A 144,179-nucleotide genomic window follows, 5' to 3' on the forward strand; every position below is an offset into this window, starting at 1 on the left:
GTCTGTAAGAGGTTTGGATCAGCCCGAATGTCAGTGGGCATATGGCATTTCTGAGCTCCAAATGAAGCTAATCCTATAATGTGGGACGCTAGGACTAACATTAGGGCTGTAGCTCTGATTTGTGGTTTGCCTGGGGGAGGCTTTTTCAGTAACATCTTCTCTTTAACTTGCATGTTCCAGTACGATTGAAGCTATAAGCTCTGCACATTTTTTTTTTTACACCAGTCTTTGAGAAAACAATTAGGTAACGATTAAAAGTTTGTCTTCCCCAAGCCCTTGAGGCAATCAACCCTTTTATTTTGTGCAGTCACACTTTTTACGATGTATTCCATGTACTATAATGAGCCGTCAATATACCCTGCTGTAAATCCATATGGCAGGCCAGTATGAGGTTGTGACCAGAGGATGAAGAGAATTGAATATGTCACCCCAGCCTATCACCTGTAAATGGCATTTGGAGGAAGGGCAGGACCCATGTGCTGGACGATGAATTAAACTGGAGAGATGCATGCTTGTATTTGTGTGCATTTGTTTGTGGAGACATATGTGTATTCTTCCTTGTGCCCTGTGCTACATTTAATACAAGGGTCTAAAAAATGATTTCCCTCACACGCAATCATTGGTTGATACAAGATCCATTACTTAACTGATCCTTAAACAACAGTTCAGATGTATCAGTGCAAACACATTGCAGTCAAAAAAATATCTTAAAGACTAAGTATCTTAGTCTTGTCTTTAGACTTAAAGTCTTACTTCTATTACTTTATTGATAAATGAGATATGAAATGAAATGAGAAATGAAAGTTTGACTCATTTCAAGATTTGCCAATTGGGTGAGAAACTTGTCAAGCCAACAGTAACTTAAAACAAGTAATTATTATGTACTTGAGAAAAAAAAGATTTATTACATAACTAAAAACACTCATGAAGAAATTTTGCCAGGTAACCACACAGCAAATCAAAAAAGTACATTTCAAAAAAGATAAGAAATTATCAAAAATCTAAAGATACAAATCTAAAGATACAACTAAGATACTTGTTTTTTGGCTACATTGTGTTTACACTGATATGCCCTTCCTGACTGCTCAGTTCAAACATATGCTCAGTCATGCCTGTCAGGGGCTTCCCAGGAACACTAGTGAATTAAAAACTCCATCAGGTACTAAACTTAACAGAAAATTGAGGAGGGAGGAATTTCATGGACCCAGTCATGTTACATTTTCCCATCATTCAGGTAGCTGCCTAGCTGCATGGCCAGCTCCTCCTGGTTCCTTTCATAACCAAAATTCTGGCCAGCATCCCAGGATGGGGATGTGCTGCAATGAGCCAAAACATGACCACCTGCCTAATATGCTGTTGGTCCTCTACGTGCCGCCAAACAGGTCTGTCTCCCCATGGACTCTGCAAGACCTCTGAAGGTGCCCTGTTGTATCTGGCACCGAGACGTTAGCAGCAGATCCTTTAGGTCCTGTAACTTGTAAGGTGGAGTCGCTGTGGATTGGATTTGTTGTTCCAGCAACAATTGGCCACACCTTGAACTCTTTGTCATGTTCCTCAAACTCATAATGTGCAGTGTGGTAGGACAGATTATCCTACTGAAAGAGGCCACGGCCTTCAGGGAATTTCGCAACAATGTTTAGGTACGTGTCAAATTGACGACCACATGAATGCCTCAACCCAGGGTTTCCCAAGAGAACATTGTCCAGGGCATCACACTCCCTCCACCAGGTTGCCTTCTTCCCACAGTGCATCCTGGTGCCATCTATTGCCCAGGTAAATGACAAATGCATACTCGGCCGTCCACATGATATAAAAGAAAATGGGACTCATCGGACCAGGCGACCTTCTTCCATTGCTCCAAGGTCAAGTACCGACACTCACGTGCCCATTGTCGGTGCTTTCGATGGGGGACAGGGGTTTCGTGGGCACTCTGACCAGTCTGCACCTGCACAGCCCCATATGTGCACCGTGTGCTGTGACACATTCCTCCCGGCACCATCATTACATTTCTCATTAATCGTTTATGCGACTTGTGTCACTGTAGCCCTTCTGTTGGTTTGGACCAAACATGATAGCCTTTGTCACCCTTGCGCATCGATGAGCCTTGGGCGCCAAACACCCTGTCGCCGGCTCGTAGTTTGTCACTCCTGGGACCAATGTCGGTTGGTACTCACCACTGCTGACCGGGAACACTCCACAAGCCTTGCCGCTTAGGAGATGCTCTGACCCAGTCATCTGGCCATAACGATTTGGCCCTTGTAGCTCAGGCCTTTACGCCTGCCCATTTCTTCTGCATCCAGCATGTTGACTACGAGAACCAGCTGTTTGCTTACCGTCTAATATATCCCAGACATTGACATGTACCATTTTTATGAGATAATCAAAACTATTTGCTTCATCTGTGAGTGGTCATAATGTTTTAGCTGTGTTTGTCTTCATAAATGAATCACATGACCTTTGACAAGCCAAAATGGAGGTTAAATGCTTAAATGCTAAGGCACCGGCAAGAATGGTGCTGATACAAGTGTACCCAGGCTTCCTCTGTTCCTCAAATGTTCAACAGAGCCATTAAACAGGGCCAAGCTCATTAGAGTTCACAGGGCCAACACACTGATCACTGTGCCTGAAGAACAGGCCAGGTCCCCTGTGAAGCAGTAGCTCAACACAGTCAGATTCACTTTGTCCCACGTTCAGAATGGAGAATGTTGGGGCGCAACAGGCTAAGATGCAGCAGACTTGCGGTTGCAGTTCGCTGCAGTTGCACATTGGGGACTGGGGTTCGATTCCTGGTCCTGCCAAAAGCCAAGTTTGGCCAGCTCATGTGGAGGGGCATTAATTGGCTTGTCGTTCCAGAGGGAGGGTCTTGGCAGGGTTAGCTGATCGCCGTACAATAAGCGCCTCGGAAGCCTTGGAACCACGGACACGATTAGAGAGATGAGACGTCTTGAAGAAGGCATGTCGCTCTTCCTCGGCCCTCCAGGGGGCGGGGTGTGGATGGTGTATCTAACTTGAATTTAATAAACAAATCTAACAGAATTAAATGTATTAAATAAAATAAAAAAGAATGGAGAATGTTCAGAACAGGCTACAAATCCTGCCATTGATTGCTGATGGTGTGGAACCCCTTCCCCCACCCTCATCTCAAACTTGATCGTGATCTTTCAGCTCTTGCCTTAGGGCTTTTCATCCCAGAAAAGAATATTTTGGACATGCAGAACAAATATGGCCACAAGGCTGTTATACTGTCTCATGCTCTTGGACAGGAGAGCCTCCCATCCTCAGGGATCCATAAGGCCAACGTGCCATCCTTTCTGCTGGCCTCAAGGCCTTCTCTGGATCACATGATACCTGCCATGCAGGCAAGGGTGGTTCTAAAGGAGCCAGTCAGTCTGCTATAACGTTACTAAAATATCATTTTTACCAAGACATTGTCTTTCCCGTTTTACTGCCTTCCAAATGTGCATCAAAAGTGCTATGTTTTGCCAGTCAATCTGTTTTTATGAAGACGCTGTCGTTTCCGCTTGCAAGACTGCCAAATGTGAGTAAAAAACCAAGACGTGACAGCACAGATTGCAAGCTTATATGTAAGTAAGCCTCTAAACTTTATTTTGCTCTTGTCAGTGTGACAGGTTGAAATACTGAATATGCTGAATGGTAACATTACGATTTAAATATAATTTAAATGTTATCATTAAATAACATCAAAGTAGTTAGCTAGCTGACGTCACCTAACATTAGCGGACTAAATTGACTAGTCACTAGTTAACTAAGTAGCTAAAGAACGTTAGTCTCAACAAGAAATACATTTTTTGAATGCTTTCTTTAATATAATATGCCCCCTTGTGTAACTTATCTAGTTAGTTAGCTATGTAATGTTCTAACAGATGGTTCGGAAGAATGTGTATTTACATAATAATATTGTATCCATTGTGTAGGTGCTGGTACACAATTCTTATAGTATTTTGAATACTCAAGTACTAAAGACAATAATTACTTCATATAGTTTCTAAAAGCTCTTTAAAATGTTAACATTAAGTAAACATTCTTTTCATGTAACATTGTGACATCCCTGTGTCTGACCCCTCTATTGTTTTAAAAAATTACATTTAAATAAAGATAATTTATTTCTACGGCTGTTATTTCAAGTGTGTCTCCTTACGTTGAGTTTGTGTTTTCTGTATTATTTCAGAAGAAGACTAACATGCATCAGAGCTGGCGAGAATGTGATCTTGGACAAAGCAACAATGTGTATTATCATCATTTTAATTAATTTAATTAATCATTTTAATCATATTAAGTTAATTTGTTAGACATCCATGACCACAAATTCTTGAACAGACTTAGTTACAGGTCAGAGCCTTATTTATTGTAATAAATCTCAGGTACATCATGATGATAATACACATTCTTCCTTTGTCCAAAATCACATTCTCACCAGCTCTGATGCATACTTATCCAGTCACTTCATGTTATTCTTCTTCTCAGATTGAAACAAGCCTGTAAATATTGGTATTATGTTGGTGTACGATGAACACATATACACTATACACCTTGTAGTTTGTTCTGCAGATCACTCCATGACTTTAATGACCTTAAATATGGTCAAACAATTAGTTTTTATTCTTGGTCCATAAACATTGAATCGTCTTATGATAACAATATATGATGTATGATATACCATGTAATTCATGAGTCATAATTGGTACAATTTTGAGGCTCTTCAGTGTGCAGTGTGCCATGGAAAATGGAATGGAATGCTCTGAGTCTACTGTATGTGTAGGCTCAGAGCATTCTTTTTCATTTTCCATATGCATAACCCTTATTCCATGCCAGATCTTTGCCACACTGCCTGCTTTAGCACACAGATCAAAATTGTGAGCCTCAAAATTGTGCCCTTTCTGTTAATTTATAGGAAGATAAAACCCAGGGTATACACAATGCATTTTTGTTTGGTGGTTTGCTTAGAGCTTTTGTCCAGTGAAAAACTTCTGTTAGTGAGTTCAGAGAAGGGTCTTGATGAAAAAAGAGGCGATAGCCTATTTATTTGTCATTGGTAATGTCATCCTGTACATTAGCTTATCTGCAGCCTATATCCTATTAATGTATGTTTAGTCTTAGTAGACCAGTAATGCTTCATAGATTTTCACATCTGAAACAATAAAAAAACATAAATAACCTCAAAAGTGATTCGTACGCACAAAGTTCAGGAGATATGGTGGCCACCCCCAGACAACCCTTGGACTCCCCTTGGCCATCCCAGTAAAAAAATCCTAGAACCGCCCCAGCACGCAGGCAGCCCTCCCCCTCACTCTCAGGCACAGCCCCCTAATGAAAAAGGTCAGGCAGTCGGGCACTGAGGAGAAGACTGGCAAGACAGCCAGAAACCAGACACGTCCCATCTCCTGGCCGCCTGCTGCAAGGTCAAACCCTACAACTTTACAAGCTTTAGTGTCCGGACAGTATGCACGACACCCACTAAGACTTAACTGCCAGATTATACAGCAGCTGCATTTTAAGAGGTTTGCGTGCTCTCTGGGAGCTCATCGGTGCAGTTTGTTTTCAAAAAGGTTGTCCATGGAGACCCATGGCCTATCAAGGACAACCAAAACCAAAAAGGTGCTGCATACTGTAATGTATGCAGGACAAAAAAAAATCAATGACACATAGGCTTTATTCAAAATCTGGACATCCCCCCCCCCCCCCTTATTCCTCCCCTCTCAGCAAATATAGCCTTCATTTCTGTCCTGAAGGCAAAGGGCTACAAGGTGACTGCTTAACTCAAATGCATAACACTGCCATCTGGATAAGCACATTGGGGACTGTGAACACAAGGGCACAGAACATCAAAAAACAAGTGATCAAACCACACGTGCTATGGGCCTATGAGTAACTCCTGTCCTGACTAATGAAAACATACTCCGACAGTAACACCAGTGCTGGTGGAGCCTTCTTAACTCTCCATCTTTCCTTAATTAGTATGCAATAAATAATTACTTGTGGTGGTTGTGTTCCAATGTCAGAAAGTCTATATGAGCACAACGTGGTTATGAAACATCCACACTGGAGGATTACTATGCTGTGTAAACTATGTGGAAATTTACTGGTTGTGCATTCCCCAGGGCACATGCACAGATCTGAGCGGTTTCTCTGTGAACAGTTCATTGTGATAGCATTGCAAGATTTAACAACTGGAATCCTTATACAATTTAATGTTTTCCTATTTCTATCATAGATTTCTCTACTTTTTTCCAACAAAGGGCTCATATGAGTGTGCCACGTCAGATTCAACAAACACACCTAACTTCTAAATGAAGGTCCATTAAAATACAATATATATACAAGATTTGCAGAAATGTCTCATTTTTAGCAACATTTACAGTTCAGGTTTGCTTCTGTTCACCAAGATATTAATTGTAAAAGGCTTTTTGACCAGGGATGCCTACATTTGCAAACGACTGTATATATAATTTTGGGCAGTAGAGAAAGACTTCTGTCTTTGTTACATACACAGCCGTTGGGATCGATTCCGATCCTCAGGCTGAGCATGGTACTGAGCATGGCAGGTTTGAACAGTAATGTAAGCATTGATTTAATCTATTTATTTTATTACGCATGTCTCTGATGCACAGTGTGATGCTCACTTTTGTATCTGTGCATTATGTGATTATTTTTGCTGGCCCTGTTAGGACAGTAGTAAAGGGTGGGTTCCTATGAATCTCCAAGCCCCCCAAAGGTTCTACCGCAAACAGAACAGTCAGCAAGCTCTTGGCTGTGTGCTGTCTATTTGGCTCTGTGTGAGTGACTTCAGCCATATCTGTCAGCAGGCATTGACTCATCAGTCATTTCTGACTGCAGACTAGCAAATTGGTGTGCGGCGAAATTCCCGCCTTGCAGAGACAGATTGCGTCGCCACCCCAGTGCTTGTCAGTTGAAACGTAGGAGCTGTTACACCTTCCACTTCAATTTCAGATGTGACCACAACACACCTCCCCACCCCCACCCATCCCCTGCCCCCTTCTCTGTCCACTTCGACACCTTCCGAGCTCCTGCTAGTTCCATCCGGGCCTCTTCCTTCAGCCAACAGCATGGAAATGACAGTATCCTGGGCTGCAGCCAGTCAGGCTGTCCCACTTTTTCCGTATGCAGGTCGCTGCGGCAGGAATCCCTTGTGAGGACCTCGACTGAGACGCTTAATTGCTGCCTCCTTAACAAGCACAACATTTGCATTACTCCAACAGCCAAGCTAAGGAGAGTACAAATTTAGACATGCAAACCCTTCAGAATGTGAGCTTTTTCTGTATGCATGTACTGTATGTAATGTATGTATTTGGGTATGACTTGAGTTCATGTGTAAATGAGAAGATCATTACAGCTGCAGTCTCATCACATAGATGTGATTGGAGAGATGAATGAGAATGAGAGATGTCTCCTGGCATGTCCACGCATCCCTTTTGCTCTGTTAGTGGCTGTGTGCTTTATCCTTGCTTTGCCCGCGCTTTATCTCTCCTGGGTCTAGGCACATAATGGAAAGCAAAATGCCACTGTGGAGTTTCAATTATACCTGCAAAGGTTCTCTCTCCTTTTAACAGAAGCATAATTATTTTCCTCTTTGGGTGCTTCAGTTTCGATTGGCCAGTTGGAGTCATCTTATGTAAGGATGCAAGGACATTTGCAACAGTTAATTAGCAGATGTGAACAACTGTGAAGATGTTTCCCTTTTCTCACTGAGCAGATCAGCTGAAGCTGGGTATACACTGTACGATTTTTGCCACGAATCTGCAGTCTCAGACAAAACTTTTTAAATCGTTGAGAGCCAAAATCGGCCGTCTTTTCACATCTTTTCACGACAAATTCTCTGCGAATTCTAAAGACCGTTGTGCGAGCAGTTTCTGAGATACTCACATCACCCTGTCGGGCATGATCACTCCTCAGTCAAAGTCACTTAGATTATATTTCTTCCCCATTCTGACTGCTGAACATATTGACTACATCTGCATGCTTTTATACATTTAGTTGCTGCCACATGATTGGCTGATTAAACATTTGCATTAACAAGCTGGTGTACAGGTCTACTTGATAAAGTGTTCACTGACTGTATATGTAGCATATGCAGCCCCCTCCAAAAGTATTGGAACAGCAAGGCAAAAATTGTGCAAGCTGCTACACCACAGACAATGGACGTGTAATGAACAACCAATAGGAGCAACGTAATACAATACATGACTTACTGTAAACGATACTCACAGCACAATAAACACGTTATTTCAAGTGTCCCCTTCGACACTAAAATATGCCTTGCATGTGGATAAAGTAGCCTAGGTTAATTAAGCTGCTACCGCTCTCAAACCGTGTCACATCCTGAATAAATAGCCAAAGTTGAGAGACTCGTCAGAAACAAAGGCGCTAATATCCAAAAGCAAAATGAGAAAAACTATGTTTAGAATGACTTTTTCCGGGCAAATAATGCCAGTATTAGTGTGCAGCTTTTATGCTCCACCATCCTCAAATTCTGTGTGTGGATGTCAGATGACGTAGCCACTGTAATCGTATGCTGGAATCTCTGCTCTTATTATAGGATTCTTGGATCTTATCGCACAGTGTGACAGCAATGAAAGAGATGATATTGTCGGGGCTACATCGCACAGTGTGACATGGAACCATTGTAAAAGACGGCTGATATCGCACAGTGTACAGCCAGCATACAATAAATGGTTTGCTTTGATGCTCTGTGAGTTTTTGCAACAAAAAAAAGGGGGAAACACAATTTGTGAGTGTCTACCCAATGGAAGACTGTTTCACATACAAAGGTGCCCAAAAGAGATCAAGGGCTCTGCTGTTTATCTGGAACAAAGAATCACCTCCCAAGGGATTACTTGGGATTAGTGCAAATGTTCTGCAATATGCAAATTATAGCACCATGGAGTACAGATACAGTGTTCCAACAGAGGGTTTATTATTGTTTTAGTTTTTATTATTATTATTATTATTATTATTATTATTATTATTATTATTATTATATAATAATAATAATAATAATAATAATAATAATAATAATAATAATAATAATAAAAAATAAAAAAAATAAAAAAATAATAATAATAATAATATCAGAGTCATAACTGGTCAGAACTGTTGCTGACACATTTTTGGGAAAATAGTGTAAAGAAAAATCTGACAATTTATGTACTGGATAAAATAAATCCATGAATCTCACTTTTGAATTGTGAAAAAGGAGGTTATTTGTTATTCAATTAGTCAATTAAATTATTTGTTTTTTATATGATAACCTATGGTATAGTAGTTTGCACATTTTTGAATGTGTAGGCTGGAGAAAAATACATTAATTCAATATCTTTACTTTATGAAACCCATTCCATATGCATCACTCGTTTGTCAAGGCATTTCAGGCACATAGGCAAATACATGTCCAAAGGCTCCGTCTCTTTGTTCCACAAAAAGCTCTCACTGTCACTAGTATGTCATCATGGAGAAAAGGCTCTGTCAGAAATGGTTAAATAAAAACTTACATCCTTAGCACTTTTTGTTGACACCCCACTGAGAACAATCAGGATAGCAAATCTCAGTGCTGTATAATCTGGATACAATTAAACTCAATGTGCTGGATACAATGTGCTCATTTTAAATACACGTTTAGTCCATGACAGTAATGATTAGAGATGAAATATGTCAGACTTTAATGGAGCATCTGTGGTATTTCATCTCAATAATTGTGGCATGGTAACTGCCACAAAGCTAACATGCTGTTGAGTAGGTTAGAAGGAGAATTTACATTCTGTACCTCGGGCATGAAATTTTAATTCCAGATCTATCTTGCACACAAAAGTCAGGCCATCAGCATGATCATTTTTGAAAATGAAATGCTGTCTTTTTAAAAAAGCTAAAGTATGAAAATGAATGACAGTTATGACTATTGTATATTGCATGTAGTAGCATATACGCTTAGTGACCACTTTATTAGGTATTTATTAGCCTATCCACTTAGAGGTTTGATGCATTGGGTATTCAGAGATTATCTTTTGCATACCAATATTGTAATGCATGGTAATTTGCATTACTGTCACGTTCCCATCAGCTTCAATCAACCTTCTCCTCTGACCTCTCAAATTAACAAAGCGGTTCTGCTTTCTGAACATCTTGACTAAATCTGCATGCTTTTATGCATTTAGTTGCTGCTACATGATTGGCTGATTAAATATTTGCATTAACAAGCTGGTGTACTGGTCTACCTGATAAAGTGTTCACTGAGTATGTATGTAGCATATGCAGTCCCCTCCAAAAGTACTGGAACAGCAAGGCCAATACATTTGGATTAAATTCAAGGCTTAAACCAAGAGTAGACATTCAGAACTATTTATTGTTTAACCAATCAATCTAACAGGATACATTTGGGCAACAAGAAACACCTGTCAGTCACATGTTCCAATACTTTTTCTCACCTAAAAATTGGGTGGTCTGATACAAAAGTATGTTCAATTATATATCAATGCAAAAATAAAAATATATGCACAAGCATAATCAGAATTTGCATGATTATGTAAACAGGACATGTGAAATAATTTGTCTGTGGAGATTAATGCCCAAAAACATCTTAGGAGGGACACAACAGCAGCTGTGTGCATCAGACATAATGCTATTAGAGAGGGACAAAAAAGAGGTTACGTTTAAATGAAATCCCCTAACATATTTAGTTATTAACCCAGCTTGCCATCCATATCCCAAACCCTAAAACATTGCCAGCTGTAAACACACAAGTAACTGGCCTCATAGCCAAGTACCTCAAACCAAACTCAAACCTCTCCCCTAGCTTCGTATGATTCAAGGTGAATTTTAAAGACTCCTTATATAAAACATTTTTTACTTTATACTGTAGATTAAGATGACATGCTAGCAATATATTGCTTCTGAAGGGCCACTGACCATAGTCTGGCAGGATTGAATTATTGGTGAACAGTAGGAATGTCTTGCTGTCTTGAGACACAGTGTGTTTGGGAAATTAAATAATTCCATATAGTATGTACAGTAGAGAAGTCCAAATGTCTTGGGACATATACATTATTCGTTGATTTGGCTTTGTACTCCAGTTTTAAATTTATGATCAAACAATTCACAAGTGGGTAAAGTGCACATTGTCAGCTTTTATTAAAGGTTATTATTATATATTTTGGTTTCACCATGTAGAAAGTACAACACTTTTTATACATAGTTCACCCAGTTCGGGACACCATAATGTTTGGGACAAATGGCTTCACAGGTGTGTGGCAGCTGGGTGCGGTTTGCGGGAAGGAAGCGGGGCAATCCGAGCTCCACACCTACAGGTTAAGCAGGCATATACATGGACGGCATTGTGAATCAGTCCAGAATTTTAAGTGTGATTCTTTCCACAGTCGACGTCTGGGACTGGGGAACTATACAGCTGAGAGGTGAGAGCAGAAGCCTGTGAGCAGCCGAAAAGCTATGTGTGACTGTTTTATTTTCTTTGCATTTATTATTTTAATTCATTATTTTGGCCAGAATCCCGTGAGGGTGAAGGACTTTTGTTTATTTGACCATTTGTTTGGCTAGCTCTCTCTATCTACGCCCTGTATATTCATAAATAAACACTGGCTACCTCCAGATTTCCCAAATCTCCCTGTGTCAAGCTCTTCTGTCCTCTGAGGGGATTCAAATGGCTTGTGGCAAGGTGTTTCTAATTAGTCCGGTGTGTTCTACTGCTTCCTTAGTGCAGGTTCAAGAGAGTTCTCATCTTTGATTGCCTTTGGAGTTGTTATTGGTGTTTGGCACAAAAGTATCAGAACAGGAAGGTCATTTCCTTTTGTTTTTGCTATAGACTGAAGACAATTGAGTTTGAGGTCAAAAGATGTACTTGAGATATCTGGATTTCAGCTTTTATTTCCTGGTATTTTTATCTAGATTTCTTAAACAACTTAAATAAACCCTTTAGTGGGAAAATACACACTCACCAAGCACTTTATTAGGTATGTATTAGACTTCTTTTTTAGACATCTACTGCTATAGCCTATCCACTGAGAGTTACGATGCGTTGTATGTTCAGAGATGCTCTTCTGCATACCACTGTTGTAATAGGTGGTTATTTGCATTACTGTCATCTTCCTGTCAGCTTTGACCAGTCTGGCCATTCTCCTCTGATGTCTCTCATTACCAAGGCATTTCTTTCTGCAGAACTGGATTTTATTTATTGAAATTTTTTGCACCATTCTTTGCAAACTCTATAGACGAGTGTGTGAGAAAATCCCAGGAGATCAGCAGTTTTTGAGATACTCAACCCACCCTGTCTGCCACCAACAATCATTCCACGGTCAAAGTCACTTAGATCACATTTTGTCCTCATTCTGATGGTTGATGTAAATATTAACTGAAGCACCTGACCCGTATCTACATGATTGTATGCATTGCACTGCTGCCTCACAATTAGCTGATTAGATAATCGCATGAATAAGTAGGCATAATAAAGAAACAATGTTCCTAATAAAGTGCTTGTTGAGTGTATACTTGCTAACTTGTGTAGCAATGGATGATTTAAAGATTAGCTCAAATATAGAAAATATTTTGATTCAGATTGTAAAATAAATTTATGGTTTTAATATTTATAAGCAGCCGCTTACTAGTTTTCACTTTTTCTTGGCCTTCTGTGTAGTAGGTAGTGTAACGTGCTTGGACAGTTTGAAGTCAAGATTGCTTTCCTGGCTGATTGCCAGGATTAAGGCCAAGAGGTCTGAGAGCACAGCCAGGCCAACAGGATGCTGAAAGGAATTCACATTCAGAGCAGCTGCTGCACTGCCTTTGAAGGTAACGGAGGATTTCTAGATTCAATGAGAATGACGTAATGTCGTACAGGGTGCACTACAGAGCCTAGACAAAATTGCTTTCTGTATGACTCACAATCTGAAAGGAGAACAGTTACAGCCCGTCATGATGCCTGTCTTTCCTGAATACTCAATGCTACCTTCACCTTTATTTGGAGTCCTGACTACATGAGGTTGTGATTAGCCAAAATAATTTCATTATTGAGACTGCTGTGTTAGCCTAGTGTATGTCAACTGCCATACATACAGTGGGCTCCATAATTATTGGCACCCTTAATAGAAATGGAGAAAAAAAGGCTGCATATAATAAAGAACATGGTTAATAATCTATATGTCATGTTCAAACATATGGGAAAACGATATACTTTTATTTCAATACATTTATGCATTGTTTGAATATGTTCAAATGTTTTTTTATTTAGTTTTAATTGTTTCTGAAAATCACAGGTGTCAAAATTATTGGGACCCCAAACAATTATTGTAAATACAATCAAACAAATTGAAATTTGCAATACAATTTTACTGTATTTTAAAGTTAATCTCAGTCTAAAGGGACTACCATTACTTCCTGTTTCACTGGAATATAAAAATGAGGTAACAAGCATGCAAAATCCCTTTGTGGAAAAGGCAAAGAAATGTCAATTCAGAAGACGCAGATGGTAATTGACCATCACAAGTCTGGTAATGGGTACAAAAAAATACATAAACGGTTAAACATACCACTTAGCACTGTAAGGGCAATTATTGAAAGGCAAATTTGCCAGGAAGAGAATACGAGTGCATATTATCCCCACACACATGGAAGATGGTGAGGGAGGCCATAACCCAAGGACCACAGTTTAGGAATTGCAGAGATTGGTTGCATCTTGGAGTCACCAAGTCTCAAAAAGATCCATAAATTGGCACATCCATAGCAGCTCTTTGGAAGGGTAGCAAAAAGACAGCCCTTGCTGAACAAAAACAATCCAAACAACTGGAGTTTGCCAAACCTCATTGAAATTATGACTGAAAGAGAGTGCTATGGTCATATGAAACCAAAATGGAAAGTTTTGTCCATAAACACCATCATTACATTACATTACATTACATGGCATTTAGCAGATGCTTTTATCCAGAGCGACGTACAACAAAGTGCAGATCAAACACAAGTATAAGTGCGAAGAGGACCTGAGAGGACAGTACAGTTCCGAGTCCTAGTGTAAACAGAGATAATCAGAACCCTTGAAGAATACAATCAACTTCCAAACTAGCATACCACAGTTGGCAGCTATAATACCCTGAGTACAACAATACAATAGCTAATACAAAAAAACAACAATATCTATACAATATCTTAGGAATAGACAAAAATCCCTCAATGTCACAAATGATAGGGCTGTCATCTTTGCCAGAGTTGTTTGCACAAAGTATTCAACCATGGGTTCCAATAATTGTGGAACCTGTTTTTTGGTGAAATACATTTCTTGTTTGAAAAATGTAAGGCTTTGGTTGATTCCATTGAATCATTAATAAAGCACACTATTTTATGCATGTTGGATAATAAAGCTTATATTCAATAACACTTTTGCCAATAATTATGGAGCCCACTGTAGAATACTGTGTGTTACACAATTGGCACAAAGTTTCTTATTACATATAGAATAGTTGCCTGTGCTAATCAACAAATTTAAATAATTGCTTAAAGAGCTATTCAACCTTACACTAATTGTATTTCTGCACCATTAAATTTCTCTGGAATGTAAAAACCAGGAATTACCATCCAAAGGTCATCACACAACATTCTCTTAATGCTGTCTTGCGAAGAATCAGTAAGTTCTATTCAATTAAGATAATTAAAAATTCAAAAACATTCCCAGGAGGCACCAGGAGAACATTCCAGCACATTCCAGTGCATACAACATGTTGCCCTGTGCACTCTTAAATTAATGGAAACTAAAGATGAATGTAAAAGTATAGAGATGGATCAAAGACATTCATTTCAAATAAACCCTTACTTCAGTCCACTGGCCTGAATTCAAGCATCAATTCTCATGAACTATGGCTGTGTCCAAAACTGCAAAGACGCTGCCTTCCTAGGCAGTATTCTAAGGCAGGGAGGCATCGAGTGTCATCCAAATCCAAAGTGTGTAAGAAATGTTGCCATCTAAGGTGCCTTAATTTGAATAATTTTGAAGGCAGCATCAATGCATCCTTTGCCGGGCAGGACATCCCATAATCCTTTGCGATTAACTTTATGCTTACTTCCATTAATGGCAGCTGAAAACAACAGTGGAGTTCACAAAGAACTATAAAAGAGCTCATCCACAAGTGCAAGTACACAGCGAGCTCAATATTTTGTTTTAGTCATATATTTTAAACAAAATTTGAATGACTTAACACGCTGAAATAACGTATTTAGGGCCAGATGTACTAAGCCTTTTGCAACGATTTTCAGGCATACATATGACGCAGTCTGCCCAGGAAACATGCGTCGTATTTATCAAACTACCACAAGGGGCTAGAACCGCAGTATGTGTGAGATCTACTCCCGTCATCACAAGATGCACTTCTGTCCTCAATGTATAAGCATTTAAGGGTCAATCACGCAAATAAAGGGCGGAGATTTTATCAGTGTGGCTGATCATTGAATTTACTAAAGTTTATGCAATTGTGTGAAATTTCTCCACCTCTAAAGAGCAGGCGTAAACCAAGTCACAGATCTAGGCTTCGAAGATGCACTGAAATAATCTTTGCAACAAGAATCACACTATTACAACCCCCTGAGCAAACAATAAACAGATTATTAATAATAAATATGAATTAATGATCGCAGCCAAGCAATAATTAAGGCTGGGTGTTTGTCACAGAAAATATTTACTAAATAATAAATTAAATGAAGCAATATCTCATGCAAAGCAATGGGAAGTGACTGAAATAACGTTCTCAACCATAGTGACAGTATCTGAAGCTTTAAAAAATATGAGAAGGCTAAATGCAATGATATGCTGCTTTTAATTTTGTCCATTGTGGAAAGAGCTTGTGTTTGTTTTGATTAGACACATAGCTAAAACAGCAGCTGGAAATGTTTTAACTGCAAGTTCTAGACAGCTTGGTTGTGCGAAACAAGAGACTGATGGAGTTATGATAAAACCAAGGTACAATAAATATATTAGTCCTATGTTAAAACCCAGTAATATAACGCAGCCACTGTGAGGCAAAGGTGGTTGAGAGGGCAGTTTTTTTTTCTGCAGCCCCGCCCTTTCCATTATCTTTGTCTCAGTGGATCTCAGTGTAAGTTAAAAATATAGCTATGTTAACTGTTCCAGAAATAGAGAACTACTCTCTCTCTCTCTCTCTCTCTCTCTCTCTCTCTCTCTCTCTCTCTCTCTCTCTCTCAATCCTTCTCATTCTCTCACTGGTATTTTATCTCTTTCATTTCTGACACTTTAAAGACACAAGCCACATTTCTCTTTTTCATTAGCAGTTGCTATATGGCCTTTTGACTTGTACTATGGTTTCCAATGAAGGGTCCATGCCTCTTTGAACACAGTCTGTGCTCTGCGCTGTGCAGGGCTTGGAGCCAGGCAAATCCTTCCTGGATTATTGAGCTCATAGCCCACAGCCGCCTCTAAACTGCATGCTTCACCACTTTCACATCACCGTGTTTCTTTACCTGTGGGCTCACAAATGAAATAATAATTTATAGAAATGACTGTAGGAATTGCTTCCAGGGAAATAAGTATTGCCACTTTATGTTTGTTCTGTGTGTGTGTGTGCGTGTGTGTGTGTGTGTTTGTGTGTGAGAGAGAGAGAGAGAGAGAGAGAGGGAGATAGAGAGAGATCAAGTTGGACGCCTGTAGTTTGACTGATTATGTGTGCATGTATGTACATTTTTTTTCTACTCATAATGTGGTTACTAATCAGTAGAATTTCATTGCTATTGCTCTTCTGAGAAGTTAAACTTTCAAGCTAATTCTGAATATTAATTAAACTAAACATGATTGATGTCCACTGTGCCATCTTCAGGCCTCTCTGTTTTATTACATATGAGGCCAAGTGCAGGGAGTGGGAGCCAGAACGGATGTGCAGAAAGGGTGTAGAGACGTACTGACTGACAGAAGCCTTTTTGTTTAGGCAGAACCCTCTAAACCATGATCATCATCAAAGTCATCATCATAGTGGTTCTCTCAATTGTTATTAAGATTTAAGATGATATAGAAAAATGAAATGGGAGCACTGTAGGTCTAGGCTGTTGTTACGTTAATTAATTTCTACGGTTATTTCCCAGAGCCGATTTGTGCCTAACTATACAATGTAAGTAATTTGATTCAAATATAAACTATTTCTCACCATAGACCTAGATATAGAACATAGATCACATTGTAGCTCCCTGCGGGAATTGAAAGCCAGAGTGGTCATCATGCACTGCTATACTCATTACCCTCAACATCTCTCAAGAGCAAAATTGTTGCAGATGATTTCCCACTGCGCAAGAAGAACTGCACATTCATAAGCAAATCTAAAAAACAAGTTTGCACAGTATGCTCTGGATTCATAGTAGAGTGTGAGAGAGAGTTATACAAGGCAGCCAGCTACCCAATTCTAATACTTTTCTCTAGTTACAACAGCTGTATGGGAAGCTGACATGTTAGACCCTATGAAGCTAGTAAATTGAATAGAAATTAAATTGCCGGTCTCCCAGCGTGTGCCATCAAGCCCCTCCAGCTGGTCCAGAATGCTGCAGCCCGCCTGATCACCAATCAGCCCAGGTCGGCTCATGTCACCCCGCTTCTCATTGGCCTCCACTGGCTTCCCATTGCCGCACGCATCCGTTTCAAGGCCCTAGTGTTGGCATTTCAGGCTGCTAAGGGGACTGCCCCACCTTACATACAATCCCTGATCACTCCCTACTCCCCAGGTAGACCACTCCCGTCTGCCAGCTCTGGTCGCCTTACGGTTCCCTCTCTACGTGCACCTGGCGGTCGAGCTGCACGTTCACGCCTGTTTTCCGTTCTGGTTCCTCAGTGGTGGAATGACCTGCCTACCACTGTCAGAACAGCAGAATCCCTCCCCCTATTTCGACGCAGACTCAAAACCCACCTTTTCAAACTCTACCTTAGTCCTCCCTCCTGATTTCCCCTGCCCCTTCTTTCTGATATCCCTATCCTTGTCTAACCCCCCCCCCCCCCCCCAAAAAAAAAAAAAAAAAAAAAAAATGATGACAACTCTGTTTAGAACAGCATTTCCTGTGTATTTTGCTACTTTCTGGATGTGATGCTCTGACTTATGGTAGAACCTATGCACTTGTAAGTCGCTTTGGATTAAAAGCGTCTGCCAAATGACTAAAATGTAAATGTAAATGTGAATTGAAATTAAATTAAATTGATTAAATTAAATTGCATTTTATTGCTTGCATGTTTTTACAACTGCATTTGTAGATTTGTGGGAAGGTTAAATGGACGTAAATTATTAATTGATTCTTATATAGTGTAATTTTTATGCTAATGTGCCATCTACTGCAGCAGCGGTGTTATATAATGCAATACTGTGGACTCTCTGACCACCCCCACAACCTGTCACATTCATATTTTAAGGGTACAATAGGTTTTTGCGTTAAAACATTGTTACGAGACTATTGTAAATCCCTTCCTATCATTGAGAAAGCCTCACTGACATGTTGACTCACCCTCTGCCTGTGTTTATAGTCCTTAAATTCGGGTTTCAAATTATAAAGTTGACAGCCCGACACTCTGTATCAAAACATTCATTCAAGCTCATTGGTTGAAAATTGGTTCTAACTGCCACAGCCTAATGGCGTTTCAACATCAACATTTTTACAGAGAAGGGGGAGGGATAAACAGTATTGTGGTTTGAAGGTGTTTGTTGCTGCTATTCCTCTCTTGAATGTTAGAAGTCCGAAATTACCTATTATAGCTTTAAGGTAGGTAATGGTATTATGGTATAAATGCAACACGTGATTGTGCCACTAACTGCTGACAAATAAGAACTTCCACAGACAGTGATTTATTTCTTTGGTTGAAAACAATCTTGGTTACTTTAGCTAACTGACCACTCACCACCCCAAAACTCATCATATATAGTTTGGAGTGTGGATAGTATTGGGCAGCCTATAGCCTAGTGGTTATGGTGCTTGAGTGGGACCTGGAAGGTTGGAAGATCAAGCCCCACAATAAGTAGCCACAATAAGATCTGTGCAGTTGTTGGGCCCTTGAGCAAAGCCATTAATTAAAACAGACGATTGATCGATGATAATTTTTCATGACCAAAAAGACTTGTTGTTACTTTGAGTGAGAATCTATCCAGAAAGGGTTTGCATGTGTATTAGGTACACCTGTAGAACAGCTTGCTTATGCAAATACTGTATCTAATCAGTCTGTATCTGTACCTTTTTGCTCACCAATCACTCACTGGTTGTTTTTTGCACCACTGTAAACTCCAGAGATTGTTGTGAGTGAGAATCCAAATGTGTCTGTATGCTTTTATGCACTGAGTTGCTGCCTCATGATTGACTGATCAGATATTCGCATTAGCAAGCTGGTGTACCGGTGTATCTAATAAAGTGGTCACAGTGTTTGTGAGTGTGTGTGCGTATATATATATTTTCACTTCCCCATGACAATTCCTCTCTCCCATTCCTTGATGTTACTGATTCATGGTTTTGTATTGGAGCACCACAGATTGGCACCGCCAGATTTTCACTTCAATCAACTTATTTGTTGATGAATAGCGCTTGATAACAGGAGGTGAACAGTGCGGTTGGAATGGACTGTCCTGGAGCCAAGTATTACTCATTTTTCAACTTGACCTCACATGTCATCTCTATGTAGATATGGATATTTCTATAGGTCTTGTCGAGAATTGATTTATGGAGAATGAAATGAAGCATTTATTTCAGGCCTGCCATATCTCCTTCCAATTTACCGGCATCAATGAGATAGGGTGCATGTAAATGGGATATAGGGAACCTTAGAGGATAGCTAGATATATATTTTCGAAATGTAAATGAAGGTGTGCTGCGATGGTAGGCACTTATTCTACATGGTCAATGATTCCTGTTTTATTTTCATGTACAGGGTGCGTGGCTCATTTTGTCTCAGAAATGCCTTGAAGCTCATCTGAATAAAAAAAAATCAATACTGCTATGAAAAAGGTTAACAACACTCTTGAGTTTGGAACCTTGTTGATTTTGCCTGATCTTACTTCAAATGAAATCTTTTCATTGTTCATTTTCCATACACTTGAATGCCAGGGTAATAATTCTCAAACTTTTTTATTTACTCTCTTTCCATTTTTTTCCCATTGTCTTCCCCACTCCAGATGGGAAATGCTTCAGATTTGTTTGTTTCCAACATATCGAAAGAAAATGACTTCCTCATGGGATCTATTTATGCCATTTTTGGTAAGTTCGTCAGATAGGCTAATGTTCATGGCTTGCAAGTAAGATGATGCTGGCTTATTCTTTGAAAATATGAGTGTAACTGTCAATGAAAGTGATGAGTCTTACTATCCTATGCCCTTAGTTGATGTATATATTATGCATTATATACAGTGACAGGTTTGGTGTGCATCTGTATATCTTATTTTTCAGCTGAAGACATTGTTATTTATTTTTCATTACTTTTTCGAGCATCAGCATGAAATGTACAATATATCATCGAAGGAAAACCCTCAATAAAGTTGCCCTTAATAATGTGATACAACTGTCCTCATAAGACAAATTGATAAATTGACTTTCTCTCTCTCTCTCTCTCTCTCTCTCTCTCTCTCTCATTCTTTTTTTCTCTTCTATCTATCTCCTATAGGGGTCCTATCTCTTCTGGGCAATAGCATATTGTTGTTTGTTGCCTATCGGAAAAGGCCCTCCTTGAAGCCAGCCGAGTTCTTCATTGTTAATCTATCCATCAGTGATCTTGGGATGACCATAACCCTCTTCCCCTTGGCAATACCCTCTTCTTTTGCGCACAAGTAAGGACAGTTGCTGGCTTAATATATTAAGGGTATTACATACTGCTTACAAAGAAGTTGTATCTTATGACAAACTGTGTACAGAAAGTGTCATACTTTTGCAGTGACTATAAAACTCTGTCTTGAGGAATAACTGAAAGATTCATGCAAGGCATGATGAAATAAATTGTTTGTCAGAAGGACAAACAAATCTGTTGAGTATCTCCCCAGTTTCTGGTCATTTTGAGCTGAAATGATCAGGGTTACCAGCTGAACGCCAGGAAGGTCAGCTTTAATTATCTAGTATGTTCTTCATGTGTGTCCCTGTGTTCTCAGTTTCAAGGGGTAGAAAGGGGTAGAAAATGTAAAAGCTGCTGGGAGAATCTGTCTGTCCTTCTGTTTGCCCATATGTGTCTGTCTGTCTATCTAGGTGGCTGTTTGATGAGCTCACCTGTCAGTACTATGCTTTCTGTGGAGTTTTCTTTGGCCTGAGCAGTCTGACTAACCTCACAGTCCTCTCCTCTGTCTGCTGTCTTAAAGTCTCCTACCCTCACTATGGTAAGCACTCACTCCTTAAGACAAATCTAAATTATATTAGGTACTGAATATTTGTTTGATGCAGAAACTTTCACATTTATGATGACTTTATAAAGAGCTCACAGCATGACAAATAATGTGATTGTTGGGGATTTGTGCTCTTTGACTGTGAGGATTAAACCTTAACCTGAAGCTCACCTACACACCATATTTGCACTCCTTACATGCTGCCGCACTGATGTAACCATCACGGTCACCAACGCTGTAACCTTGTATAAGGGTTTCTAAGACATCCAATCCCTCCCCCACCATGAGCAAGCTCTGTATGTGCAGATGGCAGACCTGTTCAGAACTCCTATACTCCTCTCTGTAGCTGCTGAATCACAGGCAACCAGTTAAAGCATTTTTTCAGTTCTTAAATTTGAGAAGGACAAGAGACAAAAAGGAAACAAGGAAACAAGGAAACACCGCCTTGAATTTGTGTTCTGCTGAATTAGAAAGTGTGAATTTAAATAATTGCTAGGATCAGCCTGAAAAATGAAATTGCTAATGAGAGGCATTCATCTTTGTGCCACTCAAGTCCCCAAATAATATCTTACATAACTCTAATCTTTTTTCTGGGGGGTGGGGGAGTGGGGAATTAATCCCCCACTGGCAACACCACAGCCTCCTTCACAATGGAGTAAAAAAACAAAATACTGATGATCGAAAGTATGTGTTCTTCTGCTGAATCTTTTCATCGGTTCATAATTATCAACAAATGACTAATTACTAATGACATTAACCAGCAACTATTTCTTCTAAAATATTCAAAAAGTTATTCTAAAATACATTTTAAATTACATTATTAAATTATTAAATTACAATATTTCCTGAGTGACTTGCTAGCTATATTAGATACAGCATGCATCTTTTGGTATTTTGGTCATCCTACCTTTAAGCTTAATATTCTTTCCCTTTAGAGTAAGTAACCTAAATGTTTTTTAAAAAATTTAAACCACGTCATCCAATGTGGTGAACTGATGCAATATACTTTGAGCTTAACCCTAGAATGCACAACATGAGTAAAAATGACCCGGCTAGACCCCACCCATCCATCCATCCATTATCTGAACCCGCTTATCCTGAACAGGGTCGCTGGAGCCTATCCCAGCATACATTGGGCGAAAGGCAGGAATACACCCTGGACAGGTCGCCAGTCCATCACAGGGCACACACCATTCACTCACACACTCATACCGACGGGCAATTTAGACTCTCCAATCAGCCTAACCTGCATGTCTTTGGACTGTGGGAGGAAACCGGAGTACCCGGAGGAAACCCACGCAAACACGGGGAGAACATGCAAACTCTGCACAGAGAGGCCCCGGCTGACGGGGATTTGAACCCAGGACCTCCTTGATGTGAGGCGGCAGTGCTACCCACTGCACCATCCGTGTTGCCCTGGCTAGACCCCGTGTCTATTTATTACATCACTGTAATTCATTAATTTTATCCTTCAGTATTTCATGAATTCCTCAAAGAACCTATTTTGGTGATTACAACACTTTTTTTCTCTTCTTATTTTTTAAATAAAAATTATTTCATTCTTAACCTTAGTTTACATGGCATGTGTGAGAAATATGAAATATAAAAAGTACAATATAAGAGCTTACTAGTTTGACGAATTACAGTACTAATGTTGTCTGCCAGCTGTTAAAGACTGAAAAGCTAGCCATTGGCATTCACAATGCATTGTCATAGAGCTGTATGCAAAGATCACAGCAACAAACAAGTTTGGATGTTGGGTTTACTATAATTTTTTTTTACATTCACTAGTTTCTTATAGTATTCATAATGATCATGGTTATCTGTGATGTACGTGTGCTGAAATAATATAAATTTCAAATTACAAATTACAAGCATCAAATATAACATCAAGACATCCTTGTGTAGTTCAAATCACTGCCAAATTACTTTAATGCACTTTTTTATATAATATGTATATATTTTTTAATTTGCATATACAGGTTATTTTTGATCCATTGCATGCATTTTAAATGGTTTGAATACGTTGTGCACATTACCCAGTTGAACTCAATAACCCAATGTTGAACTGGTATAAATGTACTGAAGTAATACCTGAATAACTGAATTAATCGAATTTGCTGAAAAAGGAGGGCAGTTTAAAAAGGTATTGTCTATGCCCTCTATAAATGGAAGATTGTTTTGGAGAGAAATGTTTCTTTCAAAATCAAATTATTTATGCAAATGATTGCAACTAATTATTTGTTTGCATGAGTTGGCAAAGGATGCACACATGAACTCTCACACACAAGGACAGATCTGACCAGTAGATGACCAGTAGATGGGACCTTCTTCAGGCAGGGGTGAGACCCATGGGAGAGATGGGGATTTTAAGTAAAAGAACAAGTGCAAAACCAAACCAGTGTGAAAAATCAAGTCAAAGCTGACCCAACTAACTAAAACCTCCACACAAATCAGGAGCGTTTGGCTGTGGGATGGCGTAGATCACAGACATTATTTGATTACACAAGGTTTCTGCATACACTAGGAGGAGTATCAGATTCAGAAGGGCAGGGTCAAAACAGCATCAGTAAAGTGACTGAAAGGAGACATGGTGCGACGATCCAGCAAAAGCAGACATATGATATGTGGGGTTATCAGGTTCTAAATCTAGTCTTTATTTATACCAGGAAGAAAGAGAGCATTCTCCAGTATGAACCCTGTGAAGCCCATGTATGGTGGCATATGATTGACCTCAGCGTAAGGGATGTGGGTAGAATACCTGGTCAATCATATAAAAACGCACAACAGCATTCCTCCCCTGGGTCTCATTCTAGCTGTTGGATGACCTTGTGTGCTGCTCTTGATCCTTTCTATATAGATGCCCCCTGCCTCGGTATTGAACCCAGTTAAACACTGCTAGTTAACAACGGCTGCAGGTGAAAACACCTTTTTGCGGTGCTGTGCTCTGGTTTGCCCTTCTGTGGCTTGATTTATGAGAGAGGCACCTAAGCCACGCTGTGGTCAGTCATGTAGATGGACCCTTCACATCCAACATCCACAGGGCTTGAAATCACATAGCATTTCAAATTTAGATGCATAGTGCTTATGATGGATCAAAGAAGTTTAAGTAGAGAACGTTATAGCCTGCCCTTCAGCAAAAAACTCAGCGTTACTTAATGTGTGTGTGTGTGTGTGTGTGTGCATGTGAGTATGAAAGACAGGAGCTCCTTTAACTTGTGTGAAAAACCAGTAATTAATGATGGCTAGGAATACAGCCTTCCGAGTACAGGTAGCAGGGGTTTCAGCACCGGCACACTTCCTGGTTTCACAGATCAGCCCTTCTTTCTGAGGGCTGACATGTATCTCCCACTCTTCTTTGGTTTGTAGAGGCTCCCTATCTGGCTCTGCTCAATCACTGGACTATACTACTTATCCAAAACAAAGAGCTCATGAACACAGGAATAAAACAGTCTGTTCACCCCACTATCCCCCTCCGTCTCACTATCAAACCAGGAAGCAGAGATAGCAGCAGATCCCCCCTCAGGCAGCATGTCAATAACATCCTCAGCGTCTTTAGACTGCCTGACGTTTACCATGTGGACCTTCAATAAATCAATTAGCTGCAGAATACAGCCGCTCATTTACTCATGACGCATGGAACACGTGTAGCGGTCATGTGAAGGGCTTTTATTCGTTGTCAAACTGAAACTAACTGTGGGAGTTTAGGTGCACTTTTTAGATTTTGAGACTGTAGAGTAAGTCTAGGAATTGCATGTGTTGTCTCTATGTCAGGAGGGTAATGACTAAATCGGAATGTGAATGCTTGAATGGAGCATACTATGAAAGCTAAGAAATTGGATTGTGTTTCTCCAGTGTTTCTCCCCGGTGTGTATAAGCATAGTACAAACTTCACTTCTGAATTTTTTTTACTGAGAGAAGAAATAATTAGTCTCTGCATTTACATGAGGTCATGCCTAAACATGCACATGAGAAAACGTGAACATTATAATTGCATATATTTATTTATATTTTTTACTCATCCGCTGCTGGTGTTTAATTCCATGGATCAGACCCTGGTTCTGCGACCTGTTTGCTTCTCAGTTAAATCTCCAGCCTGATTAAAACCAACACTGATTCACCAATCACAACCCTCAGGCTCATGATGTTTGTTTAATGTTCTACTGCATAGTATCAGATTTCATCAAACACAAGTATTCTGCTGGCCACAAATTCATCCGCTCATACTCACACTGTGTTCTGTATCTTCACCAATGACTGACCCCTGAGCCTATATACATGTTACCTTGACTAGTTTGATCCTTCAGCTGTTTGCCATGTGATGTGAATGTACTGAACACATCAAAATTTCGGTTTTAAGTCAAAGTTGTTGATGATTGGATGTTTTTGGACCATAATCGAATGGTACTGAGCACTTAGTAATTGTATTTAGAAAGGGAGATATAACAGTGAGCTACTAACAGGCCAAAAATACAAAACAATTAAAATATTAAATAACAGCATCTGTACTCATGTAAATATATATTAGAACTGAATAACTCATGAATTTTCTTCATTTTAGCTAGCTAGTTTCACAGCTATAATCACACAAGAAGAGGATTGTTCTGTTGCTTTGGGTAAATATGTGATGGTAAACACTGTAGTAGTGCAGTTTTTCTGGGCCACCGTCCCCCACCCGTGAAAAGGCTGTGGCAACATCAGAAAAACTGGACAGTAGTTATTTAATTGAGTTATTTAATATAACTGGTTGCCACCAGTTATAGCTAGCCTAAACCAGCAACAGCAGTTCACAATCAATGCCCCGTTTTCCATAAACTGAGGGCCATACACCCATGGATGTTTTCGTAGACTGACAGTAGCTGTTTGCGTAAAATCCAGACTCCAAAGTGTCCAAGTTAATACAAGCACGTTACACTAGCTACTGCACAGAAGGACAAGAAACAGTGAAAACTGGTAAGCGGCTGCTTATAAATATTAAAACCATAAATAGATTTTACAATCAAAATCGAAAGCCCCAATATTTCCCATGTCTTGAGCTAATGGTCAAAGCTGACAGGAAGGTGACATTAATGTAAATAACCACACATTACAACAGTGATATGCAGAAGAGCATCTCTGAAGTGGATAGGCGACAGCAGTAGAAGTAAAAAGAAGTCTAATAAATACCTAATAAAGTGCTTGGTGAGTGTACATACATAGTACATACATACATGCATAAGCGAGTCATAGATTTTCCAAGAAAAAAAGCTGCCTCTAGGACTGAGTACATTTTGCCTTTTTGTCAAAAAGGCAAAATGATATGATATGATTTCATGATATGGGACTTAATTGGTGTAGTCATTGTGCTATTGTTATTTGTCCTGCTTGTCAGCCAACTAGAATGGATCAAAATATCTTTGTGCATGAGCATATATTTAATACATAATAATATTCATCAATAAGGGGTTGACAATGCATATGATTAGACAAAGCATTTAAGTCATCCAGGCAGGAAAAAGAACATTCTCATGCGCATACAGTAAATGATTAAAATTGTTTAGTTAAGGCTCTTTTCCTATCCATTCTGTGCTTTTAATCCTGAAATGATTATGTAACACAGGTTTGTTTTTTATTTTCCCTCTGTGACTAAAACCAATATTGAGTCTACCACAGAGTATAGCTGGAAAACATTTAGAGTGCATTATTAATGAAGTAAATAAAGTACACTACATGCAGCTCAGCCATAGTAATCACGTATAAGGATTGTTAAAGTGCTGTGCATTCCTTACGTGCATTAGGGTTTGGACAAAAACACAGCAATATGTAAAAAAGCCATGGAAGTATGAAGTAGCAACATTTCTTTAAAATAATTTAACTTTTTAACTGGTCTCTTTGCCTCTCATCAACCAATGACAGGAAACAAGTTCTCCTCTTTTCATGCCCGCTTCCTGGTGGTGGGGGTGTGGTGCTACGCCTCCATTTTTGCGGTGGGGCCCCTGGCCCAGTGGGGTCGTTACGGCCCCGAGCCCTATGGAACAGCCTGCTGTATCGACTGGAAGGCCTCGAACACAGAGCTGTTAGCCATGAGCTACATCGTCTGCCTGTTCCTCTTCTGCTACATGGTGCCCTCCACCGTCATCTTCGTCTCCTACCTCTTCATCTTCATGACCGTGCGCGGCTCCCGCCAGGCCGTTCAGCAGCACGTCTCCCCGCAGAACAAAACCACCAACGCCCACAACCTCATCGTCAAGGTAACGTTCAAACCCGTTGCGCCTACACCCCCCATTTTTAGGTTGGGAGCAGGCGATGAGGAGATCAGGGGGCGGGGGAGGTAAGTAAGGGGTTAATTGCACAGAATTGGTTTACACAACCACTCCTTTAGTGGGTTGTGCTTCTAGTATGCCTCATTCTTCAAGTGCTTTGATATATTGATATATTTGATATAACTAAATTACATATATAGCTCTAATTTAAAAGCAGCAAAATCCCCGAAGATATTATTTTGTAATAAAAAATTTTGTACAATAAAACAAAAAGGTTGTACAATAAAAGAATATGAAGGATAGAGCAAGCCAAATGCTTTTTCACACCCCTTTCACGCTTGTCTCTATCCACATACATGTGTCCACCCAGTTGTCCGTGGCTGTGTGCATCGGTTTTCTGATGGCGTGGAGCCCTTATGCTGTGGTTGCCATGTGGGCGGCCTTCGGAGACTTTGGCAGCGTGCCGCCCATGTCTTTTGCCCTGGCCGCCATCTTTGCCAAGTCCTCCACCCTCTACAACCCCATGGTCTACTTGGTCTTCAAGCCAAACTTCCGGAAATCTCTGTGCCGGGACGCAGCACAGTGCCGACGCCGGCTCTGTCCCTCTGTGTGTGGCTGCGAGGCCACGCCCATGCAGAGGAGCTGTTCTAACCGTTCACAGCGCAACAACAAGGATGTCGACAACTCCACCCGCCTCTCAAACGGCCTACCAGAGTGTCACGAGGCCTGTCACCACTGTCCGGAGGCGGGGTCAGGGTGCCTGGCCACACCCCAGAGGACCGCTCGCATCATGACAGGCTCCACCCATAGTGAAGTTGCTGTCAGCCAGCTCTCCAATGAATTTCAGAGTGACTTCCTCTAGAGATCATCTCTGTTTGATAGAGGAGATGGATTGAGGAGTGTGTGTGTACATATGTGTGTGTAGTTTCAGTATGTGTGTGCATGAATTTGGCTGTATGTATAAGTGTTAGCGTGTGTGTGTGTGTGTGTGTGTGTGTGTGTGTGTGTGTGTGTGTGTGTGATTGATAACAGCAGCAGCACTTTGCCATATTCAGTTACAGGGAGTCCGCACACTTTAAGCCATGTAGCAAACATGTAAAACTTACTGCCAAAATACACAATAACATTGTGGATGGACAAGTTTGGGTTGGACCAAATGAAAAAGGTTTATGTGTGTGTGTGTGTGTGTGTGTGGAGAGAGGCAGAAGGGCAGAGAGAGAGAGAGAGAGAGAGAGAGAGAGAGAGAGAGAGAGAGAGAGAGAGACTGTACATTCATATTGCATGTGCTATTTAACTGTGATCCAATACAGCTGTTTACACTTGTCATTATATGTTACTGGGATTTATTTCCCAGAATATTGATTTTTACAACAATTTCTGATGGAAGTTAATCTGTATTATCTCAGAAAACAAACAAACTCCACATTTGTGAGATGCTGTGTTCTGTGAGCCTATGAAAACTACACAACCAACAACCACTAATATTGTGTTTGGCTGTCAATGTAAATGTATCTGTGTGCTATCCTAACACTCTTATGATTGAGTAAGATAGACCACAACTGGTTTGAAGAGACCACAAGTAATATTTTCTGATTATGCTTATTATATAAAGATCCGGTGTATCATCTGGAGTAAATATTTATTTTCTGGTGTTAACTATTGGTGACATGTAAATATGACTTTACAATCTATCTAGAATTGAACATCATATAAGACACTTTCCAGCAATGGTATTTTTATACAGGATAAACACACCTGCTTACACTCAGATCCTCTGGGCTTGGAGGAAAACTACTATTGTGTGCAAGGATGGCCTGGATCCAAAAGATTGTGCTGTTGACCCAGGTCATTCTGTAGTAGGAAACCTTCAGCTCTCCTCAGGTACAGCTCACCTAAAGCTAAGGCAATTTCAGTGGAAAGTGACATAAACCTCCAGCTACCTGTTGCAGTCCATTCAAAAAAATAATTCTGAAAATGAATAAGCTAAAACTACTATGTCAATCTACCTCCAACAAGCAATTATGAACTAACTCAGAGAAGATGAAACAGGGATGGAAGGCTGTGGTGTTGGTCAGAGGTTACCACAAGGCTTTTAATGGGAATGACGATAAAACCATGCTGGATGAATTCAGGAAATGGGCATGCTAAAATTTACCAATTTTGTGTATTGGTTATATTGAATGTTGTGTCAGTCTCATACGGTGGCCCTGAGATGACATCTCATTAAAATGTCTGTCAGGCCATGGAAAACATCCATCTGTCCATGGAAAACATCCATCAGCCAAGGGGAACATCCTTCATCTATGCAAAACATCCATCGGTCTACAGAAAAAGTCTATGAAAAACATTGCTCAGTCCACGGAAAACATCCTTCAGCCCATTGTAAACGTTCTTCAGTTGGTGGAAAAGTCCCCCAGTCTATGGAAAACGACCCTCAGTATCAGATATACTTTGTTAGCAGTAGCATGGTAACTGTTGAAAATAATGAAATATCATTGAATTTAACCTGCAATGGCAAGCTAGCTAGCCAATGTTGAAATCCATGAATAAAGGACATTTCTGGATGTTAGCTGATGGCTGTTTTCCATGGACTGATGGACATTTTACTGAGATGTCTTCCCAATGCCACTGTACTGCTGCAACTGCTGCTACTCCCAAAGAAAGTCTTGACTTTGTCACTACTCAATTAGAGCAGTATCCTGGACCATGCACAGGGTGTCAAATACAGTGACTCCCCTTGCTAATTTCACTGTTCATTTTCTTGAAGAAAGGAAGAATAAATAAAGAGATGCAATTTCACTGCTAGAAACACATTTGAGCCACAGCATGCCCTATTATTTTTTGTCATTCTTTGATTATAATATTGAGATGTATATGAACATATTGTATACTGTATATTGCTTGAATGAACATGTACCCATGTTTGAACCTGCCTTGTAGAAGTCAAGGATAGAAGTCAAAATACTTTTTCAGTCGATTCCCTGTGCAGGGGAGTGCATAGCAATCTCACACACATTGATCCATGTGTGTAAAACCCTATATACAATTTGAAATTTCAAGTGAAGCCCACAGATGTTTTAAACACACACACACATGCATGCACGGTCGCACACACACACACACACACACACACACACACACACACACACACACACACACACACACACACAAACATAAGCATGCATGCATCCAAACATCAAATTGTGGGTAAAATAAGTTTTAAAAATCCTGCTGTAAGCAGTCTGGTTCGTGTTTTTATTTGTCCTGATGACATATTAGTGTGTTCTGAATGCCAACAAATCTAAGCAAGTAGCCTTTGTCTAGCAAGCCTCTATGATTTTCTATGAGGGTTTCAGTTATTAGATGTTGGTCTTTGGAGTTTGAATACAATGTAATACTCATAATGTAAGACTTAATGACTAATCATCAGTAGTCATCCAACTTGAATGTAAATTCATGTGAAAGTTGTATGAATGTTTGAACTTGTTTTTCTTTTTTATAATATTATTAGCAGCAGTTAAAGATGGAAACTAAATCATACAAAAGTATGCTTATGGTCTAGCATGTCAGAATCTCAACATTCATACAATGTTACTCCAATTGGGAAAGCAGTGCTTGGTAGCCTGAAGGTTCATCATCCGTTACAGATACAAGAATCCACTCATCAGTGACAATCAGGAATCATTTTTAACTTTTCATATACATTTGTGAAGTGGAGATTTGTTCTTTTTAACATGACAAAATGCCTTCTCAATGAACATATGTAAAAATGTATATACTGTACATATATATTTTTTAAAGTAGATCCACCATTGTTACTGTGCTATATAAAACGGCTTCACCCAGGCCAAATATAAATAGTTGAATAGATGTATAGTACTACAAACATTGAAGTTTTTCAATTTCTTTCAACCAGACAATGAGGCGATACAGGCCTCCTGCTACTATCACTTCTTGACAGGACACTTATACACTTTTACTGTGAATTTGTCTGTGTTTACAGTCAGTGCACTTTGTTACATGAGCATCTCATTATCATTCATTCAATTGACATATTTCAGATTACAGTGTCTTTACATATTTCATACATACATACTATATCTATGTTTTGGTGTGCCTGTGTTTAATGTGTTGATAATTATTTTCCTAAAACAATGAAAAGAGTATTTGAAAACATAATATATAAGATTCATTTCAATTTGTTTTTGTCTATTTTCATTTGATGAAATGTAAATTGTCATTTATATTTATTTTCCATGTCATTATGCATTCTTTTTATTAAGCTGTTTTGAGGAGCCATATAAGAATGTATGTACAGTGCATACAGTGATATCCGAATACTTAATAAGTCTAAAAAAGAAGTGCAATAAATACCTAATAAAGTGCTCACTGAGTATATATTGACATTCTGACAAGTGACAGCATTATACATAATTCACTTATGTGTAGTGTTATTGATAAATTGTTTCATAAATTTCACATGAAAAATTTTCCAATTTGAAGAAAAATCTGGTCCATTAGAAGTAATTTGTGAAACACCAGCAAGAAACCCTTGAGCTCCCAAGAAATGCACTGTAGAAGAGGGAGCTTTATTCTCAAGATCAGAGAATCTAGGTTCAATAGCCAGCAAACAGGAGTCACACAGGATACACAGTTTGTAGTGAATGGACCGGCAAGGGTCAGAATCCAGGCAGACAGGACATTTGAGAGTAGGCGAGACAAAGTCAAACATAGGCGAGGGTCTTCGAAGTGAGATCAGTTGGAAGGGAAAGGCAGAAACGGAAATGGAGCTTAGAGGTGGAGAAGGGCAGAGGACCATGGGCTGGGGGACTGGAACAGGGCAAAGGAGCTTGGAGTGGGCTTGGAAGTGGGACAGGTAAACACGTGAACAGGAACTAGGAACTCAAACGCGAGAGCACAAGACACGACCATGAAGGCATGGAGCAAGACAATCTGGCAAAGGTCATAAAACACAGACAGGCTACATACACAGGTAATGAGACACAATGAGGATCAGGGGAGTGTAATTCCACATGAGGAAACACATAACAGGTTTGGGGGGCGTGGTAAAGAACAGGGAAAGCTCAAAATATGTAATGGAATACAAAGGAACGGGAAACCCAGAAATGACTAGGAAACAGAGACACAGGACGTGACAATGCAGGAAGCTCCTGCCCCCTGTTCAGGGTCTATGTGCGTATACTAACACTGTGGATAATCCAAAAGTGAAACATCATTCAATAGGGACTAAATGTATTCTTTTAGAATTCAAATAATTCTATAAAAGTTTACTTTACACTGAACACGCTGCTATATAGTTTGTATGCATATGGAATACTGTAGGCTGTAAGTCATTGGTAGTGTACAGGTTGCTATATAGAACGGAAGAAAAACAATGACTATGAACGTATAAAAAGCATGATGAAAATTAAGCATGTAAAACAGCAACCACATATATTTTTCTCAAAACTTAAAATTTTAAATTAAAAAAGTTAAAATTTTAGTCTTTGTGTAACTCGTGTTACATCAGCATGTCCAATATTTTACTCAGTATTTGCTTTGCCATACTACTGCGACAGTATGTTTCTATGCTATAGAAAAGGCACTTCTATAAACTTCAGATTCACATCCTGGATGTCAATGTATGAAGGTCTTTGATGTGCTATACAGTATATCACATGTAATACATAATCTGCTATACTGACAGATAGCGTCTGTGAAATAACAGTGCAATATTCCACCATGAGGTATTTAGGTTTTGATGCCATGAGGTTTTTCACAATGTAATTGAATGAATCTGATGTTTGACATAACCACACAGGCTATGAATGAGGTCAAAGGTAAAGCATGGCGTATCTCAGCAGTACCTCAGTGCATAAGAGGATTCATTGCAGAAGGGAGAAATTGTGAGCATGCACACTCAAATCACAGTGTTTTCTATAAAAGCTGGGGTCCGTGCTGGACGGAGTAGATCCGATAAAATGGCAACCCTTAAGGACAAATACAATTTAGGAACAACGGACCTCATGCAGGACCTCATTCCCTTATTTATTTTTTGAAGAAGGGCTTGTAATTTGTAACTCCAGAAAACTGTCCTAAATTAAGATGTCCATTATAATAATATCAGGTGCCGGTACCGAAGAACCAATCGCAACCGAAAAGTAGGTAGAGTAACTGTCTTTTTTAAATGACAGGCAGATCAGGCGGGCAGGGTTTTGTTACAGGTACAGGCAAACAGGTACGACAGAGATCATCAAGTTCATATTTGAGGTCACAATCAAAAGTCCAAACACAAGAAGAAATAGGCAATGCAATTGCTGAATCTTGAGTTCTCTTCAATCACTAGTACAAACAATTTAAGAATAAATCTACACTAGTGGTTCTGGCATGAGGCCCATTGTTTGTATTTTATAAACGGATATGGCAACCTACAAGTTTCTTGCATCAAAGTCAGAAATGCGCAAATATGGACGAAATGGGAAATAGATGGATTTCTTGATATCAACACTTGCCATGTAACTACCTTTGACCCTTTATGAATCAATTGTACTGCTTGATTTCTTCTTTCCTAATGACATTGTTATATCCAAGACAATCTTCTTTCATGTTAAAATGCATTTTGGTAAAATAAATATATGTATAAGAGATTAACCATTGCAATTACTGTGAATTGCTTTTGCTTGCTATTTAATTTGTCTCCCTTGTCTATTCTGTGCAAGCAAATGTGCACAGAAATGTTATCACTGATAGCTAAACTGCTACTGACATGACAGAAATATCTTGGTAAACAGCAATGCCTTCCACACCTTTCGCATCGTCACAGATTATATTCTTACTTATCTTTATGAGATGCAGGCAACAGTATATCTCTGGGGCATATTTGCAGATAGCATTATTTTTTTAATCCCAGGTGCAATTCAAACATCTGTCAAGGAACGCCTGTGCCAGTGTTTGATTTGTGAGAACTGTCTCTCACTGTTATTATTTCTCATGTAGCCCGTGCCACATTAATCCAAAAGATTAACCCGCACCACTGTCCGAGTATCTATGCACAGATGGATACTGTCCCTGCTCTCACCTTCACACGGCATAACCGTACGGACCATCTGCTAAACATGCAGCTTTGAAAATTATGCGTGTCACTGTGGATAATGGCACCACATTTTGTGATATAATTCTTATAATTCTTATATTCTTATATTTTCTTATAATTCTTTAAAAAAACTCTAGAGGACTCTTGATGAAAAAATCGATTAACATGATAGTGATAGAATTAGAAAAAATATTCACAAATAATCATATCATCAGTAGATCATGAATAAATAAATATATAAAATGTATAATAAATGAATACATAATAATAGCCATTTTATTTTCTACTTTCAAATCATATTGAATCTGTGAAAATTATGGTCTTGCTTAATTACATGTATTCTTGAATGATGTTTTCACTATTTTTTTCTTCCCTTTCTATTCATTAATAAGATAAATTATTATAAATAGTGATCCTCACTTTGGAAAGACTTCTGATCCATGGCTCCGTGCAGTAAAATAATAATTTGTAATTCAATGACATAATATGCAGTTGAAATGTACACATGATCTGCTGTGCATGCTCAAGACTTTTCGCTTTTGCTGAAGAGGTTTTTTGCTTTTCAAAGGCTTGTCTTCAACAAAATGATTCACATTTCCCAATTAAGGAAATCTATTAAAAAGCAGCAAATGGCAGAATGATGCATGTCTGTATGTCTTTCTGTGCACTCAAGCCAGGTGCATCTCACCTCATAAACTCAACACTCCACTCAATGGTTTCTCAAAATGGATAGCAACCAGCATCTGGCCTTTTCTGCATTAATTTCTTAACACAAGCACTGTCTTTATACTGCCATGTAAACAAATCATTCTGAAGTTATTTGAAATGTTATAAATTGCGGCACCTCTGCTGCATGTTGAAAACATTTTTGAACACAGTATGTTGCAACATCTTTTTCTACTTAGTCCTTTGGTCCTTTTGTTTTTCCCCTGAATAGAAAAATATGATTGTGAGCTGAATGAATGACTGCTTCCACTTGCCTTTCTGCTCAGTCTGCCGCTGAATTGCATATTGGATAGAATGGGACTTTGGGTTCCCGGAATGCTCTGAAACACGTTATGCACATTGAGACCCTGTTTATTTTCATGCAAATTGGACATGTGCATTCCCTGGAGATCCCATGACCTGGGTTGTAATTAGATAAAAACAATGTATGCTGGTGCCACATTTTTCCTTGTTCTGTTTAGGAGGCACCGAGGAGGGTATTGTGTCTTGTCCTCTGCTGCGTGTGCATCTGTTCTGCTCTGGGCCTGTTGTTCTCTTGCCTGAGAGTGTCTCCTCGTTATGGGCAGTCTGCCCACGTGTTTGAGCAGATTTGATTTCCTCCTGTGTTCTCTGTTTTATTGTTTGCATTCCTCAAAGTCGACAGTGAACTTTGAGCCTTTATTTGCTTCCACACCCCTCCCCTAAATACACCCTAAACCCTGAAGCGAGCATCTCCTCAAGCAAGAAAATACACTCTTAGGAAAGTGAGCACTTTCCAAGGCATTTATTAGACTTATTTTGCAGCTGTAGCCTATCCACTTAGAGTTTTGACGCGTTGTGTTCAGAGATGCTCTTCTGCATACCACTGTTGTAATGTGTGGTTATTTGTGTTACTGTCACCTTCCTGACAGCTTTGACCAGTCTGGTCCTTCACCTCTGACCTCTCTCATTAACAACGTGTTTCTTCCCGCAGAACTGCTGCTCACTGGAAGTTTTTTTGTTTTTCACACCATTCTCTGCAAACTCTAGAGACTGTTGCGTGTGAAAATCCCAGGAAAGCAGCAGTTTTTCAGATACTCAAACCACCCAGTCTAGCACAAACAATCATTCCATGGTCAAAGTCACTTAGATCATATTTATTCGCCATTCTGACATTTGGTCTGAAAAACAACTGAACCTCTTGACCACGTATGCATGCTTTTATGCATTTAGTTGCTTCCACATGTTTGGCTGATTAAGTATTTCCATTAACAAGCTGGTGTACAGGTCAACCTAATAAAGTGGTCACTGAGAGTATGAACATGTCAATGCAAAATATTGGTTGCTATAAAAACACACGTAATGTGAAAAAAAAAATGCATTAAGAGCAATGGTCCAAGTAGTAACAGTGAAAGAAGAGCTTTGTTTATTTTTCCTTCTAATACACTTTTGTATTGAAAACATGCTCTCTCTTATGCGCATGCACACACACACACACACACACACACGCACTAGGAAACAATTACAGAGATCATTTGTCAAAGTGAGGAGACGAGATCAGACACTTTCCCCAGTAGCCATGCCCCTGAAGTAGCTGTGCTTCTAATGGACAGAGAGAAGCATTACATCACCCCAATTTCCCTCATTATCTCAAACAGAATCATCCTTTGTTCAAAAAGATTTGTAAATAGCGTTTCCCTTCACACATTGAGTATTTCCTGCATGTTATGGGATCACTACAAGCAAAAATAATATTATTCAAGCTTACTGGCAACAGGACCAAGGCCTAACAAACATGGCGTTTGGTCAAACATGGTTCTGAACTTTGTCTATTTTTCAGTGGGTGAATGACCACAAGGAATAAACGTCATCATTCTTTCAGGGAAGTAATATACTGCAATGGATCAATATTCAACCTAACCAGCATATACAGAATTTAAGTATTTATTAAAGACTGATTTTAATTAGGTGAGATTCTGAGGTTAAAATTGGCAAGGTTTTAAGAATGGGCAACCCTTACTGACAACCCAGCCACACTTATATTGTTTCTATCTCTGTGCCGACTACTGCTCCCCAGACAGAAGACACGCTGATCTGGGATCAGTGGAAAGGCTTAACAGGTATCCAGCTGTGCCTTGTTCACACCACGACTCCTCTCCTCATCCTCCAAGCACTTCATCCTTCCTGCCTTGAAAGGGAACACACACTTAAGCTTCTGTGAATGGAGATGATTTTATCAGCAAAAGTACTTGCTGATGTCTTTCTTTCATCTGCATTCTTTACTAAATACACTGTTATAAGCAGGTTTTCTGCATACAATATGCCAGCATATTATGTGTGAAGGCCATACATGATATGCTTTGCTTTACTACTGTACAGATATATTTAACTGAGTCATAGGCATGCCGTCTCTTCCCTATTATTGAAGCATAACTGAGAGATGCGAATGTGAATTTTATGTGCAGTTCAGCCCTTCATCAGTGCATTGTTGTATTTTCAAAATCTTGTCTAAAGTAATGTTAATGCCTGTATTAACAATGTTGTTAATAAAAATGGATCAGAGTTTTAAATGATATAAAATTGTGTTAATTCAATTTCATGCACAGAATCAGACATGCTTCTCTTGCAGTTCATAAAAATAGTCTTCTGTTCACAATGATCACATTAAAAACTGATATAAAATGACACAGTGCTCCACTGTGTATAGATTAGGCCAGGGATTATATGATAGTGCTATAAAATCCCATTCACCACACGGACTGATCCTAAAAAAGTACGCTAATTGATGGAATCCCTTTTCACATCATTAGGAAGATAGCTATTAAGGGGAATGGAGGAATATACGTACAGCCAGTGATGTTAATTAGAAGGGACAGTGCACAAGTTATGTAAGACTTCAACACAGAGTCATGCGGATTGTGTCATTGTGACTACATTCAGAAACAGAGAAAAGCCATAGGTTCTATTCTGCCACTGGCCCATACAAAGGTATAACTGACCGCGGAGGGGAAGCTTGAAACCTCCAACATCCAAGCGATTTCAAATTAATTGTACAAAACTTTATTTCTTGTCCTATAATCAGAATTCATGCAAGCTGCACCCTCCGCCTGGAAACGTTGGTGCTGCATGTTGGCTGGCATGCCGTGCAGCTTGTTTGTGGTTATTAAATAGGATGTTTGATTTGAGGGTCCCCCTGGGGTATGGAGATGGACTCATTACAATAATGTATGTTTTCATGAACTGCTTTATATTCCCTGCCTTTTGCATGGAAAAATTCAACCATTCTTTCAGTACTGCTGTGTCCTTTCTAAAGAAGATGTTAGAAAGTTGCTATCTTAGGCATTCAGTAATTCAGAATCATCTTCTGTCGGTACGTTACTATATTAATAGTAAGGCTCCAATTCTGGTCAAGGGCCTGATAATAATATTTCCGATGCTTATGCATGGCTGCATAAACCCAGTAAGATGATTTCAAGAAACCACTGGGACCAGAATGGATTCCGAAAAAATCACAACCTCTCTAAACAACCTGGGCACTGCGAATATCAAGGTTTCCTGGGAACAGCAGGACCCATTAGAGCAAACTTACTGTCACTCTACAAAAGAAAACAAGACAAACTAATGTAGTCAAGCTACTTGTCTGAACAGGTTTAACAATTTGTCCTCCTCTCACATTAGATCTTACAACTGTATGTTACACAGTGCGGGCTGTTATATAGCGATACTGAGATAACACTTTATAGTCAGGTTTCTGCAAGCCATGTGAAACAATAAAAAATCAGTCAGTGCATGTCATGGGTTGCTTAGACATTCAGTGGTAGAAGAGGTAATGCAGTTTAAGGTTACCCAGCTGCATGGTAAATGGTAAATGGTTGGCATTTTTATAGTGCCTTTATCCAAAGCGCTGTACAATTGATGCTTCTCATTCACCCATGCATACACACACTCACACACTGACGGCGATTGGCTGCCATGCAAGGCGCCGACCAGCTCGTCAGGAGCATTTGGGGGTTAGGTGTCTTGCTCAGGGACACTTCAACACAGCCCAGGCGGGGGATCGAACCAGCAACCCTCCGACTGCCAGACTGCTCTTACTGCCTGAGCCATGTCGCCCCATGTTGTCTTGCAGAGACCATGATGTCAGGCCTGGGTGACAAAGCCTTGCATTTTCTCCCCTAGCTGGTGAGGCACCATCCACAGTCGGTGTCCTCTAACACATCTCATTACCCCATGATCCTGCATCTGGCCGTACGTGTACCCCTCTCCTCTCATCCTTCTCCTCACATTGAGGCAAATTGAGGAAGAAGTTTCATGTGATTTACAGTTTATTGTTAGACCACCATTATAAAATGATGTATAGGAAACAAACACGTAAGTAACTTGGAAGAGAAAAGCCACATTTGCACATAGATATACCTGGAGTATCCCTCTATAGATGCAGATTCAAATGAAAGACCCATGAAAATGGAACCAGTTGCAAACCACTAAGCAGCATAGCCCACACCACAGCTGCATTAAAGTACTGTATTCGAATTTCAAATAACTACGTCACTACTGAACATATCATGTAAAGAAAATTACAAATGGCAGTCTTTGTGGGTGGTTTGCACACAATCAAATACAATTGTCATTTTGACATACACTATAACATTCTAATGAAAAACAGCAAATAGTTTATGTAGTTTTCCTTAGTTTCCAGCATTTCTTTAAAAAGCTAACAATTCAGAAAAGCTGCTTCCTTGCGTGATATATCACACCATAATATCTTGCCCTGTGGAGAAGCCATCTTTCACTGGGAAATGATCACAATTTCAAAAAACTATGCCACTAAACATGTCTGCATTATCGTTTTGTGTTGACGAAATGTGAGGTCCCTGCTATCACTGCAAACTTGGTAATATATCATCCCCACTCCCACTCTGTCTAATCATTAATCGTGCAACTTTGTTTCCCTTGCTATAACAATGCCCTTGTGCAGCACACAGAGGACTATTTCCAATTAGCAGGCTCTGCTGAATCCAGCAATGGCTTTCGAAGGTAGAAAATTACTTCCAAATGAGTGCTGACTTCACAAGATATTTATTTATTAATTTACTAAACACCTCATCCACAGGACCATTTTGCTCTGACTAGTCACTTCAGACTGGAGTTTAGGAAACACATTTCATATTTACCCATGGTTATCCTTGCAGATGCCCCCAGGTGGTGGAAGGGATTTTTAGATTCCAATGCACAGGCGCTGTTGACCCTTGTTGGCTCTTGTAATTACATTGGGACATTAGGCTGAACGATTCATGCCTGTGTGTAGAGACCTGTCATATTTTATCTCGACAGCTGTTTCAGAGGCTCCTGTTGCTTCCGGCTGTTGTGCTTAAGCAGTGCCCAAATACTTATCTGGCCTGCAGGCTGTCACTGCCCCCAACCTCCAATACTTCAAGCCATTTTGCATTGGAGTTCTCACACAGACTAATGTATAGTCGTGAGAATGTGCCGCCCTTGGACTTACATAACTTACATTTAGTTATATAAGCAACTACAGTTACAAGTCAAGGCCATATACTGAATACCATGATCAATCTATATATGTTTTTCTGATGGCTGTCCTGTCCTTCTCAGCCAAACATCCATACCAGTGAGTGCTGCTTGCAAAATGCTGGGTTAACTTAATTTTTTATTGTTTTTAAAATGCCAATTTTCTATGCTGGCAAATATGAGATAATCATGCCAAGATAACAGTACTGATCCTTCTCCTACAATGTTTGAGGAGGTGAGAGAGCACTCAGCAAGGGATCTGAGGCACTTTAGATTGCAGAACCTCTCCAGGTCCCTCAGCCCTGGGTCTTCCCTTCAGTTGCCCTCTTCAGTTCACCCCACAGGTTCTGAATGGGATTTAGTCAGGGGACTGAATTGCCATTGCAAACGCTTGAGTTCACTGAAACATTTTTGTGGATTTGGAGAAATATTTTGGTTCATTGTCCTGCTGGAAGATCCAACCCCAACCTAGGTTTAGGCTCCTGGCAGAGGTTGACAGATTTTGGTCTCATGGTGTTTGATAGAGTTTTTGATGCCAGGTATCTTAACAGCTTTCACATAGTTTTTGGAAGCAAACCTACCACACAACAACACATATCTATCACCAACCTCTTGCGTTTATGGCCAATCAGCTCTAGTTTTGTTTCATCTGACCAGAGAACCCAGTTCCAGTGAAATTTTCAGACATACTTAGCAAACTTAAGGCACTTACATTTCTAGTTTGACAACAGTAGCAGCTTTCTTCCAAATAGCTTGTTGGTATGAGTGTGGCATCTAATTGTAGTTTTAGAGACTAGGCGACCCCAAGATGCAACCAACTTCTGCAACGGTGACCCAGCTTCTCACTGTACAGGGGAAGAATACACTTACACCTCACCAGGATTAGAACCACCGACCTTGCATGTCCCAGTCATTTACCTTAACCACTACGCTACAGGCCGCCCCTGATGAGTTATTCAGTATATTGAAGTATGTACTGTATAGAACCCAGAGGACATAGGAACCAGCTTGCATCCATGTCAGAAATGGATCAGACCAGTAACCTATTGAAGTGGCAGTGTTTTTGTGGCTGAGGGGACAAGTGCAGACACATGACAGCATTCTTATACCTGATTCAATTAATGTCTTTCCTGGCCTAATGACTGAATACATTAGCCTGAAGAAATTAGCTCAGAACATTCACTATCCTGAGCACATCCTGAAAGGGAATTGAATAATTGATGTAAGTAGGTATTTGATTAATTACAGAAATCCAGTACAAATTACTGTCCCTGTGTGTGCTTTTCTAACCACAGCGATCTGAAATATTGATGCTTTGCTTCAAGGGAGATAAATGTGGATTTGGGGTGTACTCTAGACTCAGAGAAAGCAGAGATGTGCTATGCCTACAGCTTCCAGTTCATTCCTCACCTCATTATTTGCCATTATTTACCTATTATTGGGAGGAGACATGGCTCCGGCGGTAAGAGCGGTCATCTGGCAGTCGTAGGGTTGCCAGTTCAATCTCGCCCTGGGTGTGTCGAAGTGTCTCTGAGCGAGACACGTAACCTTACATGGCAGCCAATCGCCATTGGTGTATGAGTATATGTGTGAATGGGTGAATGAGAAGCATCAATTGTACAGCACTTTGGATAAAGGCGCTATATAAATGCAGACCATTTGCCATTTACCACCACGCCACCTGCCTGCCACACACTCTGCCTTCCTATGGCAGCTTTAAGTGGCACTGACACATTTCCTCAGCGTTGATTCCCATTGTAAATGTCAAATATGTTCCCCCCCAGTGAAGGAGTACCTATTCACACTGGTAGAGTCATCCTCACATTGCACACATGCAGGCAGCACAGTCTTGAGCATACCATGTTGAGGTGTGTGCTGTACCTGGGATTCAAGCCCTGCCTACCCATATAGAAAATATATAATAACAAATACCAAAGTGTGGTGTGAGTATTTCTGTAACTGGGATTTTCATGCATAACAGTCCCTAGAGTTTACTCAGAATGGTGTGAACTCAAAAAACATCCAGTGAGCAGCAGTTCTGCGAGCAGAAATGCGTTTTTAATGAGAGAGGTCAGAGGAGAAGGGCCAGACTGGTCGAAGCTGACAGGAAGGTGACTGTAATGCAAATAATCAGTGGTAGGCAGAAGAGCATCTCTGAACACGTCAAACCTTTAAGTGGATAGGCTACAGCAGGAGAAGACTTAATAAGTAAAAAGAATAAGTCTAATAAATTCCCTAATAAAGTGCTCACTGAGTGTATATAGCCCTATGTACACATGTCTATATTTAAATATACAGTATCTAAATACATGTAAGAAATGTGCAAAAGTAGCCTATTTTGTATATTTAAATAAATGTTACATTTTAAAACACTATTTAATATGTACATAAGTAACTATTTGATTAAAAAACATATTTACATTTACTGTGAAAAAAGAAAATGAAAAGCACCGTGTCAAATCAAATTGTAAGCTGTAGCCAAAGCAGAAATAATGCCTTAATGTCTTAATGATAACAGCATGCATGGCACGGATAGGAGGCTTTTCTCAAGCCCATTCGTACTCTGTCAGCAAGATTGCTGATGGGGGTACATACATATGCACGCAAACATATAGGCTACATTCAAACAAGCATTTATGCATGTACTGATGTATGCTGGCACACACAAGTACTGTTTCCATTTTAATCCAATGGGAGGCCACGAGGACACAACAAGGTGATTATACTGGGCTTTTATTGGTTATTCAACCATAAAATTAATGTTCTGTGCCTTTAAGCAGGATTTTTGGGGCAAAGAAAGGAACCCGGTACAAAATCATAAAATAAAGACTAGCTCCCATTAGAGCCTTTGCTATAACACTGCTTACTGGAGCCAACAAATGCACAGGCAAAGGAGCGGTCTGGTCACAGCCACGGGTCAAACACAAGTCATCCAAACAAGGGTCACACACAAATCAGAAACATTTTTCTTTGCATAGATTTCTTCACAATAATTACAGAAAAACCTCAAACACCTGTCCGCAAGATCAGAAACGGAGGAGGCAGGTGTGCACGTATTGGTAAATACTTCCTAAACAGAAATACAGAAGGGTACACTGAAAAATGAAAACCACGAGTGTATAAAAATACCCTGTAATAAAAGCAGAGAATATGCCATACAGAACAAACCATACACTCCGTGAGCACTTTACTCTAGAGTTTGCAGAGAATGGTGCGAAAAACAAAAAACATCCAGAGAGCAGCAGTTCTGCAGGCAAAAATGTGTTGTTAATGAGAGGTCAGAGAAGGGCCAGACTGGTCAAAGCTGCCAGGAAGGTGACAGTAATGCAAATAACCATGCATTACAACAGTGGTATGCAGAAGAGCATCTCTGAACACAGTGCATCAAACCTCTAACTGGATAGGCTACAGAAGCAGAAGACCAATAAGTCAAATAAATCCCTAATAATGTGCTCTGTGAGTGTATATACAGTGTATTCTGTGTATATACATACCTGTTTGATTGTCTCTTTGGCGATACCCTGTCTGAAGAAAGAAAACTACCAGTCAGGCTTAAAGAAATTAGATGTCAAGGTGCTTCTTTTGAGATGCAATGGATCGAGTCAACATTCTCTAAGGTCAACAGCTGCTCTGTGTAATATTCTCCTTCTGTTTTATCAAAAGATGCTCCTGGGCTTTGTTATTTCCCAATCGTATGCTGTGCAGTATATTACAGACAATCTCCATCTCTTTGTTCCCCCTGCCAGTGATAGTCTTGCCAGCCTTTCATTTGTTTGGCTTGTGTGTCAATAGTGTCTTTTTCCAGGCAACAAACTTAATCTACAGCCATATAAGCTACCCACTTCCAATAACCCATTTCCAAGAAAAAAAGGCTTATCCAAGACAGGCAATTAGGAGCACAGTCTCTGCAAATTAAAGGACTTGGTAGCTCATTCCAATGAACCCCCAGTGCCTTTCTCACAGTGGAACGTCTTAATTCGACCAGGGAAAAAGTGTGGGTGGGGAGCAGGGGCAGAAGACCTGCCCATAGTTCCAGTTCTTGTTGAATCGAGTGACTTATGCTGGAGCCTGTTAAGGGTAGAGAATGACCCTCATTTTATGTAGATTTCAGCTTCCTACAGCACGCTCATCAGTACTTTGAGTTACCCTGGCCAGCAGAATGTGAATTGTGAATCACCTTGTCTGTGGCAAATTCTACATTCAGTGATTAATTTTCATTTATGTATCAGCCATATACAGCTGTTTGAAGATACAAAACCTTGGTTGCTGCTTTCAGGTCTGCCAGCTCCTCGAAGGCATGGACTATTAATTTAGCCAATCACATTCATTTTAATTTGGAAATCTGCTATGCTATACTGCCAATGGAATATTTGCTTTTTAAGCCTCCAGTGCAGTCCTCCCTGGGATTGTAAATTGACTGAAATGCCAGAGGGTCTGTTTCACTGCTGCAGGCCTATGTTGTTCTTTCCCACTTTAGATTTCCCCTGTTTGTTTTGTTATCAGTACCTCTACGGCTGCGCGGCCCAATTAACTGAAGGATTTATCTTATCCTCGACCCTCCCACACCAGCTGCGCTTCTGCTGCTACGCAGCTGAGCAGAGGGGACGAGCAAAAGCCACGGTCCTCGGCTGTTCACTCGCGCTTCACAGAAACAAATGTATTAATTGAAACGCAATGGTAACGGGAGAAAAAATAGTCCCTCTTGCTGAGAAAATAAATCTTCATGCAGCTTAAAATTGTCTGCTGCAACTAAAAGCTAACTGCGTCATCGTCTAAGAAAACTTCACAAGCTCACCATCACCGAAAGGAATAAAACGTTAAGTTATTAACTAATATTAGCTCCCAAAATAATAGTAAGCAATTTATATAAATGTGACGCTCTATTCCTGACTTCAGTGCCTTGCAACTGAACGGAGCCCTTACCATTTTGAACTGAAGCATAGAAAGACTTCAATATTTTGTTCGTTGTACAGCACAGCGGTCAAAATCATCTGGCATGTCTCGTTCTTGCTGGCAGTCCGCAAAATTACATATAACTACAGACTTCACGCTAAATGTTTACATGGAATATCAGTGTACTGAATATATTTGCATAGTATATGCCTCTACACTTGCGGAACTCTGTTGTTTTACGGAGTGAATTACAGACAGTAAACATTTGATCATTCTCCCCTCACTCACTCGTGTGTTGTAACTGTTAATATGTTATGTATGTTATTATTACAATACAATATCTTGTTTTCGTTATACCTTTTAAACAAAATTGTAATTACTTAACACACTGAAATAACATATTTAATGTTTTAAGCCAGCTAAACATTTCAAATGTTCGGAGAGGAATGTAAACAACCGCGCTTTACATATGGGTGTTTTTAATAATGCAAACAATTATTCAAACAGATACAGTCAATGGAAAAAATATAAACATTCAGAAATGGGAACGAGGGTTAGTCAATAAACAAAAACATAGCTATTTTCTATTTATACAAGGGGTACATTAAGGGGTGTGAAAACATGGAATCCGACCATCGGATGTGACAGAAGGAAGCTTAGAGCTTGGCTGGGACACGTGCGGGAGCCACACAAACACCACGCTCACTATGTAGGCTACTTGTTGCCTTGAAGCCTGTCTGAATTCCAGTTCGCACCTCAGAAGGTTGCATTCGAAGGACAGATGACGAATCAGGCAACGAGGCATCAAGTCACCTTACTTCGGTTTCGGACACAGTCTATCTTGCTGCACGTTTGAGGATTCTGATAAAGTGGGCGAGACTAGCTTTAGAACTAATTTTACACGTGTAAAGACCCGTTTATAGTTCGGGGACGTATGAACGGACAATGGATACACTATAGTGTTACCAACATTCCATTACCGCTCGACTTTGCTTTGAACGCTGTCCCTCATAAAAAGTATGAACGCCAAAGTGAAGTCATTGCGAGCCCAAGACATGGAAGCTAGTTGATGACACCTCACTAAATATAATTACAGACGAGAACGTTGTACAATAGGGTTGTTATGACAATTGAACCAGGGATGGGGTTAAAGTTCAATACAATTTATGTCTCAGCGTTGGGCACAACAATGATAGCGATGACATCAAATCGTCCATTGTTCCAGTAGTATAAACTAAAAGTCGTTGCGACGTACCTGTAAAATGTGATAATCGCTGGTGGCAACGATCGTACATCGCTGAAATATAAACTGGCGTTAACCCTGCTTTCAAGTGAAGTTCATTAGTTTTCTCCGAGTTATATCATAACTAGCGGCACGGATGGTGCAGTGGGTAGCACTGCCGCCTCACAGCAAGGAGGTCCTGGGTTCGAATCCCCGTCGGCCGGGGCCTCTCTGTGCGGAGTTTGCATGTTCTCCCCGTGTTTGCGTGGGTTTCCTCCGGGTACTCCGGTTTCCTCCCACAGTCCAAAGACATGCATGTTAGGCTGATTGGAGAGTCTAAAATTGCCCGTAGGTATGAGTGTATGAGTGTGTGAGTGAATGGTGTGTGTGCCCTGCGATGGACTGGCGACCTGTCCAGGGTGTATTCCTGCCTTTCGCCCAATGTATGCTGGGATAGGCTCCAGCCCCCCTGCGACCCTGTTCAGGATAAGCGGGTTCAGATAATGGATGGATGGATGGATATATCATAACTAGGCCATCCGACTTTATGGTAGGATAATTGAAAGAAAGATTTTGAGTGGCTGCGCATTGGTTCCTTTCCAACTGCTTACAATCTAGGCTAGCAATCGGCTAGCTAGTTATAGCACGTAATTTTGAGCTATTTCTGGGGGTTACGAATGCAAATACCACAGGAAATTGAATGCTGCAGTACTATAGTCGTCACATAATGTCTTTGTGTTTTAAATGTGTAGCTGCGGTTCATGGCTGTGTTGTATGACATTACTTAAAGGTACAATTGGATATTTGGGACTTCTAACGGTCAAGAGAGGAATTGCAGCAACAAACAGCACAACACTGTTTATCCCATCCCTTCTCTGTGAAGGCGCTGTCGATGAAAGGCCATTGGTTGTGGCAATTAGAACCAATTTTCAACCAATGAGCTTGAATTATTGTACAGCTATACAATGTTTTGATACAGAGTGCTGGCCCGTCAACTGCATATTTTGAAATCCGAATTTCAGGACTATAAACACAGGCAGAGGGTGAGTCAACATGTCAGTGAGCCTTTTTCAATGATAGGAAGGGATTTACCATGGTCTTGTAACAATGTTTTAACTCCAAAAACTTACCTATTACATTATTACATTATTGGCATTAGGCAGACACTTATCCAGAGTGACATACAGTTGATTAGACTAAGCAGGAGCAATGCAGGGTTAAGGGCCTTGCTCAAGGGCCCAACAGCTGCGTGGATCTTATTGTGGCTACACTGGGATTTGAACCCCCAACCTTGCCTGTCCCAGTTATTTACCTTAACCACTACGCTACAGGCTGCCCCATTGTACCTATTGTACCTTTAAGGTTCATGGATGACTTTGCTTGACCATATAGGGAGGTAAAGTGGATGTATCAGGAACATAGGGTGTGACCAAAAGTTTAGCTACAGGGCTACTTGTTCATTTGGGCATTTATTCAGCCTGTTACAGTCTAAAGGTCTATGTGTGACACTCCCCTTCAATTTCTTATCCATTGAAGGCCTGTGAGTAGTGGCAAATTAATGAAATGGCGGGAACAAATATGAACAAGGTGGACTACGTACTCCGCTAATCATCTGTTTTCTAAGATGTCTTTGGAGGAGAAATTCAAAATAAAGAGATTGAGGACCAAACAATGTGCATCTTAGGCAACAGGACAAAACTAAATTGAATTGGTTCAATAGTTTGAATGAAAGGACATTACATTTCATTACATTACATGTCACTTGGCAGATGCTCTTATCCATAGCGACGTACAAGCAGGAGACAGTCCTCCCCTGGAGCAATGCAGGGTTAAGGGCCTTGCTCAAGGGCCCAACAGCTGTGCGGATCTTATTGTGGCTACACCGGGGATCAAACCACCGTCCATGCCGGTCCGAGTCATGTACCTTAACCACTACGCTACAGGCCGCTAGCTAGCTAACAGCGAGTGTAGCCAAGAATTCACTTTTCTAACATAGCCTGTCAGCTTGATGAAGGTAGCTAATTGTAACTCTGTATAGAGAAATAATGAACTTCGTACTGCACTGTTACAAATTGTGGATTTAATTAAATTTTGTGGAGGACACATCGCAAAGCTATGGGTAGGATGAGAATTCATTAACCAGGGCATGTTTCTAGACTTGGTTGATCAGTTCTATTTTTTAGATAGCCAGTTGGCCGATCACTTGTTTAACGCTAAGTTACATGTCAGACAAGTCAAAATGAGCTGCTTGACTTAACTTATGTTTATCTAAAATAACATTAGGCTACATTACTGATGGTTCAGTTATGAAGATTTATCTTTTAGTGCACCTACTATTAGCAAGTCTTGGTTTCAAAGTTTTATTGCTCTAACAGAGTAGGGGCCTATATCGATTGATTGATCATTTGAATTAGGTTTATATCCAAATGCATTGTGCATATGGACATGTGCTATCAAATTTTTTATATGCCTAGGGCTTCATGGGGGTTTACCTCCTGCACACAGTAATGCAATAGGTTATATTTTGCTTTTTCTTTCACTGTGAATTTGCATCATGAGAAAATAAAACATGGGAAGAACCACGTTAAAAGCCTAGTGTGTCGATATTGCACAGTTCTAGATGGTCATTTTAAATAAATGAATGCAGTGCATAATTACCTTGTGTTGGAAAGGCGATAAGGCAATACATGATTTTGCCATTACTGAAACACCTGTACCCAAAGCATGCAGTGGAGTATAGTACATGTTTGGTTAGTGACAAGCCTACTCCATTATGGATCACTTGCCCATTTTTAAATCTGTGCCACTTCTCTGTGGATTAAGAATGATTAGACTCATTTCAGTTTTATTTTAAAACATGTTTTATTGTTTTATTCCACATTTCTTTTCATTTCAGTCAGAAAAGAACCCAAAGGAGAATGTGGAATAGAAAGAGTGGAGCTGAAGAGTAGACCTCACAGCTGTGATGCCGGTCCCAATTTAGGTCCGCAAATACATAAGAACACCAAGATACTAGAAGAAAACCAAGTGAAATGCTCTATCTTTGGACAACATCACTGCAAGGCAAAATGTGAGCAGGGAATACATGTAGCGGTAGTGCCCCTGGTCAGCTCTATTTATAAATGTGTTAATTTAAAAAAAGATATATTCCTCTGAACCCTTCATCTATTTTAACTTCTGAAATTCCAGATCAATACTGAGCTATTGTAAAGGAGGTGTTAAGGAAATCCAATGTACCTTCAAAAAGGCACAAAAGAGGGAATTAACCGACTGCCCTTTCTTGGCTTTACTGATCTATTTAATGGATTTCACTGAACCTCTGAACCAAAGTGTCCACGCAGAAAGGATATATGGCTTAATGTGCTTGCTTTGAGTGTCTATGACATAAAGGAGATCACAGTATGAAAGAGACAGATGCATGGGGGCAAAGGGGTGCTGGTGGGGACGTCCCATATTGTGGTATACGCCACACACTCAGCATGACTCGGGGCTCATTCCAAACGCTTACTTTCACTCCACGCATCTCTTCCTTGTGCCCTTACCTTGCTCCTTAGCTCTTCCCAACGGAGGACCTGAGGGAGAAATGCAAGGAAGAAGCACGGAGGAATTGAGGCAACACGTGTTAGGCAAACGGAACAACCCTGCTCAGTCAAGCATCGGTTTGAAGCAATGTCATTTACAGAAATGGCGAATCCACAGGTGGATAATTTACGTGTACATTATTTTGCGCTTTCCAAAGAAGGTTGCACTTGTGTATTCCCTCGCTCCTCAGTCTGCGTGGACCAAGGAGATCAGGACGGATAAAATAAGCGATTGGAATGAACCCTCTGACTGTCCTGGGCACAGAGGATGAAGGTCAGGACCTGGGCCACAGGGCTCAAAACCCAGAGGCAGAGTGTGACCAATGCAGCACCATATGACCTTCCCTCCTCCACAAACATACACACTCAACCACATGCAGATATACCGTGTACGGCAATACACAAGTATACACATGCACAAAACATGTACTGTACATACACACCCACACAAACCCAAGCAGATTTTGTTCCAACATTATATTGATCCATGCACACCCATCAAAACACATTTTCAACTTTGTAACTCACATGTTGTTTCGATTTCTCTGAAACCTTTTCTTTTAATCAGCCGAGACATTTTATTGCACAGCACAAACCATAACACAATAAAATACCTTGGTAAGCCACAAAGCTAGTTTACTCCTCAATCACCGAGAGATTTCTATTCTGTGTGTGCGTGCGTATGTGCTTGCGTGCATGTGTGTGTCTCCTGTTGCTAGGCATGTGTGAACGAATGTGGACTGAGAGGCATGTTTTCTTTGCTCTCGCATGCAACAACACGCATGTTCTGAGTCTTCCTGATGTCTTCCTGAGGATGAGGGTATAATATCCCTCAAGTCTATGGATGCTTCATTCAGAGCCCAGCTTGCATTGTGCTCCTCCTATTCACATGAGGACAAAGCCTGTTTCTGATCTGCATTACAATCTCTGGGATGATTCCTGAGGCTATAAGGTATAACTGTCACTGGAGCTCAGCTGCACTCATTGCCTATGTTGCATTTCCAAAGATTCCCTTCACTCTTATGCACATTAGGAATCCCTTTTGAAACAAAAAGATGATCCAATTATGTTGAATGAAGAGTGCACATGCACCCAAGAGCATATGATGTCCCGTGGTGAGAGTATACATTTGTTTGTCTGAATTGGTCGGTCTCTCTATTGTCCCTAGGATTGGTTTTATGCGGTACTGCATAGTGAGACATAAGGCATTGTCAAGCTCCTCATGAGCAAAATAATTAGACTGTAATAAAAGCTTCCAATTAGGCCTTTAATACCATGTCACATTCACCCCCGGCACCTGCTACAGTGAAGACCCAATATTAATTTGTAAAGAGGGTCTTATTATGGTTGTGTATTAAGCATGTGTGCCCAGCTGTTTGGCTCTTTGTGGCTCAGGTGAATAAACTGCCCAGTGATCGACATGCTTAGGATGGGGAAGAACATTTTTTATCAGCAAAATCTCCTGAACAGATTGTATTTGGTTTTGGTAATTGCGTGTATTTCTTTGATGTTTATTGATAATTGTTTTCATAATTAACCATTGTCGCCCCACACAGGTATGCCACTAGTATGTAGCAAATCTGCCTTATCATGCTTGATGCTCACCCTACTGAAAAAGACAGCTGGTAGCTGGTTGACCAGTTAGACCAGCTCTGTACTCAACATGATTTGACCAGCTCAAGCTATGTTTTGAAACAGCTGGCAGCTGGTATGGTATTTCAAGCTGGTCTTAGCTGGATTTTACACCAGAGCTAACAAAGGCTTTACACCAAAATGACTTAGCCTCAGCTGCAATAAAACAACATCTCATTTTCTCTATGTAAATTTGGCGGGCTGCCATTTCTATAGCTACATACGGTGATATTTTTCCTAATTTATTTGTTTTTTGGGGCAAAGCACCCAGCCTGCAGGCATTGTGAGGAAGTGTATGCCACCATCAGCTCTTCTGACCACCTGATTTCTCTGTGGGCTTTGCAACCCTCATACCCAAGGCTGGTTTGACCACACACTGCACCATCAGCACAGTCACAGGCCGGAATGCTCCTGGGTCTGTGGTTCCTGCTGGCGGGGTCCCATTTAACATCGCATGATGAGCAGCCCTTGTCTTTCCCTCTTCCCCATGCCATTGGTTTGTGTGATGTCAGCAGTGTCCAGGGAAGGGGCCATACAAATGGATCAGGGCAAGGTTTTTCTCACAGGAAGGCCAAGAGTGTTCCTCTGGGAAGGTCAGTTACTGGACGAGCACAGGAGGGCGGGGTGATGGGATTGCTCCGATTGGGAGCTAGGTTAGGTTTCCCAAACAACCCAAGGGCAAAGAGGAGCAGATTCTCATGTTCCTGCCATGTCCTCTGCTCACTACAGTTCATTTGGGCTCGTGGAAGCTTACAGGATGTCAGATTTCCTGAACAAATACAGTAGTACATGATCCTCTTCCTTCTGTCTGAAGAGACTCCATTCTTCTTGGGCGGTCTGCATGGTCTTCAAGTTGGGGCCTCTGCTCATGAATACCATGATGAGCACCATAACATCCTATCCTAAATCATGCTCGGTGGTTTGTAAATTTTTTCCTGATGAAATAAACATTTTACATCTGAATCAATCCTGGGAGTTGCGGTTTTTTAAATAAACAGTTGGGATATGAATGAATGCTGGGAGTTGTGGTTTTTCCATTGTCCTGAGGGTGATGCTCAGCAGGACATGAGTGTAGTTCATACGTTTTTCTTTTCCTTGCTGTGGAGAAAAAGGTAAGGTCTGCACAGCACATAGCACCACACACTGCGCTGTGTGGTTAAGCTGCCATTCATCAGTGTTGACACTTCCTGTGGTGTAAGGATGATGCGATGATCAGCCATGCTTATGCAACATAATCCAAGCAACTGTGGCTATGCTAATCTTTGGGCAATTGCATCCCCTGGTGGCGATTTTAGTTGACTTCTGAACTATTTCTAAAAACCTTAAAAATATTTTTGACTTTGACTGAATTGTTGGAAATTGGACTACAACCTTAAATCCAGCCATAATACAAGAAATCTTTAAATGATCCGGATTCAAATGATCTACTCAGGTTCCTTCCTGTTCAGTTGCTGCCTTTCAGAGGAAATCGGTGGAAGTGACAGCCAGCACTGCAAATCCCTGCCTTCCCTCTGCAGACACGATTCTACCCGCATGCATTATCTAACAAAGCTGACATTGAGTGAAAATGACAGAGTGGTCACAGCACAGTCTTAGGGAAATGCCAGGGGCTGTGAAAAATCTGCAAACCTGAATAAAGCAGCTCAATATGTGTGTTGGTGGAGTAAAGAAATCACACGAGTTCACTCAATTGAGGATGAAACAGATGGAGAATCAGACAGACTGCAAGCTGGTGACATTAGGTATTAGTTTTGGGGGCTTGAGTCAGCCTGTGTCTAACAGAAGGTTCCAGATTTAGACAAGAACAGCGATACATCAGCGTCAACAAGGTAGTCCAAACACTATGACATCATAATACAGTGCATAATATTAGGTTATGCCCACATTCAGAAAGAAAATGCTAGTTTAGTTTTATATTGATATATTGATACTTAGGTGTTTCTCCACCACCAGAAGTTCTTGATGGGCTTGATTTCTAAATCTTTTCTGATGAGCTGCTGGTACAAGATTCATATTTAAATGTAACAACAACAAAAAAAAGCAGAATAAAAGTACTTAGTTATAAACTTTTAACCTTCTTTATCAAAAAGGCAGGTTTAAACCTAAAGCAGTGGCAGGTAATCCTGGTCCAGGTGTGTCAGAGATATCTCTATAACTGCATAATCGGTTCTAGGCTTATTAAAGTTAGTCAATTAGTCTCTCCGGCATTGGCCTGCCAGGGTGTGTCGATTTCTCTACTCTACCCACCCAAACAGAAACACTGTTCTTGTTTGAGTTGAATCTCTGGCATGGGATCTTCATTTGGAAATGCAGAAAAGAATGACATGATGGCCCATGGCAGCTTCGTACAGCAGGATGCTCTGGTACCTCTGCGCAGTGTGTGCACAAACACAATTCTCTATCCTGACATTGTGATCGTTCCCTCTGAGGCAAATCGAACAAATCTCATGTAATTGTCATGCTGTATTCCCACACTTGACCACAACTGCCCTTGCAGTATTCATCACATCAAGAATATGAAATATGAGCATTAAATAAAAACATGAGGCTGTGACCTAGGATAAAGTCTGCAAAATCTAATGAAATATGGCGTAATTAGTGGGAGGCCATTTTTCATTATTCAAAACTACACCCTTTGAGATATCTTAATCTATAATGAAGGACATTTATTCCAGTGATTAGAAATATAATCATTCTAATCTTCTTGACCTTCACATTATGTTGGAAGGTGAATTTGCAGTGGGTTTGGGCTGCCCCCTGCAGGACAACAGCAAGCTGCCTAGAAAAGACAGCCTGAGGCAGGTACTGCATGCCAGGACCCACTGTTCAATCACAAGCTGAATGCTCAAACCCTGCCTCGATCAAACAAGCTGTAAAATGGAATTAGGACATACATTTTTTTCTGCTTTCACAGCACAGAAGTCTGAGATGCAACAAGGCAATACCCTGTCTATAGTTGACTACTGATAGGAAAGCATGCTACCCATCTAATATTTTCACAAGCACACAAACCATGTATAACAATAACAGGGAATGCTAACTGAAAGCTATTAACCAAGCATTTGAAAACCATTAGGAGGATACATTGGGCAAAGAAAATTAAAGGATGGTGCTTGCCATTTCGTGAAAGACAGGGCGACAGGGAGGGAACAGAGAGGGAACAGGGAGGGAACAGAGAGGGGACAGAGAGGGAACAGGAAGGGAGGGGACAGTGAGGGAACATGGAAGGAACAGGGAGGGGACAGAGAGGGGACAGAGAGGGGACAGTGAGGGAACAGTGAGGGGACAGGGAGGGAACAGAGAGGGGACAGAGAGGGAACAGGAAGGGAGGGGACAGTGAGGGAACATGGAAGGAACAGAGAGGGGACAGAGAGGGAACAGTGAGGGAACAGTGAGGGAACAGGGAGGGGACAGAGAGGGGACAGAGAGGGGACAGTGAGGGGACAGAGAGGGGACAGAGAGGGAACAGTGAGGGGACAAAGAGGGGACAGTGAGGGAACAGTGAGGGGACAGGGAGGGAACAGGCAGGGGACAGGGAGGGATCAGGGAGGGGACAGAGAGGGGACAGAGAGGGGACAGTGAGGGAACAGTGAGGGGACAGGGAGGGAACAGGCAGGGGACAGGGAGGGATCAGGGAGGGAGGGGACAGGGAGGGAACAGGCAGGGGACAGGGAGGGATCAGGGAGGGAGGGGACAGGGAGGGAACAGGGAGGGGACAGTGAGGGAACAGGGAGGGGACAGGGGGGAACTGCAGTGTGCTTTTGTCTGTTGCATTACTTAAATACAGCATGTCTGTATCCCACAGGGATTTATTGAAAGTGCAACATGTCAGTCAAACGATGACACAATTAACCGATGCATATAAGCATAGTTTTTTTAACCATCTGCTGGGCACAGCTTTAACACTCAAGTCTCTGCAGCATCAAACTGCAAGTCCAGGCTTATCTACTCACTGAAGATAAGCTGAATGTCTCCAGAACAAAATGGGACCGCCTCAAACCACAATAAAGATAGGGAGCCAAGATCATAATGTGCAGGGTTAGGTTAACCCTGCTGCCTGCCCATGCAAAGTATTTGGAACTGTAATTGAAAAGTAGCTAGGTAGCCGCACATGTAAATGGTATATGGCTAGCATTTATATAGCGCCTTTATCGAAAGCACTGTACAATTCATGCTTCTCATTCCCCCATTCACACACCAAGAGCAATTGGCTGCAAGGCACCAACCAGCTCGTCAGGAGCATTTAGGTGTTAGGCGTCTTGTTCAGGGACACTTCAACACACCCAGGGCAGAAGCGAACTGCTCTTACCGCCTAAGCCAATGTCACCCCATGTATTGTACAGAAACAGAAAGGTAGGAATTGTGAGATTGGTCCATCCACTTTGTTGGATTTCCTGGACAGTCCAATACTGCCACCTACTGTGAGTGTGGACTGCTTTCAGCTGAGATGGCCCTTGATATACAGCGGAATTCTTGCAAACCTAACCTCCTTTAGAACGGACTGGTAATGTTTGAACTGAAAGCAAAAATAATCCTGTCCAGTACCAGTTATACATTTCAGTCATTTTTTTTCTTTTTTTTTTTCTCTGCTCAATTGTTTACTTGCATTCTGAGCATCAATCATAACAATAATGATAATGTAAAATAAATTTACAAAGTAACTGATTTTAGGGAATTCAAGACCAAATAACTTGATTCCTTCATAGAAACATGCATTTCCTTTGGAACAAAAAAAAAAGTGCAACAGGCCTTTTTTTAGAATTTTATTGTTTGCATTATTTTATAAAATGGCTATTTATCGGTTAACACTACAACCAACAAACAATTCGGCTACACCCCCCACCCTCCCCTGAAAAAATAATGCTATGACAAAAATGAGTTTGAACTTTCTCCACAGGCAGTGCACTGGGTACCCCAGCACAGTAGAGTGGATCAGAGTAATGGAGGTTCGGAGTTGGACAGAGGCAGTTGGGCTCACAAGGTAAAGAGGTGAGCAATCTGACAAAACATGCCATAACTAATATATGCTAGCACAGACAACACCACTTACTACCTGTTAGAAACTACAGAACAAATAAAGTTTTATCACTGAAAGTTAAGAGAAAGACCTCCTTCACTGGCTCAGCGTCTGCAGTGTTCACCATACTGGCAAAGGAGTGGTCGATCACCCCGCTCACATGCTGCCACACACATAAGGGAGATATACAAATGGGGTGAAATGAGAAGATGGGACACAACAAGCAGGGTGCCTGGTAGAGAGGCTTCAGAGCTAGGTAGTCAGCTTGGGCTGTTTCTGTTGAGGGGTTATCCGTCTTGCTTATTTATCGATCACAATAATCTTAGCATGTCAAATCTCTTTACACTTCAGGACAATGACATAGGGGTCGCACTATTGACCATTACCCGGAGTCATTGTCCTTCACTTGTTCGTTGCTCAGTTTCCTCACGTCGACTGGCTGTGTGTAAGTGTTTTATCGTCTTACCAACGAAAGGTAGCATAGTTCTCTTTGGCTCCAGCCTTCAGAGGCTTGGACACAGAGTTCTATTTAAGGAAAATTAAATGTCGAAACATAACTTGCACTTTTTGTGAAGACCTGTCCAAAAGCTAGGAATGGCGGCCCAGTTTGGAAAATGCTAGATCAGCTAAAATGTTACTTCAATTTTCTTTACATTAATCAAGCAGCTATTTTTATTTCACAACATAACTTAGTCAATTTAAAGATTAAATTACAGAACACCGATTATATAATTAGTCATAAATATTTGTTTATTAGAGTTGGCGGGAAGACAGCCCATTAAACTGGCTCAAAGACAAGCACAAATTACCGTACGATAACGTGCACAAATGCTATGGGTATAACTTTCAGACATACGCGGGTACTAAATACAGAAATACCATCCAGTGCAGGACATGAGTATACAGTATCTATACATTGTGTACATTGCACAGAACTGCAAATATAACGCTTCTACTTTATGGTTGAAAGTGAACCAATTAACCAGCCAAATCATTATCCTTCTCATTAGTCGGAAACATATGCCACCGGCTAATTAGCCAATAAACAAATGTCAAAACAAAGTCATTTTTAACACGGATAGCCCTCACAATAAAGTATAAACCTTTCGCTAACTGGTACAGTAGAGGCACGCTTGACCACCTCAATACAGCCCTCTTGTTTTGTTGCATAGCTCAGTATAAAACCCTACATATCTGTTTTGTGCTATTCCAATAAACACAGGCTCAATGTTCCCTTTAGCATTGTGTGAGCTAAAAGCATTGCACTACTAGGTAAGACTTTGGATGCGAATAAAAACATCTCAAATCTGAAATGTGTCACAGGAAAATAAATGCTTCCTTTCAACAGAACAAAATGGTTTCCCCTGATATGAAGCCACCTGCCTTTGACAAACTGATTTTTAAAAATAATAAAAGTCAGTGTGTGCCGACTTTAGAGACTCATTTTAATGAAGATGCACTTTCAGACCCTGCACTGAAAGGATATACCATTGCTAAGTTCATAAAATCAGTAACATTATATGAGATTCAACTTGGATAAACTCACTGAATGCAGCAAATGCACATGAATGCAAGTCCTCCGCGGACCTGGTGCATTCATGCGCAAACTGAAGTCTGACCTCACCTCAAATGCATAATGACACATTAAACAGTGCAACACCCTTAATAAACACCAGAAAGGAGAGGAAGAACTTTGAACTTGCTGATTATATTCATGAAGAGTTTTGTTCTACTTGCAGAACAAGCAAAATACTTCAAATAACGGCCTTTTGAGAATTACCAGGAGATGTGTCTTGAGTTCTTCAGTTTGATCTGGGCTGAGTATAGAAAGGGAAAAGAGCATTGTGAATTTTGGTGGCCAACCTGATGCCACTTAAAATGCATAATGCCTGATGCAAACGTTTGTAAACCCAAAATGCTGTAAACACAGACCAGAGATGTTCTAAACGCCAATATTCACCAAGGATTAAGCCTTAAATATGTCTGTCATTGTGTGGCGACTTGGTGTGGAGTGTACACTATAGACCAATATCAGGGTGAAGTTATATACAGTGTAAAGTTCTTGCTCTGGACTGGGGCAGACAGCGGTGTACACCGTAGAGTAAGGGTTGTTGTAGCTCATATGACAGCAACAGAATCACAGTGAGAATGGGTTGGACCCAAATGTAATGCCCACACCTACGCACTGAAAAGAATCATCTTGCCTGGACGCTTGCAATCCTAGTTTCCATAATCTTGAGCCTTTCTCTGCGCTAAATTCAAGGTTTCCTTTAAATCTGGTATGGTATAACCACTGAAAGCGCATGGTGAACACTGATTTTACTCAACCGCTGAATTCCTGGCACATGCAACATCAGCTGGGCGTAGTGTGAAGCACACCATGAACGTGCACACTGGCACGCGCGCGCATTTAAAACGGCCATGTCAGGGCTTATGGGGTTTCATGGTCCTTCGAGCAGTTTGTGTCCCTTTAATTATATCATCACAAAACTTCTCATTCTCCAGGTTGCCATCGCTGCAGAGGCCAAAACGGATGAGCTTGTCATTGGCTAAGTTTTGAACAGTTGGGGAGAAAATGCTGAACGGAACTGTTCACTAAAGACTGTAACCAAACAATTCTGTAATTCGACAGTAGCAGCGGCAGCAATACCTCAGCCATACTTGTAACACGGTGTCATTGGTAAGGACCCATTTTAAAAGATAGCAGCTCACTGAAACGTCCAACATGTCCCACCACCCCCCCCAACCCCTCCTACCCGCAAGAGTCTCATAATAGTCTATACATAGTTTCCAAATATACTGCTGAAATCCAGTGTGTTGCTTTGTTGCTTTATTGCCCACCCTCGAAGTCAAAGAAGTAGTGAGAGGGGACACTGCATTTTCCTATGACAAAAAGCTTGGCACGGAACATTCAAAAGGAGCAGGACAATGCTGACAGCTGGAAGTTTGGCTGGGTTTATTCCAAGCTGCTGGTCTCCCTCCCCAGGGTTTGTTTGACTGGGCCAGTTTTGAACAGGAAGTAGCTACGAGATCACATGACCCAGAAGGTGCAGGAAAAGTATAGGACGGCTGTCACAAGCCTGTAGGTCTACATGTCTGAAGGACTGTGCAAGAGGAGGAGGCTTTAAGATGTGTGCATTCCAGTATGAACATCAGATTCAACACACGAGAGGCGCTGTGAGTGGATGCCAGTCTATCGGTATACCAGATGCGATATGGAGCCAGACTTGTAATTGAGCTGGTGGTTGGGCACAAAGTTATGGAGCATGCTCTTGCGGCCGCACAGATCTTTTGCGTAGAGGCTCATGCAGGTTTCGCAGGAGACCTTGGAGCAGTTGACGCATGTGTGCGTGGCGCCGGGCTTGTTGCAGAAGCCGCACCGCGAACCGCCAACCCCAACCCCGCTGGAGGCCACCACGGACTTGCTGGGGTAGAGTTTAGGCGCCATGAGAGGCTTCTCCGAGTGGGCGTTGCTGTAGACGGACAACTTCTCCTTTGGGGGCAGGTAGCCGTCGAGGGGCCGGGAGGGTTTGGGGTACTCCTGCGAGCAGCAGCACGGGGAGGGCTCCATGGCGTGGCAGGACGGGCACAGGATCATGTCGCACCTGGGGCAGGAGGCCATGCCAGAGCAGCCCATTCCGCAGCCCTGGCACTTGGCGGTGAGGGAGGGTAGCACCCCGTGGCCCTTGGGCACCCAGCTCTCGCGGCCTTCCCGGGGCTCGCGGCTGGGGGGCCGGGACGGGGTCTGCCGGCCCCCTCCTCGCTCGGTGTACAGGTCGATCTCGTCGAGGGAGGACAGGTGGTAGGAGTAGGGCTCGGCTGAGGGGGACTGTGCGGGGAAGAAGTCCGGCACGGGGCTGTAGGGGGACGGGGAAGCCAGGGACAGCAGGGACACGTTGGGCCGGATGATCTCGTCCTTGGCGTCCTCCTCGGCGTCCACAAACAGGGGCTCCTTGCGCAGGCTGAGGGAGGCCTTCAGCACGGGCTTGCTGGCCGGGTGCCAGTGTCCGGCGCTGTCCGTCACATCCACCGACTTGGACGGGCGGCCGCTCCTCCTCAGGTGCACGCGCTCGGTCTCGGCCAGGCGGACGGACAGCCGCGACACCTCCCCCGCCAGGGCGTCTCGGCGTCTCAGGGCCTCGGCGCACCCCGCCACGTCCTCCCGGCTCGTCCTCCGGACCTCCACTGCCTCCAGCTCCTTCGTCGCTCCCCCCGCCAGAGCCACCACCTCCCTCAGCAAGCCGCACTCGGCCCGCGCCAGGAACAGCTCGAAGGCCAGCAGCCTCAGGTGTGCCGCCCCGCCCGGGTGGTCGCGGACGTGGTACTGCAGCTCCTGGTCTCGGACATAGCCCATAGAGCGCAGCACGGAGTGCAGCTCTGCCTCGCACACGGCCGACTGCAGGTGGTACACATAGGGGCCAGTGAACGTCTGCAGAAACAAAAAACACCTTTATACACAAACACTTATTTTACTGGACATGTTTTCAAAAATATTAAATATATACAGGGAATGATTGTAATAAGACAAAGAAGTAGCAGCACCGCAGCGAAATTAGCCGTTTGGAGATGTAGGCGCATCCATCTGCACGGCACGCCCACGTACCTTAATGTGGCGGAACTCCTTCTTCCAGGGAAAGAGGAGCAGGTTGGTGCAGACGGTCTCCAGCATGGTGAAGGCCACCTCCAGGGCCTGCAGGCTGGAGCTCCGGAGGGTGCGCAGGGCGTTCTCTGCCAGCTCGTAGAAGCGCAGCACGCGGAAGCGCTGAGGGCTGTGGTCCGGCTGGTAGGCCCCCAGCAGGGCGGCCGCGGCTGACAGCAGGCCCGCCTCATCGCAGCCCACGTCCCGCTCCTCCAGCCTGCCCTCTAGAAACTGCGTGTACTTCTTCAGCAGGTCCTCTCGCAGCTTGGCATCCATTGCCGGCAACGGGCTGGGCCACGGCCGGCACGACTCTCATCCCCGCCCGGACCCCGCTCACGCTGCCCGGACCATCTCGGGGTCCGCCCCGCACAGAAGGCTGGGGAAGGGATGGCTCTCTGTGCGGTGGAGCGGTCAACCTGACTACACCATCTTCTGCAGAAAGGAATGATGCAAAGCTAAAATGGATTCCGTTTGCGTTTCCAGGGTTATTTTCAGACTCTGAGCAATCGCTCTGCACTGTGCATCTCCATTAAGAGAAATATCAGTGTGGCCCTTCTGTTGGCTGAGCAGGCAAACAAAAACACTCCAGCAGAGTCCAGGCTTTAGCGCACTGTCCTCTGGCAAAGTCTCCTGTGTGCTGTACTTACAGGGTCACTGGGCTGATGGCTGAGGAACCGCTTCAGACGACAGCTCCAGCTGAAAGACACAAGAGACATGTTCATCCATCCAGGCTCTACATGATCCTGCTTTCTAAAATAAGAATTTAAACTGTTCTGACTTTGAGAGGTACAACTGATAAATTCTTGCACTAGAAAAAATACCTGACGAAACAATTTATGCAAGTGCAGTGTGAGGGAATATCGATTCTCAGTGACACTCACCCACACAGTTACTGACACAGAAAACATGGACATGCTGAGCGTGGGATGGGAGCATGCATTTTTTAAAAATCTAATGCTGTCCAAATTTAATGTACTGAAATTCACCCTACGAGTTCTCACCAGATTGCTTGACAAATATCAGTGTAGAATGTTAATTATTAAACAATAACATTTCCGTATTGCAGGGATGATAGTGTCGCTCCTCCATTAGCTACTGTGTGTGATGCCAGACTGTCATCACATTCTGGTGGCAAAACAGTTCACTATTGACCATTGACAGGCACACAACGACACAAGTCATATAATGATAATAAAGAGGATTTCACCTAAAATATTTATTGAAAACGTAAGGCAGTTTGTTTGCGCACACATCTTGACTTGCTATGCAACATCACATTGATGCTGTCGTTCAAAATTATTCACATCCGTCTGGCCATTTTGAGTGCTTTGGAAAAATCCAAACGGCTACTGCAGTAGCTAGCTAGCAACAACTTCCTCTCTAGATAATGTTAGTTACCAAGGAAGCGTGTAACTAATAACAGCAAGCAAACAAGGTAAGTAAACCGGTTATTTGTGCTACGATCGCGCAGTCTCATTCTCGCACACAATCCAATCATTCCGCAGAAATACATCGGAAAGATATAGCCAAGTCAAACAGGAAAATACATTAATGTTAGAGCAACGTTTACACGCGTGTAGACTAGAATGATAAGCTAGCTAACGTTAGTAACTAAAGCTAGCTTATAGCTACTTAGAAAATCGTTGCTTGTTTGTGCAGATTTCTCCTTCAGCCATCCGCCTTGACAAGCTAGCTAAACAATTCAACTGGCAAAATAGCTAACTTAGCTAGCTAACTAGCTAGCTAACTAACTAAAACGAGATCGGGGGTATTATGACTGTCCACTGGCACACACTTGGCTGACTAACTAGTTAATATTTACCTAGTAATGTAACAGTTAGCTAGCGACCTACCATATTAGATTTGCTAGCTTACGATGTTAGCGAGCTACAATATTAAAACCGAACACTTAGCGAACAGCTAAATTAACGTTACCATGTAAACAAGTAGATAGATATAGCTTCGCTAGCTATCTAGCTAGCCTACATAGGGAAGTTAGTGGAATGTCACTGATTGCAGCTAACAGTTTCTCCACGGTGCCCACATTAGCTAGACCAGACTAAACAGGTTTGTCATGAATCAACTAAAGCTAGCTAGCTAACTTTATCACGCTGGCTTGCTTGCTTGCTTACTACCTCCTTCAAATGATTCGGCCCCCAGCCCTAGTGCTGCTAGCTAGTAACATTAACGTCCCTAGTGGTACAAGACGCCCAAAGTGCCAGCAAGCTAACGTTAGCTCACTTGATTGTAGCGAGAGCGATAAAAACCGCATCAGTTCAGTCTATGTGCATCCAAAATTCCCAGAATTGATCTTGATGTAGTAAAGTCAGAAGCAATAGAGCAATAGACATATGAATGATTAAAATCTGCACCGCTGCCCCTTCTTAAAAAGAGAGACGCCACCAAATTCATACAACAAGCTAAGTTATATCTTACCTTCGCATTCTACAGGAAATCCCAACATTTTCAGTACGCATGCTCAGGGATTGGGTAATTTCTCTATCGTGCGCGTTCACTAACGGATCGGGAACGTGCTTAATTGTACTGAATTTGAGCAATCAGATATTTTTGAGCTGATTAGCTGGGCTAAATTTATTTATGTAGTTTTTAACATTACATTACGACAAAGAAATGCACTGAGCCTATATTTCAAACTTCCATAACAAATGTACTAACGTCTCTACATGCAAATAAGGTTAAAATAGCAATACAGCACAATGTTGCTCCAAAATAGCAATACAGCACAATGTTGCTACAAAATACAAAATAGATCCCAGATCGAAATACACTACATATCGTTGGTAACAAGTGAACCGATACATTATTTCAATTTCAGTACAGCAAAGTTTCAAAAGACTATATTTTATACTTAGGCCTCCAGTTTCAATGCCTGTAGCCTATAGCATATACTATGGCCAACTATGATAATATGGAACACTGATATGTAGAAAACATAACCTAATAATAATAATAATATTATTATTATTATTATTATTATTATTATTATTATTATTATTATTATTATTATTATTAGGCAGCACAGATGGTGCAGTGGGTAGCACTGCTGCTTCACAGCAAGGAGGTCCTGGGTTTGAATCCCCGTCTGCCGGGGCCTCGCTGTGTGGAGTTTGCATGTTCTCCCCGTGTTTGCGTGGGTTTCCTCCGGGTACTGCGGTTTCCTCCCACAGTCCAAAGACATGCAGGTTAGGCTGATTGGAGAGTCTAAATTGCCCATAGGTATGAGTGTGTGAGTGAATGGTGTGTGTGCCCTGCGATGGACTGGCGACCTGTCCAGGGTGTATTCCTGCCTTTTGCCCAATGTATGCTGGGATAGGTTCCAGCCCCCCTGTGACCCTGTTCAGGATAAGTGGGTTAGGATAATGAATGAATACTATTACTATTATTATTATTATTATTATTATTATTATTATTATTATTATTATTTTATTTATTTAAAAAAAACATCTGATGCACTTGTTCTCTTTAATATGGTGAAAAATATCTGAATGCCCTACCAGCAATAGGACTGAATAGCAGAATGTTCACCCCAAATGAAAGGTATGAATATGAGATAGTATCCATAAGCTGTGATCACATCATATTATTGTGGTTTCAGTGCTTTTCATGCAGTGTGTTCTTTAGTTTCTTATCTAGCATATCTGTGTGGCTTTTTAACTCTTTTGAAGAACTCAACTTTTATGCTGAAACTATAGGCCTATGTGAGTTCAAGAATGCAGTATGGTTATTGATAAAATATAGCACCCACCAGATTTACTCAAACCCCTGCAAGCCAACATATTTAATGAAAGAGAGAAGTACGGAGAAAACATTTTACGTCAATGTTTAAACCTCTAGACCACAGAACTGCATTACAGCTGCAACAGCTGTCCAAATTTGTGAAAAAAGGATTAGCTGCTCCAGTTGTAATGCCGTCGTCCAAGCACAGCAACTGACCCTGTGTTTTCCCGCTCAAAACCCTTGCTCAAACCACCAACAACTATATTGAAGGAATTGACATTATTATCTTTGGAGTTTATATTCATGAGGTTATAGGCTACATGAGAAATACTCAATACCTCAATACAGAATTATGGAAATGTACAACTTAATTATAGTTTTGCATACGTGTTCTATCACAACAATTATTGGATTATATTGAAATCTATTTTTCTACAGTCTATGGTTGAAATAAGAAATCTAACAATCTTCTGATTCAAGATCAGAAGACATGAACCATAGAGTTCAGCGACTTCAACGCATACAGCTGGTATACATGCTCCTCCTTCTCCCTCAGGTTCAAAGCTATGACGTTGTAGTCTCACTAGATTTTTTTGTTGCTCACATACGGAAAAGACACAGAGAAAGAAATGGCGATGTTTGGCGGCTTAGATTCTGCACTGAAAAAGAAAGGCTTAGCAGATAGCGAAAGGGACTTGTCAGAATTTGTCTGTCCTGTCTGTTTGGAGATATTTGACCGCCCTGTGACAACACAATGTGGGCACACGTGAGTATTAATTAATATGACGTACGGTGTAGTTAGTTGTCTATCATCGTGGTTATAAGCAATATTGGTGATAATTCAACGAACTACTGTGCATGCAAGATGTGAGTATCTTCAGTGTTGTTTTGAGTTTTCTTCGATTTTCTTTGCCAGCTGTATTAGCCAAACCAGCTAGCCAGCCAGCTATCTAGGTAAATAAGCGTCGTTAGCACGCTATAGCTAAACTGTTAAATACAAACACCCCCAGAAAAGTACAGTGAATACTGTTTGTATTGTTATACTAACGACTACAAGTTTATATGGTTGAGATACCTTGCTAAGCTAACAAGCTAATTCCTCAGTGTTTTTACTTTCAGTTTTGTTTACGTTCGGATCAAGCTAAGGTAGAGACGGGACTGTGGGAATTGTAGTTTTACAATGTATTTCCCAAAGTCACTGAAATTTATATAAGACTACATGTTCAATGGCTCTCAGAAATGTAGTATTTCTAAAGGGGATTGGGAGTACGGATGAAATTCAAGGCTTGTGTGCTTCTGTGCTTCTCATAGCTGTCTGATCATAGAAGGCGAGATATTATTGCTTCTTCGAGGCAATCCGGTTGAGGAAAAAGCTAGTCTAGTTGTTGAAACTCTGATCTGTTCATTTGCGTGAACAACTGAAGGCAGTTAAAAGGGTGCGGTTTTATTTGAAAGGGAAATAATCAGTTAAGTAATAAAATAAAAAATACTATACCACTATATCCTATGTTTACATCACACCAGGGGCCTATTCCACAAAACAGGAAACTGAGTTAGCTGGATAACTGCACAGAGTATCCATTAACTCCATGAACAGTAATCTGTGGTCTACTGATTTTGCCTATTGCAACTGAGCCTGCCAATAGGACCTGCCAATGCACTTTGGGATTATTTTATAGGTTCCACTACAGCAGACAAGCTCAGAAAAGTGTTGTAAAGTATTTCAACCGAAAGCCAATATGTAAATGACACAGGTCTGTTATATTGTTACACTAGTAGTTTTGCAATAAGAATAATACAACAATAATTATTGCCCTTAATCCTGTTCCTTTATTCACATGTTAAAATATGCCTAACTGGGAGGAATTTGCTGCTGCTGTGCTTTTTGCTTTGAGACCATTTGAGATAAACTGCGTTGTCTGTTCTTAATTGTGATTTGGGCAGCATTCCCCTATCAAAGTAATCAATCAATACATAGTCCTACATTGACAGCAGATGAGCATAATACTAATAAACCAGAAACCATCTGGCATGTACTGTAGTCTACCTCTGCAATGTCCTGAGTGGGCCTAGTCTACAGCTTGATGAGCAGCCTGTGTGGTTGCGGCGGGGTGCTGCTGCGTCTGGTATTTCTCTGAGCAGGTTCTGCCAGATCTGCCTGCAGGAATGTCTGCGTCCTCAGAAACCAGTCTGCGCTGTGTGCCGGGCCACCCTGGGGAAGTGGGCCCAAGCCTTGGAGCTGGAGACGCTCATTCACAACACAGTGGGGGCCTGCAAGGGCTGCCGTGCTGAGGTGAGACACGTTCTGCAGCCCGGGGCTTACACTGGCCCTGGATGACTGCAGCTGACTGCTCCCTGTAAACCACAAACAGCCCCAGAACTGGGACGGAAACTAGGAGAGACTGATTTGGTATTTATTTTAGTTTTGTTGAGGATGACACTTATTTTGGTTTCTTGTGCAAGTGCTCCATTCTCCTGTGAGTGCCTCTGGATCTAGCAGTTCTCTTCTCCTGTTATTTTTGGAAGGAAACGGAACTGAATAAACAACCGTGTTTCCAATTGTTTCCAATTCCATATTAAGATGAAATTAAATTAAAGATGAAATTAAATGATCATACTGCAGGCCTTCTCTCCCTAGGTTTTGTAGCCCTGGCATAGGTGCTTTCTGCCATACCGACTGAAGCGTACACCTTTGACCTGTGTGACAGGTTTATGGTCGATGACCATGACTATGGCAATGCAACAGTACTGCTAAGACTGAGGCATAGTGCTACGCGTACCCCACATACCTTAATTGTTGTCTTTCTGTGATTTACATTGTGTATCGGTATTTTTCGTTGGCTAGGTAAGCAGTGTTTGGATAGTTAAGTTTGGTCACCTTTGCTTTGTTGTTTGTTTGTTTATTTGTTTGTTTAAAATAAAAAAAATAAAAAAAAATTCAAATAGGCCCTGGTTCTTATCTTTGTTGTACAGGTAGCAGTTGAAATTGTACTTCCCTCTAGGGTCTTTCAGCGCACTTATCCCTGGTTATGGGTATGCACTTTGTTGTACGTCGCTCTGCCAAATGCCATTAATGTAATGTAATGTAACATACCGTCTGCTCCGCTTGAGTGACTGCCTCTGTTGCAGCTTGAAAGCATGGTGTTCAAGATGGACTGAAAGTGACTGAGCTCTGTGCTTTGACTTTGACAGATGTGTTTGTCCCTGATGCGAAGCCACACGGCAGGCTGCTCCAAGTATCAGGAGTACATTGATGAAGGGGTGAAAACAACTGCCAGATCCCAGCCCCCTGTCATCAGGTGAGAGCCAACTGAAAGGGTGTGCTGCGCTCCCATAATGCCCTACTCTCTGCCGGCTGTGTCAAAAAATGTTGTATATATTTTTGTATATTTTTTATTATTTCATAATTATCAATGTGTATAACAGCACACCCAGACATACAATACGTGACAACTATAATATTACACTGCATCTACATCTTCTATTTAACATAATTTCATATGTAATTTTGAGCAATAAATTGCATCTTCACATTGTAGCACTCACACACCAGCTCAGTGGTTTATAGAGCCCTCTCCTTTCTTCCCCCTCCGGTCCAGCTCAGTGCCAAACCGCTTCACCTTCTCCTGCCCCTACTGCAACTTCCAGAACCTGGACCAGGACGGGCTGGTTGAGCACTGTACATCACTGCACGCAAGAGACGCTCGCCAAGTGGTGAGCAGCTATCCCAAACAGCCGCAGCCCAGCGAGCCTTAGCAATGGCTAGCTTAGCTCATTACCAGAGGCCAGGTGCAGACGAAAACCATCTCTGATATCCGTTTCGCATTGTCCGTGCCAAGATGCGTCAGGCTGGAGACGGCCTCCTCCAGTGCAGATGGGTCTGCTCGGCCTGCTTCCTCTCGCACTGTCCGGCAGGACATATTGGGCCTTTGCGGTATGTAAAATGCTGGCACGCGTTGCAGTCAGTGCAGCCAGCTGAAATAAAATGGAAAACTTGACAATGAGCCAGTCCATGCAGGGGCATTCAAAATTATCCATGCGTGGACAACCTGACATCTTGAGCTTGTTATATTTTTTGCAAAACGCAGTCAGCTCAGTGATGGCGATTCATTTTGTGCAAAGTTTAGTCAAACAAGCATGTGGCGTGTTGACCTGATGGATGTGTAAAAGACCTCCCCAGTGATGTCACCCCCTGGTTAGCGACCGCCACTGGCTGCCCGTTATGGCTCGCATCAGATTTAAAACTATGGTGCATACATGCGTACGTCCAAACCCCAATCGGACCGTATACCTCTCTGCCAGACCTCTCCATTCCGCTACTTCTGGACGCCTGGCATCTCCCCCTCGTCACACCTGCACTTCTCGGTCACGACTGCTGTCTGTTCTGACCCCACAGTGGTAGAATTACCTTCCTGTAGACGTCAGAACAGCAGAGTCTTTGGCCACTTTCAAGCGCAGACTGAAAACTCACCTCTTTAGGCTGCACCTTCCCTACCTCACTGCTATTATTAGCCATGTATATTCTATTATCTATAGAATTACACTTATGTACTCTTCAAGGGTACACGTTTTATCTATGTCATCGCTCTAAGACTTGGAACTGTACTTTTCTCTGGGGTCGTCAGCACACTTGTCCCTGGTTCTCATTTGCACGTTATTATGAACAAACTATGTGCTTGTTTACGAAGGCAATACTATCACTATTGTGTCTTTACCACCTGGAAAGCGAGGGAACCGTTTGTGTGCATACTTTCTCACAGTTGGGCAGACTTGTCCCACATCATGTCAACCTGGCCAGTCTCATAGTACCATGACAAGTGAGGCTGCCTCTAAGTCTGTAGCTGGGAAAAAAAGAAGAAAGAAATATGAAAGTGAAGTGCCTTATACAAACAGACACTCACAGCAGTGTGCATAATGGAGGGGAGCAATCTTCCTGTTCATAAATCACTCTGCATTAGAGCAGCTGCTCAATCACAGACAACTGCTTGCCAAGAAGCTGAAAGACTGACTTCTGTGCTGCAACATCTGAGCTGTGCAAATTCAGTATTACAGCAGGGAAAAAATGATGCCAAAGTGTTGTAGGCACATGCTTCTGAGTGCTGCAGTTTGATTGGTAGAAGGCTGAGTTTGGTGTGGGGGTGTTCCTCAGAGTTATCAGGACCTTGTTCCCTTGTGTGTTCTGAAGGTTTGTCCAATCTGTGCCTCAATGCCCTGGGGAGACCCCAACTACCGCAGCACTGATTTCTTCCAACACCTGAAGATCAGACATACCTTCTCTTATGATACTTATGTGGTATGTAATAGAAGAATAACTTTTGTATCTCTGCATAGAATTGAAATGAACTAAGGTGTGTTTGTGTGTGTGTGTGTGTGTGTGTGTGTTTGTGTGTGTGTGTGTGTGTGTGTGTGTGTGTGTGTGTGTGTGTGTGTGTGGGTGTGGGTGTGGGTGGGTGGGTGTGGTGGAGCTGAGCCTGACCTGCAAGCCTCTGCAAATCACTACAGTACAAGCTTCTGTTGTGACTTTAAAAGATGCACACTATATGATTGCTGTGCGGGTGTTAGGTGGAATGCATTATGCTTTGTTTCACTGTATGTTGAGCTAAGTTTTTCCTTTTTCTTTTTTACATTTGAGTTGCAGATTGAAATCATGTGTGAATTTCATGGTTTGGTGTTTTTCCTGCAGCTGGTCCTTAAGACTACGAGACTGCAGGCTGGCAATGTCAGTGTCAGCGGATGTTGCCCGTTTGGTGCAGTAAAGGTGTATAATCAGTCCAGTATCTCTGGGGATGGAACTTGGCAAATGGGGACTTTGATCACTGGCTCTACACTACATTGTATGTACGCAAGGCTTCTTCATGGAGTTGCCATAAAGTCAAATGCCACATTTAAATATTATGACCATAGAAAACCAGTGATGGCATGTGGTTATGCCACTGCCAAAATGCCAGAATACATTTTCTAATATGAGGCTCTGGCTCTGGCTCATAAAATGTCTTTCTATTTCTGCTGTCTCTCATGCCCACTCACCTCCTTTTCCCTCTTCCCACCTCACTCCCACCCTCTTTCTTCCTGCGCTGGTCTGGCTCTAGGATTATGCCACAGATGAACAGACCATGATCCAGGAGGCTCTGCAGCGCTCGCTGATGGATAACTGAACTGACCACTGGGGGGTGCTGTTCAGGCTCCTCCCAAACCAAGAATCATGGGTGGTCGCTGCCAGAGACCCTGGGCAGCAGAGTAATCGGCAGCACCTCTGTGGCAGCACTTTCAATATGTCCAGAAGACACAGAATACTCCATTACATCCAGCTGCTCTTAAAACATCTACTCAATGCTCAGTGTAGTGAAAACAGTTGAAGGTTTGAACTATTTATGTCAACAACTCAACTTTTTCTGTTGCTTTTTAATAATTGACACTTTAAGGCTGTCACAAGTGAAATTATGTTTGTTCTAGCTGTTGAACAATATTTTGACATATATTTTAATCTATTAAGCTTCCAAACAAGTATGGCAATATCCAGGGGATCTTATGTTGCACCACAATGTAGTAACATAACCCTAATTTAAAAGGTACACAGCAATGAAAATCCACTAGGTGGCCCCATTTACTTGAAAAATCTGTTGCTTTTTGATTCTTTGAAAATTGTTTTTCTGAATATCATTATCAGCTGCTTCCGCACTTAGTCATGGGGGATTATATGTTTTTTCCCCCCTTTTTTCTTCTTACCCTGGGCTGTAGCTGTTGTGGTTGTGTCAGAGAGCAAAAGTCAATTGTCACCATCAGGTTTATGTAAGCTACCTACATTCTCCCTTTGGAGTCCATTGCTGACAATTCTGGTGTACAGGTAGCACCATTGCAATAGTAAAGAAAATAGACTTCTGCTCTATATCTCACAATACATTATTCACTTCATTCAAGGTGGAGTAGTCTAAAAACCATGTCCTTCATTTGTCCCACGCAGTCCCAGGAAGGCCTTAGTACTTGTTTGTTGCCACGGTTTAATAGTTCATAGATGTTCATTTAGTATTTCTCTTGCAGAGAGTGTTGGAAAAGCTTAGATATCAGGTGTCAAAATGGGAAGAAATGGTACTAAAAATAATCACTGAAATCAACTGGCATCCCTAGAGTTCTGTGTTTATCATTACGTTACCAGATGGGGGCAGTGTTGCTCCATCTGTCCTTTCTCACTGCCTCTATCACTGCCTTTGTCTCGGCCGACAACAGACCCTGTCTCTCTGTTGAGTCACCCCCGTAGAGCGGTGAACTACGCAGTCATTTTAAGATCAATTGTCATTGTGCATCTCATGTTCGTCCTAGTACATAAACCTGATAAGGGTTTTTCCTGAGTGATGTGGCTTTCATTAGTCAAAAGAAAGAGGCTTTGTGCTGTGGGCATTTAGAGTTTCAATGCCTTACGGCACCATTTCTGAGTATGGTATGTGCGTCTACTCGAGAGGACGTATGGTACATGACCCACTCTGGCGTGGGGACACACACCACTACTTGGAAGTACTCTTGTGATAAAATGCTGTGCAATTGAATTGGTTGTCTGGAGGCAATAGGATTGGCGTGGTTTTATCTGTCCTCCCAGGTCCTGTTGCTCATTTTGATGTGCTAGGTCCTCAAAGGGATTTTTTCATTTGTTTTTTCAAATGCCTTTTCTTTGTCCATATTATTTTATTCACTCCATATTTATGTCATTCTGTATGCTAAAATACTCCTGCAGAGACCATGGCTGAAGTGGTGCCATGTTGTTGGTGCAATTGACGGAAGGTGGTAGGAGTCTAACAGACTAACAGTGTCTGACCGCATGATGTCCATGCTTTCTCCAGTTCACAGGGAGAGTTTAGTTTATAATAATCCCTGTTTTATTATTTTGTTTTCAGTTACAGTTCAATGTGAGACAGGACCTTTCAATTCTGTCTGTTGTCTTTGTGTAATCTTACTAGTGTTTAGAATGTGGGAAAATAAAGTCCTCAGCAACCAACAAAAAAGGTATTAAAATCTTTTCTTTTGATTAGTGGGTTTGTTTGTGTTAACCCTGGAAGAGCATGGTCTTTGCACCATCACAAGTTACGCTTGCCTTAAATATCACAATGGCAAATTGTATACTCTAATCACTGTACAAGTGGCATTGATAAAGAACTTAAATGTGGTTTGTGCACATTGTATTTTCTATTAGAATTTGTTTTTCAATTAAAAACCTTTTTTATGTGTGACTATTGTCTTGGTCGTGCTCAATACAGATACTCAACTTTGCAGTGACCAATGCAACAACACCTCTGTGGTAATCCAGTCTTTCCGTATGCAGCACTGTGCAAAACTGAGGCACATGTAAAACAAGCGAAGAGGCTTTCAAAAACAATTCAATGAACGGTTTATTAATATTGAATAAAGAAGAAATTCTTCAACTTTGAAACCGCATCAGTTATCTTGGGTACACTGTCCTGCAGTTTTATAAAAACATAAGCTGATGGGTTGTTCCCAAACTTTGGCTGTCTCACTTGCTTCTGGGTCTCCAGCTAATCGCAGACAATCTCCATCAAGCTGTTATCTGCAAAGTGGTTATTACTTAACACGTTACTTTATTCAATGTTCTTTAACAAATAAAACTAATAACATTGTATTGTTTCGGAAAATTAATGTTTGTGAATCTCAAATTTGCTCTTTCTACTGACAAGATAATGTAGAAAAAATCTAGCAAAAACATCAAAGACCCAATTTCTCCAAAATATATCTAGGTTGCCTAAGACTTCTGCACAGTACCGTATGCTAGTCAATATCAAGTGTGTTAGCTGTGTGGTTTCGTCTCCTTCTCGCTGCTCCCCCTCCCTGTTTTCTTTCTCTCCTGTCATGCCTGATGTCCAAAGGAGTTAAATCCTGATAAATTAATGCTGTTTAATTATTTAAACACTGAACCCTGAAATCAAAGTGAGTGATTTATATCTGGATGTGAGATGTGTGGGGGCAGAAATAACAGTGAGGGCACTGATGGATGACTGGGGGAGGGGGGGTAGTGGGGGTGTGTGGGTGTGTGGGTGGCGTGCAGTTCAGCTTACAGTACCAGCCCAAACATGCCCCCTCACGTCCCCCACAATGCAACTGTGTTGAATGTCCCTTGCCATGCTCAGTTCCAGTGTGCCAGTGCTTAGAGTTGATGCGACCAGTGCAATGGGAATTATGAAACAATGATCACAGCATGTATTTGATCATGAGTATACAGTATTGAATACAGAATGTAAATGTTCTGGTGTCTATCATTGTGAACGTAATTTAGAGACCATGCTACCATATTCTGTTTTCTGAATGAAACGGGGATGTGTTAAGAGAATGGATGTAAACTTTACATCCCAATTGCTAATCCTTCGGTGTTACTGCTTATGGAGTACTGTGTTTCTAGCCCAAATCATGGGTGATGTTTATAAATGCAGTAGCACAATGAAACGCTATCTTAGGGGAGAAAGCAAGTCTGCCATCAGGGCATTGATGCTTTCCTTAGAGTACCATTTTGACATCCTTGTTTACTGATTTTCATTCATGTAATTACTTAAATCATATACTGTAATTATATCATGAAGCTACTAAACTTGACGCCTACAAACAAAAACACACTTTCCCTCTTTGTTTCGTGTCCTGTTTCATTTTGCTTCTGGCAGATCGAGAAGTTTGCTAGAAAAGAGCTAACGAGACACTCAAGCCCTTCTAGGCAGGAAGGAAGAGGTCCTTAGAAACATGGTAGCTGTTTCTCTGGTGCTGGCTGTGCAGGGGAGGCGGGTGATGGGGGAAAGAAATGAAAAAGGGAAGAGAACACATTGAATAAAAATTTAATAAAGATGAGTGCATGGTTTCTTTGATGAGAGAATTAGAAAGTGTGTTGAGTCTCGGGGCTGTGTAGAGGCAGCAATTACCGCTACACGTCCCTCTGGGCGTTCGGAACAGGAAAGAGGAGTAGTTTTGTTCAGAAGTGTGTCGCAGCATCACTTTACACAGATACGTACTTCCACCCACTTTCCTTTGTTTTACTCTCCTGTGGAAAGTCACGGGGGGATCACTACTTGTCGGGACCGGATAGGGAGGTGAGTATGCTTTTTGTGAAGCATTCACCTCTGTAAACATGACCTGATAAGAGTTCAACTGGATCAGCTGCTCAGGGCACTTTGCTGATCTGTCCCCAGATCTAATCGACGGAAATGTGTGGCCCGTTTGCTGAAAGAATGTTACAGGAGCCATACTGGGCAGAACTGGGGCTGAACCTGTGATGGGACTGGTGCACAACTTTGATCAGTGGCTGGCTTTTAATCTGATTGAGTGTGAGTCCAACAATCCTGAGCATTGCAGTGTGATGGGGCATGGTTTACTGAATGATAATGTTTTCTGTGTCTCTTTAGTCACCAAAGATAAGACTTGCTCTGTAGGCATCAAGTTTGTTAGGCTCCGTAAGTTTCCATCCACAACATTTGAGAGGAAAGAGGAAGAAAAAATAGCTAAAACAATCTTCCGATGTACTGCTCATGTCTCCTGCTGTGAAATCTAGTCTACTAGACCTCTGTTCATTAGGGGTGGTTGTTCTAGTATCTGCTGAAACCTAACCTCACCCAAGTCTATCATGTGGTCACAGTGGGTTGAGGAGAGATTCCTGGGTACAGGGGAAGCCAAAGTTAAACCGCCCTATGGGAAAGGTGCCGGCAATTCTGTCACTTCTATCTACTGTATATCTGTCTCTGTGCCTGGAAAGTTCGGCCAGACTGGATAGGAGGGAGGGATTTATTTTTTTTGCTGAGGGAAGTGTCAGCTTCATGGCAGAACACTGGGGGTTTGTTTGCTGCAGATTCCTCAAAGTCAGGAGAAACAGGAAGCCCCGGAATCCTGCCACAGCCCCGCCAACGCACGGCAGGTTAATCCTCCTCCATGTTTGAATGCAAATTGCCAATGGGCATCCCCGACTTCAAGACTGATTCTACACCGGCTCCTCTTCCGCTCCTAAATTCCCCGTGTCCGACCCCCCACCTTCCTTGTCTCTGAGCCTGAGAGGGATGTTCTCTAGTCTTTGATTTTCATAACGCCTCAAACCAACCTGGCATCAGATCAGCTCCCGAAACTTGCCGTGCAAAGCTGTTCGTGCTGTGCAGCCGCCTCACACATTTACCGTCCCGTGTTCAGCGCTCAACCATTTCAAGCGGCGATTGTTAACCCTGGCAGCTGTTAATAAGTGGCAGAGGCTCAGTGTTCCTGTCCTACAGTACCTGTGCATGACATAGGATCTGATGTGATTTTAGGAGCTGTGTGTCCAAGTTTGAACACCACTATAAGTAAAGGGACGATCACCATTACCAAGCTGCTGGTTTGAAAACATAGCATTACTGTTATTGTTTGAAGTGGATATCTGATCCTTGCGGTAGGTTTTAGCTTCTCAGTCATGACTGGGAATGAAAACTCAGGGGATGTCTGGAGGCTCTGGGCTTGGCGGAAGGATGATCTCGTTGATTGTAATTGCAGCCTTGACCATATTGTCATGCCTTGTTTTGGCAGACAAAGGCCGCTGGCGACATGTTCGTCTCTGCGGCAGGGAATTTTTTGGTGCCAGGAAGCAGTTTACCAAAAAGGAAAGGGATAGAGAGGGTGGGGGGGGAGTAGGAGGGGGAGGTGGAGTGGTAGTCAGCTGAAATGTAAAAAGTCTGTGTGGTTTTGGTGAACTAAAAGGCCTGGCCATGTACAACAGTGGGGGATGGTTGCTTTGGAGTATAACTGCCACACCTTCCTCTCTATAGGAGCAGTAGGATGTGGGACATTGACTTGGGAGAAATCTCCCACTGCACTGAAGCGTCTTTTTCTTTTTGCCTGCAGTCTGATGTTTTGTGGTCTTAAACATCCTTGGCTGTCCCATCTGAATCAACCCACAGACCTTTTGGCAAATGATTTAAACTTTTAGTAATATGTGATAATTATGTATAATTTTTTTAATGTTCAGGGACTTTTATGGACCTTTTTGAATCATTGTGATCCATGGTAGAAGTTTATATTAATTGACCACATGTATATTTAGTTTATGTGAGAATGGAGTATTTAAACATTCCCTCATGTCAATTCTTCAGTTCTTTCTGTGGAGGCCCTCTTGGTGAAATTCTGTTACTCGATTCTTATTTGTGTTTCCACAGTCTTTCTGAAGACTGATTAAATTGGCAGTTCATAAAGGCCATTAGATTGCTGTTTCCTGGGTGTGAAACACTGGCTTTTGGAAAGAAGCGTCATTTTTGAAAACTTGTTGATCACTATGACCCTAGGAAAGTGTATAGAATCACTGGAGCGGCAGAAATTTCCCCCCTGGGAAAATAAAAAATAAAGTAAAAACACAAATTTGATTATCAGGGGCATTGCTAATCATAATTTTATTTATTTATATGAAAATCCGCCCGCCCCCCCTCTACTAATATTTGAAAATGTAGTCTTCTGAAGCAAGCAGAGGAAGAGAACTAGGGTCCCCAGAGTGGGGTCTTGTGTGTGTTGTGATGTGTGAGTGTGCGTTTCTGAAGGGTGGGGGTGCATCACTGTGGAATACGAGGCCAACTCAGGGGAGAGGAGCTAAATTTTCTAAAAAGCCCCCCCGCCTCCCCCACCCCCATAGAATTATTAAAATGGTGGTGTATGGAAGAGGCCCAGTGCAGCGAGGCTCAGGGCTATTATTCTCCCATTAATTTTTCCATTTGAAATCAAGCCTCACAGGGAAGATGAAGAGGAGGGGGCTGAAGGGGGCTGCAACTGCTTTAATGTCCAACAGGGGAGGCAATTTCGCTTTCAAAAAAGCATCTAATTATGCAGAGGCTGCCTCTGCACTCCCCCTACCTCAGCCAGGCCCAGGGGGAAGCTCTGCTTGTATTAAATCTTAGTTTGAATCCAATTCCCCCCTTCGGTTACCGCCACTGCTGGAAGTGCTGCTGTTAATTAGGAACTATCAATGTTCCAGAACAACTATTGCACATTTTAATTTGTACTTTTATGCTAAACCTTTGGTTTACAGGTACACACAGAGATTTTCTATGTTGAAAGAAAAGTATTTGAAACCCAGAACAGTGTCATTTGGTGGATTTGTGAACTAGCCTGTGTTGGCATGGCTTGTGAATGCAGTAAACAAAGTACCTAGATTGTTTCAGGACTGATAAATAAACAAAACCTGGCTGAGGGTGAAGACTATGCTGCCGACTGGTGGATGAACGCTATTCTATACTGACTGGGGTGAATACTACGCTACTAACTGGGGGTGAATGCAATGCTAATGACTGGATGGAACAAATTGTTCAGTATTGTAATAAAGCCCAATCTCCACCAAAAACGAATTTGTCTAAATGGTAAGTGGTAAATGGTTAGCATTTGTATAGCGCCTTTATCCAAAGCGCTGTACAATTGAAGCTTCTCATTCACCCATTCACGCACACACTCGCGGCGATTGGCTGCCATGCAAGGTAGAAATTCATGGTGTTTTGAATTGATGTAATCCTAAAGGAAGAAGCTGTTATTATGCTAACTAGTTATCTCAAAGGAAAAAGTGTGAACATGTGATTTTCATACCTTTTCACGCCTTTAACAAACTGAAATTTAAGCAATAGAGATGTAGTCTTCCCTCGCTTGTGATAGCATTGCTAATCCAACTCTACCGTAAATCAGAATTGACGTGATCAATTTTCTGAATCCATTTTTGGAAACCGACTCAGTAATGTTTATCAGAAAAGCGTTTCTTAGTAAACAAAAGTGTCCTTTGTTATTCATTCAGTACCCTGCTCCCCTTCCTCAAGCCTTTATTCAAACTTGATGGGAACTGAGGTCTTTGGCAACCTCGTGATGGCTATCTTAGACATAGGCCCTCTTCCTCTGCTGGACCCCTTCTTTTCTTTGCTATTTACTCATGTGCTGGACCATTCAGAATGCCTTGGGGAGGAAGTTGCTTTGAAAAGCTTTGAGAAAATACAGTGCAATAAGTAACCAGCCTTCTCACATCTCTATTTTCTGCTCCCTGCACCCCCCTACCGCATTTTAAAATTCAAATCACCAGTTTCCTCCTGCTTTTATTCTTTGAAAATTGCCAGAGTTAGCTGATCTGTCAATCTCTTGACGTCTCTGTCTAATTCCAGCAATACACCTCCAACCCTTGCAGCTCAATTATTAACTGCCAGGTACTGAATCAAAGTGCTGACGGGTCGGCCAGTGACAGCTGATTTAAAAGACAATAGCGCTGTCCCCACTACTTAACTTGTCAAGGTAGTCAGAGCGTTTTTCTTTTAACTTAACACATCCCCCCTAATCGCCTGTACAAGAACAATTATTGAACTCATCACTGAAGCAATTAGGAATGGATTACTCTCTATAAAATGACTAAAATTAGTATTAACATATTATTACTATTAACATATACAAATGTTGTATTGTTCTACTGTTTTTCGGTATCATGCTCAGGGTTGACTGATTTCAAATCCTCAAGCCTAAATGCTGTAGATTGTCCACGTAAACCATGGCCTCAAGGTTTCTCATTGCAAATTACCCCAAAATGACTACAAACTGCCAACTGCCTTTTTATATGAAACTAGTCAGGAAATATACCAATTTATGTTCAGGAAGGAAATATTTTCCAGAACTTCAGTTTGCAATGTCTGGTGTAACCTGCCACTTTGAGGAGAAAAAAGGTAAAAATATATATTTTTTTAAATGTAACGTTGCAAAATCAGCAATGATTTGAATGATAACTGTAATTTCTACTTTGCAGTTTGATTAGTTTGTTCTTTTGATCACATTTAAGTGCAACGGTTATGCACAGACATGACTAACATGACTCCTTCCCTTCTTAGGTTAATCAGGTGCTGCAGGTGTGGCATTCAGGCAGTGCACCTGGGCACTGATGGAGCACTCAGTGCTGAATTTCTGTGGGGATATCCATGGTTAAATGTAGCTGTTACATTTATAGTTGGAAAAATAGATTTTTTCCCCCCACTGGTCCATTGCTGTGTAAATAGATGTTATGTTGTCTATTGACGTACAAACCAAGGCAATGCGTACACTGTTATTTACCTGTAAACACACCTGGTTGTTCTCGCACATAGCTTATCTGGCCAATATGTGCAGTTCTAATTTGTGCAATTCCATGCATCATAGTTTTCTCTAGGCTTAATGGTTGTTACAGGAAGCGCTTTCATTCAGAATGGGTCAAAATATCTGATTACTCTAAACTTCTCAGTATACAGAATAACAATATGGCCAAGTTAATATTCTATATTTATAAATAAATATAAATATTCTATAAATATTTTATTCTAGACTTTTATATTTACATACATATATATTTGTGTATTTGTGTATGTTTGTATAAAAGAACACATTTGAGATTTCCAAATATTCATTTTCCAAAAGAGACATGTTTGTATTTAATTTAAAAAAAGTAACATATTACTGTAAGCAATTGACTACATTTTACATGAAGAACTGTGGCAAGTTCTCCAACATGCTTGGAACAACCTCCCTGCTGATTGTCTTATAGAACTGCAAGACAGCGTTGGCTCTCAGAGAAGTCATGCAGTTTTAACGCCGAAGGGTGGTCACAAAAAATCTTGTTTTGATTCAGTTTTTAACTATTTTGCCAAATTAGTAAAATGTAATTTAAGATGTATAGTACGTTTATTTAGGACCTTTCATTGAATTCTTTGAAAGAATCTTATCTGTACAGAGTGTTATACAGGTGCCTAAGACTTTTCCACTGTACTGTATGTCCTAATGCATATTCGTACTGTTACATACAACTGCTACTGCAGGTGTATTAAAAGTTTCCTCCCTCCCCCCTCCCCCCCTCCCTGGCAGAACTGCGGTATGAGAGGGTACACACGTAGTTGACAGCGCCGCTGTCTCACGAGGCGTAGCAAATAAATAGTCAAATCCTTCCCAATTATTAACCGCCCCCACAGCTTCCCATTTACACTAGAGCATCTCTTCCTCCCTCCATTTCCTGTGTTTTGTGTGGCAGGCAGGACCGCCGCTCGTGCTGCGGCCCTCCGGAATGGGCAGCCCCGGCTGAACTGTCAATCTCCCCGTGTCCTCTGTCTAATTCCAGGAATACACCTCTGGCCCCGCGGCTCAATAATTAACCACCGGGAATCAAAGTGCTGACGGGCCCAAGGGTGCCTGTGGGGGGCAGTGGTCCTTTGGCATGACAATGACATCAGTGACCAGCCCTCCTTGGTGGTGCCATTGCAGGCTGGCTTTTTTTTTGGGGGGGGGGGGGGTCTTCCATGAAGGAGACTTCCATGAATTGCTCTTTGATGAGTTCACTTATCTCGTCTTTAGGAACGAGGGCTTTCACCTCGGTAACAGCACCCAGATAAACATTAACAGCCTGTCTGTCTGCGAAGCACGAGGGGGCTTCCTCAACAAAACAGGACATAAAAAAAGAGGTACGGTTTTCTCTGCCTGGGAGCACCTCTCTTTTTTTCTATCTATCTATATATGTGTATCATCAGCAAATTCCTGCCTTTATGTTGCTTTTATGACCCTGTTCTTCCTCTCCTCTGCATCCTTTCTCAGAAGCTGTCCCTTTTGTCCCTTCCCCCTTCGCCGCCTGTGCATTTTTGCCATTCCTTACGTAACTTGCTTCTAAGGGAAGGACAAACAAGGGACATTTTTTTGACTTTGAAGTTCCTAAAATCATTGCAGCAAAATTCCCAATGGCTGTTTAAGAAAAATGAAGGGGGAAGGTAAAGCAGTAACAATGTACATGTTATGGTGGGAGGTGGAGAAATAACATGTGTTTGGATGACACTGCAGCCATGCAAATAGACTGTTGTCCAGCTGAATGTTATATGCTTACATAAAATATCTTTCATATGGTTGCCCTCTGTCGGTTTGCATAGAAACTGGCATTGTGGGAAATGAGAAGAGGGGGCTTTGTCGAAGTCACGCACCTGAAGAGGCATCAGATAACTGATCAGATAGCTGCGGCATGCTGATATACTGTACGTGCATGTCTGGTCATTTGTTTTAGCGGTGAATGGTGGGTCACAGGTAAGACACAAGTCAGTCTTTTCTGTATGGTTTTATCATTAGAAGGAAATAAGGGATGGGGAATTGAAATCTAATTAATCGGCCTGTGGCCTCATTGATCTGTGATCATTCCAAATGAGATGTCCTTTCTATCTTTTACTTTCTCTTTTCCCTTCTCTCCATCACTATTCTCTCTCTCTCACTTTATGTTGTCACCCGGGCATATCCCCTCTTTTTCCCTTCCCTTTGAATTATTAACTCCCTGCTCTGAGGACTGAATGGCTTTTGCTGAGTGGCCAGATGATGGATCCGGCTTCACATTGCAGCCGTTTAGGAAGTCCGTCCATTCGGGGGGATTACATAGCCTGTCCACGCCAATCCCCCAGAGCTGGCCTCCAGACACACACATGCACGCACACACACACACACACACACAGGCACACACACACACACACGCACACCCACACACACATACACTCTCACACACACACACACACACACACACACACACACACTCTCTCACACACACAGACACATATGCACACCCACACACACACACACACACACACTCTCATACTCACGCACACCCACACACACACACACGCACTCTCATACACAGACACACACCCACACACACTCTCTCACACACACTCTCACACACACACACACACACCCACACACACTCTCTCACACACACAGACACACATGCACACCCACACACACACACACTCTCATACTCACACACACCCACACACACACACACACACGCACTCTCATACACAGACACACACACGCACACACATACACACACCCACATACACACACATGCACACACATGCACGCACTCACACACACACACACACACACACACACACACACACACACACACACTCTCACACACACAGACACACACACACTCTCCCACACACACACACACACCCACACACAATCTCACACTCACACACATACACTCTCTCACACACACAGACACACATGCACACACACCCACACACACACGCACTCTCATACACAGACACACATACACACACACACTCTGATACACACACACACCCTCCCACACACACCCACGCACTCTCACACACACACGGACACACTCTCTCACACACTCTCTCTCACACAGAAACACACACACACACACTCTCTCACACACAGACACACACACACACACACACTAATACTCACACACACCCACCCACCCACCCACACACACACACACACACACACTCTCATACACAGAAACACAAACACACACACTCTCATACACACACACCCACACACACCCACGCACTCTCTCACACACACACACCCACACACACCCACGCACTCTCACACACACACACAGACACATATGCACACACACACTCTCTCTCACACACACCCACGCACACACACACACACACACACACTCTTACACACTCTCTCTCTCACACACACACACACCCCCACACACACACACTCTCACACACCCACACACCCACACATACACCCACCCACATACAGACATGCGCACACACACACTCACTCCAACACACACTCCCACACACACATGCATGCACACCTACATGTATGCACACACATGCACACACACTTCCATATACAGCATCACCCATGATTCCAAATTGCAAATGCACTCATTCCCAAAGTAGGCTAGTACATGTTATCAAATCAAAAAAAACTTGGTGACATAGGAATTTAGAATTGAACTTATGGATTATATGACTGGCAACCCCTGAGTTTTGCTTGTCTGGTGTACAGACATGTGGATAAAACAACAGAATCTGTGTATTTGGGACAGGGGCCAGTCCTCTTGTTTAGATTTCTCGGCTGTTGAGGTTTTACAATACCCAGTACACAGTCTTAGCATTTGCTTACCTACAGAACAGGGTGGGGGGCAGGTGGGTGGTTACATCAGAGGGTGGTTGCATCAGCGATGTGTAAGTTCATTTGTAGCCTCACTTTGATTATAAATCAAATTATACCGTACTTAATAGGGTTTTCAGTTACAACAAGCCTATGAACGAGCTACAGTAGGCATCGCTTGAGCAGCTAGACCCAGATTATGTTTAGAAGGGCTCTCTGGAGAGTGCAGACCCAGGGGATCAAATTCCTTAGTGCAAGGACATTGGAGCTCTTGGTAGGATCTCAGGGTATATTTATCTGTTCTGGAGGTGAGATGTCTGAGGTCTGGAAATGTGCTGAGAGAGAGACGGATGAGAGCGAGGGAGAGAAAAGATGAGAGGAAGGAAAAGAGAGAGAGAGAAAGAGAGCGGGGAAAAAAGAAAGAAAGGCTCACGTGAATTCACCTCCGCGTGAATGGCGAGACCGTTTGAGGTCAGTAAATCTTGATCCTTAAGGTGAGGGGTCTGTGTAAAAACAGTTTACTTCACACCGGGAGGCCTGCACTGCCCAGTGTCACCAGTCCCATAGGATCTGCCTTTTCATCTGCACTCTTCTGTTCTTCATTAGTCCCTCTATACACACAGGACATGTACAAATACACACACCACACATGTAGGGTATATACTTATTACCTGTACTTGTTGTGAGTATGTACTTGTTACGAGGGTATGTACTTGTTCAATGATGTATGCGTGCACACATACACTTATAAAAATGCACACACAATATACAAGCATGCACTTATACGAACACACCCACACACGCACGCACACACATGCATACACACACACACGCACCCAAGCACACACACCCACCCTCTTAGAGACTAAACATTGTGGAACGCTCTGCCTGACAGGGACCTCCACCCACCAGGAAGGCTGCCCCCGCGCCTGGCTGGATCCTGCCGTGTCTCCTCTCTCTCCTCCCCAGCCCAACCTACTCCTGCTCAATAATTAACCCTGATAATAATAAATGATTCTGCTGACTGTGGTACACCAGAGAGGCCTTACAGCTGCCATGTATAGGAAGCTGCCCCTCTCTGACCACGGTGATGGAGAGCGTTCACTCTGACTCTGACTGATGGGCCGGTCTCCATTCTTGCACTGGCGGGGAGTGTAGGTGTGTAGGCGGCCAGATTGAAGAAGAAAGCGTTATCACTAGCGAAAGGGGGGATGAAGAACTTTCTCATGACCCACTTTAGCTGGGATCTCAGGAGCATTGCAAAGTTTACTTTCATAGGACATGAAGGCTGATGCTTTATTTGCTGCTCCAGCATTCCCAGATTTATTGTAGTCTCATATTCTTGGTTTACTTTGTAAATAAGGAGAAAACACCAGTTCTCTGGATAGATAAAATAGATAAAATGCCTCTACACTAATCTGCTGGCCTGAAAGACTCATGCACTATACTGCAGTAAATATTCTCCAGGCCCATTACACCAACTCATGAGTGACTTCTAAAGCGAGCGAGTAAGTGGCAAATGCCATTTTATTAAATCAGTTGCTTAAGGCACAAGCCTATAATGGCTTTTGATGGAAGGTCATTTTCTCTATTCCCCATTACTCTTCCCTTAAACATTATTTCACCAAGTTCACTGGTTAATACCCACACTCATTGACTATGAGTAGCTGAGTGGTCAAATTAATGGGTTAACCTTCATCTGCTTGTTTTTCTGTTTTTCTGGAAGAAAACAGGCAGTCATGTGCATTACGCATGCTTTTCACCTGCTCATCATGTGGACTTGTGCTGGTTCATTCAGAGGTACCTGTGAACTTCAGTAGGCCAGTAGGGACACACAGGCCATGATTGTGATGGGCTTCATGGATGGAATCCAGAGCAGAGGCGTCTGTTGATTTCAGAACCCCCCCCTCTTTAGCTGTAGGTATCGAATCATTAACCTGCTCCCCTCAATAAGATGTTCTGTTCGGGTGTCTAGTCTTTGTTCTGCCTGTCACCAACAGGAAGTGCGAGTTCCCCCTGTCGCAGCAGAGGGGTGGGGAGTGATGGGTCCCACAGCAGTCTGGGGGTCTGGGTGTACCATCTTTCTTTCTCCCTCTTTCTTTCTTCATAACCTTTTTATCTTCAGTTAGACGGGCACCGTGGTCATTGTTTTGGTTTGATTAGTATTGCTGCAAAGGCCAGGGTGTCATTTGGTGTGTAGCTGCAGGTATTCAGTGAAATAACAAATGTTCAGCTCTTACAGCCAAGGCTGACAACTTGCCATTTGTCTGGGAGGAAAAAATAATGAAATGAGTACTAATGGCGTGTTCACATATTCACCTAGAATCAGTGTTTGATTACTTTTGTGTCAAATTATGTGAACATATAAATATCAGGCTGTGGTCTGTGGCAGGAGGAGACAGAGTCTGCATCCCGGACCTAAAAGGCCACCGTTGTCAGAGGAATCTCTGTCTTAGATTCAAACAACAGTTGTCCATAACTTTGACTTAGAGATGTCTATATATACCGTATATAAATACATAGTAATTTTGCCCATTGCTGAACTTGTGTGAAGATAAATGATTTCATTGCGAGGCAACACTACACAAGACTGTATATATCGCCTTTAGAATGTGAGACTTATTTGCACTGGGACAGCTCTAGCTTATGTTTAGTGAATTAAATTAATTTCGTTTGATATAAATATTTCAGGGTAAGGGAGGTGTAAGCTTTTTGTGAGTGAATATAGTTGCCTTCTGGTAAATGGTGGAGTATAATGTAACTTTGCTATATATCACATGGATCACATTGTACCAGAAACTCTACTTAGCACTATTTTCAGACATTAATAAATGAATTATATACCATTGACACGTATGCATACATCCTCACAGCAACACACACATTCCTTCACACTCAAATGCACATGTAAAAACAACAGCTGTTTTTTTATCCAAACTTTGCATAATGTTTATGCTTTAATTTGCTGAAAAGGCAGTTGTAACATATGCTGAGGATTTCATTTGACTGTATATTGATATTTGCAGTATGCCTCTTGGGCAGGTATCTTTGTATATCCTGAATGGCTCCTCTTATGTGGAGGCTGTGATTGCGCTTCTCCGCTGTGCTTTGAAGGCAAGACATGCACATTCCTCCTTTTCCCTGCCGTCTTGAAGTCCTGCAGCTCAGAGTTGGTTAATGTATTAACCCACTGCTGCTAAACAATATTGCTGACTGGTGTGTAAACCAGTACTGATCAAAGGTATCATGTAGGGGGAAGAAGCTCCATTCAGCCTGCCCATTCAGCCTGTCCACTCCATCTTGACTCCCTGTTTAAAAGAGCTGACTTGGGTAGTCCGGAGCCCCTCCTTCCCACCCACTCCTTCTCTCCTTTCCATCCTCTTCTCATTTTTCATCATTGTTCCCCTCTTTTTTTTACCTTTTTTACCCCCTCATCTTGCTCTCCTGCCATCTTTGTCCACTCTCATCCGCTCTCCCTATCTTACCCTTTTTCCTTCTGATGTTTCACTCCATCTCCTTTTGGCCCTCTTGCCTCTTATCTCTCTTCTTCCTTTCTCTGTTTCTCCCTCCTCTCTCTCCCTCTCCCTCTCTCTCCCTCTCTCTCTCATTTCCCATCTGTCCTCCTCTCTCCACATCCCCTCACACCCACTCTCTGTCATTGTGTCTCCCAGTCTCATTCACATTTGATAAGATAGGTAATAAGAAGGTGATGATGCCTAACCTGTGGCTCCTCTAACCCTGTTGGGAGAGGGTCTACTTGAGCTGAGGTCACAGGGAACATGAGACCTGGCGTAGACAGGAGGATATTTATATGCGCATAATTCACTTCATTTTCCAGATAGTGTATTCTGTATGTATGCTGATCGTTGCTCACCCCCAACACATATACGGTAAATTAATTAATATTCAAAATAGTTTTTTTAAGGTTCTATGCATACATATTATTTTCCCTCTGTCTTTAAAATAGGATATTAAAACTGCACGCTAAAATCTCAGATGACCAAGACCTTTCATTTTTATAAACATTCCAGTTATCAATCTATTGACTCAAACCGGGTGCCCTGCTGAAGGCGAATCTCAGTTTTCACAGACTACTGCGGCATTGCTCAGAGCAGTGCAAAAAGGAGCCCTTTCTCCTGCTGCCAAGATCTGGTGAAAACCGGGAGTCATTCTACCATTCACATTTTTCCACACAAGTGTATTCCCTTTCTCCCTCGCAAACTGTCTTAGGATTTATTCTGCTTTGGAGCACATTCAGTTTTTCCCAGAAGTAATAATGTGGTGAGGACCGGACATGGCAGTGCAGTGTGGTTGAGAGAGCTCGGGTGTGCGGGACAATGAATGCGAAGCCGCAGATGGGGTGGGGAGGGGAGGGGCAGGGTTGGGGGTGGCTGGTGGGGCCTCGATAGTGATAGATTGGCTGGGGAGGCCCGGGATGCAGATCCACTCATCAAGATTGATGTTCTGCCACTGTGCTTTAAGTGCAATTAAAAATGGGGGTCTGTACGAGCTCGGCTGATAATATTGCATGGGGCGAGATTTCTCTAAATTTTGCCCCCATGTTTCCTCACCGAGGCCCTAACAGTTGCGCCGGTATTTTGCCCCTCCTATTTTGCAGGCCTTATGTGAAAACGCTCCTCCGTTTTGTTGGGTAAACGCGCCCCCATTCTTTCTGATTGAAATATTCAAATGAGACCCTGATTCCGCTGAGGCTTGCCTTGCGTGTTTTTTTCTTTCTCCTCATGTCTACATTGTAAACAGAATGTCTAAAGCTCATGAATGTGATTTATGTCCCCCCACCTCTTCAAAATGATCTATAATGGCATCAGTGCATCCATGGGCAATGTGTGAGGACTGCAGAGCTTATGAAGCAGTGGCTCATGTCTGCATGTGCTGAGAGCTCAAGCTGTACGTGTCGTTCTTTAAGAGTTGGACGTGAGGTAACAGGTGTAAGAAGCGTCCTCAGATCACTCTGTCCAGGCAGTATCAGTGTGTAATGTTCTCGTCACGAAACGTGCTCTACTTAACTCTGTTCCTCAGAACTGTCAGTAGGGTAGTGCTCGTTGGCATTAAGCCCAGTCCGGGGGGATGGTAGCGCAATGGTCCATGGGGGCGTGGGACCTGGAAACCAGGCTGTGTTTGCCCTCGGAGGTGCCCACACGCAGATGGTGTTGCTTTAGTGTAATGTATCTGGCAGAGGAAGTGCTATAGACTCATGGTTCCTGGTGTTCACCAGAAGGGAGAGGTTGTTGCCACAGAGCAGTATTGTCTATTCTTCTCAATAACTTTTCATCCATAAGATATCTAGAGCAGGTTTTTTGGACGGTTTAAATGCATCACGCTTTAAAGACACTCTTTATTAAAACCAGGTACCTGTGTTTCAGTTGCCATAAGTGGCCAACGTGTCTACCAGGACAACAGCACCCATCCACACACACACACACACACACACACAAACTCACCATCTCCATCCTTCTTTCTTGCTTTGCCTTTCTCTGTCAGTGTCAAGTTGTTAACCCCCATGTCAACAGTGGCCCAGGCTGTATTTGCACTGCGTGATGGATGAGTCTTCACGGGCTTGTCCTACGTGGACAGATTTTCGGAGTCAGCTGATAGGTGCTGCGTGCCCCTGTCACTGCCACACAGCCGCAAGGCAAGGCCCCGTCCCATGTGCTGTCAGCCCCCACCCAAATACAGACCCGAGCGGGCAGGACCCCCTTCACTCTCAAATGTGTCAAAAAGTATGACGAAGGTCAATGCACATGATCATTTTCCGATACCAAAAGACAGTCCCCGGCAATATTTTTTTCAGTTTATGGATCTGCTCCCAAAACAAACAAAACACTGAGACAGAGGCAAAAGGACACACATAACCTGGCAATAAAACTAGACATGGAATGTGAATACACTTCTTTGCTTCTTCATCCATAAAAAGTGTAGGTAATGTTGAGAAATGTATGCATGATAGTAGCTTATGTGTAGGTCACAATAATTAGATATACATTTACTTTCATGAATGAGAAACCTTTTCTGATTTGGATGTGGCCTAACATCTAAGGTTCCGGAGAAGTCTTCATGAATCATGAACAGTCGTACAATGCACAGGGGTGTGATTTTCAGCAAGCCTAAAGTGGTGACTGATGATGGCCTCTACTTAGAATAAAGTGAAATCTTTGTGATGTTGAAGATGTACCCACAATCCTTTGCCGACATTCAGAACTAGCAGCTTTGATTTGATTTGCTGCAACCTTTTGGACTCACAGCTGCTCTCTCCTTTGGTTTAATTCTCGTCTGTTTTTACTCAGTTACGGCATGTATGTGAAAGAAGTTCTATAATTGAGTTTTGCTATGGGATGGGAGCCTGGGAGGGGGTGTAAATTAAAAAGTGGACTTTGGGCTTGTGTGTGGGCAGTCTGGAGTTGGTATCATAGCATATAGCATTTGTGTGTGTTTGTGTGTTTTTCCGTGTGTATGTGCGTGTTTCTGTGTATGTGTGTGAGTGTGTTGGGGGTAGGGTGGCCATAGTGCGGTTGTGTTGTCCACTCTGGCTCAGGAGGTCAGATTAACTAGGAGGACTGGCCCCGCTGAGCTACGGTCTCATGTGGGACTGGATGACAGGCACTATCCATCACTCCTGTCTCTAACGTAGGGACGGTGACTGGGATGGGGAGAGGGGGTGGCTCAGAAACAGGCAGAGCTGGTTAAAGTTTAACCTGCCTCCTTCCTACGCAGATGCTGGAGACACTAGTGTGTGTGTGTGTGTGTGTGTGCGCCCCTTTCTGCCGCCCACTCACCCAGGCACACAGCATCACACTGCACCCATCTGGGGTGTGTGGGAACAGGTTCAGCCCAACTCTTCATGGGAAGAGACGGGTGCAGTTTCACACGTGCCACTTTTGTTTAAACCTGGACAAAGCAGACTCCCTCATCAGTGGAAGATCATATTACATCTGTTACTACATTCTACCATGTTATATTGTGTCCTTTAAACTGAAGTTGATTCCGTGTATTCAATTTTAAATTCATGATTTTACAGAACAAACCTTTCCAGTTTTTTTTATTGCAGAATGTAAAATATTAGTGGCATGTACGTAGGTAGAAATTAAAACTTAAGAGACGGCAAAAGAGGCAAGAAGATGTTTTATCTACAAGTATTTGTATTTTCATATGTAACAGTATATTTTTGTCCTTGGTGTCACTTTTGCTTGCTTGAAGCCAAAGCCCTGTTTTTTTCAGGCTAGCGGATCTGATGATAATGGATTGATTGATTGATTGATTAATGGACCGATGACACGTGAAGCTGGCTGATTTGGCCCACTCCAGGGCTGCTAAACACAGGCGGCGGTAGCTGCTTTCCAGCTGAAGCCCCACAACACACCGGGGTGGAAAATAAGAAAAAAGTGTGGAAGCCCAGATCTGTCATCCCAGGAGAGGGGTCATCAACTCTCATCCCGGCGTTCCCTCTGCATTCACAGCCCATTGCCGCTCGCTTAAAAGCTCGGATTGGGAATGCCAAATGAATTGATTAGATTACCCTCCGAGTGGAGTTAATAATGTATTAATTTTTGACCGTTTGACACGGAGAGGCAGCCACTCGTAGGGCAGGAGCTGTCTGATTGCACAAATCTAAGAATCCCTCAACTGTCGCCTCGGATTTCCCGCCCAGTCCCTGAGCCGGTGACAGCCGGGCCCCTCGCGCTCCGTAAATGACATTAGAGAAATTGTGTTTGTGGCTGGGCTCGGCCGGCCCCTGGGAGCCCGCGAGATGGCACGGGTCAGGGAGGGAGAGGGGAGGCTGCCGTCAGCACTATCGCGACACGGACGTGTGCCCCTGCCACCCTGCAGGCCAGAGAGGAACCCGCGGCCAGGGGGAGCGGAATTAGGCCGGGATCCCAGGAGGACTACGGAGATGCACAGGAGGATTCTGGGACAAGCAGCCGGGTGGCCCATTGGGTCAGCGCGAAAGGATGCATAGACCACAAAGCCAATGGGAAAGACAAGCACATGCTCACCTCAGCAGTATAGGGCAAAAAGAAAGGTTTTGGCGCCATTATTTCCAATAGAAGAGACAAAGCCTGCTGAATATTTTAGCACTGGAAATGAACCGCTGTCTCAGTGGGCCAATTTGGCCCTTGATTGCCTGAATTTGATGCGTTTCACAGTGTAGATATTACGCAGACATGAAATTGTCAAAATCGTGAAAGGGTAACTTGGGAGTCTTCATGCCAAATCTGAGGCCTGAAGAATAATTAAAAATAGATGCTCTGATTAGGTGTTCTTGGGGCTTTTTTTTTTATCAGTAACTGATTTATTTTTAATGAGACATTGAATATTAACTGGAATGGGAGTAAGTGCCATTTCCCATGAGTGTAAGAACATAACCTTAGGTTTTTACAGGAGGGCTTACAGAGGACTCTCTGTGCTCCATTCAGCAAGGGGTAATGGTCAATTACAATTACAATCCCTCACCATGGGGAAGACAACGGCTTCAATTATAGTCACAGCACCCCAGTGGAAGAGCACCAATGTTCGCATAATAATAGAAACATACTGCTTACCCATTTAACTGAATAACAAAGCATCAAGCACAACACTTCTAACGCTGGCGGGCGAGCCATATGAAAAAAACAAAAAAGCATATTTCCTGTGGGTCAGTGTGTGTGCCGTAATGTTCTGTGATGTATGTATACGTGTTGAGGACCTGTTTGTATGTGAGGCCCTACAAGCCTGGAGGGCGGCCTCGACCCTTTAGCAGTGAATGCCCAGTCATGGCCCTCCACCCCCTGTCCGGCCACAGCAGCATCAGGCCTTTGTCATGGCCCCGGCCAGGAACGGGTGATTAATGGAGGCTGTGCCATGATCAAAAAACTTAAAATGTGTCACCCCTTTTTTTAAAAGTGGTGAAGATGAATTAGACAGGCTAATGAGAGAGAGCAGGCCGCAGAGTTGACCTCTGCACTGGGACACTGGGGTGTGAGAGGGGAGAGCCAGGCTGTGGGATAATGGGGCCCAGACTCACAGCTCTAAAGGAGAACATGTTTATTGCTACTTAGAGGAAATTGATTTAATTGTGCCAGAAACGTGTGTATGAACAACCCTGGCACTTTTATTGGCCATTTGTCTTGGAAGTCACAGCTGTGGAAATTTATGTCCACACTGGGTTTTGAGTGAGTGAGTGAGTGAGTGAGTTTGGGTGTGTGTGCGTGTGCGTGTCTGTACACGTGCATATGTGTGGGTGCTATCTGTGTTAGTGTGTGTGGGGATTATGATCATTAAAAGAGTAAAAGTGCATTAAACGGGCATTAATCAGTTATAATCACAAGAAGTACATTTTAGGTGGATAAGCACCTACCTTATTTTAAGTGAGCTGAGTTGTTGTTTTTTGTTACTCTGCATGTACAGTGTGTTTTTGGAGTGATTTTTAAATAATTATTATTCCAGTCAAAATCAACTTTTAATAACAGACAGAGGAATGCTTGTATCTGACCTTGTAGGGAGTAGGGATAATCAATTGCATTAAAAAAGCATTCATTTCCCATAGTTTGTTCTGAGTCAGACTCATTATTTTCACTGATACTGATAGCATTTTCACCCCATAAGAGCAGGTTATACACTGACTCAATGGCAGGCTCAGTATATGGTGCAGATTAAATGAACTAGGTCTGACCTGGAACATCAAATCATTGAACAGCACCGGGCTATAATGCAGGCAATGTTGTATTCCAATATGCAGTTTACGCATACAGTACTCCCAAAACTATGGTACAGACATTTGATAGTCTGAACGTAAAGCTGATCAGCTGTGGAAGTGTACCTAGTGCTATACTGCAACACAATTACAATCAGCAGGTTAGCGTAGTATAAGCACCATAGTAAAGAGCTGATCACAGGTGAGCGTATGTCTTTATGCTGTACCATGCTACCAAGCCATTTAGCTAATGGAGCTCCGCTCAGCAGCGCCTCGTCCCGGGACGTAATTACACATGGATTGAGCTCTCAGTGTGATATTAAATTAAACCCGTCTTGATCAGTGTACAGGAGGGTCACTGAGCAAAGTGCAGAGCATTCATCTTCTTTATGACTGGCATGGTTCAGATCACAGCGAGCATTCTTCTTTCAGTGCGAAATATACTGTGGGCTCCATCCTCCTCTCCATCTTCTCCCCGTTCTACTGTACCGGCAGAGCTAGCACACCTCAGTTCAGCTCCCCTAAAGATAGTCCTTTCCTCTCCTCTCCCCCATAAGCACACCAGACGTGACTGTCACTGCATAAAGTCTATAATATTATAAAACTGATGTCATTTATAATAATAATAAAGTGTGGCAGTAATGTTCTCATTTTCATTCCAGGATAGGAAATATGGGGTTATGTATTCAGACGTTATAACTATGAAAATCAAATAATAAGATTAATATTCATATGCGAGTCCCTAAAGGCGAACTCCAGTCAAATCTATAATGTCACATGATTTATGACATGCGTGTACATAAAGCCGTTAATTGTGTGCTGGAAAAACACTGGGTGCTGTTGCTTCAGTGACTCACTGGATCATTGGCTTACTCTGCATATTGTTGGAAGTCAGATGCTCTGCATGAAATATGAACTTGCACCTGCACTTTGTCTGTACTGAAGTCATTGTTCATGTAAATACACAGCGAACAAGGTAATGTGACAGATATTTCTTATATCCACATTTGTGATGAATTGTGTCATCAGATTTTTATTTACAGAGTATCCCTGTAAAAATATGTATTAATTTAGCATTTTCTGTCTGCTTTCGTCAGCATAATGTTACACATGAGCTAAGAAAATCCTGAAAGACATCCAGTGTGCTCACACAATGGGGAGCAAAAGATTTTCATATACAGCATTCATATTGACGGCCACGATGTCTTTAATCACGCGAAACTTTAGATCAGAAACAGACAAGGACACGAGTGGATATCCAGTATATAAGTGTTGGCAAAGCATAGTTCGCCATATGACATTGGCCAATGTCATTTCATGGACTTGGGTGGTGGGGGTGGGTGGGTATCACTGCGGGGGGAGACGTGAGAAGGTGAACACTCTTCATACCTTTAACACAGAGAGAGGGAAAGGAAGAGATACAACACTGAGCCCATTTGATTCATGCAAATTGAAAAGCTGTATCGATTGATAATTGATTTACCCAGATACAAACTCCCAGTGTGGCGGTGTAGAGACAGGGCCTCCCCGCACCTCGCTGCCCCCTTGTTTAGCGAAATCGAATTGGCCTATCGCCGTGCGCCCCCGCCGGCCCGGCGTCAGTCCCATTAGATCACCTGTCGGATCCCAGAAGTGCGTGTCAGGGAGCAGCCACTCTGACGGGAGGTGAGGCACCACTCACTTAAAATCACTTCTGAGTGGATTGCCCAGAGGCAACGGAAAATCACTCTGAATCCAGGGATCGTATGAAAGGACACGTACTGTAGCGTACTGTAGAACTTAGTCACAGTGAAAATATCAGAACCGCAAATACTGAATTAAAGGCTGACAAATGGAGTGACCCCTTGCCCCCGTTTCTCCTTCTGCCATTTGCTCCTTATCTTTCTTTAGCACAAAGCTGTGTGTCGAGAGATGACGGCAACCGAACAAACAGATGACGTTAGCCATATCTAAATTATCCATCTTCCCCCTTTAATGCTTATCTGCAATGCTCTGTTTGTGTGTCGCGATGCTAAGATTAGTTAACACTACGCATTAGGCTGGATATATTCATCCGTTTTCAGCATCCATTGAACCGGAGCATGCTCTCCGTGTCTTACCCCCTCAGCCACCCCTATCCCTCCCGCCCCCGCAATCCCCACAGTCCACTGGTGTGCATCGCCAAGAATGAACAGGTTGGATTCTCATCCATTAAAGAAGGACGGGGAACAATTTACAACATTAATAAATGACAAGGAAGAGAAAGGGGGAAATATATGGTGGGTCCTGGGCTCAGGCCAGGCATTGGGCGGGTGTGTGTGATTTAAACGCAGTCAGGAAGTCCAATGCGTTTCCTGTGATTAGGGGAGCACATACACCGGCTGTACAGATGTAATAGTGACCCTGTTTGAGTAAACTGGTACTGCTTTTCTGAACCACAGATTCACACCCAGGCTAGCTTCATGGAACACATGCACACACACTCACACGCCACACACACACACGCACACATGCACACACACTCACACACCACACACACACGCACACATGCACACACTCACAGACAAAGTCTAAAGCACTACCTTGTCGTACAGAATAATATAAATAGCAATGTTCAGCAGATCAGTTATATAAAATCTTTAGCCAGTTTATCACATATCTGTTTGTGGTATTTATTTATATGCAATATTGATTTAATTATCTCTGTAGTAAAAAGGTTCATAGAGGACTGTGTTCATCAGGCTGTGTTATCCCAGGGGCAAGTTCAAGGTCTTATCGGAAGAAATCGAAACAGTGTGTCTATAATCTGCAAGAACATTTCATAAAGGAGAGTAGTGTTGGGTATGTTCCCTCACTGTAACACAGATGGCTATTAAAAGTAACGCTTCTATAATTCCATAATGGAGACATAGTTTTTTTCATAACAATATTGCATTTAAAAGGCAGATTGTTTCAATTGACAAAATATGTAACATTTCCTTCATTAATTAGAGGTATTCTATGTCCATCTTCCCACCTATGAAAAGTGGACACTAAGCTAAAATGGAATGAGATAATAACCCACAACACTGACCTGTTATCCTGAAGCATTTTGGGAAAGAATAAACCCCTAATGCGTAGTGATACCAGCAGCGGTTCTTTGTGTTGCATGTTTTTCCATGCACAAACACAATCACCTGCCGTGAGCTTGGGGTGGAGCGCACACTCATGGCATTAGGTCATGCCTGTCTGTGGTCGCCGGGGTCTGCTGCGAGTCCATCTGATCTGGGGAGAGGGACCAATCAGGGATACGTGTGGCAGTCTGACGCTAATTGAGTCAGATCACCGAGGGCGTGTTGGTGATGTAACCCATGTCGGGGTGGCTATTGTTAGGTAGCCTCTGCGACTCCATTCCAGTGGAAGTCATCCCGGTTTGATGGCCGATGGCTTGTTGCGGTGTCTACGTGCCAGGGCTCGATTCCTCTTGTCTTTAGAGACGATGAGCTTCCCCTGGGACACCAGGCCACTGATGTGACTGCCATCAAACGCTGATTGCCAATACTTCATTGAAATCCAATCACTTTTGTAAGCGCTCAATACTATTTTTCTCAGGTGTACACATTATCACATATTGAAAGACACTTTAAGATGACACTGACTGGAAACCTGCAAGCAAGTACTGAACACATCTGGCTGCAGCTACCAAAGGGTATTTATGGCTGATCTCGGCCTATTTTTTCTCGTGAACCTTTAACCGCAAGGCAAGTACCTTGTCATGTCCAGAATTCTTGTTTTCAACTTTTCACAATTAATTTGAGTTTTCACTATTAATAGTAAGCTCTCACCTGATTACTTCCGGACCATATAAATGAATGTAAAATGTGCATAAGTGCAAAAATGAATATGCTTTTGTTATTAAACATGCCTCAAAATAGAACAAAGTGAACCAATGCTGCACATGCCTTACATTATATGACCTGCTTGGTAACCCAAATCTATTCTAAGACCTAGATATTTGAATATACTCTATATTTTCACATATGTTAACTGCTATACAATTGGCTTTTTTCCCTTTGCAGTTTTACTTCATAACTGTGTCCCAATTAGGATTCAAAGCTATGAAACCAATGGCCAGGGCAGTACTAAAGCCTGCAGACACGGGTGCAATTTTAGTTATTTTTCTAATTTCTTTAAAAGATAAACATGTTTCTAAATGTTTTTAAGTTTGAGACGAAAGGTGCAGCCTGAAATCTAATTATTTTTATTATTCCTCTTTGATAAAACCATAAAAGAAAATAGCATAGCAGAGGCACACATCCTTCAGGTCCTGTGACTGTCGTGACTCTCTGTAATTATGATTGATACAGACCCTTCCCATATATTGCTTTGCAGGCCTATTTTGACAGTAGTTCATTATTGGGCATGGCTAAATGCTTTAAAAGCATTGATTTGCGTGAATTACAACATCACATCAACCTAGGTAGCGTGGGCAGGGGCAGCCGAAGACAGATCACACGTCTACATATCATAACCCTCCTCTCCTCTCTCCCCCTCATCATCTTCGCTGTATCGATTCCCACCATAAAAGGTGTTTAATTCAATCAGGGGAAACTGAGTGCCTGTTTTTCTGGGTCTCTGTCGATAGCCATTAAATCAATTAGAGTGGGCCTTGTTCACATCCATGCAGGTGGGATAGGATGTGAACTTGAGCTTAATCCCCCCCCGTCTCGATCAGATGCATCACTCTCTGCCATTCCATCTCTCCTCTGCTGGTCTAGAGCCACCAGGTGTCTGTGTCATTGTCCTGGGCTTCTCCCCTGACCTTCCTGTGGATGTCATCTGTATGTCCGACTGCACAATGACAGTATCTTCCTCCCTTTTATGTCCTAGCACCTTCCCCTGACAGCTCTTTTCTCTTTAACAGGCGTTAAAGCGGTTCCCTTTGCTGCGTGCACTGGTCTGGCGTGCACTGGTCTGGCACTGGTCTGATTCTTTTTGTACAGACCATAGAGATCAGCCCTGGTTGGTCCTACCCTGGATCCAGCTTTCAGCAGACACATTCCACTGTCAGACCAGAAAGGTAGCTTTGTTCCCAGCCCACATCTGCCCAGCATTGAGGAAACAGATGAGGGAAAAGGCTTGAGATGAGGAGAGTACTTCTGTGCATTAGCCTCATACAGCTAGGACCTCACAGTGCTAAAGATTTCAAAGGTATTTTGATACGAAGGTGGCAGTTTTGTTGGTTCATTATTGGGCGTTTTTTGTTGGTCACTGGTCTGGTGGAAATTGAAATTGTCCTGTTTGCTAGAAAAATAAACTAGAGTTTGCTTGTTTTGCACCTAACATCAGTAAGGCTCAGCCACTACTAGCTAGGTTGTGGCATGGCAACTCCTCTGATCTCTCCCACTAACAACGCATTTTTGTTTGCAGAACTGTTGCGCCCTGGATGTTTTTTGTGTTTCGTAACATTCTCTGCAAACTCTAGAGACTGCTGTGCATCCCAGGAGATTCCGAGATATTCAAACCACCCTGTCTGGTACCAACAATCATTCTACGGTCAAAGTCACTCAGATCACATTTCTTCCCCATTCTGAAAAACAGCTGAACCTCTTGACCATCAACAAGCTGGTGTACAGGTATACCTAATAAAGTGCTCAGTGAGTGTATATTTATATTACTAGACTGTTGACTTTAAATGAGCTCAATGATGAACTCTGGGGGTAAAACAAAACAGAACCAAAGGCTCTGTTTCTCAAATATGTTTTACCAAACAAAGCTTATTCATTTTCACAAACGGACTCTGATGAGACAGCAGTCACTGGCTAGCTGGTCTAAAATGTCCACCACCTGTCGTCCCAAGAAGAAATTGTCTGCATTTATCACAGCCCCCCTTCAGCTACATAATCTGACTGAATAATAAAGCAGTCCCTGCTGACCCATCGCCCCCCTCCCACAGGTGCACTCTATTCCAGAGCAGCCAGTCAGCGCAGTGGTTGTGGTCTGGTCACAGGCAGTGTCTAAAAATGAATACGCTTTGCTCGGTATTGGATCCTAGAGCAATACAAAAGGACCCTCCTTGGGTTCTCTGCTTTGTTTCTTCCTCAGAATTAATCACTGAGCTCATCAAGTCAGCAGTAATAATAGGAGTAGCTTGAACAGCCAAGACAAACCAAACTAGCGATGTGAAAACCTAGTGATCCAAGGTGAGCTGCAAAGAAAGCAAACTTAAGTTATGGGTCAATGCCAGATTTGAACCCTGGACCATGTCCTATCTAAGGTAAAAACCAAATGAGCCAGAATCATATTATTGAGTGCTTCACATTTACTGTAAACTATTATTCATTACAATTTTACAAATTTGATGGAGCAATTCTGCTAGTTCATAATGATACATCAATTAAGTATCAATGAAGGTCTTGTGAAAAAACGTCTTAAATTCTTGCTGTATTATCCACTAACGGCTTTGAAAATTGTACATGGAAAATGAGTGGCAACCAAACAGAACGCCCCTCCCTATTTCTCACCCCCCCCCCTTCTTCTTACCACAGGGCAATAAACAGGCTTAAAGAAATAAAAATGCTCGATTCATCAAAATCACAACCGACTCTGTGCAGCAAATTAAACAATATTTCATAATCACTTTGAGGATAGGACAAAAGACGCCAATTTGTGGCTGAGGGATCGGGGATCCTCCTCAGCTGCGGTGCTCTCCCTCTCCTCTCCTCTCACGGCTCCGTGTTGTGTAGTTAATTATCAGGGAGGACACGCTCTACAAGGCCTGGACTCTCCCACTGCACCCACCTAATCAACTGTCCTGCGCTGGGACACTGTGAAGCCTTCATTTATCTTGTCTGGGGGGCTAATTACCCCCTCATCGGCCTGCTCAGTCTCCCCCCTCAGATGTGGCAGAGCTGGACTGGGGGAGAACTTAGCAAATTAGCCGCCTATTAGAGCAGCAGGACTCTCTGCTCGCTCTGTTCCACGCAATTGAAGTAGGCCTGCATCGGCCAAAGGGGGAAAAGCAGTGAGAAGGCTCAATAATCTGTGCTGGGATTAGCGCTGCCTTCAGGGGCCTGACAGATGACGCTTGCTCAGGTGTGAGGAGGCCCGGGACTCTCCCTGTGCTTTCTATTTTGCTGCCATTTCCACTTTTCCTTCCCATTGTTAGATTGGGAACAATTTGCCACCCACTCTGTGGGATATTGTTCAAGATGAGTGTTGTACAGCCTTTTGTGTTCAATTGCTGTTATTGCTCACAGTGTCCAGTTGCTAAATTTAGTGGAGTGTGCTTGGATAGGTCCAACTAGCAGGCTCCAGTATCAAAGATTACAGTGGCCGCCAATTGAATTGCTTTCAATGTCCTCCAATCGAGGCTTTTCTGTTGTTATTTTGAATGTTTTCTGAACTGCCATGAGTTAATTAATCAGGCTGAATAAGTTTTGTTTGTGAATGTTTTTGAATGTTTGAGTTTTGTTGGTGAATGTTTTTGAATGTTTGAGTTTCATTGGTGAATGTTTTTGAATGTTTGAATTTTGTTGGTGATCATGGTGGCAGCTGAGGACACATAGCTTCATCTTCTCTGCTTGGGAAATCTTGCATGTTTCTGGATTCAGTCATTCTGGGCTCAACTTTAGATAATTTTGAGTGTAGACTTGGTCTAATTCCTCTGTTATCAGCGTCCTGGGGGATGGTGTGTGTGTGTGTGTATGTGTGGGAGGGGGTTTCTGTGGATAAAGCCAGAAATTACCCAATTCCTTCCCCGTCCCAGCTGTTGGTGTAGAGCAGCTAATTGTGTCAGCGATCTTAAGCTCTCCCCCAAAGCTGCCCCCTAAAGCAGTTAGAGAGTACCCCGGTCCGGGCGTCATCATTTTCCAGCAACCATCCATCTTCCCCCTCGGATTAATTCTTCTCATTTCCGTGCCTCCCTCATAAATCCTGGCACAGTTAATTAATTTCACTTGCAACACGGGGCCCCGTAATACAGGATTGTTCTCGCAAACCCCATATTAATTATGCTATTTTACAGCAATCTCATTGAAGGCTGTGTTTCATCTTTCATAATTACATTTTCAACAACAACGGGCAACAAAAGAGTCTAATTATGGATTTGGCGCCGCGCTCCACGCAATAAGTCAACGCCGCTGCAGCGGCTAACCCGCAGGATCGATGCTCCAGTTTTATTATTGTTATTATTGTTGTTATTATTTTAGCTGAGTGGGACGGCGGAGCATAATGCCGAACATATTGGAGCGATTTGCCAGACCAATAACATAAATCTTGTTAATAAAATTAGAGAGGATTATTGTCACATTAAGACCCTCATTTTCATCGCTCTTTTGGTCTCATTGAGTCAGGGAGGAAAGTGTGTCTATGGTCCTGAAAGCCTCCTGGTAGCATTTGAAGTAATATTTTGCATCAGGGGTTAACAGCATTTGGCATCAATTTGCAATTGAGCAGCCAACGTACAGTCCGCACCTTCTTACCTAATGGCCCGGTAACCTTTGCATTGCCCTCCTTGGTGCTGAGTGTTGAACTGAAGCTTGGGTCTCCAGCAGTACCTACTTGCTGGGGCCCAGACCTGCCTCCTCCATTCGTCTGGCCCTGTGAGGAGCCACCCACACGACTGCGGTGACAGGCCATGAATCAAACCGCAGTTATGACAGCCCTCAGCTCCACGGGGGTGGGCCACAGGGGTGGCTATTAGCACCCCTTTTGTGGCTAACCCTTACCGATTCATGACCTGCGGAGAAGAAGGGGTGGGGGTGGGGGGGTACAACCACAGTGCATTGCTTTCCACACCACCCTGCAGCATGCCTGTCACGTGATCATCCTGCTTAGTATGATTTCTGACATTTTTTGCTCGGTTTGGACACAAAATTTCCATATATCTATTCATTAATTATCTGTCAATTGTTAGTTGATGTGACTGTAGCAATGAATCATATTGAAAAACAAACATTTTGTAATCTGGTTACTGCAGCACTTTGAATGTGTGGCAAAGCTTGCTCATCTGAGGTTAAATTATTTTTATAGTTATTAATGTTTAATAAAACATTGGTAACTGCATTATAGGCTTCTGCCATTAAGAACATGTTGTTATATTTAGTTCAACGTTCATAAAAGTTCATCAAAGCTCTTTTTATGTTTGGCTGGCCATTTTTAATGTTCAGCAATGTGAATAGTATTAGAGTAGTGTTGTGTTGAGTTCACAATGTAATGTGAAGCATTTAAATCCAGTTAGCCATTTGCAGTGTACTGTGGAAGGCAGTGGGAAGACTTCCAGTGCAGTTAGCAATTTGCATTTGCAATACAGTGATGAGTGCTGTTGTATAATGCTTTCAGGTTGTGTTTGGTATTTACAGTCCAATGTTGAGTTCTATGGTTTGAAGCTTTCATGTTTGGTTAGTATTTGCAGTCCAATGTTGAGTTCTGTAGTAGGAAGCTTTCATGTTTGACTAGCTATTTGCAGTCCAATGTTGAGTTCTACAGTATAAAGCTTTCTTGTTCGGTTTGCTATTTGCAATCCAATGTTGAGTTCTACAATACAAAGTTTTCATATTTGGTTAGCTATTTGCAGTCCAATGTTGAGTTCTGCAGTCTGAAGCGTTCGTGTTTGGTTAGGCATTTGCAGTGCAGTGTTGAGTGCAGTGGCGTGGGCAGTAAGTCCTGTCAAGTGGACCCTGGATAGTATTTTTTTTTTCCCTGCCAAGGCCATCGGTGATCAGCAGAGGTTAAAAGTTACAAATCACCCCAACACACCCTCCGCCTCTCTCTCCTCCTCTCGCCCAGCTCCTCCGGGGGCCAGGTCTCATTCCTATTCCATGGCCGCCGCTTCTCGGGAGGGCCTTGTGGGACCGGAGGGCAATTACTCTACTCATTTAATTGGCGTTATCATTTTAGCAGGCTGACAGAGATGGATCACCACACTGGACCTGGCCACTGGTGTCTGTACGAGGCTGAGAGAGAGGGAGAGAGAGAGAGTGTGTAGAGAGAGAGAGGGAGAGAGAGAGAGAGACAGAGAGAGAGAGAGAAATCTACAGGTTAATAATTCTGTTTAAAAGTTGGATGACACAAACCAAAAGTTCTTGCTTGTTTTACATATGTCTGTTATTTCACCATGTGGTTCCTCATCCAAACATCTCCAAATGGCTGAAATATTGAATATCGGTCTTCACATTATGAAAGTAAAAGTCTAATATGGTGAGATTTTGAGCTAATATGACTTAAATGCACTCCAGGCCTACATTTTATGTCCTTAAATCTTTGATTTTCATTTAAAACTGTGATATAGAAGCTCTGCACTATGTTACTTGATTGTAATGGTATGTTTCCTGAGAGTGCCTGTAATTTTTGCTCTTCTGTATGGGGGGAGAACGAGGAACTCATTGGACTAAGAGCCGAATATTAGCGTAGCCCAGCGTGAAGTAATGCTGCAACATAATGAGCCTCGGAGCAATGATGCCATAATTCAGGACCAGTAAAACTGTCACTTGAATTAAGAGGCACCCATTATAGGTGCTATACATGAGCTCTGGTTAAATTAAAGAGATCCAAAACGACGCGGTCTCTAGGGCCAAAGCGGGGAGATAATTTTAGCCACTTAGTGAATCATCCAGGTAGCAGTTCAGCTTCCACCCACGAATCTGACCTGGATTTACATCTGTTTCAGCACCAAACCCCCACCTGCCTCCCCCTACCCCCCTTCCACCACCACCGCCATCGTTTGGGCTGAAGGCGCTCTGCTGAATAACTAACTGGGTTTTCATCGCTCACTGTAACCTCCTCCAGTGCTCACCAAGCCACAGCTGGAACAGTACCACAAGCTGAGAGCACGAGAGAGGAACTGCGCACAGCTTTTCATCCCAAGCACTGACTCTGGATCAGCCTCATCTTAATAGCAAAATGGTTGAGGTTGGAATAAGAGTAGGCACTGATGATCCAGGATTAGTGGACAGGAAGTATGCGGAGCTAAAACAGGATCTATTATGCCCTTATCCATAAATGATAATCCTACTCGAGAATGCCTTTCATTTTGATGTGTGTGTAGTATGCACTGAACAATAGGTTCCAAATAGGTACTGTACTAAGCGAAAGGTCATATCTCTTAATTATTATATCCCAGTCCTGAAACACATTCATGCTTTCTGAAACCTCTTGGAATAATGTAGCAATCATGACTGTGAGAAACAAATTTACAAAGGGCCTGATACTGTAGGTATGACCTTTGAGATATGTGGTGGACCTTGTTTGGTACCGGTCTAGTCCAAGCTTTGGTTCCATCTGCCCCTTGTTCACTTCAGCTCAGGGGAAACAAACATGCGGTCCTGTAGCTGTTCATTATGCAGTGCTGTGCCTGTGTCTTGGGACATTGTTTTAATAAGTTTGAATCCATGTTTTTCACACCTCCTGGTACACATACAGTGCTATGCCACCAGTGAAACGATTGCAACCCTACAGTAGATTAAAAAAGGGAGAGTAAAAATGGACAGAGGTAAGAGAGATAAAAAGAAAGTGAAAGATGGAAGAAGGACAGGAGCGGTGGCAGGAGAGTCTGCAGCTGAGTCCTCCCACTGTGCGCGTCCAGAGGGCCGGCCCGGTGGAATATGAAAAATGAAAACTATAAGGGAGACAATAATAAAAATAGCTGTGAGAGTGGACAGGAGGAGTGAACAGCGGGCCGCCGATTGCTTCATTATTCACTGGCTCTTTCACACTGTAAAAATGTGCTGCATGCTGCAAAACCATGCATCACCACCAGCCCCAAACAAATGGCCTGTCTCTGCTGTATTTACCTCCAATTGTTCAAACACTTGCAGGCAAATGCTTCCGGGTTTGGGAACGTCAGCTCGGGACAGACAGGTGGACGCGTCCACAGCTGGGCACCCCGACTCCTGAAGAGTAAAGCGGGAGAGGTGCCACCTCAGCCTCACTGTGTTCCGTATAAGCCAAGGTCTGGATGCATCTGCAGGGCCACAGAGGGCACTGTGGGGTACAGCTGAATGCTTAATGTGATTATGCTCACATGCAGTTCAGTTGTGCGCATTTTCTGAGATGTTTTGTAGCACACTGGCTGTGACTTCATTGTTTCTGAATTATTTTGAGTTTAAGTTGAAAAACTTGTGTTGCGTGACTATATTCTCTTTGTGTAAGGTCCTGATTTTAGCCCACAGAGCTGATGCTTGTTCACATCTTGGCTGTAATGCCTGGTATACAAGAAATACATCTTTGGTTATTTAGGAAAGCTATAGAACCCCTCAGCTTGCATCAGTGCCTCACCTTGTTATTGTTTCTGTCAGTTGGAGAAATGGGGTGGAAGGGGGGTGTTGGAATCTTAGGCACTGATTTTATCTGGAACCATTTTGCAAGAAGTCAATGACCTTGCTGACCCAGATTGACCTTGGCTAAGTGGGAGAGAAGGAGGGAGGGAGTGAGAGAGCTCAGCTTGGATATTCACAGCCTCACTCAGCCCTGGGAAACAATGGAGGACAACTTTGGGACATTCACAGGAGCTGGAATGTGCGAGCGGGGAGGCGGGGGAGGGGAGGGGTAGTTAAACCAATCATCGATGCGCCGTTCATTTCATCTTCATCACTTTGGTCCCATTCCCCCCATCTGCACTACAGCGTGTAAAAACCAGACCTGAGGGCTGCTGAATCTTTCATGCTTACGCCTCCCATCATGGAGCAGGCTCCCTTCACAGGTCCATCTGAAAACAGATCTGAAAACGTCTTCTGTACGTTCCTAGAGAGAGGGGAGGGGGGCATCTGTCACTGTGGATCTGCATGGAGGTGCAGTGCGGGGGACACTTAGGCACATCCAGAGCGGGTCACTGCACCGCTGGCAGCTGATTTGGCCTGAAGCTCTGAAATAGAGAATATGTGTCAGTAAATGGCAGCGCCCCAAGCCCCCCAAGCCCCCACCCCAACACACTCAGGGTTTCATCTAGCTCATAGATGGTCTTCCCACACGCTGACCTGTAATCAGGTTCTGTTTTTTTCCACATAATTGTTTGGGACAAAACTGAGGCTAAACAAGCTGATCCTGGATCAGTGAGGGGATTAAATGTTTCAGTTGTGATTAATGGTGCTGATGGCCCATCTCACCAGGATGTCCTCAGTTATACAGGACACAGAACAGAACCCTGTCTCTCTTCTAAGGAAATGTCTCCTTCCCTTCACTCTGTTTCTGTCGGTTTTCTGGACCTCTAGACCAGCAGTGAGAGCAATGTGGGGGTGGCCAAAAAGACAGACAATGCATTGGCTGGTTCAGACAATGAGATGTCTTTGGTTTGACGAGAAGAATGAGTTCTGAACTTATACAGGTCTGGACCACAGTACATATTTTCTTCTAACATAAGAAAATCTGTCTCTCTGAACTGGAAGAAAGCAAAAAACTTTGAAACTAGAAAGAAAATCTAAATATATCTGCTTCTTGCTGGCTTTGGATTTCAATAAACAACATTGTTGCCATACTTTATTTTGCTTTTCAGATCTCACTAGGTGAGACAGTGTGCATTGTTTTCATAGTCACCTGTTTTTTTCTTGGCGAAAGTCTGAAAAGACAAGTCTTTGAGAAGTATTCTGCTCAAAGATGAAGTGAGAGCAGACTCCCACCTTGGACTCAGTCCTGTAACTCTCTGATACAGTCGTACCAAGTGCACCCCACGCTGTCCCATTTACACGCATATTCAGCCTGCAGCATAAAACGAGTGCCTCTATTGCAGCTAACGATCAAAACGGGAATAACAGTAAACGACAGGAGTCTCATCACGATAAGGCAGGGAATCTTCCCTGTGTGGTGTCATTATGCACTGAGGGTGTGTGCTCAGGATCAGTAAGTATTCATTTTTGCATCTAATTGGGAAGGCTTCAGGACTAAGAGCGTTTTTTGATGAGTCTTTAGATGGATCAGAGACAAATAAAAGGTGCACTAATGTCCTTAAAATGCTACATTCAACCAAATTTTATTGACCAATTTCAGACTAGGGTCTCCAAGTGATCATCATAGCCCGAGATTTTTTGGGGGAGTTGAGCTCAATTAGGGAAAAAATGTCTGTCAGCTTCACTGAAGTTAAACTGACTCCACTTTTGTTGCATCTCTGTGGCTCCTCGTGAAATGTCCTAGCAGAGATCCAGGACTGTGTGTGTGTGCATGCGTATGTGCGTGTGTGAGTGTGTGTGTGTGTGTGTGTGTGCACGTGCATGCGTATGCATGTATGTGTGTGTGTGTGTGCACGTGCATGCGTATGCATGTATGTGTGTGTGTGTGTGCCTGTGTGTCTGTGTGTGTGCATGTGTGTATGTGTGTGTGTATGTGTGCGTATGTATGTGCATATGTATGTGCGTGTGTCCGTATGCATGTGTGTGTACGTGCTTGTGAATGTGTGTGTGTGTGTATGTGTGCGTACGTGCGTGTGCATGTGTGTATGTGTGTGCGTGTGTGTACATGCACGCATACTTGTGTGGCTGGGGAGCAGTGCAGGATGTATATATATATATATGTGTTTATGGGCTTGGTAGTATGCGTGTGTGTGTGTGTGTGTGTGTTTTTGCGTGAGCAGATACACACGCGGGTGTGTATTTGTACAGGCGCTGCTTACACACCTCTGTGGTTATAAGAATAACCTTTCAGCCTGTGAGGCTGCGACAGTGCCTTGCCTGGGCTGTGGGGCTATTCCTTTTGATAAATACTCCCTAATTACACAACAACACTTACTGCCATCACCGCATGCCACCGTCCCCCTGGCCAAGATTAAACAGCTCTGCTCTGCACTGAATTATTCCTGTTACAGCCATTATTCCCTCCTATTCACTTAAGGGCTCTATCTGCACCGCCGATCTGGCCAGCAGCGCCAGTGGATGATGGGGTGTATGCCTGCCTGCGTGTGCTAGAGGAAGAGGGCCAGCATTACAAAGGCATTTCACCTTAATGCATTCACTAATGATAATACTTTAAACTACTGTACGGCAGGAACAACAACACGGGGTGGCCAGGACCGGGGGGGAGAGGGGGAGTGCCAGGAAAACAAGAGAAGAACAAGAAGCGGGTTATTTAATTTATGTGGAAAGCGAGCAAGACTGGCAGTGATACATGAGTTTGTTAGTCAATTGATAAAAGAGAGGAAATTTTTAAAAAACATTCATCACCAAAGGATATAGGCACCATATATCACCTATTTGCAAACAACAGGCTAATATTCATCCCGGGAATGATTCAGTGACCCGCTCGGATCCACAGGCAGGGTCGGTCTGACCTAATTAATGGGAATGAAACGCCTTTGTTATTGGGAACGGTATTTAAACCAGAGTGCTTTCTCCCATCCCCATTAAAAATCAAATGCCTTCCTTCAGTTGAAAAAGCGAGTAAATACACAGGCTTTCAGTTTTTTACCAAATGAAGTAATGCACTGGCTCACCATGAAAGTAGCAAACCAATAAAAACTGAAACCTATGCATTTGATCAAACTCTAAAAGCACTCATTCACATCTATTTGTATTGTCATAATTGTTTGAGTTGCTTAATGGTGAATACTCGCTTTATGTCAAAGAAATTAAACTTGGTTTATTTCCACTTGCTACAAAGTCTCATTTTTATTGAGTGAAATCTTGAAATGACACATTGCTGCTGGCTGGCGGTTCCTTTTAATTTTGCTTCATTAATTCAATATATAACTAAGACTTTTAAATTGTCATCCCTTATATTCAATTATTTAATTTGCAGTGATTGATCTTTACTTGCAGCTCCTAGCGTCCCCCAATTTTAAGTCCCGTAATGGTAAGGGCATTATAAGGAAAGATGAATGACGTTGCATTTGTAAAACCAATAAATACTCCCCTTATTCCCAGTAGGTGCTTCCATTTAAATAAACAAACAAATAAATAAATAAATAATACAAATTTATAAATAAATAAGTGAACGGGGAATGGGGGGTTGGAAGGGACGTCTTTGTTAAGATTCATATCCCAGATGGATAGCTTTTGCGGAGCGGTGTATTTATTTTGCCCGGCAACGACACCAGGAGATTTGTTATTCCCTGGCGTTCCTGAGTTTTTCACATTGCTCCACATCCTGGGGACCATAATTCATCTGAACACCCCCAGTCCCCAAACAGATTTATTTACAAGCCTTATTTCTGTACAAATCTCCGCTTCACAACCGTCAGGCCCAGAAGAGGGTCCCAATGCCTCTCCCGGCCTCTCTCAGAGTTTTTTTCTTTACATTGTTTTTATTCCCTAAATCCAGACATAGACCTGTTTTGTTCCTGGTGCGATTGAGAATTTTGAACCCCCAACACTGGCTTATTGGCCACTCAGTAACATTCATCATTTTTTATGGGGCGGGAAAATGAGACAAAGAATCAAGCCAATTGACAAATATATTAAAGGCACAATACACGTGTTTGTGATGCAAGGTGGAAATGGATAATACACAGACTAAACAGCATTCAGGTTTTATTCATATCATTGAATGATAAGCTCCACAGTTTCATTGTCCTCATAAAATAAGCCCTCTTCAAATAGTAATATCCACATTTTTAGTCACTGTTTTTGACAAAAAGAGCATTGCCATGACTAACAAATAAAACTCAATTAATCTTTTTCCATATTTGGTTTCACATGCAATTCAGTTATTTACCCATGTAGAAAAACCTCCGAATATATGACTCTCCATGACCTCTGCACATATGTGAAGTATGGGCTTTGTTATACAATGAAATTCTGTGCAATGTATTCAGCGTGTGGTTCAGTGCCATTTTTATGTGGCTAGAGCACCTTGGCAGAGAAGGTGTTGACTCCTATCCAGTGTTTTCTCCTTACTTTGTCAGAGCATTAATAGCTCTGTCTCCCCCCCCCCCCTACTTCCCCCTGTGTATATGTGTATTATAATTCTGTCACATACATTAATGCTGTTTGCAAACGTGAGCAGTTATTGTGACTAGCAGGTCCTGGGGCCGCTGTTTGTCAAAGGGGGTTGGGGACCATCGATAGTGCTCCAGTCGCCGCTGAAAGAGCTGGCATTTCCTCACCCTTTCCCTGGCAGTCGCTGCAGGATGGCGTCCGTCAGCGACGCAGTGACAAGCGCGGGGCCCGGGGTCGAGAGTGGCCGCTGTAGTCCACTTCCTCATTCCTACACAGCCGAACGGGAGAGATTTGGGGGTTAGGGAGGGTAGGGGGAGGGGGCAAACAAATACTGTAACCTCAAATGAAAACCATTTTTCACCCTGGCTGCTAAAAAAAGCACCTTTCTTTTTTTAGTCTTAATAAATGGGGAGAGCGGGTGGAAGTTGTAAAACACTGCGTGCTGGTGGGAGTGAATGGCAGGTGGGTGCTGGCGGAGGTGTGGAGGAGGTGGAGCTGGTGGAGAAGGTGGCTGGAGTGCGGCGGTGTGGGGTTTGCAGGGAGGGTGTTGGGGTTCCTTGGTCCAGGGTTCCTCCGTATGTGAGTAATGACTCAGACTGCCACTCCGCCAGTGTCGCCACATTTATAACAATCCCCAGGCCCTCTCGGCTCGTTCCTCCTCGCCCCCACCCCCTGCCCGGGCTCTGGGGACATTAATCAGCCGTCGGTCAGGGGGACGGATGGCTCGCCTAGCGGTGCTCATCCATCCGCGTGGAACAGAGATGCCCGGCATGAGGCACACGCAACCGGGCCGGGCAGCACGGCGCTCCTGTGTGTGTCTGTGTCTGTATCTGTGCGTGTGTGGGGGGGAAGGAGAGAGCAGTGCCTCATACGTGCATGTCAGGGTCATTCTCTGCGTGAATACGTGTGAAATAAAGCCCTGGGGTTCTGTGTGCGCCTTTGTCCAAAGGCACAAGGAGGCGCACTGCACCCATCAGTCCAACGTGGCTAAAGCGCAGAGCTCTGCCTAACTGCCGGATCTACATAGTGCCTCTGCGCCATAGTGTCCATGTTCCTCTCTCTCGCTAACACTCAGCACAGTCCACTGGGAGTACCTCTTGTCTCAGAGTACCACAGCTGGGGGGTCCAACAATGAACAATGAACTGTATGAAAAACATCACTGTGTAAAAAAAAAATTTAAAGATGCAGACTTTTAAGCTTTAAACTCCTTAAAACAGCATCCATAAATAGGTCACAGGTATGAAACATTCATCGTAGTTTTAATCGGTTTTCAGGGATGTGTTTTACTATGAGTTCAATCTGAGTGCTACCCTGCTAGCCGTTCTGTGTATAGCTGAGCCGCCCATGCCAGCAGCCCCAGGCTGTGTGTCTACACTGTGCCCTCCAGCGAGTAGCTCTTCAGGGCCACTCCAGGAGGCCAGCTCAGATGATCAGGCCCACCCAGTGGGAAATAATTACCAGCCTTGATACCCACACTAGGGTCTGCCAGCTGAGTGCTCTTCAGCCTCTAAATGAACAAAAGCACATCTCCTGATCCAGCTAACAGGTCACTGTGAGGCCTGGCTGCTTGTGTCTGTACGGGGGAAGGAGTATCCACAGAATTCAGGCCTGCTGACCACGGGAAGTTCTCCAGAACGTACGTGGAGCGCAAGGGAAACGGTGGGTTTTCCCCTGGAATGTGTCTGCGGCGTTCGGTTTAGCCCTTCGCAGTTCTCTGCCCCTCCCTTTCACCCTCTCTCCCTTCACGCCTCGCCCCCCCACCCCCCGGCCCCCGCTGTGAGAGCTTTGGCAGGCCCGGGCTCCACGCAGGCAGGTGGCGCGGTGGGTTCTGGCAGAGGCGCAGGGATAAAAGGAATATACGGCTCAGTGTGCAGCTCCCCGTCTTAGCGTGCAGCTCCCCCTCCGCTTTCAAAAGGGCCCTGGCCTCGGGGCTTCAGATGAAAAAGATGCCATCAGCAGAAACAATAACGTTAATGACAGTGAGCGGACAGTGAAATATATCCCAAACTTAGCAGAAAGAAGGCCGCGCCTGTGTGCGCCACGTAGCCAGGCAGCCCGCCGTCTTCAGCGGTGGGCGGAGGCTGGCCTTTAGGAGGGAATATACATCATCTTTAAACGGTATCATCTGAGTGGCCAGAGGAGGGAAACACATCTGCAGTCTGTTCTGAGGGTTGGCCTGTCTTGTTCCCGGTTGTTTGGGATGCCAGGTTGGCGAGTGCTGTCCTCTGCTGTTTCTCTGGAAAAACAATGGTGGGTTTTCCATAACTCTGCCAGCAACCTGCTGCTCCTCGTGTTATTAGTTACACTTACAGCGTGTGTTTGTCTGTCAGAATGTGTGTGTATACTTGAGAGTAAGAGAGAGCAAGTAATAGAAATGAAATGAAAGATGAATCGCATCTGTGTGGTTGGACTCATCAAAAAGGTTTTTAGTGAAAAAGGGTTAAAAAAAAAAAAACCTTCACAGTGAGGGTGAAACCTCTTTTGAAACATTTCAACAGACTTTCAATCCCAAAATGAAAGGTGGGCCAAACGGTGTGCCTTGTTTAGAGAAGTGGTTGAGGTTTATTTTTAACCGAATAAAGATCAGAATCGAGGCCAGGCTCGGCAGCTGAGCTGCGGGGAGTCAGATTTGGGTTAAGAATGTGGGGTGTCACGGCGAGGGCAGGCCGGCGGGGCTGGAGCGGGTTTCGCAGGCCGTGTGGGCGTGATTGATGCCGCAGGGGTGTTGGTAGATCCGGGACTTTATGGAATTCGCCGGATGTGCGTTCCTCTCCCAATGGGCCCAAAACTAAGCTTCTCAATCCTGCGGACACCACCCCCCCGCCCTCTCCTTCCTCCTCCTCCCCTCTCCCCTACCCACTCCATCCAGACCCAGGGTCATTTATCACAGGGCAGCAGAGGAACCCCAGGCCTGCAGGGCCTTGTCAGGTGCCGCAATCGGCTCTTTGTGCCGGCCAGCAAACAAGTGTCGGATCAGCAAAAGTCTATTAAAGGCTGGTGGGCTTTTCAGAGGCAATTGGTAGCGGGTCACTGCTTCCAGAGCTCTGCTATCCTCCTCACTGCTCAGACCCCTCTTTGTGTCGCTCGTTGGGGTGACATAGATCCGCCGAAGATTAATGATTTTTAGCGGCCGTTGGTTTTTATTCTCTCCGCACTTGCACTGGAAGCCAGGCAGTGCCTTGTTCTCTCCACCCCGTTCTCAGACCACAACGCCAGCCACTTCTCCTGCTGCCTCCAATGCTCCTTACCCGGTTCTCTCTACAGTAATTAAGCCTCATGGCTACAGCACTCACCATCAGTAGGGTGAGGAACAGGAAACACTGTTTTACAGGAGTTGCACTCTTAGACGCTGTTGGGTTGAGAACTCTAAAGGGTTTCGTGGCTGGTATAAACTGCCAGTGTGTTGGCACTGGCATACAACAGAATTTTAAAAGGCCAACTCTAAGCAGAATGTATACATGGCTTGAATCTTCAATGATTTAATGTGATGAGTTCAGATTGAATATGCTTCAGAGGAATACTAAGAGTGACTCCTCTGAACTAAAATCAGGTCCCAAAACTCCTTTGTAAAGATTTTGAAAAATCATTGATTTCACATAGTCTATCTAGCTGCACACAAAAATGTTTCCAAAAGAAATCCTGGGATTCAAGAGAAGAACCCTATCTAATTTGAGGGTTCCTTTTGGGCAAAATGGCTATTTGTCTGGAAATAAAAAGGATTAATCTACAGAGAAAAGCCAAATAACCCTTTTTTAAAATTGTGTTTACCATAGATAATGTTGTATGAACCCATAGCAGTAGAGCAAATTGTCTATATAGATCCTGACCTATACAGCAATATTGTTTTTTTTTTTTTTTGGTTTTTTTCATAAGACAACAATGTAAAGAAATTTGAAATGTTATGTCTCTGTATTGCCAAGCCATATGATCACAACTAGGAATCCACATGAAATACTGAAGATGTGACCAGTAGAGGCATAGTAATGTTAAACTGAATTGAAATTCAGTAATAGTGCATGACTTGCTGGACAACACACAAGGGAATATGCCATAATACCTGCAAGTTCATGAACAGTATCCATCCAGATAATGTACCATAAATACTGTATCTAAACAAGGAATTATTCATAGAAGGAAGCATTGTTTTTGGCCAGTCTATGCGTTAAGGTTGGGCAAACTATAATCTTGGGTCATGTGGTGAGTTCAGAATCTTCAAGCTTGCTGATTGTTGCAGTGACTGCACTTATTCCCATTGGTTATTATTTATTGTCCATGTTCAGATCTACAGACCGTATCATATTCTTTGTCTCATATGCCATTTTCTCATGAAGGCCTATTTATTATGTCTATATTGACATTTTCTTTCGTTTGGCTAAATAATGAAAGAGGGAATGAAGCTTGTTATGTTGAGCCCGTCGCAGCGGTCGAATGTGGCACATCGTTTTTTAAGGTTTGCTAAAAAAAAATACTTTCAAGAACTGAATTATTTAGTGGTTTTAACTGTTTGAGTTTGCATGTGCACTATGCATATGCACTATGACCTCAAGACGTTCATTAGAAAGTACCGTGCTTGAAGTATAAAACCACAAATTACTGTCTCCCCAAGCATATGACCCGCAATTACTTCCAGTGCATGCAAACCTTGTCTTTATTATTACAATAGAATAAATATTTACATTTATGCTCGTTGACTGCTTGACATCGTCATGTTGTGGGCATATTTGCCGTATAATCGCAAACTTTCACGTAGGATAGTCGCAGAAAGACTGCCTCTTTTTTATTTTTTTTATTTTTTTTTTTGTACTTACAATTCCGAGCCGCTTGTTTTAGAGTTGTAAGTTGATTATCGGACAGCGCTTCGGCTGCCACGCCTTTAGTACAATTGATCAAACTTTCAAGAATCAAGAAATATATACTTCAATAAGTCACCTTCAAAAATACCTTGTTTCACCAGTAGAGGCACTGAAGTCCCAAGAATGTTCTGGACTACTTATTCTTCAAAATAAATAAAAAAATAAGTTAATAAATTAATAAATAAATAAACTGGACTTTTCTCTCCTGCTAATAAGTCTAGGATTCCAGTCTTTTAATATATGGCTGAGCGTTGCAGTTATGATAGTTCAGCTTAATATGCTTTTGAGTAATTCTGTTTTAAAATTCGTATTTGCACAAATTTAAGCTTTGACAAATGGGTTATCTTTTTTCTAGTCGGCCTACTCATTTCCATTTCAAAGCAAATTGACAAGTTTTTTCCCGGTTTATTACGTTGGCTAAACATGTACAGTTGTGTTACCACTTGCCCCGGTTTTTGGTCCATGTTTGCCAGCCTGATTCCAGAGTCTAAACAGTTATTATAGTTACACGCAAGTTTTGAGTTTTAAGTTCATGTGATTTGAGTTAACAAAAGCATTGAATAGCATCTGTGCTCAGCTTCTCAATGCAGCTTGCCTACACCAATGGCTACAACCTGTGACAGGATGGTTATGAAATATTTAGTGAAGCCTTATTATGTTGTTTAATGTGTCACAATGGAAACGTCCAGTCGTATTGTTCGTGTTGAATATATTTCAATTTAAGAGCATTAGCCAATGCATACTAGTTAACTTCAGGCAAGCTGCTCATCGCATTCAAGAAAATAGTGCAATTCTATATAGGCCTACAGTGAGTTACAAAAATCAGGATACAACATTACTGATGGATATGGTCATATATCAACAAACAAAAATCAGCCTAGCCTTTATATCTCTGATCCATTCGCTGTCACTAAGAAAGTTACACTTATTTACTTTTTAGCAAGAAATCATAGACCTGTATGTCTGTGTATATTCTTTTGTAGCCTGGTAAAATAACATTTCAATTGCCTCGGTTTTATTTGCTGATGACCATTCCACATTGAAAGAAAGAAAGAAAGAAAGAAAGAAAGAAAGAAAGAAACAAGCAAAGAATAAATAAATAAATATATATAAATAAATAAAAAGTAAATACTAGGCTACATTTGATCGTCCTGATTGATTAGAATTGTCATGCCGGCATTTAAAGTTTCAATGATTACAATTTGGGAAAGAAAAAGACTCTCAAGGTCAAAATCCAATAAATACTTCCTTGCACGTTTTTGACGCGTTTGTCTATACGATTTAGCCTGTGCAAGGGATGTGGACGCTGTAATCTATATATCTGTTAAGGAGCGCTGTAGATCAGTTTCGAAGACCAAGTTTCATAGTGTAGCATAGGATACACCAATGACCAAGGCTGTTCCCTACCTTTAATGCTTCTCTCTGCAAAAAGGTTTAGGCAGCATGTAAGTACATTTAAAAAAATCAAATGATGTATGTTTTCAATATTTAAAAAAATAAAAACAGTAGTGTATGACAAGTGCTCTCTTTAAACTGCTAGGTTATATTGAATACTTTTTCTGAGTCGAATAATCAACTTTTACTTTGCCGGAGTGTTGTTCGAATATTAAATACCATATAGCCTACAACAGTATGTGTAAACTTTTAGGTTTGAAATGTATATAATTGAGTATATTTCGAGAGAATGAGAAATTCTTGGTCCGGCTCCAAATTAGGTTTTTTATGATCTTCTGAGCAGAGTGATGTGAACAAAAATAGTGCTATGTTTTGCTGAACTCTTAACGCCGCAAATGCATTACGCCCTGACAGGCAATCACTCATGTTTTCTTGTGAATTTTTGATTAATGGACGAATCTCTTAAAATTATCTATTTATGTTAACCATTACGCCGATAACGTAGAAGCATTTTGAAAAAAATGAATTATCCTTCAATGAATTTGTTATCGGCTGTATTCGAAAATTATATTATTACTTTTTTAAAAATACAATATGGAATATAATTTTGTCATGCATCCAGCCGATAAACAGCTTGAAAAGAAAGGACCGTTGACAGTGTTCACCACGCCTTCCTTACCTATCAGCGCTGGTAATCTGTCCTAAATTCTTGCAAGTACAGTCCTGGTCCCATGTAGAATCTTTTGCGTTGCCACAAGATTAACTGCCCCCTTGTTATTTTACTCGATGACAGGCCTGTATAATTTCAGATGGTTAAGAACTCCCGGCAGCGTTGTAGGCTACCGGGAGCCTGTAGTGGCATTATAAGGTCCGCAACGGAGCACCTTGTCAACTGTTAAAGGCAACATTTTAAAGGTGATTTTATTTCTGTTATTCATTCTTAAAATTCGTAGGATGGGAATCTCATTAGTCTAAATAAGCAAGCATCAACACTTTTTTCGCTGTCTATAAGCACACGGATCACTTAATAGATCATTAACCACCAATATGGTGCTGACTTAGACATTTTTACATCTCCTCTCCATTACAACCTGCTATTACCGAAGAGGGAAATCCTACGGCAGGCCTGGGTATATTAGAGTGCATTACTACATACTAATGGCATGGCTGCAGGGCCGGCCTCAGAGCAAGCATGTGCTTTTGCATGTCTGTTTTCGCGTGGTAAACATAACGCATACCTGTAGAATGTACCGTGTAGCTGGATTATTTTAACTTTTCTTCTTATACTGATTGCAAGTTTGATTAAGGTTCATGCATAGAATCCGTAGCCTATTTTACTTGAAATAAACGCTCTTATTGTTTAAATAAAAAATAAACCCCACGCCCTTTAATAGAATAGTTTATCTATTACGTTTGTTTTGTTGTTGTTGTTTTATATTTTTGTATTCAGCTACAGTCCATTTGTTAACATAAGGTCCTGAATGCTGCAGTATCTTTAAAAGCAGCCGTGAAGGAATACTGTTCATTAGAGCAAGTAAAATGAAGAAGGATAACCGCAAGAACAAGAACAAGAACAAGAACAAGAACAAGAACAAGAACAAGAACAACAATAATAATAATAATAATAATAATAATATATTGGAATGTGAGATCATTAATGTGCGGGTATTTAAATCGTCCATCAGTCCACATATCAACAGCAACTATTTATAATCTCATCTATAATCTCATAATAGTGTCCCAATACTTTCAGTTTTTCAATAGTGCGAACTCGCGTCAATGCGCCAAGCAATGAACACTGAAAAGGTTGATTCCCAGATTTTACATTTTGTCGGTCAACATTGAGTGGGGTTATATATATATATATATATATATATATATATATATATATATATATATATATATATATATATTACCTGCATCATAACGACAGCGTGTAGAAAAGGGAGGAAGGCGGCATGTTATCAAACGTTCATCTTAAAGTCACACAAGGTTATTTTGGAGTACCCACCCCCCTCTCCAAATAAACAAATTAATTAATAAATTACAGAATCTTATTGTCACAAAGAAGTATGGAAGTATATTCCAATTTCGTTGGAATCACAAGGTAACTCCCAAATACAAACATTTAAAAATAAAAATACATATCCTTAATTCAGTTCAGCTTGTTTAGCCCAACATTGTCGATTATCTGAATTTACATTGAATTTGTATTATTCATGGAAATTAATCACGGAAAATACTGTACGAGACCTTCATACACTTAAAAGGCTAATCGTGTTCAAAATATAGCAGACACTTTGGTCTGCAAAGTAAAAAATTCTAAAAGTATGTTTCGCACAAGAATAATAAAGATTTGGAAATGAATCTAAATCAATTTGTATGGCGTAATAAAAATGTTGGCACTTCATTTACCTGTTCTCGACGATGCGCAATTTAACAAGCAGTGACCCAATTTGTTTTTAGTCATGCTGTCTTGTGCGCACGGCTCCGTCAATATCCCGAATAATCAATAAGGGCATGTTGAGGTGTGTACTCAAGCGTTATAAGAAGAGGGAAACAATAAGAGTAAATCAATATTTTACATTGTAATTGAATTTTTATTTCGTGCGGATACAGAAAATGTCTGGCCTACGAGTCTCTCAAATATTCTGTGAAGCAATGTTGTTTGCAAGACTTAATTTCAGTTTATGTATTGTCACGAGTCACAACCCTTGTAATTGAATAAAATGTATATTCTATTCAAATATATGCTTCTGTAGCACAGTTTGGCACCAACAAATAAATATAGTTTTTCCAAGATAAAAGGAGGACAGGTTATGTATGGTAATACAATGTTCCAGTTACTCTAACATACAAAACCTTATGTCTTGCTCTACAAACGATATGATAAAAAATCCACATGGGGTCAGTGTTGAGCGTCTTTTCCAGGAATGGCCAATTTGTGAAAAGAATCGCTACTGTTTCTTCTTTCTTGGACATTACAGAACGTTCCAACAAACACAAGGCGTGCCATTTTCCGAACAAGCTGTGATTACGCACGGAGTGTATGATATCAATTTGTTGTAAACACGGTATGTATCTACACCGGGGTAACATCCGTTTCAGTTATGTTAATAGACAAAATTATTTCTAACTTGGAGTACTGATTGGATAATATCAAAAACCGACATTCCTAAAAAATCAGTTCTGAACAAATATCATATAATCAACCTTTAGAAGAAGGCTGTGTGCATATTAGCATATTTATTTGTAGCTCATACCTGCCCCAGACTAGAGGAGACACTATATGAACTGCAGTTAAAACTGAACTATATGCTATTGAGCGTGCTTTTCCTTTTGTCTAAAATAAACAAGGGCATAATTTTATTTTATACTCTTCATTATTTGCAAAAACAGTCAACCTAATAGTGCAGACACAGTGCTCGTAACTATGAATGGATAATGCTGGAATTTAAATGTAGCCTACATATTCGTAGATCCAGGGCGGGCCATGTGCGACACCCTTGCTTTATTGATTTGACCTTTTGGCGTAACAGGATGGAACGTGCTCTAGCCACCGGTCGCGGTAATATGAGAATCTTGTGATAGGATATTGATATGCACGGCTTTATCAATGCACGTGGCTGCGGTCATAGTTGTAGCATGTTTTCATAAGTTGTCAGATTGCAAGAGAAGTTACGGCAGATTTCAGGATAAGCCTTAGTTAGTAGTCTCTTTAAAAACGTTTCTAGCTAGCTGTCCTAAACGCGTAAAACACTAGTAAATCTAAGTTTAAGTAATACACAATTAGTCGAATAACAATGTGCACTGTGACAAATGAAATACAACGATTTAGTCAAGTGGGGTTCTGAGGTTGTTCGATTTTTAAACGTTTTTAAACTGCATCGTCAATGAGATTAGACGCGTAATATGAGTTGTGAAAAATAAACAATTCGTGTTTGGTAAGGTACGCTTCTATAGCTGGCAAATTCTGAGAACTAAAGGCATGCTGCGCTTCTCCGATTCCCTCTCCCTTCCTTAGGGGAGTCAGCTGACTGTCTCAAGCTGTCAAACTCCCTCTCCCCTCCCTCTCTCCCCAGATCATTATGCTAATTAGATGCTCGCCCCTTTCGATTGGAGAGACGCGAGGATTTAACCAACCTTCCCGCGTGACATCAGGCAGGGCTATAACAATAAAGCGCAGGATAGATGTTCAGCACAGTCTACACTGAAACTCGGGAGTGAGTGAGCAAGGGAAGCGCGCTGAAATCTCTGCGGTGCAGAGCTGGAAAGCTGCTCTCTAAGCGAAAATCCGACGCTTTCGTCCTCCTTACCTCTGCTTTTTGGCAAAAGGACATACAGTAGCCTACAGAGTTTACTAGGAGGAGGAGGGACCATACGGCGGTGCTCCGCATTTTTTATTTTTAGTTCATTTCTGCTGAAAGGACTTCATTTCGTACTTTTGCACTGAGGCGAAATATCTACCTCCTTTTCGCATTTGTTGAACAAATCTTCAATCGTCAATAACACGCAAGTTCCGATGTCGTTTGCTGTGCATTAGACTGTTTTTTTTTCCTTTGTATGTAAACAACGTTGCATATTAGAAAGTCTGCAGCGGTGGAAGGGACACTATAAGCAATTGCATGAGAGCTGAGGAAAGTAAAACAAAAGTCGGTTTTTGCGACGCTTGCCACCACATTCGCCTATTTGCAAACTAAAGAAAAAATGAGCGCAGAACTGAACATGGGCCCGGAGCTGCCAACCAGCCCGCTTGCATTGGAATATGTCAATGACTTTGATTTGATGAAGTTTGATGTGAAGAAAGAAGCTCTGGCAGGTCTCGATCGCTCCTCGGTTCGTCAGTGCAACCGGCTGCAGCCTCAGGGCTCTGTGTCCTCCACCCCGATCAGCACCCCCTGCAGCTCGGTGCCCTCCTCACCCAGCTTCAGCCCGACGGAACAGAAGAACCACCTGGAAGAACTGTACTGGATGCCCAGCGGCGGCTATCACCAGCAAATGGATCCGCAAACGCTGAGTCTGACCCCGGAGGACGCAGTGGAAGCCTTGATTGGTGCCACGGCCCACGGACACCCTCCACCTCCTCACGTCCAGCAGCAGCTTCAGCAAGGGGGCTTCGATGGCTACAGAGCAGCGCACCATCATCATAACCACGGACATGCCCAGCAACACCATCACCAGTACCAGGGCATTCCACACCACCCAGATGACCTGCCATGTCACCCCGGACCTCACAATCATGCTCATAGCCAACACCACCATCACCACAGCCAGGACCCTGACAGTCCTTCTCCTACCTCGCCGGCGTCTCATCCGCAGCTCCACCATCGCCACCACCATCACCACCACCCACATGCCCATCCGGGCCAGCAGGGTCATCACGGCGGAAGCGCGGGGCTGAATGTGGAGGATCGCTTCTCAGATGACCAGCTGGTGTCCATGTCGGTGCGAGAGCTCAACCGGCACCTGCGAGGCTTTACCAAGGATGAGGTGATCCGCCTGAAGCAGAAACGCCGGACCCTCAAGAACCGGGGCTACGCTCAGTCGTGCCGCTTCAAACGGGTCCAACAGAAGCATGTCTTGGAGAACGAGAAGACCCAGCTCATCAATCAGGTAGAGCAGCTCAAGCAAGAGATCAACCGGCTGGCCCGCGAGAGAGACGCGTACAAACTCAAATGCGAGAAACTGACTGGCACAAACGGGTTCCGCGAGGCTGGGTCCACCAGTGACAACCCGTCCTCGCCAGAATTCTTCATGTGAGTTACTCTGATGTCCGACAACAGATGCTGACAAAATAATAATCAATATTACTGATTACGATTATACTAATAACAACACCTGTATTCATATTTTAGAACAATTATCTGAAAATAATAATCTCATATCTAATCATCTCCATCCGACAACTGATATACAAAGAACAATGTAGAACGTTTCTCAAAACTGCAGCATCTTTGTAGATTAGTTGCTTGTAGAGAAGACTTTTTCTTCCCGAAAAAGAAAAGAATTGCCGAATCTGAATTGACTTTATAGACCGCTTTAATCTGTTAGGAGCATGGGATGACGTCGGACGAGTCTTCTTACTGTGATTTTTTTCCCTCGAGTGTTCATAAATATCGTATCTAACGTCTGCGCTGAAAGGAGAGTACTAAGACTTGCATTCTGCACATGCCCGAAAAACTATCAAACAAATGAAAAAAGACTCCACATATGCAAACTTTATTTCTCTCGTGTACCCCGCTTGCAACCTAAAACTGTCGAAAAGGGGACATTTTATGCAACATCTCATTGGTTTATTGCCTGCTTGGTTATATATAAATATATATTAAAACAAAATCTGCATTAAAATATTAATCCTGCATGCTGGACATGTATGGTAATAATTTCTATTTTGTACTTTCTTTTCCTTGTGTATCTTAATAGCATGTTGTTGATCTGAGCTTTTCATTAGCTGTTTTTGGGTTATATAAATGAAATGGTGACAATATCAACATTACTGCTTGAGCAGTTTCACGTTGTTTGGGTTTATTTAGCTTGTAAATATATGCAACAGCAAACTGCACACCAAGGAGGCTGGTTTTAAACTTTTTTCTTTTCTTTTTCTTTTCTGTTATTTTTGTTTGGGTATTGAATTGCAGAGATATGGGCATTTTTGCAGTTGCATTAAACAACAAACTTTGTATATTAAGTGCACTTTTTCAGATTATGATTTTGGTGTTTGCTGTTTTCATTTTGGGTTTTTTGCAGACCGCCTTCAAGGAAGACATACTATACGGATGGATTATTGTTGCGTCAAATTAGATTTGCATTGCAAAGCTAAATAGCACATTTATAACAAATTATAGCATATGAAGCTACCAGACTATATGCTTCTCAGTTATATTTGCAGCTATATAACTTTATTCATTACGGAACATATGCACGCTCCATTGATAACTTTATTTCACCATTACGCCAATAAAGAAACTATTATAGGGGCATATCTTTGTGTATAATTAATTTCAGTCGGTGCTAATGACACCGTGTTTAGATGGGTATTCTAACGAAAGTGCGCTGAACCATCTATTGCATAATCCATCCCTATTATATAATATGAAATATACACAAGTCTTTAATTTTCCCTCCAAAATACGAGTCGTGTTTTAAAAATGAGGGCCAAATGTCATTGTTTATAATGGATTTATACAATTTTCGACAATATACACCAACTTTGACGTAATTATGTACATGTGCAACAGCGTGTACAAATCAGGGGATTACTGATGTGTTATTTAGACTGTGTATATTTTTAAAAAGAAGTTTAATGTTCTGTGTTTTCCTACATTTTTTCTGCAGGTCAGTAAAAAAAGGGATTCAGGTTTTGCAAAATCTCAAAATGAAAACGATATATGTGTATGGTTATATTTTATTATTATTTTTGTTTTATTATTATTTGGAGGTTCTGGTTCTGCTGGCCAGATGCATAGTTCAGTCTTTATTTTAATGATTTAAATTAACAAACTGTCAGATCATATTGAATAAGCATGGTGCTTGCATTTAAAAACTATTGTTAAAAAGTCATGCATTTAACAATCTTTGGTTTGTTACTGATTCAACTGTGTTGAAATCAAATTGAAACTGCAGCAGCGGGTTTTGTTTTTTATTTCATGAATTTTGCGAGGGGATCAATTTTCAATCCTGTTTATATAAATGAAAAAAGTTAAATTTGGACTGTTGTAGTTCCATTCAGGCTGGTTTCTGTTTCGTCTTATTTTTCGTTGTTTTTGGAAGAAATTGTTTCCTATTTTGCTTATTAAAGTCATTGAAATGGCATTTATTTGGGGACTGTTTATTTTTGGTGTCTTTTAATTGACCTCATTACGTCATTCAAAATTAGCTCTAAGAGGAAGTTATACATGCATGAAAATACATGCATGAGTAGGCTACTCAAATAAGTTAACAGCATGCTCAAGCGGAAAACTTTCATGCACATTGGTCTGTACATTATACACACATATAGTCTACCTTTTGGAAACATAAATCTTAGATCATATGATAAATCCTTGATGCAGACTTGGTGGAATCATTCAGCGGAGAACACGAAAGCGAAGATAAAGTACTAATCAACCATGGGGTATAGTTTGGGCCTTGTACAGTACTACATCGACTGTTTATTTAGCATAGACAATAACAGATTATATGCATTCACTAAGATTCTGGCTCATTTGTAAGAACTGTTAAACATTTGTATGCCAGTTGTTTATTATTAGTGACCTAATTCTTAGTAATCTGATGGAAATTGAGTTATTTGCCGAGCAAATAGGCCGACACTCACTTTTCACGGCCTACACATTTGCGGCACCTTTTCTCAGGCATACCTGAAATGAAACAACGATACGTACATAATATGCATAGGTACACAAGAAACAGGCCTACCCCACTCTTGAAGTTCTGTCTGTCTATTAGGCTACAGTGCCCTGCTGACTTTTGCAGAAATCCAGCTTGCAGGAGCGTACAGTAAAAGGAGATCTTTGACCTTGCAACATTGCGCGCCCTACTGTGTGAGGACAATTAACCATTTAATTGCTGGATATGATGTAAATGTGTGACTATGTTTATTTATAACATATGTAATATATACATCATGTCAAAGCAGCAGTATTTTAATAGTAGTCCGCGTTTGTCACACGTGTTTCACACAGTCTTTCATGTTCTGCTTTTAAACGCGTAGCATAACTGTCTAGACAAAAACATAATATTTTGGGGTCGGACTATGTATAGGCTACTTATCCAAAAGCTTACGCGATACATCTTTAAGTCAATGTATAGGACGAGGCCCGTTTGTGTGTCCTAGACCTGTTAATGTCCTTGCTATGAGTGTAAAAGGCATGCAATGTGCATGTATAAATATTTGAATGTCCATAATTTATAATGAGTTCTTTTCTCTGCTCCTTGAATAACTGTCAGTGGCTAAACATCACATGCTGATTAAATAGACGAAACGCATGTTAAAATTTCCCAATGTAATTTCAATTATTTTGTGTGATATTACTGACTTATTAATATGAAGGGGGAAATTATCTTTAAAGACAGATTATCTGCCATTTTATTTTCAAAAACATTGGTCCTTATTAGACTACTTTACTAAAACATTTACAGTGGCAATAAACTGTATCGTGTGAAACAGTTGCAATGTGTTTTAGATTATAGTTGAGTTCACCACGCGTCACTCAGTTTTATGCTTTTATATATTTTTTCTCCAAAATAAAAAAATAATGGGATGAAATTTGTACTAATGAATGGTTTCATCTACCTTACAAGCAGTAGCAGGAGAAGTAACAGCAAGAGGAGAGAAGCGTAAGCTACGGTTTCCTAACGGTTTAGAGTTTCTACAGTCAGGACATTATCTGCCCAGTGTCTGCACATTTTCAAGGACAAACTTCTGTGCACAGTGCTGGCAAACAGTGGCAAACAGGACAACATTCTGCTTTATATATTTTACTTAATCTGATTTTTTCCCCCAGCAGTCGCAGTAGTAAGTAGCAGGTTACAGTGCTAGTTAAAAACACGCTGAAATCGTAAGTGAAGAGTGTTGAACCCCGTCCTTCAATTACCCCAATTAACGGAGTCTCGCAAAAATAAGAATATATTGTGTATGAAATACCGAAAATGTACACAATTAAGTGAGTGCAAATCAGGGTTTGTATATCATCTTCCCCATAGTTGCACGCGCCAAATTATTGAAACAGGTGTAAAAAATCGAGTAAAATCCTCAGACTCAGAATTTCATACACTCAGAACCATATTTTACTTCTTCCCCTTTTTTATCAATGGATTCTAAATGTTTCAGCGCTTTGACTCGGTCGGGGCTGTGTGTATGTGGCGGACTCATCCGAGAATGATGGGCTTGTATAATGATTAAGGCCCACTGACCTGCCATGTTTCATACACTGGCTCACGCAAGTGTGTGTGTGTGTGTGTGTGTGTGTGTGTGTGTGTGCGTGTTTATGTGCAGGCATCAGTACAGTTGGCGCATGTTTGCATGCACAATCACAGTCGCTTCTGAACGCGTGCGTGCCTGGCACAATGATCAAGAATATCTGCATCGCAAACTGTTGAGGTGCTTTCATCTGGTCTTTCACTGTGACTGGGGCAAATGTAGGATACATATGTATATGTTCTCCATAATATATTTAATCTCAAAAGTATGTGAACATATAAATGCATCTCCTTCGGATAGATATAGTGTGTATTGCTTGGCACGCGGAATAATCAAAACAGACGGCCTTCAAGGACACCCATATAGCTGACATACTGTAACTTATCACTTTCTGCCGGGAACAGAGCGCCCTATACAGGAGAGTAATATTGCTTTATGGGGAGCTTGTTAGGAAGACTGCACAGTCATATGGGGGCATATCGCGGGTTTTGCTTTTTTAAAATCTGTTGGTTAAAAAATGTTTGCCAGTGAGAATGTGCAGACGGACAGGGTGTTTTGGCTTTAATGGCCAATGGATGAGGAGCACACGATAGTCCACGATATTGCACTGAACTTTTTCCTCTGGAAGGAGACACACAGTGGCATGTGCTGTGGGAGAAAGGTTTCTTTTCTTGAGTGACAGGATAACCAGCGGTATATTACAGACTCCCAGCAAGTTCAAATATATTTAGTAAATACTGCTGTGTCTGAGGCTCCTGCTCATTAGACTGTCACATTTATTATGTATTAAATAATACTTTTACTAACCTGATGTCAGATGTTACCTTTTCTGTCTTCTTGGTTAAATTTAGAAAAGGCAGTGTGGTGTGTGTCCTGGAATCATGTGAGGGGGCCAAAGTCCATTCGGTACTGTACTAGACAAATACGCACTGGATTCTGCATTGAACACAAACACACACCCACACACGCACGCACTTACACCCACCTACACACACACACACACACACACACACACACACACACACACACAAACACTACTGTGCTGAACATGCACATATGGGGACATGGTACGTGCTGTACTGAACAGGTCCATCCAATGTGCCATGTGCAGTCCGTGTTGTACTGAACACACAGGCCGAACGCGACCCCGAAGCGCTGAACACACACTAACCGTTGGAAGAAGAGGCAGCCCGGCCCTTACTTTGTTGAGCGTGCTTGCTAACATGGATGCCTGAGCGGGCCTGAACACACAGAAAGGGCTGTGCTGAGGACACGTAGGACAGGGGCCACAGTCTGGTGTGTGGGAGAGAGAGCTCCACGGGCGTTTCAAGGGCGCAGTGACCACTAGGCTGTAATGATTTTAGGCTCCGATCACACATTCTCACCCCCCGTGGTGATGTTATCTGCATTCATGGAAACCTGCCAGATTTCATTACCCTGGACGGATATACATATTTATGTTTTATTTATTATTTATTAATTATTACACATTTTTTAAATAAAGCACCACAACTCTTATTTTCTTGTCTATTGATTTTGCACTCTAATATAATTTAGACCTATAATACCACGTGTAAATTTAATCAAACGTAAATGAAATGGTAACATACAAGGGTGCCTGTATATAGGTTTTCATGAAAACTATTTGATTTACCAAGTGATTTGTTCAAACATTGCACAAAAGCAACTGTGCAAAGAAAAGCATTGTTCAAAGCAACTGAACCTTTTTCTTTTATTTCTATTTTCTTGCTTCTTCATTTTTTTTTCTTATTCCCTCTATGTCATTTTAAATATGTTGCCACATTTCCCAGATATAACAATAGTACTTTTTTCATATTAAATATTGATGTCCAAAAAAAAAAAAAAAATAGTGGATTCACTGCTTTATCCCAGGGAAGATAAAACAAATGTAGAATTAATTTTATATGGGGTGATTCATCACAGCTTTCCATGGGAATAATCTTTGAATAAAGGCCTACAAACTGTAATAAAAGTGTTCAAAGGTGGCTGTGGACCCTGTGGTTGGGATTAAAGCAAATCTATTTGAAGAACGCTGCAATGCGATTGGCCGACCCCCCGATAGTGAGTTCTTGGTTGAAATCCAGAAAAGAAACTGGCGACTGCAACCAGCGAGAAGAAGTTAGATCTGTTCTGGTTTCATACGCTGTTTCACTGAACAATTTTCACTAAAAACCTGACAGTTCCTTCATGGAAATCATGTAAAGCAGACTAACAAGGTGCTGCAGGTGTGGCATAACCCCTGTGCACACCGATAAACAGACACACACGCACATGCACACACGCACGCACATGCACACACACACGCACACGCGCATGCACGCACACACACACACACACACTGCCCCTCCCACTTCTCCTTCCTCCTCCTGGCTCCGCCAGCATCAGCATTGATTTTTATTGGAACTGACTTTCCTGCTGTTCCAAATCACAGTGATTTCCTCGCAAATTAAAATGCGATCTCCCTGGGGACTGGCCCTGCGTGGGGAGAATTCCTGCATCGGGCTGGATTAGGCCCTGCCGCTCCATTGGTTCAGACGAGGTGAGTGTGTAGGTCTGTGAGTATAGGTATGCGCTGTGTTTGTGTGTGTGTGACAGTGTAGAGGGAGATTCTGTCCAGGATGTCATTTTTATAATTCGGTTTTCTCTACATTTAAAGAGGTAATGTGGTCATTCTTGCCTTTCAGTTTACAGACTGCTGAACACTTTTTTTTGTCTAGGAGGCCTGAAAACACTGACCTTGGGTTCTTTCAGGTTTTCTCACATAAATGTGCGGTTGAGTCCCGCGGGACGTGCTGATCCTGGATTATCTGTGGATGGAGGCAACGACCTGCACTATTTTGATAATTAGATTTTAAAAAAATTATAATAATTTTGTCTGGTACACAGGCATTTGTTTTGCATTATGAAGCTGCTTATCCTCAACACACACATACATATTGAATACATATGGTCTGTGTGACATCTTGTAATGCAGCTGTCATTGAAACCTGAGGTAATGGAGTCCCTTTCACTCACTACTCCTACATACCTCCCGCAACTTCAGAAATGTTCAGGCTGTTTCCATTGTTTACTTCTGTAAAAAAACACAACAATCCAGCAACACATATACTTCCTTTATTTATTTTAAGCACTCTTAATATTCTCTCTCTATCTCTCGCAAGCACACATACACATGCACAAACATACCCACACACACAGGTACCAATACGATTATTGAGGCTATACGGGGTCTCTGTTCACATTAACACAATTATAGTTCCTTGCAGGAAATTACTATTATATTTCAGCGTGATATGAAGCTGACCTTTCCCATGATTGCTGAGGTGACCTGAGATTATCTTCCAATTTCCTGATCTTTTGCATTATCGCCTTTTTTCAGAGGAAATGCTAACATCGATATATTGCTATTTCCAGTTTTTCCTGTGACGGTAGTCATTGATAAGCATTTTTTAATTTCATTCCTAACATTTTTTTTGTCCTTCTTTACTGCCCACATCTTGTGGAGGCGTCAGTCATTCGTGAAATTGCCGCACTTTTTAAACTGCGTTCACAGAGGCCGTGTGAATGGGTGTGACACAGTGTCCTTGCGATGACATGGAAAAACCGAACCTGGCTCTCACAGTCTTCTGGGGCCTTACAGTTTCATAAGGACAGTCAGCAGTGGTGACTACAGTGGGCCAGTGTACGTTTCAGTTACACGCAAGATCAAATCACGGCTAGGATTGATTTGTGTCCTCAGAACCATCAGATATGGCCTGGAAGAAGCCAGATATGAAATCATAAGCTATCGGTAATATTTATTATCGTTTAACCTTTAACGGTGAACTGGATGCAAGTATTCCTTCTCTAAGAGCTAAGCGGTGTGATTTCTGACTCAGGGTCAGCCTTACAGCAGGCTGGATGTTATAAAAGCTCTCTGTGCCGTGGAATCCATTCCAGGTATTGGATCAGGTACAGGATCGCCGTCAAGTCCTGGCTTGTTGGTGCTGCTGAGATGTGAAGTAAATAATTGAAAAAATCTCCATCAATAAATAAAGAGTGTGAAAGATGGAGGGTCTGTGTGTGGGGTGAGAGGGGGGGGGGGATATTCTTATAAAATCACAGCAGTGAGTTAGCATGGCTAGTGGGCATGTGCGTGTGACCCTGCGTGCTTTTGCCTCGTGAATTATGTTTGCACGCATACAGTATATCTATGCGCACACACATACTCTCTCACACACATGCATTTGCACATACACACACATACATGTACACACACTTATGCATGCACACATACTCCTGCATACACACACATGCACACACACCCACACATGTACACACATGCATGCACATGCAATTCCATGCACACACACACATATATACTTTTACTCTCTTCATTTTAAACAAAAATAACTAATATAAATAAGTGTCTTACATCAGGCCTGTCATGCTCAGCGATAGGAAAGCACAACATGTCAGAATGTGAGTTGTTAATTGCCTACAGCGCACCGAAGTGTGTGTAGTTTCCTCCAGAAGGCAGTATAAGGAGGTGGCTCCAGTGGCTGTGGCTGTGGAGAGCAGGTGAGCCAGAAGAACGTGGAGCTCTGCCATGGAAAATACTGTAGCGCAGAGCATGACCATCCTACGCCACTCCCTCCGGGTGCCACAGTGAACCGGGCTCTCCAGACGCATCGGCGACGCCCAGACGAATCGCTGTCTTCCCAGAGTGATTTGTGCTGAGCAATCTGCCGGGAGTTTTACATTTCTATACATCACAGTCCACCGTGAGCCCTGTGCCGCCCCCTGCAGCACTTCCCCCTGCACGTCCAGTGTAGCCTCCCCCCGCACACCCCCTGCACACACAACATAGCCTCCCCCCGCACACCCCCTGCACACACAACATAGCCTCCCCTGCACACTCCCTGCACACACAACATAGGCTCCCCTGCATACCCCCTGCATGTACAACGTAGCCTCCCCTGCACACCTCCTGTTTGTACAGTGTAGCCTCCCCCTGCACACCCCCTGCATGTACAGCATAGCCTCCCCTGCACACCCCCTGCATGTACAGCATAGCCTCCCCTGCACACCCCCTGCATGTACAGAGTAGCCTCCCTCTGCACACCCCCTGCACACCCCCTGTTTGTACAGTGTAGCCTCCCCCCGCACACCCCCTGCACACGCAACATAGCCTCCCCTGCACACCCCCTGCACACACAACATAGCCTCCCCTGCACACTCCCTGCGCACACAACATAGGCTCCCCTGCATACCCCCTGCATGTACAGCGTAGCCTCCCCTGCACACCCCCTGTTTGTACAGTTTAGCCTCCCCCTGCACACCCCCTGCATGTACAGCATAGCCTCCCCTGCACACCCCCTGCATGTACAGCATAGCCTCCCCTGCACACCCCCTGCATGTACAGCATAGCCTCCCCTGCACACCCCCTGCTCACCCCCTGCATGTACAGAGTAGCCTCCCTCTGCACACCCCCTGCACACCCCCTGTTTGTATAGTGTAGCCTCCCCCTGCACACCCCTTGCACACCCCCTGCATGTACAGCGTAGCCTCCCCTGCACACCCCCAGCATGTACAGAGTAGCCTCCCTCTGCACACCCCCTGCACACCCCCTGCATGTACAGCGTAGCCTCCCCTGCACACCCCCTGCATGTACAGCGTAGCCTCCCCTGCACACCCCCTGCACACCCCCTGCATGTACAGCGTAGACTCCCCTGCACATCCCCTGCACACCCCCTGCATGTACAGCGTAGCCTCCCCTGCACACCCCCAGCATGTACAGAGTAGCCTCCCTCTGCACACCCCCTGCACACCCCCTGCATGTACAGCGTAGCCTCCCCTGCACACCCCCTGCACACCCCCTGCATGTACAGCGTAGACTCCCCTGCACATCCCCTGCACACCCCCTGCATGTACAGCATAGCCTCCCTGGGCCTGGCTGTCATTTCATGGCTTGATTCGTTTTTAGATTTCCTTGTTCAGAGTTGCCACAGCCCAGTCCACTGCCAACATCTGCAAGTGGTTTAGCGGCCGAAGGCGGTGGAGAGGAGCAGTGCCCGGCCCAGACACGGCCCCCCTCTCCTACCGGCCAGCACTCTTCCTGCAGCTTATATAAAAGCAGTGTGACGGCTCTATCTGCACAATGACTGTCCTGTTAATGTTAGACCCCTGAGAAAGAAAGTCAGTCAAGTTTACACAAGCCGTTAGCATCAGGAAGAAGCACTCAGCGTCATGGAACACTAAACTGCTTATTATTAAGTATACTCCATATCACAAATGGGAATTTAAACTCCATTGGTTCATAGACCTCCATATAATTACACCTCTCAAAAATGATATGGAAACTGTCTACTGCTCGTGGTATGACATTACTAGACTTAGAATGGAGGGCTGGCACATGCAATCTGGAGAGTCTTGAGAGTATTTTATTGTATTTTAAGACTGTGTCTGTTCCTTTAGATTTCGATTTTCTCCACTGCCTTCTCATTCATTTGTATGGAGGAATTTGGGATCTGGTGACCTCACACGGCACTGCACTTAGCTCCTAGTCTCTTGCACGCAGTCTATTGTTGTTATATTCTTGTGTGTCACCACACAGCACAAACAAACATTTCACAAAACCTTGTAAAGGACTGCCCAGTTAATGACTTATTTCCATACAAGAAAATTAAATACAAACATGGATTGCTCCTGCAGCATTGTTTGAACCAATCAGAAATGAATGGTAGATGTGGTCATCCAATCATGTGCATGATATGGTTGGTATGAAGAAAGAGAAAACTATGTTGTGCTTGACAGTGGTTGCCCCAGCTCTAATATGCAGGGTTTGAGGGGGATTGACCCAAATTGTGGGTGAAGTTTAGGCAGATAGAGATTAAACAGGAGGAGCTCCAAAGGGGATTATGGGATTGTGGAAAGGAGATACTCCCAGTGGCTCATGGAAAACTGGGAAGAAGATTGAAAAACAACAGGTACAATTGTTGTACATCCGAGTTTATGAAAGTGTTCACAAAAATAAGTTATTCCTACAACTGCTAATCACTGTTCAGGTATCCATTGTTATTATATTTCACAAAATTATACACTTATTAAGTTTAAAATGTAAAACGTCTTACAGTTGTCATACTATATGCATCTAGTTTAGCAATTATTGGATGATGTTTTTCACACCTAAAACTGGTTTGTAAAAATTATTTTGTCTCATTGTATGTATCCCATTTCTTTGACTGCAACCTAGATTCAAAAAATATTTTCCTGGACCCTAACTCTTCATTAAACACAAGAAATTCATTTTACCACCTAAAACAAGGATTCTCCTGCTTATGCCCTCTTCAGTTCTGAAGCTCGGTGGCAGGACTGTGCTTACTCCTGCTCCCTGTGGGTAAAGGGAGTCACTGACAGGCAGTAAAATGGCCCTTGGGTTTCCTGGGCCTGTAAAAAGTGAGACGATGTTTAAATGAAGAGGTGGGGAGCCATGGTGTGAGTTTTCCCCCTTTTTCAGTTTATGCTGTCAAACAAACACAAACTAATTTCCAAAAGCAAGACACTAACTATCTAATACACTTTTCATTATCGGTCCTCCTCAAGAAAAACATGTTTCATCCATCTCAATTTTCAGGTCTGTATCCACATTTCAATTAATGATTTTTTATACCCAAGTATATTATTTCTGTACCCTGTACCCAAGTAATGTCTAAATAGCAGCTAAATGTGACAGATTTGTGTTTGTATTTTAACCTGGTCAAGAGCAGTGGAATACCCAAATCAAACTTTTATCACAGTAAACACACACTCACTCACTGAGCTTAGACTAATGACAATACTGCTCAGTGTTATAGAAATGATACACAAACAATTAAACTGGCAGAAACTAGTATGCAGTGTGTTTTGACATATAGTATTATTTGAGCGGTGCTTTGGGTCATGTGACATGTCAGGACTCTCTGTACAGGCTAGTGAGTTCAGAGGGCTACAGGATGGCCATTTGACTTCTCATACAGAGAGGTTTAACAAGATTCGGTGGCTCATTAGTGGGTGGAAACGAAAATGCCACAATTCGATTGGTGCATGCCCAGAGTCATGTGACAACCATGGTTTCCCCCAGCTTAGTGAATCCAGGTGTGTGTGTGTGTGTGCTTTTGCGTGTGTGTGTGTGTGTGTGTGTATTTCAGTCAAGCATGCTCATACCCCCATCATTTCATAATGAGGAAGATTGCACTTTGCATGAGGGTTTGGGGAATAAAAAGCTATGAGGAACCATATGCCTTTAATCCACCCTGTAAGCACATAGCGTTTAATTGGCATGAGTGCTGCTCAGGTCTGGATGGAAGCAGCACTTTTCTATGAGAGCTGTCCTTCACAGGGCTGTTTTGCCTGGCGAGCCTCTGGCTGCAGCTGCAGACAGATGTGTTGGGGAAACGGGGAGGGGACCACCGGCCCCCTCCTCCTTCCTCCTCCCCCCTCCTCTCCCGACCCCCGTCTCTCCCCTGGGCCCGGAATAAAGGAGCTCTGAAATCCCGGGACGACCCGCCTGCCAGAACCCAGCAGGGCCCTAATTTGATGGGACTGGGTCAGCGCAAAATGTAGTATAAAAATATCTCCTTATTTATGCTGCTGTGGCAGAACCCTCTCCCTTTCCAACCACGGTGGACCCGTGCGGCGTTCCTACCCACCGGAGCCCACCCTGAGGAAAACACCGGTGTGTGTGTGTGTGTGTGTGTGTGTGAGCATGCGTGTCAGCGTGCGTGTGTGTGGGTGAGCGTGTGTGTGAGTGTGAGTGTGAACGTGTGTGTGAGCGCGCGCGCGTGTGTGACTGAGCATGTGTGTGCGTGTGTGTGTGTGTGTGTGCACGTATGTGAGCCTGTGTATGTGAGCGTGTGTGTGTGCTTGTATGTGTGTGTACATGCATGTGCTTGTGCAGAGGGATGTCAGGTGCTATCTCCACCATCACCACACTTAGCCATGCAACCCTCCCAGAGCCCCACTGTCTCGCCCTTGAATAATTATGTTATAAAGTGGAAAAGTAAAGAAAAGAGCTTTTTTTAAGGTCTTTAAAGGATGCATTGGAAAGTATGCAGTAAAGCCCATGTAGTGGAGGAGGGGAGGTTCTGCAGGGGAAATGGCTGTGGTTTGACTGTGGTCCTTCAATAAGAGGAAAACTCTGGAATGGGGAGTTTCAGCTCGCTGTCTCGGGAAGAGCCTGTGGTGAGTTTTTACGGCTCTCAAAACTCCACTGTCCCAAAATGGAGCACTCCCATATCCAGAAACATATACAGTAGCACATGACACCTGGATATTTGTCCTTGCGTTAATGTACACTCTGTGATAACTTTATTAGGTAGACCTGTACACCAGCTTGTTTAATGCAAATATTTAGTCAGCCAATCATGTGGCAGCAATTAAATGAATAAAAGCATTCAGACATGGTCAAGAGGTTCTTCAGACCACATGTATGAATGGGGAAGAAATGTGATCTAAGTCACTTTGTAGAATGATTGTTGGTGCCAGACAGGGTGGTTTGTGTATCTCAGAAACTGCTCATCTCCTGTAATTTTCATGCACACCAGTTTCTAGAGTTTGCAGAGAATGGTGCGAAAAAACAAAAGCATCCAGTGAGCAGCAGTTCTGCGGGCAGAAATGCGTTGTTAATAAGAGAGGTCAGAGGAGAAGGGTCAGTTTTGTCGAAGCTGCCAGGAAGGTGACAGTAACACAAATAACCACCCATTACAACAGTGGTATGCAGGAGAGCATCTCTGAACACAACAACGCGTCAAACCTCTAAGTGGATCCTATAGCAGCAGAAGACTTAATAAGTCAAAAAAATCTACCTTGCCACATCCATCTAGCTATTTTTGCAATTTGGTGCAGCCTTCTAAAAACCTTCAGGATTTCATCTTATATAATTTATACTTTGGTACTGACATTTTATGATGCAGAAAGGGTATACCTTATTCACAAAATGAACATTAGTTATTCCATGTTTTTTCTCTATAATAAGATTGTGAACAGCCTCTGAAAGTCTCAGACAGTGTTGTGAAACAACACATTTTGGATAAAAGTATCAAGATGTTGATTTCCCCTAACAGTAATGAGGGTTTCTATAATTGCTTTCTGTAATGGGCAAGTAAACTTTCTGATGAGGTCAGTGAAAATTACCCAGGTGTCACCTTCACCCTGGATTGATGAAAGTAGGTCAATAAAAATGACTGATATAAGAGATGTATTCCAGTTACCTCAGGTGAGTTAATAAAGTAGAACTTGCAAGTGTGTGTGTAGATGCTTATTGTGAAATGAATATGTGTGTAATCCCATTTTATGAGGCACTGTAACTTGGAAATAAAGGCAAAATGTTCTGACATATAGCCTTTCCTTTTACTTTCATCTGTAATCACACACACACACACACACACACACACACACGCACACACACACTTTCCCTGTTCCAGATGAGGTACTCTGTGTAATAACACGTTGGTGGGAATCTGCCACTGCATGTTAATTCTCCCTTCACGCTTGCGTTGAGGAAGACAGAGGCTCTAATTGATGCTAAACAAACTGCTGACCCAGACTGAGGCTGAAGGTCCTGTCAGCATTACACACACACACACACACACACACACATACAAACACACACACACACACACACACACACACACAAACACAAAGCAAGAACACACATTCATGCTGGTACACACACTTTATTGGCGAAAGAGATGCTGGGTGAGGGTATAGATTCTAGGTGGTATTTGTAGCTTGATTCAGACTAGGTTACATGGCCTACAGGTTTTGCTCATTTCATTTTGGTTTCATTTTGCTGAACAGTGCACAAGGATGTGTACTGTGCTTCTGTGCCTGGCAGTGTGCGTTCGCTGATAATCTGTGTGACTCTGCCGGGCGTGTTGGAGCAGGCCGTCTGCGTCTTTAATCCCGTAACCCGCCCCTCTTCCCGCAGAGCCACCTCTCCTCTCTGTAGGGAGCACAGCAGCCCTTTGAAGCTGACGCCGTTGTGGGGCTGAGCTGAGTTACCCCTCAGGTTACATCCTTCTCGGGGGAGGGACAGCCTCCCTCAAAATCCAGGTTTGGGGGTTACCCTCCATGCTCTGGGCCGCTCTCGCTGTCCCAGCATGCAGCAGTAAGGTGCAGCCGTGATGTTACCAGTGGTGCGTTAGCGTGTGTGGCTGCTGCAGGGTGGTGGGGCTGTGGCATTTGAGGGCATGGGTGAATTAATCAACGAGAGCACGTCTGTCTAAGATGGGACAGAACTTCACAAGAGTGTGTGTGTATGAGTGAGACTTTTCAAAGTCTGAAATATCCACTGAATCCTATGGACATAATCAATAATAATTTTATGGGACGTTTTCGGTAATGCTCTACATACTAAATGGTGGACAGCTGTCCTGCATCCTTCCTGTTTACAGGGACTGAACTGGCTTACAACCGCAACCAGACATTCAACACTGGCAAACTTTCATTTGCACATGCACTGTAAAACAAGTCAAAAATGACCTTTATGAGCATTTATATCCATTCTAAGAGCCATTTTGTGCCCAAGAACAATGTGGAAATATTTGTTTTTAATAAATGTTTTATTATGTAGTAATGTAAAGTTATGGTAAATCAATGATGTTTCAGTAATACATTTGGAGACAAAGGTAGCCTTGGAAATCTCCATTTTATTCCTTGTGGATACAGAAGACATGTCTCCGTCAGTGGGCCCAGTTAAAGCTCACTGCCTGTGAACACTCTCCACATACAAACGGCTCACTACTGTCCAGAAACTTTGTGTGTGCTAATATGTTGAATCACCATAACACCTGGTTTCCGTGCTGTTATGAGACCTTCCTGAAAGTAACCTCCCAGGTTCCCACTGCACCTTTCCTACCTGCCCCATTCTTAGCCTCCTCCCCCCTTTTCCCTCCACTTTCACCCCGTACCCAAGTTTTTGTTGTATTTTTTCCAGTTAACCCGTCTCCTCCTCTGTCCCAAGGCGAAATCGTTCCAGAACAAGTCTGACTGGTTCCCTCTGCCCCCGTAGAGAAGCGTTTCATGTGGGATGGCAGCTGCCTCGCTGAGTGCCTGTGAGGCCGTGGGCGCCCCGGGAGTGGGCTGGCATTCCTGCGCCCAGCCTTCGGGCAGGGGCAGAGGGGGGGACGCGGCCTGCGCCGTTTACTTCCACATCCTGCCGCCATGTGCCCGGCAGGGCTGGAAGGTGCTGCTGCCTTGTCCTGCCGCTGTTTTCTCAGTGGATGTTCCTACCGCAGTCACAAGCTTGGCCCAGAACACCCCCACCAAACCTAAGGTACAGCGGGAGAACATCAAACTCATTAAAACGGAGGGCTTCAGTCAAGCTGAGTACACTTCAGCAGCAGTCAAGGAAAACAACTGCAGGCCACTTAATGAATTCAGTGGGCCTGAAGCTTGACTCATTTTTACCACCTATAAACTGAGGAGAAAATGTGAACTTCAGGTCATCTGAAACGTTCCTACCGCCATTTTACTTGGTGAGGGTGTTGTTCCGATCATTAACTAAAAGAAATGGAGATTTTAATTCTTTTTCGAGAGGCTAAGATTGGCCTCTCAGACAGCACTCATTATTTCAGATAGACTCGTCCCTGCTGTTATTGGTAAATAGCCCTCTGTGACCCGCATTTTCACCTCTAAAGATATAAGTAGAAGAGCTCAGGTAGAGTGCTGTCAGAGTGGGTCCTCTTCCTCTTCCTCTCTGACCCCCGAGAAGACATTATAGAGTGTGTTGGTGTTTGGGATCTATCTTTAGCCTGCGTATGCCTGGGGATTGCAGACTTAAACTCCATATTCATGACACATCACTTAGGGGATTACAGTCGCATCATCTGATAGGAGCCTGACGTCAGTTTGGCAGCACGCGTTTCAGAAGCACACGGACACGCATGTGCACATACCCGCACAAGCGCACACATACACACACACACACACAGAAGTGCACAGTAAATGTATCTAGCTATTGTTGATCAAGACTTCTCATTAAATCTATCTATTTATCCAATAAAAATGTATCTTTTGATTGCTTTATTCCCCCCCCCCCCCCCCCCCCCCTCCCGCCCCCCAGCAGTTAACAATGCGGATCTGCTATTGAGAGGCACAGCCAGGTGGGCTGAATGGCCGTATTAAGGCAAGCGTATTAAAGCAGTTTAATTCGGTCTCTTAGATATTAACCCCCATATGTTTCTCCCTCTCCTTGCATTACGCTTACTCTAGAGTAAGCAGCTTTCTGTCACCGAAAATAACTGGCCCAACTGTGCACCCCCTTGGTCCATCAACCAAGTACATTGAGTGTTCTCACAGTGAACGAATACATACATATTTACATGCCATGAACATGGTTGTTCATTGGCCCCCACCCCCCATGTCTCCTCTGGTCCAGGCTTTGAATTTGACCGTTAGGGATTTAAAATGGCAGTCAGGCACAGGGCCGGGCAGGCTGGGGCAGATGTGCTGGTTCTGGAGAGTGTGAGTGGGGGGAGGCCCAGGGTGTGAGGAGTGATTGTCCACTGTGGCCCCAGAGGACGGCCTTCCTCCTGGTTCAGGCCCTTATCTCCTCTGGCCCACTGGCAGCAGGATCATCAGAGGATATCCAGCCTTTCCTTCCTGTCAGACTTTTACAGCACGCGGCAGGAGAGCTGCTCATGCACACACTGTATAACACACACACACACACACAGATGCAGAGAGAGACACACACACACCTTGTATGAGTGTACATTAATGCATTTTGTGCATTTGTTTCTATGTATTTGTAAGTATATCTTTACACACGTGTTATGTCGTGTGCGTATTATAGTGTATTTGTGTGCATGTGCGTATGCATGTGTGTGTGTGTGTGTGTGTGTGTGCGTTTGCATATTTGTGTGTCTGTGTGTGTGCATGCATGTGTTTGTGTGAGTGTGTGTATGTGGCGCAGAGCTCTGGCACGGTGCTCTCTCTCTCTCAGACGGTACCTGTGCTCTCTGTGGGGAGCTGGGGAAGGACACCCTTCTCCCTCTAATCAGCAGCTGGAGCAGCGCTCTGGCAGACAGCCCAGGCCTGCCGCCACCGCATCACTTCACCCTCAACACAAAGGTTTGATTTTTCCACCGTAACAGTGGGCGGGAGCCATGCCAGGCCACACTTCATTTCAATTTGAAATTCCAGCTTGACTTTGACCTTTCATCACAAAATGAGTTACAGGATGCATTCTCCTCTTGGCCGAGTATGTTACAACTTTATCGCCGAGGTGACAGAGCGGCACAGGAACGGCACATTGCTACTCTGTTTCCTGCTTGTTTGTGTCTCCCACGTCTCTTCTTGGCCCTAGTGGAGCCGGGCCATGTTTTTAAGGCCAATGCCAGGGTAGTAGCCAGAAATGGCAGTGTAGTTAGGCACATCGTCCACCCAGCTCGGGCACTGTAATTATTAGATTATTTATTAGTTATTCATGTATTAATTAGGAAGTAATGTGAGAAATTATCGTCTTCTCTTTCTTCAGCTCCATTGGTTTTGTTCTAGACGTGTTTGTGGCCTTGAGCACTGCTGTACCTGTATAATCGCTGACGATTTGGGTGGCAAAGCCTTTGACCGCCTCAAACTCCCTGAGGGACATGCCATGTACATCATCGTGTTTTACGTTGAAAGTGTTTATTTCATCCCGTACGGGAAACCATCCTTTCACAAAGCTGCCTCTTACTTTCTCAGCGCTGCTGTATTCGAAAGGAAGCAAGTGGCCATTCAAAACATACATCCTCAGAGTCTCTCTATTTCCCCTTCTCTTTGAACAACCGATCCTCTCCGAACGACTCTAAATCTTCATCTGCTTTGTTTGTTCACTTTGTGCCCGGAATAATTCTTTCATTCCCCGGTGTTTGACTCTTCCCACAGCCATTAGCCTGTCACCAGCACCAGCCCGGGGAGCATTCGGGAAGCTCGCGAGGATTACTGGATGGGATCGTCCACTTTAGTTTTTTGTTCTTGGACCTGAGCAGGAAGCAGATTGGTCAGGTGGTGGGGGGACAGAACGGCCCGTTTCTAAGTACCGAGGAAGCGCTATGCGTGAGGGGAAGAGCCAGCATCTGGACTTAAATCTTCTGTCACGGGTCCATCCAAAGGGCACATAGTTCCTCTGAGGTCCAGCAGTCACGTCGGCTGCGGCAGGCCAGAACGGGACATGGCCTTTCGGGGAGTGTGGAGGGGGGCGGGGGGGATTGGGGGTCAGTTCTCAGTACTGGCGACAGGGGACAGGGATTTGGGGTCCTGGGTACGAGGAGGAGGAGGAGGAGGTACTGGAATGCTGGCCAGATGTTTCCAGCAGTGGTCCCACTCTATCCCTCCACCCAATCTACTCCTCCGCTCCACTTCCTGTTTAAAACCCACGAGGAGGAGAGGCTCCAGCTCTCGCTGCGGCTCAGCGGGAAAAGTAAACACACAGGCCTGGCTGCAGCCCCCTCCCTTTCCCACAATAAAGGCCATGTACAGTGTAAGGCTTTCATTCTCACTTCATTTGCAATATGTGTGTCCCTCAGCTCTCTTCACTGGAGAGGCAGATACTGGACTGTACGGCTACTGGTCGGTGAAAAATGCAGATGTATACTTGGGGAAAAAGGGAATGTGTAATCAAAGGAAGAAAATTAGCTCAGGTATTTCAAGGGTTTTTGTACATGTGTGTTTATATTTTTATGTCTCCAATGTCTCTCTCTCTCTCTCTCTCTCACACACAAACACACACGCACACATATTTCATTAAGGAAATAAACCTTAAAGGTATCCCTTGCCTGTGTCCCCTTCCTTTGGTTTAGGGTGTTGTTTTACACTCACACCCTTCCTCTGCCTCGCCATTGACCTATCCCCCCCCCATTTCATTGCTATGAGACCCCCCCCCCTTGGAGGTGGGGGTGCGGAGAAAAACACAGCATACTGTGATTTAGTTCTCAGCAGAGAACTGGGAAGCAGAGAACAGAACACAACTTAGAGAACTCAACAGTCCAAATCCAGGTTTTTTCTGACCGCAAAGATGATTCAATTAACCACTCGCGGTTGTAATTTTTTCTTTTTCAACTTCAAGTTGAGATAAAGCGTAGATTTTCCTCCTCTCTATATCTCTCTTTCACACACACACACACACACGCACAGCTTCTTGCTCATGTTAGCGCACATCCTGCTCAGAGACAGACCCTGGCCATAATAGGAATAGGAAAGGTATGAGTAGAAACGGGGGGGTACACACTCTGTGCCTGCCAGTCCCTCCTCCTTACCCTACCATTATACGCTGTTTGAGTTGGCAGGGCTGCAGGGGTCTTCCTCTCTGCACCAGTGACCTCTGACACTGACAGAGGGATGCTTCCTGGAAGATTCCTGGATTCACGGGCACCAGAGACGAGCAGGCTGGGCCTGAGCCACACAGATAACGGGGAGGAAGAAATAAGGCCTCGCCGTCACTTTCTTCTTCCAAGGAAAAGGTCAACGTATTCGTTTCCAGAAGAGAAAACATATTAGCCTGTTTATTTTCCGCTATGGTCATGCAAAGGATTATATCAGAAGATCTTTCAGGACAGCCGTGTTCTTAGTCTCTTTACCCTGTCTAAATATGTGCTGACTGACTAGACTCACTGTCAAACTCAAGCGCAGATTAAACACACAGTTCTGACCCTAATGAAGAATTACAAACCAAAATAAAGAGTAGAATTGTAAAGAAACAAAACCAAGAGGAAAAATATGGCAATAATGGAAGGTGTAGTTTGTGTTCAATGAACATGTTTTGATTTAATCCCCGCTTAGTTTTGCTTTACTAGACTGATAATCACAATTTAGCTTTTACACGAACACACCAGACCCAGGTCACATTATCTCAAATACTTTAACCCTTTAGAAACCATAAATTACTGCAGATTACAGACAATTTAAAAATAAAAAATATATTTTCACCATCATCAGAAAATTCTCACAAAATACAAAAGTAGT

General features: G+C 42.6%; 4 protein-coding genes across 7 annotated transcripts; 3 read left to right on the forward strand and 1 right to left on the reverse strand.

Annotated features, from left to right (window-relative positions):
• Positions 1–14,421: 14,421 nt before the first annotated feature.
• On the forward strand, positions 14,422–28,457 carry opn7b (opsin 7, group member b). The gene is made up of 6 exons (XM_061258944.1): positions 14,422–14,433; positions 20,163–20,244; positions 20,648–20,810; positions 21,220–21,347; positions 27,249–27,583; positions 27,966–28,457. The coding sequence occupies exons 1-6, from the start codon at positions 14,422–14,424 to the stop codon at positions 28,455–28,457; spliced, it is 1,212 nt and encodes a 403-aa protein (XP_061114928.1).
• A 29,516-nt stretch (positions 28,458–57,973) lies between these two features.
• On the reverse strand, positions 57,974–64,390 carry spata2 (spermatogenesis associated 2). Of its 3 annotated transcripts, none has more exons than XM_061258940.1 (4): positions 64,325–64,390; positions 62,536–62,584; positions 61,853–62,320; positions 57,974–61,678 (listed from the first exon to the last, which is right to left on the reverse strand). In XM_061258940.1, the coding sequence occupies exons 3-4, from the start codon at positions 62,162–62,164 to the stop codon at positions 60,443–60,445; spliced, it is 1,548 nt and encodes a 515-aa protein (XP_061114924.1). In that variant the 5' UTR covers positions 62,165–62,320; positions 62,536–62,584; positions 64,325–64,390; the 3' UTR covers positions 57,974–60,442. The 3 variants fall into 3 exon arrangements, with proteins under 3 accessions (XP_061114924.1, XP_061114925.1, XP_061114926.1); XM_061258941.1 differs by lacking the exon at positions 64,325–64,390 and adding an exon at positions 64,130–64,309; XM_061258942.1 differs by lacking the exon at positions 64,325–64,390 and adding an exon at positions 63,742–63,763.
• Positions 64,391–66,196: 1,806 nt separating this feature from the next.
• rnf114 (ring finger protein 114) lies at positions 66,197–73,845 on the forward strand. Of its 2 annotated transcripts, none has more exons than XM_061257530.1 (6): positions 66,197–66,392; positions 67,769–67,919; positions 68,819–68,925; positions 69,226–69,340; positions 70,812–70,919; positions 71,716–73,845. In XM_061257530.1, the coding sequence occupies exons 1-6, from the start codon at positions 66,256–66,258 to the stop codon at positions 71,779–71,781; spliced, it is 684 nt and encodes a 227-aa protein (XP_061113514.1). In that variant the 5' UTR covers positions 66,197–66,255; the 3' UTR covers positions 71,782–73,845. The 2 variants fall into 2 exon arrangements, with proteins under 2 accessions (XP_061113514.1, XP_061113515.1); XM_061257531.1 differs by having other exon boundaries at positions 66,250–66,493.
• A 47,608-nt stretch (positions 73,846–121,453) lies between these two features.
• mafba (MAF bZIP transcription factor Ba) lies at positions 121,454–125,086 on the forward strand. The gene has a single exon (XM_061257230.1). The coding sequence runs from the start codon at positions 121,982–121,984 to the stop codon at positions 123,032–123,034; it is 1,053 nt and encodes a 350-aa protein (XP_061113214.1). The 5' UTR covers positions 121,454–121,981; the 3' UTR covers positions 123,035–125,086.
• Positions 125,087–144,179: the final 19,093 nt, after the last annotated feature.

Source organism: Conger conger, chromosome 10, assembly GCF_963514075.1.
Source record: "Conger conger chromosome 10, fConCon1.1, whole genome shotgun sequence".
Taxonomy (NCBI): Eukaryota; Metazoa; Chordata; class Actinopteri; order Anguilliformes; family Congridae; genus Conger; species Conger conger.

What these genes read in the sequence shown, in the direction of transcription:
- opn7b (XM_061258944.1), top strand. An exon ending in CCCTCTTCTTTTGCGCACAA is followed by an intron (nt 20,811 to 21,219) that starts GTAAGGACAGTT and finishes CTGTCTATCTAG; the next exon opens with GTGGCTGTTTGATGAGCTCA. An exon ending in CCCACAACCTCATCGTCAAG is followed by an intron (nt 27,584 to 27,965) that starts GTAACGTTCAAA and finishes GTGTCCACCCAG; the next exon opens with TTGTCCGTGGCTGTGTGCAT.
- spata2 (XM_061258940.1), bottom strand. Translation starts at nt 62,164, where the DNA reads ATGGATGCCAAGCTGCGAGAGGACCTGCTGAAGAAGTACACGCAGTTT. An exon ending in AGGAGTTCCGCCACATTAAG is followed by an intron (nt 61,679 to 61,852) that starts GTACGTGGGCGT and finishes TTGTTTCTGCAG; the next exon opens with ACGTTCACTGGCCCCTATGT.
- rnf114 (XM_061257530.1), top strand. Translation starts at nt 66,256, where the DNA reads ATGGCGATGTTTGGCGGCTTAGATTCTGCACTGAAAAAGAAAGGCTTA. An exon ending in ACAACACAATGTGGGCACAC is followed by an intron (nt 66,393 to 67,768) that starts GTGAGTATTAAT and finishes TTCTCTGAGCAG; the next exon opens with GTTCTGCCAGATCTGCCTGC. An exon ending in TCCCAGCCCCCTGTCATCAG is followed by an intron (nt 68,926 to 69,225) that starts GTGAGAGCCAAC and finishes CCTCCGGTCCAG; the next exon opens with CTCAGTGCCAAACCGCTTCA.
- mafba (XM_061257230.1), top strand. Translation starts at nt 121,982, where the DNA reads ATGAGCGCAGAACTGAACATGGGCCCGGAGCTGCCAACCAGCCCGCTT.